The sequence below is a fragment of the Emys orbicularis genome, chromosome 5 (genome assembly GCF_028017835.1).
Source record: "Emys orbicularis isolate rEmyOrb1 chromosome 5, rEmyOrb1.hap1, whole genome shotgun sequence".
Lineage (NCBI taxonomy): Eukaryota > Metazoa > Chordata > Testudines > Emydidae > Emys > Emys orbicularis.
Window position 1 is genome coordinate 77,595,385 of NC_088687.1, and position 119,769 is coordinate 77,715,153.

The following is a 119,769-nucleotide window of genomic DNA, read 5'->3' on the forward strand; positions in this document are numbered from 1 at the left end:
TCAAATATAAAGTAATCTCTGTGTTTTTGTCTTTTCTCATTTTCCTATCTGAGTTCATTCAAGTGCATAGTGATTGGTTTCACCCACATACTTATTATTGGGGCATTTAGTGCACTGGATGAGGTACACCATGTGTTGCGATAGGCATATGTAGGACCCATAGGTCTTGAAAGGTGTGTTGATCATTGTAGCAATCGAGATATGTCTGCAGGTTTTGCATCTGTTCTTCTAGCAGTGTCTGGTGCTGCTTTGAGTTGATTGTCCTGGTATGTAGGAGCATGCTTCTGACGATGAGCTTGGAGAGGTTGGGGGATTGTTTGAAGGCCAGAAGAGGGGGTTCAGGAAAGACTTCTTTATGGATGAGGTCCCCATTAAGTATGGGTTGAAGTTGTTTGATGGTACCCAGTATGGGTTCCAGTGTTGGGTGATAGGTGACAACTAGGAGTGTGTGGTTGGAGGGGTTGTTATTTCTATATTGAAGCAAGTTCACTTGGGGTATTTGGGTGGCCCATTCCATGATGCAATCTACTTCTCTGGTGGAGTGTCCTTGTTTGGTGAAGGTATTTTGAGCATGTATCCTGGACTTTTTCCTCTGAGCAAATCCTGTGATATCTGAGTGCCTGCCTGTAGATGATAAATTTTGTGATGTATTTGGGGAGGTTACTGGATCTATGAAGGTAGGTGTGGTGATCTGCGAGTTTCTTGTATATTGTTGTCTGTTGGGTTCCATTGCTGAAGCTGGTTGTGGTATCCAGGAAGTTGATGCTAGCATGGGAGTGTTCGAGAGAGAATTTAATGGACAGGTGGTGGTTGAAATTGTGGTGAAAATCTGTGAGGGAATTTAAGTCACCTGTCTAGAGGATGAAAATAGCATTGATGTAGCCCAGATATATCCTTGGTTTTGTGGTGTGCTTGTCTAGAAATTCTTCTTCAAGATGGCCCATGAAGAGGTTGGCATACTGGGGAGCCATCCCAGTACTCATGGCAGTTCCCATGGTTTGGACAAAGTGTTTGTTGTTGAATGTAAAATTATTATGGGTAAGGATGCAGTGGATGAGTTTGAAGTGGATATCTGAGGGTTGTCCATTGTCTTGTAAATATTGAGGCAGGCAGCTATGCCACCATTGTGAGGGATGTTGGTGTATAGGAAAATGACATCCAAGGTGACAAGGATGGTGTTCTGAGGAAGATTGTTAATGTTGCAGAGTTTGTGGAGGAGGTCAGTTTTGTCCTGGAGGAAGCTGGCCCTTTGCATGGTTTGAGGATTGTTTCTACGAGTCCAGATATCTTCTGGAAAGACATCCAGTTCTGATATTAAGATTGAATGCAGTGATAGAGAATGAACAATTACTGTTTGCACCACATCCCTTCATGAAATTCTTCTCACTGTTAAAAATCTGCACCTCATTTCTAGTTTGAATTTGTCTCATTTGACTTCCAGCCATTGGCTCTTGTTTATGCCTTTGTCTGGTAGATTGAAGAACCCTCTATTTAAAAGGAATCTTCTCCCAGACTAGGTACATGGATTGTAATCAAGTGATCTCTTAATCTTTTATTTGATAAGCTAAATAAATTGAGTTTGTCTGTCACTGTAAGGCAGACTTTTCAGTCCTCATAACTCAAGTTTAAAATTGCAAAGTCAAGAAATGCAAAAGCAGTCATAACTCAGCTGCTGTTTACTTATGCAGAACAACTGTTCCTATTTGTTTCAGCATGATGTATTATTCTTTATTTTAAATTGTGTACTGCAAAATGTATACTTTGTGCAAATTAGTGAATTTAATTTTTGTATTATTTTATATTTGTATTGCAGTAGTGACCAAAGGCTCCACTCAGGATCACAGTCTGCTTGTGCTACTTGCTGCACACAGGGAGCCATGGTGCCTTGAAGAATTTACAATTTAAACAGACAAGACATAAACCTAGTAATAGAGATGATATAAGCAAAATGTCAAAGGTACATGTCTAGTTGTTGTTTTCTTTTTTTTAAACATTTTCCCCTCAATGCCATCTCCCTCCTCTTTTGCCTTCCATGTTGATCCAATGGGCCAGATCCTAATCCCCAAGTAGGAGTTCAGATGGAATGTGGCTAAAGTGAGCTTCACTCCAGCAACCTATAGCTGATGTAACAACCCCACTGTTATAAGTTGGCATAAGTTAGACAGGCCCTGATTTGTGCCGGTAGCTGAGCTGTGCTCCAGCATTAGGAAGAAGGCAGAGGTGGTGTACAACCACCTTTTTTCCCACTTGGGTTCTGTACTAAAACACTCCTTGGCTGGACCAAAGGATCAGGGCCAATGTATACTCATTCACCTTTCCCTGTCATAGATTCAGGCTAAGTGTGGGAAAAATGGGAAAAATGCCTGTGAGCTGGTGCCTCTGGTTCAGTTACTGAAAGTGTCTACAGACATCAGACCTCCTTCTGCATTTTTTGATGGCTGCTCCAGCAGCCTTCTATACTGTGCAGGGAATAGGGTGGAAAGGCTTTTACCTCCACTCTGCGGGGCTGGCTTTCAACGTCAGAAGCCAGCGCAACTGCTCCTCTTTTGCGGTCCAAACTATATAGTATTACTATTGCATTAACACTTTTTCATTTAGTGATATTTGTGGAGAAAAGGGAATTGATTAACTGTATGTTTCCTTGCTTTTGCACTTGGACAATATTTAATGTGGAATTCCAGAAGGTATTTCTGCTTTTTAGATAAAAGAGAATTTTAAATTGGTACATGTTACATACCCCTTTGACAAGCAAACTGCAGCATGTATGAGAATCAGTAACTCAGGGTTCTACATTTCTATTAATGCATTAAGCAAGTTTTTCTGTTTAAAAAAGGTACATTGTAAGGACTGAGCCACAAAATAAAAACATTCTGTTTATTGCAGAGGGGAGGGGAAACAAAGGAGTTATGAAAACATTTATATAGTAAACAGTTCGAGATACTTATTGTTCCTAATTAGCAAGGCTGAAATTTATCCTTCTCTAGATGAAGACTGAATATGCGATTTTTATGCAAGAGATTAAACAGGGTTTGACTGATAGGAGTTATACTTCTATGCTAGAGGGTTTCGGGTGTGCTGACATTTCTCGACTCAATCAAGAACACAGAATTTAGCAAAACAAAATAGCCAATAAAGTCTTGTTTTTAGTTTTGAAAAAGTAAAAATGTTCAATACACAATTTGAAAGATGAGTGGGAAGTGGCTAGCTTAGCACTGCATACAAATATTTTTGTGCAATAGAGGAGAACACATTGCTTTGCCACCTGAAATGTTCCAGACTTCATAGTATTACATATTTTCTTTGAGAAACCAGGTGGGTGAGAGTCTTTTTTTATTGGACCAACTTTTGTCAGTGAGAGAGAAGCTTTTGAGCTTACACAGAGCTCTTCTTCTGGTCTCTTCATGTGTGTAAGCTCAAAAGCTTGTCTCTCACCAACAGAAGTTGGTCCAATAAAAGATATTACCTCACCCACTTTTTCTCTCTAATATCCTGGGACCACCATGGCTACAACAACACTGCATATTTTCTTTTAGAAATTTTCATATTTAAATATGGGAAGGATAGTACCAGTGTAGAGCCTATTTTTTTATTATTATTACTAAAATGTATAGAGTAGTATCCAGTGGCACTGATCCAGGCACAACTTCCATTCCCATTGTGGAAATTTAAAGGTAACATTCTTCTATATTATTTCTACTATTTGCATGTTATATTTCTGAAAACCATATCCTATTGTTGATTTTTGCACAAAATGTCAACTGACTTTACTGGGAGTTCTGCACATAAATCTGTATCAAGATATGACCTAAAGTGTAATCAAAACCAGTACTTGAAAATATAAAAAAATCTGAGGATACCTCTAATTGTATTATAGTTAAGTCCCTGCTGGAATTGCAGGATGATCGTCAAAAAATTGCAGCTGAGTTGTGGTATTGTTGTGGTATTTGTGGTAATGAAGTACATTATTACTTTTCTGTGATTTTCCACTGTCGGCTTCCTGGGGCTGAAGAGCAGGGGATTCCGCTGTTGTCCCTCTGGTGCTGGTGGGGGATGGGAGGGGTGATCATATTATATGGTCCCTAGTTAAATATCAAGGATAAATTGGACCATTTTTCTTTACTTTGCTAGTAAAGAACACTGCCAGTGCCACATTCTTACTTTCCAAACCTCATCTCCCAGCAAAATCTTTCTTTGTAGAAAAGTGCAATTTATATAATGAAGTAACATCCCTTCTAAAAATGCTTCTATAATACAGGTAGAATCTGAGGAGGCGGTGGGAGCATAGAAACTTAGTCACAAAAGTCTGGTACCCACAACACTAGCTGTATGTGCCCAGTTTTCAAGAGATAATCTCCCCCTTTAAAAAAAAAAAAGTTTATTAGCATGAGCTAAGGATAAGATGTGACTTTATTACTTCCTCAGATGGTGTGTGACTGGAAAGAAAAGATATGTGCCAATGTACAAGGAGTACAAATCCCTGGTCATCTGCTTGCTGAGTGCTGTAGAAAGCAACTAAGAAACAAAGAGAAATAATGAAAAGTCTATTCTCCCTGAAATTTTTTAATAGGAAAAAGCAAAAGCTATGTTATTTGTTTTGTGTGTCCCCATCACTATAGTATTGGACCACTTCCCAAATATTTAAAAGTAGGAATTGCAATAATAATCTTTCTTTCTACCTTCCCAACCTATAGGAGAAATAACTTGACTAGTTTCTATGATTTTTGTTTGTGAGTAAATGGGTGTGTTGCCACATGTGTGAAGACATTATTGAATAAAGGCACCATACAAGAAAATAATTTTGCAATTGGTTCTGGAAGTGATACCTGAGGTTATTTATTTATTTATTTATTTTTTGAAGGAATGTATTCCATATTCTCTAGCACCTGTGAAAATTTGGTATTCTGCACTCATAAGTCTCCCCCTATTGGTTGACAGTGAATTGTTCTGATGGAACATAGCTGTAGTGGGAGATGATGATCGTAGAGGGAGAGAGGATCTCAGGTTGCTGGGGCCAATCCCATGGAGAGATTTTAGTATCAGGGCAGAGAATTTGTAGTAACTCTGGAGGTCATGAATGCACGAATCACTGTGTCCAGTTCAGAGTTTCATGGGATTAGAGCACTGACTTCTTGCGAATAGCAGATGGAAGTGGATGATTTTTGGCACCATGGTTGTTTGAGCATCCAGTAGCATTGAAGAGTTTAAAAGGACCCCTTAAAGATTCTGAAGACTGCATTCATATTCTGAGAAGAGATGCCTTCTGTAGTTTGGGATGTTATATGGGAAGCAGGTTCTTCAAGGATCTTCTGTCTTCCTAACAGGATCACCCGAATCTTGCAGTAAGAAATCTGGGAGATGGTGCACTTTATTTTTGTATAAAGGAGATGTAAAGCTGGATATAATCTATATACTGTTGGCACTTCAGTCCATCTTGTCTCATCAGCTCTCCCAACAATTTGATAAAGATGTTGAATAACATGGGGGAGATAATTGAGCCTTGTGGGATGCTCCATATGAGTGTTTTGTAGCTGAAGATAGTATTTAAAGTTATTTTTTCCTTTTTATCAAAGTTTTTTTATTATTTATTTATTTAATTAACTTTCTTTAGATATTTGCAAGATATGCTGCTCTCTCGGGGCTCATTCCTGTTCCCAGTTAAATAAGTGGGAATAGTATCAGGCCACATATTCTCATCTGAACGTTATCTTCTTAAATCAGTGTCAGATACTGGACATTTTCCCCTTCAAGAAAGACCAAGATATAGTATTATACTGAAGATGTGCTTTTAGTGTTTCTTCTTTATCTTTATATGTCATACATATAATGTGCTTTGAACGTTGTTGATAAGAACACTGGAATGGCTTGACCAGATTGCATATGTCAAATAAATATGTTATACATGCAGAACACAGTAGTTCTTTCTAGGGTTAACCACACAAGATAACATATATAAACATAGCACCTAGTGTAGACAAAGATAATTATGTGGTGCTTAAAAAAGCATTAACTAAAGCATGTTAGTTAATTTTGCACACAGGGATTTGTACCAATTTAACTAAATCTGTTTTTAAAATATACTTTTTGTTAAAATGGTGCAATTTATGATAGGAAAAGGTCACAGACAAACCCTGTAAGGACAGCACAACATAATGTATGCAACATGATGAACTTACTGAGACAAACTTATCTTTGTGGACTAGACTGGATCAGTACTCATTCTACACAAACCAGGACAGTCCAGCATTCAGTTGTATACAGAGGAGGTGGTTATTTAAACAGACCCAAGCTAGGACCAGCATTTCAGGTCTAGTATACACTAAATGAATAATTTTGCTCCATATATAACATGTAGTCTTGTGTATATAATGGCTTTAACTATTTTATAATTATTACACTTTCCTGATTCTTAAATATTCGGTATATCCGTAATGGGGTCAGCACCCACCTCTCATGGTTGATGGTTTCTTCGGTGGGTCTTCAGTGACTCAGCCCTCCATCCGAGTCTCACACACTGTCTGTACATGGAACAGAACAAATCCCTTCTGGGGTAGACAGTCTTTACCTTCTCCCAGCCCTGATACGTGGTGTATCCCCAGAGCTTCCTCCCTGGAGACACTGTTTACCTGCAGCCTTCCCTGGGCTCAGTCCTTACTCAGTCCCAGCAGCCAGCCAGGAGCACCTTCTTAGCTCCCCTGGTCCCTGCCCACACTGAGCTGTCCATGGTCTTGCTGATCTTTCAGTCAGCCAGAAACACAATCCTCTCCCAGCTCCAGACCGCAACTGACTGACTCCGTCTCTGCTGCTCCTTTTTATATGGGCCTCCTGGCCCCGATTAGCTGCTTCCCCTGCAGCCACTCTAAGCCGCTTGGAGGATCTCTCTTCTGCTCCTTTCTGGGATGGGGTGTGGCAGGACCCTGAGACCTTCTGGGCCTAGTCTACCTGTCACAATACCCTTCAAAGAGTTTGAATGGAAATTACTGCTAAGCAGCAGTTGCAATTACATTGTATGTGTATGCATGCATATACACAAGTATTTATATTTTATTTTCTTCCCAGCTATTTAATATGGAAAAAATAACATATAGACTTATATAAAAGCCACAACCAAAAAGATGTACCAGGATGTAGGAATGAATGAAAATATATATTTCATAGTTGAAGTGAAATAATGGGGTTTTAGCAGCCATGGAAAGACATTGAAAATATAGGGGAAAATGTAACAAGGCCTTGAAAATAATAGATTCAAAAGTTAAAAGGAATGTGACAAGACAAGTTTTGGGAAAAATGCTGAGCTGAAAATGTGTCTGATAAGAAAAAGAGAAGCCTCTAATTATCAGGAATTGTTCCTAGTAGTTTAAACAGTTACCTTTAACATATCAGTGTTATCTTAAAGTAGGGGACCCAAGTCATAAATGTCTTGTCTACTCAAGGAAGGGAAAGGGGTCAACCCCAAACTTCCCAAAACTGGATCTTTGCTAAAGTTAGCAGTTGGCAATGGCATAAATTGTTTGTTAAAGAATAAATCTTAAAAGATTCATTATTAGGTTGGAGCCAACGAGTCCAACATGGGTTTGCGCACCCATGGCCTAATCATGCTGTAAGTACCTGATCTTTGCTTATAACTGTATGTTGTTATGGGTGTGATGATTGCTTAGGCACTGAAGGCACATTTGATGCAACTGGTTAAATACAATTTGGCCTTTGAATTTAATAAAGGAATTATGATTACGGCTGCGAGTTTGACATGGAGGTCATGGAAGTCACAAGATTCCGTGACTTTCCAGAACCTCTGTGACTTCTGCACTGGCCGTTGCGGTTGGCCTGGGGGCCGCCTGAGCAGCTCGGGCAGGAGTGGATGAGGGCCCTGGGCAGTGCTTACCTTGGAGGGGCACCCCGGAAGTGGTGACATGTCCCTACCTTCCTCAGCTCCTAGCTCCGTGCACTGCCTCTGCACACAGGCACAACCCCTGCAGCTCCCATTGGCCGTGGTTCCCAGCCAATGGCAGCTGCGGAGCTTGTGCTTGGGGCGGGGGCAGCGCATGGAGCTAGGAACTGAGGGAGGGACATGTCCCTACTTCCAGGGAGTCATGAGGAGCCAGGTAGGGAGCCTGCCAGCCCCGCCCACCCACCCCCCAGCACCAGCAGGGGCCCCAGGCTGCCCTGCTCCCAAGATTTAGTCAGAGGTATATAGTACAAGTCATGGACAGGTCATGGGCTATGAAATGTTGTTTACTGTCCATGACTTTTACTAAAAATACCTGTGACTAAAATGTAGCCTTAATTATGGTTAAATTAATGTCTGGTGCTATCCTGCATAAACAATAATATGAATAAGCTTCCAGCACAGGTAATAAGTTACACTTGTGCATATTCATGGATGGCAATGGTGTTGGATGGATGTTGCTGAGGGCTTAATCAGAAGACAGTGGGGTGCCTCAAATGTAATTAAAGGTCAGTATGGCCTGTGGAACCTTTAAAACTTCTTATGAAGGTGCAAGAAAGAAGGAAACTGGTTGACTTTGAGTCCTGGTTGGGTGGGCACAGTTGGCAGTTAGGAAAAAATGTTGAACTATAAACTGAGTGCATTTGATCTGTAATTATTGAGAAAATTACATGGAACTCTATGATGCCATTATCACAGAGTTGCTTTTCAGAATAGAGCTTCACTTTAAATGATGATTTTAAGGTTATGTATGTATTTAATACAATATTATGTTCAATAATACTAATTAATACATTCTAGGAATTGTACACATCTATCTTCTAGACTTTTGCAATTGTTGGAATTTATCATGGGTGTATACATTCTAATTTCAATGCGTTCAAAACAACTTTTTGTGTTATTTTTTTCAGTATCCTGCTTTTTAAATATTGACATTCTAAATTTACTTAGCACAATATTGTGAGTAAAGAAGGATCACAGATGTTTTTTAAGGTAGAAAAGGCTTTTTTAACCCTCAAAGCAATGTCAGGATTTATGAATGTATTTTGTTACATTCTTCATTAAGAAACAGTTAATCTCTAATTTGCACCTGTTAATTTCAAAATGTCTCAACAGAGATATCAAAAACCTTCTGTAACACGCTATGCTTTGATATGCGGTCATTAATCTGAGGATATTATTTTGTGCTATTGTAACATTTCAGGGCTCAACCCAGATGAGTGAGAGGCTGTGTGATAGCCTGCCCTGTAATGTTGGGTGCCTTAAATGCTCTGCACTTATGTCTCACTGCCTGGGCACCAACAGCCAGCAGATGAGCATGTAGTTCCCTGAGTGTCTGTGTGCTGCAGCCCTAGTTCAATCGCTCAAGGCTGTGAAAAAATTCATGCCCTGTATAACGTAGTAAGGTTGACTTAGTCCCCTGTTGCTTATTTGAATTTAATAATGATTTGAGATTGTCAGTAACAGGCTCAGATGGAATTATTTAATAAAAGATTATTATTATTAATCATAAAGAGCTGGTCTCTGTCTCCTTCTCCTCTGTAACTGGTCGGATGCTGGCAGTCTGCACTCTCCAAACTCACTTCCAAACCTGTGTCCTTTTATAGGGTGAAACAATGAAAATCCTTTTTTGAGGAAAATATACTTTCCCACAATTAATTTTACCCTGTGTTCTGTTTTCCTAATTACTAATGGCATTGCTTTTATGTGCCTCAGTTTACCTGGTTGATGAGTGGAAAGGAATCTCTAATCTGGTCATTATTACAAGCATCTGTGAGAGCCAATAGTTCTTAATGAATTAAAAACATCTTTCAGTGGGTCATTATTTCATCCATCTGCATTTTTTCATTCATCTGTAAAAGCAACTATTGCTTATCAGTCACCCAGTTTTGTTTATAACATACTTGTGTAGACACTTTTCATTAGTTTGAGTGTTCTCTTCCTTGGACACCTGGACTATATTAGTAAAGTCAAGGTAAAAAGTAGGGTTAAAAGTTTATACACAGTCCATTATTATGTTCATTTTCCCTTCATCCATTAGGTTCAATTGAACGACAAAGAACTTTTTAGTTTCAATATATATAGGTCGGGCCCTACCACATTCACGGTCCATTATGGTCAATTTCATGGCCATAGGATTTGAAAATTGGTAAAGTTCACATTTTCAGATGTTTAAATCTGAAATGTCACAGTGTTGTAATCATGGGGCTCCTGACCCAAAAGAGGATGGGGGAGGGGCCGCAAACCTGTTGTAGGGAGGTTATGGGATTGCCACCCTCACTTCTGTGCTGCCTTCAGAGCTGGACAGAGTGGGGAGGAAGGGGTGCGGAGCTATTTGCAGCCGGGAGAGATATCCAAGAGCAGCCCTGCAGGGAAAGAGCAAGTCCTACCCTGCCCTGCCCCAGCCCTGCCTGGACTAGCACCAAGGAGCCCCCTTTGCTGGGGTGCTCCCAGCAGCACAGGGAAGATCGGATCCAACTCCACAAGTCTCCTCCAGCTGCAGGAACCTCTGGGGTTGCTGCACAGTCCCAGAGCGTCCTGCAGCAGGGGGAGGCACCCGGAGGTGGGTCTGGTCTCGTCCATCCCCTGCACAGCTGCTCTGGGCGGGGGAGAGAAGTCCTGTCCCTCCACAGCCCACCTGGAGCTAGGAGCCCCATTTGCTGGGGTGCTCCTAGGAATAAGGGAAGATTAGACCCATGTCCACAAGCCTCCTCCAGCTGCAGGAACCTCTGGGGCTGCTGCCCAGTCCCAGAGAGCATCCTGCAGCAGGGGGAGGCACCTGGAGGTGGGTCTGGTCTTTCCCTCCTCCCCCTACCAGTAGTTGTGCAGGGGATGGACAGGACTTGTCCATCCCCAGTGTAACTGAAGCTAGGAGCCCCCTTTGCTGGGGCGCTCCTAGGAACAAGGGGACATTGGAGTTCACTCATGGTCTGAGTTGCATTTTTCATGGCCGCGAAATTGGTAGGGCCCTATATATAGGGCACTAAATATATCCATACACAACATAAAAAGGATTTTGTGATTAGCACATAAAAGAATTTTGAGAATTTAACTTACAAATAGTAAAGTTAATATTTACTAACACCACTGTAGACGCAGCTAGATTGAAGGCAGAATTGTAGGTTGATGTTAATTCTGTGGTCTCTTGATGGAGTAGATTTACTAGAGCAATGGATAAACCTGGTCTGTCACTGTAGTAAGTGTGTATGCTATAGCTGCAGTGCTTGTAGCACTGATGTGCCCTATTTCTAGATTCCCTACCTCTCCCTCAGTCCAAGATGCTTGGGTTGTGCTTCTTTTCCAGCATATTCTTTTCCAGACATAGCCATAAAGGCTCCAGTGAACTCCTCTCCGGATTTCATGCCTCCTAGCTGATCAGAATGGAGGTATAGCTCTGCTTCCTTTTTCTCTTCTTAGCTCAGGATGAGGGCAGTAGGGAATAGCTCCCCCACTGGCTTTAGAAATAAATCTGAAAAGGTTGGATACCTGCTGTGAGAGAGCTCTTGCCTTGCTGCTAACAAAGTTCACACATTGTGACTATGCCCCAAATTTGCTCCCTTTCTTGGGAGTACCTTTATACCTCAAGAGTACCTGGGGAGACTTAAATAAAATACATAAATCTTAGATTAATCTTTCTGCTGAGCTGGTCCTAAGGTTCCCCCCCCCCCCCCATGCAGGACCTGCCTGCCCCCTCCCAGTTCTTTCTGCCTCAAGAAGACACAGAACTTGTTTACGCTACAGGTTTGAATCTAAGGGTATGTCTACACTGCAATTAAAAACTCACAGCTGGTCTGTGCCAGTCCAAGCCCTGCGAGACTAAGTCAGCTAAGGGCCTATTTAACTGCAGTGTAGACGTTCAGACTCGGGCTGGAACCTAAGCTCAGGAACCCTCCCCCCTTCTGGGGTCCCAGAGCCTGGGCTCCAGCCCAAGCCTGAATGTCTACACAGCAATTAAACTGTGCCTTAGCCCGAGCCCCTGGAGCCCAAGTCAGCTGGCATGGGCCAGCCCTGGGTGTTTAATTGTAGTGTAGACATTTCGAAAAAGAACCAGCCTGCTCTGTGTGATTAAATGAGTCTAGGGAATAGTTCTGCAGCATCCTGGAATCTGATATTAGTTACATACCCCCTCAAGAATTATTGGAATCAGTACAAATGTGTCTTACTCACATCTGGCTCCAAGTAGATTTGTATTAAACTGAAATTAGGTTTGGTTTGCAAAAGTTAGTGTGAATGAACATCTTTGTGTTCATACATCTAGAGTTTTGTTTGGAGTGTCAGGTTTGTATTGCTCCTAAAACATGAAGCAAAATTCACTCCTGATGATTGAGTTTCGTCTTGGTTCACATAGAAACCAAATAAACCAGGAGTTTCAACAGGTTTTGGTTTCTGTGTTTCTTAGTAAGGGAACTTTTTGTGCAATCTGCATTATGTTTCAAGCTTGTAACTAACCTGGAAACCAGTCCTGTTTTAGGGAAAAGGAGCGGGGGGTTGTCAGGTTTTGTTTGCAAACATTTTTTGAGACCTAGTTGAGAGATAATACTGGATCTCCTCTCTGAAGTCAGTCTTACTCCTCTATCTGACAGATAAAGGGAAATAAAATGATAAAAAGATACAGTAACTCCTCACTTAACGTTGTAGTTATGTTCCTGAAAAATGCGACTTTAAGTGGGGGTTAGGTTCCAGGGCAGCTTCCCCTACTCTGCAAGCACTAGGGGCAGGGGGCTCAACCCTCAGCCCGCCCACTCCACCCCTTCCCCCAAGCCCCCACCCTTGACCTGCCTCTTCTCCTCCCCCTTTACTTTGCACGCTGTGTCCTGGCTCCTCCCCCCTCCCTCCCCTCCCTTCTAAACGCTGCATTCGGGAGGCAGGGGAGGGAGGGGGGAGGCTCGCCGAGTCCTTGCTCCTCCCGCCTCCCTCCTGCCCGGGGCAATCAGTTGGCCTGCCGCGTTCGGGAGGGAGGGGGGAGGCGAGGAGCAAGGACTTGGTGCAGGCTCCCCCTTCCTCCCCCCCCACCTCCTGCCCGGGGCAATCAGCTGGCTTGCGGCGTTTGGGAGGCAGGTGAGGGAGGGGGAGGCTGCGCGCCGAGTCCTCGCTCCTCCCCCTTCCCTCCTGCCTCCAAAACGCCTCAAGCCAGCTGTTTGCCACTGGCAGGAGGCGGGGGGAGGAGGGGGAAGGCGCTGATCCGCGGGGTCTGCCGACGGGCGGGAGGCACTGGGTGGGGTGGGGGGGGCCGTAGGGAGGCTGCCAGCTGTGGAGAAAGCAGGCAGGCAAACAACGTAAGAGTGGAGCATTGCACAACTTTAAATGAGTATGTTCCCTAATTGATCAGCAACGTAACAACGAAACAACGTTAAGTGGGATGACTTTAAGTGAGGAGTTACTGTAACAGAATGATATAATAATCAGTTGTGGACTCCACACTTAGTGGTTGACTTATGAATCTTGTATATTCTTAGGGCAGGTCTTCACTACGGGGGGGGTCGATTTAAGATACGCAAATTCAGCTACGCGAATAGCGTAGCTGAATTCGACGTATCGCAGCCGACTTACCCCGCTGTAAGGACGGTGGCAAAATTGACTTCCGCGGCTTCCCGTCGATGGCGCTTACTCCCACCTCCGCTGGTGGAGTAAGAGCGTCGATTCGGGGATCGATTGTCGCGTCCCGACGAGACGCGATAATTCGATCCCCGAGAGGTCGATTTCTACCCGCCGATTCAGGCAGGTAGTGTAGACCTAGCCTTAGAAGCTAAAAAAGGGAGTCTAAAAACTGTCTCTCATTTATGAGAGTAAAATGGCATCTCTCCTTGTCAAATAAATGTTGCTAAACTTAAATGATCGAAAAACCTTAATACAACTACATCAGATACATCTCTAGAACTGTCACTTCAGAACCATCTCCAACTTTGCAGTCCCTTCAGCACGCACGTCCACTAGATAGTCTAAATTTATCATCTTGAAAAATATATGGCATAGTTCAAATTGCATATAGAAAGACTATATTAAAAGAATGTTATTAAGGTTGCAAAATCCAGCACTCAAACGTTAAGAAATGGTAGAATTAAGGTTGCCCATACAATTCTAATTCAGCCCTCTTGTGTGCATTCAATATGACCGGCATTGTTCAATAATAAGGATTATGAAGGGCACAAAATTATTAACATCAGTTGGTATAAGACATGACACTTGAATTAATTCTGATCTGCAGCCCAGTGCACCTTTCTCCTAAGCCATAAGGTATTTTGAATAGTAGTAAAAGGATGGGGATTCATTATCTCTGCATACTGTCCAAAGGTTCAGTTCTGGACCCAGGATCCTGAAGTGACATGCTGGGAAGCATGCTCAGTGACAATAGAACATTCAGGGATGTTAAAGGCAACCCTTCAGCAGGGCAGGGCCGCTTGGGGGGGGGGTCAAGTGGGACAATTTGCCCCAGGCCCCGCAGGGGCCCCCACGAGAATGTCGGAGGCTCCCCCCGCCTCCGCCTTCCCCCATCCCCAGGAGCCTCAGAGCGTCGCATCCAGGAGCGGCCCTGGACAGCACTGCAGCGGCGTGGCTCGGGCGGGGCCTGAGGTCCTCCTGCTAGGAGATGCATGGTAAGGGGGCGGGACTGCAAGCTCCGGCGGGCCGAGCGGCAGGAGCTCCTGGACACGGCTCGCTGAGGCTCTGGGAGGGGGGGAGGCGGGGGTAAGCCCCTCTGAGCCGGACAACCTCTGACCCCATCCCCCCCACAGACCTGACCCCCAGCTCCGAGCCCAGCCCCTCTGAGCCGGACCCCCTGCAGACCCCTCCCAGCCCTGACCCCCAGCTCCGAGCCCAGCCCCTCTGAGCTGGGCATCCCTCGACCCCATCCCCCTACAGCCCTGACCCCCAGCTCCGAGCCCAGCCCCTCTGAGCCGGGCACCCCCCCGACCCCATCCCCCAGCTCCGAGCCCAGCCCCTCTGAGCCGGGCACCCCCCCGACCCCATCCCCCCGCCGCTCTGACCCCCAGCTCCGAGCCCAGCCCCTCTGAGCTGGGCATCCCCCGACCCCATCCCCCTACAGCCCTGACCCCCAGCTCCGAGCCCAGCCCCTCTGAGCCAGGCACCCCCCGACCCAGAGCCCAGCTCCCCACCCAGCTCTGGGCAACAGTAGCGGCACCCCCAGGCAGCGACAGCCCATTGGCACCAACCATCACCCAGTGACAGCCCATTATGTAATTGCAAATATATACATACCATTAAAGCATTTAATGTTTTTAAATAATGTATTTTGTGTATTTTCAAATTATTAAAAATTAATTTTTGAATGTATTTCACTGGTTATTTTTTATATTTCCAAATACATGTTACTATAGTATTGCAACTTTTTTTTTTAATGGAAGGGGTCCCCGAAATTGCTTTGCCCCAGGCCCCCTGAATCCTCTGGGCAGCCCTGCAGCAGGGTTAACTGAGCAAATACAAACTAAAATGTTTAACAATTATAATTTTTATTGACGGCCGACTGTGCATTCAGCAGCAGGATTTTCAGATTGTTGTATTGTTTTCCTCCTCTCTTTAATGATTTTACTGATTGAACAATTGGCTTCAGGTGTCCTGCTTTTGGATTTATCCCAATGTGGTGGTTTGGAGGAAAGTTTCCTTAACCCAGTGTAATTTGGGAGTGTGTAGGATAATTGGGTCCCACATCTTTGAAGATGCGGATATTCCAAGTTTTCCAGATTTTTAGGGTGTGACAGTATTGTTCTGTGCTTTGCTGTAGTCCCCAGAAAAATTTGCATGATAGTCCCTAAATAAGTGCAGCTGACATAGGGTGGTGCTGAAGTAGTGGATTGTGGTGCAGATGGAAGGGGGCATTTCTTCCTTCCTCCTTCTCCCTCTTTGTTAACAGCACTTCATACTCCTGTGATGTTGTGGGGAGTATATGGCACCTCATGGCCCAGTAGGTAAGTCAAAGGAGTGGGTAGCACATAGGTGAAACTATCTCTTTAAATCTGCTTGATATCAAGGGGGAGGAGAGCGAGGGGGAGAAAACAAACACTGCACTTATTTGTAAAGTTATGGTGATGACTGTACTTTGAGCTCCTCATCAGTGCTGATGGCTGTGGCAGAGCCCTAGAGATCTCTGTTGCAAACAAGGGATGCTTTAGAGCTCTTCGAAAACAGATTTCTTTTTTTGCTAGAAATTGTTAGGCAACCTATATGTAGGTGTTGTGACCACTCCTATGTAGTATTATTTGTACCATTCTAAACCACTCAACACAACCAAAGCATAGATATTGAAATTGATATTGCCTAATTTATCTAGCCCCATAAAGCTAAAGGTACTTTACATGTTAACACTTAGGTTTTGTGTTCTGGAAACTACCTCTTACAGACCAATTTTATAGTCTAAAACTGAAAACAGAAAATCTGTTTTGGAAAATAAATAAGAACCACTTAACAGTCTAGCACGGTTGTTTTTCACAGCTCATCAGTGTTTTATAACCCAGTTTGAAACATTAATCAGCTCTGTTGCTTTTTACAGATTCAGACTAACACGGCTACCCCTCTGATATTAATCAGCTTTAATTTTAAAATACTGAAGTATATGATATAGTAATGATTTTGTTTATTTGTTGTTGATTTCAATTTTTTCATTTAGAATTTCTTAAATGGATCGTATTTGTATTCTCATTAAAAGTCTTTCACATGGAATATTCATGAACTTACAGCTTATTATTGTAGAGAATCATTTCACTAAGCCCAGAACTGATCTCTGTGTAGCTTGGTTTAGTTTGGGTAAATTTTAGCACAGAACCCACGTTGTCCTTATCTGTGTTCAGACGCTGAGATATAATCTTATGATTGTTTTAAATTTCAAACATATTATGTATCATGGCTTGGATGACTTATATTTCTCACTGGTTTGATGAAGATGATTGGTATGAAGGACACCAAAGAGTAAGAATTCTATTTTTCTATTTTTCTATTTTACTGCCTTACATTTTTCTTCATTGCACTGCTGTTTCTCTGTGTTACATATACCATTAGCATTATTTGTACTGCAGTACTGAGAATGGATCATTAATATTTATTTATATGGTCTTAACCCTGCGATAAGTATATAATGTCATATTTTGAAGATTTCAGTATAATGTAATATGAATAACCAGCAGAACTGTATTTTTCAGTCTTGGAACTTCAGTTGCCAGATAGCTGCATTTTTATTTTTTTGTTGCATACTTTAATATGTAGTAAATTTTCAAAGATAGACTAAAATGGAACATTTAATTTTATTAGAGGGAATGAATGTAATAGCTATGGGTTCTAATCAACTAACTACAGTAAAGAATAGAATAGAGTGGGGGAAAATCTGAATAAGACAATATTTAAGAAATAGAGCATAGAACTTTACCTAGGGTCATCTCCATGTTGTACTCTGGACGTTTGTATAGGATTTTATGGAACGAGTGACATTAATTCAAAATAAGAAGAGTGGTTGCTATGGCAACCTTTGCAAGATGTCTTGGAAAAAATGTTTAAATGTGTTTTGATTACCATATGCTTCGGACAAGCTTGATCTATTACTGTTTTTCATAGGTTTAAGACAGGAAAATAATGAAAGGCATATATCTTTCGGTATGTTATGCCCTCTTTTAATGTAATTGCTTGGTGTCTTTTTTTCATATTTTTCTTTTAATGGTATATTTCTCAGCCATTAGATCACATTGCAGCAGGAGTTGCTGGCTTCTCTGTTTTTCAGTAGTTCCTTATTAGTTAACTATATGTGTGATTTGTTAAGTGCGAATGTGCTCACTGCTGCAATGTAGCGCTAGAAGATTTTAATCTTTTTTTCTCATTCTCATCTACTGTGCCGCACGAGGAATTATTGGTTAAATTAGAAAAGATGGGGATCGATATGAAATTCCAGAGGTGGATAAAGAACTGGTTAAAGGGGAGACTGCAGCGGGTAGTACTGAAAGGTGAACTGTCGGGTTGGACGGAGGTCACCAGTGGGGTTCCTCAAGGTTCGGTTTTGGGTCCGATTTTATTCAATCTATTCGTTACTGACCTCGGAACCGAATGTAGGAGTGGGCTGATAAAGTTTGCGGATGACACAAAGTTGGGAGGTATTGCCAATTCGGAGAAGGATCGGGATATTCTGCAGGGAGACTTGGATGACCTTGTAAATTGGAGTAACAATAATAGGATGAGATTTAATAGTGAGAAGTGTAAGGTGATGCATTTAGGGATGACTAATAAGAATTTTAGTTATAAGTTAGGGACGCATAGGTTGGAAGTGACGGAGGAGGAGAAGGACCTCGGAGTCCTGGTTGATCGCAGGATGACTATGAGTCGGCAATGTGACGTGGCTGTGAAAAAAGCTAATGCGATTTTGGGATGCGTTAGGCGAGGTATTTCTAGTAGGGACAGGGAGGTGCTGCTTCCGTTATACAAGGCGCTGGTGAGACCTCATTTGGAGTACTGTGTGCAGTTCTGGTCTCCTATGTTTAAAAAGGATGAACTCAAACTGGAACGGGTACAGAGAAGGGCCACTAGGATGATCCGAGGAATGGAAAACCTTTCCTATGAAAGGAGACTCGAGGAGCTCGGTTTGTTTAGCCTAACCAAAAGAAGGCTGAGGGGGGATATGATTGCTCTCTTTAAATATATCAAAGGGATTAATACCAAGGAGGGAGAGGAATTATTTCAGCTCAGTAGTAATGTGGACACGAGAACGAATGGATATAAACTGGCCGTGGGGAAGTTTAGGCTTGAAATTAGAAGAAGGTTTCTAACCGTCAGAGGGGTGAAATTTTGGAACAGCCTTCCGAGGGAAACGGTGGGGGCGAAAGACCTTTCTGGCTTCAAGATTAGGCTTGATAAGTTTATGGAGGGAATGGTTTGAAGGGATAATGTGATTTTAGTCAATTAGGCATTAACGTGCCATCGCGGGTAAAATGAGGGTCCGGCTGTAGAATCTTGCCTGTATGCTCGGGGTTCTGCTGATCGCCATATTTGGGGTCGGGAAGGAATTTTCCTCCAGGGTAGATTGGCAGAGGCCCTGGAGGTTTTTCGCCTTCCTCCGCAGCATAGGGCAGGGGTCGCAGGCTGAAAGATTCTGTTGTGGGTGGGTTAGCTTTTGTGGCCTGCATCATGCGGGAGGTCAGACTAGATGACCATATTGGTCCCTTCTGACCTTAAGGTCTATGAGTCTATGAGTCTACTGTATCTTTTTATTGCATAGTTGCTTTTGATACATCCCCATTCTCTAGCAGCCACTCATAAGGTAAGCAGTTGGGAGATTAGTGGTAGCCATATCTCAGACCAATAATGCTCTAATGCAGGGGTCGGCAACGTTTGGCACGCGACTCGCCAGGATAAGCACCCTGGCGGGCCGGGGCAGTTTATTTACCTGCTGACGCGGCAGGTTCGGCCGATCGCGGCCCCCACTGGCCGCGGTTCGCCGTCCCAGGCCAATGGGGGCAGCGGGAAGCCGCGGCCAGCACATCCCTCGCCCGCGCCGCTTCTCGCCGCCCCCATTGGCCCGGGATGGCGAACTGCGGCCAGTGGGGGCCGCGATTGGCCGAACCTGCCGCGTCAGCAGGTAAATAAACTGCCCCGGCCTGCCAGGGTGCTTACCCTGGCGAGCCACGTGCCAAACGTTGCCGATCCCTGCTCTAATGGCAAGCAGACAGCAGGAAGGAGGCTATGCTATGGTGTGGCTGGTAACCTTCTCCTGGGAGATGAAAACAGATTCCCTACATCAGGGTTCTCAAATACTTTCATAGTATGGGACACACCTCGATAATCTTGTGGACTGCCTACCTCTCTTTCTTATCATCTACTGTGGCTGTGCTGGCTATAGCAATTGTTAGCATGGCAATAGAAACTATTTAATATATTTAGCTGTCTCTTTAATTGCATTTGACATCTGAAAACTATTAATCCTAATATCATGTGACCAGCCAGCTCTCAAAAGATGTTAGTTTGAAACCTGTGCTATGTGTTGATTCAAGTTGACATAACTACTTGTATGATTCAACATGTGTGGCTGTGTGCTGTTAGGAATATTAGCGTATATAGTGACCGCTCAGAAGCACTGGTGTTAACATTTGGCTTTTCATTTTATTGCAGTTCTAGAAGAAAGAATTTGAAGAAGGAAAAGAATAAAGTTTTGTGATCTAGGGATGAGAAGATATAATAATGTATAGCTAGCACTGATAGAGTTGCCTATAGTTAAGGTCATCCAATACTTTTGTTATAAGACCCTTTTTTCAGTAGCTCATAACTTTGCCAAACTTTAACTTCTTTGGGCTGAAATTTTCCATGCAGGTATCTTTTTTTTTTTTTTTTTTTTTTTTAATGTTTCAGACATTTCTGAGGAGGAGGATAGGAAAAAAATATATGGTCTGCCCATGTTATAAAATTCTTATAATCATTTCATTGAGAAGCTCTAAATCTTCTCTGCTTTGCAGCAGGGAGTCAAAATTTTGGCAGGTAAGTCTGGTGGAAAAAAATAGTAAGTGATCATGTAATCAAAGACCATAGCATAAACATATGTGCAAAGGTGCCAAATTAAAGTTGCTTGGGCAACCTTAGTTCTGGCATTTCCTATCTCTTGAGGAGGTATTTTTGACTGACATTAAAAATATCTAAGTGATTTTGTAAAAGACTTCATGTTAGGGGCAGAAAGAGTGGAAGAAGTTCTAAGCTGGAGTGTCTGAATTATAAGGTGGCATAGTGTTCTTGTGGTTTATTTTTACCTCTCTCTTTCATTTCTCCTGTGTTGATGATTCCCAGGAAGTCACAAGGGGCTTTGCACTATTTTCTAAAATGGAACTTCTGAGCTCCTTGGCTCACCCTCTGAAATCAATAGTACCACAGAAGCCAGTGTTATTGGACAGGACATACAATCAGGCTCTCATTCCCATTGGTGAAGTACTGCCAAATCAAGTGTAGCCAGAGGTGCACAACCTTTCCAATAATGCAGTGTCAGCTTGCCAGGCGCTTGAGGATCAGACATAGGTTTTCATATTTTAATCTGTTGTAAATGCACACAATTACATATTTATGTTAAGCATGCTATAATTGTATGCAGCAGTTGACAAAATATGTGTAGAAGTCTGAAAAATATCAGTGGGAAAATGGTACTGGCAAACCTATCTCTTCAAGTCTGTTTTTATCTTTGAGGCAGTCACATGCATTCTGAAAGGCAAGTCTTATTCTGCAGGGTAAATGTGATATTTTTATTGTTCAGATTCAAAAAAAAATGCTTTCAAAAAAGATTATACAAATATTATCCATCCCTTTTACTTCGATGGTTACTTATCATCCAATAGACATTCATAGAAATTTAGTAAGTTCCCATTATTAAAGTTGCATTGAAACACCACAACTCAATCAATTTTAGCTGAACTTTAGCCTGTATGTGTGCGTATGTGCACGCACGCACGCACGTGTAATTTTATTATTTGATTCTGCTTAAAATGGGTCTGCAAACATATATGAACAGCTTTTGTTCCTTTGAAAAAGCTTTGAATTTTGAAGCTTCTTGCTCCAATTGGCATAGGGATGGCAGACACTCACACTTTGATTTTTGAGCTTTTGTTGGCAAGTTGGAAATTAAGAAATGTCATTCCACTGAAGCTGTCTGTATAAAAGCTTGTAGCTGCAAGCAAAGGCTTCTGATCCTCCAGAAGACTGTTGATGAGCAGAATTAGGTTGAAATTCCTATCTAGCACTAACAAGAACTCTCTACTCTTTGCTCGTTCTCAACGGTTCCCTGCTCCTTCAAAGGTATGAGAAAGTTATGGGCAGTTTGGGGACCATGGATTGTACACAGCAGACCTAAGAAGATTTTCCTGTCTGTCTTCAGTGATATTGATCGACACTGGATAAGCACATTAGCTGGATATTTCTACTAAAATGATCAGCAATAAAGTAGTTTAACTATATTTAACATGTTAACTGTCCTCATTAGGTTACAGAACTGAAATCCTATTGAGAAGTATGGGGCATTTAACACTTACTTTAGAGCAGCACAGGAACCAAATTTATGTAATTACCCTTTATTGTGACTGTCATAATAAATGAAAAACTTATTAGTGGTCCAGAAAAGCTTTGCAAGGCTTTGAGCTGTTCAAGGCAGTGGGTTTACAGTTTCAGTCAGACTGCATTGGATCAATTCATATTCAGAAGGCCATTTTCGCTACCACAAGGGCTAGAAATTTGATGGCCCATATCCAGAACTGGAAATTCATTAGATTTGTTTGCCACCATATGCAAAGCAGAACTTTTGCCCCTGTTGATTGGTGTGTGCCTAATGAGATAGTTATCGTTAATATCTACTTTAAAGGGGGCGTCTACCACCTACTCGGAAACACAAAATAATCTTAAGAAGCCATCATTTGATGTAGCTGATTTTTGCCATCTATTGCTGTTTCTAACCTTCCCTTCTTAGCTGAGGTTACCAAGGAGTTGTTAACTAATAAGCCTCACATAACTTCTCTGCCAGTATTCTGACCTTTCATGGTTGGATTCCAAAATAATTTATGATTTAGAGAGGGATTAAAGTAAGGTAGAGCAGCTGGGGAGCGCAGCTCGTTCTACTTTGCTAAAAACACCACCCTTCTCTTCTGTCTGATTTTTTTTTTTTTTTTTAAGTAGTGCTTCCCCACAACTCCCCATTCTCCTTGGTTGGTTAAGTGAGAACTCCTTCTGTTTCCAGCTACTTTAACAGCTGGCAGAGATGGTGGATTTACCTTTTAACCATGGGCGAAGGACATTGATTCATATTAATGTTAGATCTATGAGCAGTCTCAGACCCCCTATCTAATATAGGTTCTGTCAATTTGCATACAGGATTTGGTGGGAATGCTGGTGAAGTCACATTAAGTTGCCTTCCTTTGATCCTATTGGCCAGATCCCAGAAGGATCAGCTAGAATACATCCAGAGGCACACATGCTGGAGCAACATCTCTTTCACCCTGGATAGCAGTCATTGTGTACTCCCTCTCTCATCAGCTCATTTCAGTTTGTTGGTATGCTGTATCCAATACTGTGGGGTTGGCTAGTGTGGAGTGGTACTTATACACAGAGCACAAGGACTGCATTTGTACTCAACCCCCGTATGTGTGCACAAGAGGAAAGAGTGTGTGAGTGTGTGTGAGAGAGATCTCCTTGTGCTGTCTTCCTCTTTCTCAGTAGAGCCAGGCATAATCACTTGAAAGTGAGTGCTATGTGAGGCCTGGTCTACACTATGAGTTTAGTTCGAATTTAGCAGCGTTAAATCGAATTAACCCTGCACCCGTCCACACAACGAAGCCATTTACTTCGAAATAAAGGGATCTTAAAATCGATTTCTGTACTCCTCCCCGACGAGGGGAGTAGTGCCGAAATCGATATTGCCATTTCGAATTAGGTTTAGTGTGGCCGCAATTCGACGGTATTGGCCTCCGGGAGCTATCCCACAGTGCACCATAGTGACCGCTCTGGACAGCAATCTGAACTCGGATGCACTGGCCAGGTAGACAGGAAAAGCCCCGCAAACTTTTGAATTTCATTTCCTGTTTGCCCAGCGTGGAGAGCACTGGTGACCACGCAGAGCTCATCAGCACAGGTAACCATGCAGTCCGAGAATCGAAAAAGAGCACCAGCATGGACCGTACGGGAGGTACTGGATCTGATCGCTATATGGGGAGAGGATTCCGTGCTAGCAGAACTACGTTCCAAAAGACAAAATGCCAAAACATTTGAAAAAATCTCCAAGGGTATGATGGAGAGAGGCCACAATAGGGACTCATTACAGTGCTGCATGAAAGTTAAGGAGCTCAGACAAGCCTACCAGAAAACCAAAGAAGCAAACGGAAGGTCCGGGGCAGAGCCGCAGACATGCCGCTTCTACGCTGAACTGCATGCAATTCTAGGGCGGGCCGCCACCACTACCCCACCCCTGACCGTGGATTCCGAGGAGGGGATAATCTCAGCCATGCCTGAGGATTCTGCGGACGGGGAAGATGATGATGATGATGACGATGAGCTTGCGGAGAGCACACAGCACTCCGTTCTCCCCAACAGCCAGGATCTTTTTCTCAGCCAGACTTAAGTACCCTCCCAACCCTCCCAAGGCATTATCTCAGACCATGAAGCCATGGAAGGGACCTCTGGTGAGTGTACCTTTGTAAATATAAGACATGGTTTAAAAGCAAGCTTTTTTTAATGATTAATTTGCCCTGAGGACTTGGGATGCATTCGTGGCCAGTACAGCTACTGGAAAAGTTTGTTAACGTGTCTGGGGATGGAGCGGAAATCCTCCAGGGACATCTCCATGAAGCTCTCCTGGAGGTACTCCAAAAGCCTTTCCACAAGGTTTCTGGGCAGTGCAGCCTTATTCCGTCCTCCATGGTAGGACACTTGACCACGCCATGCTAGTAGCAAGTAATCTGGTATCATTGCATGACAAAGCCTGGCAGCGTATGGTCCCGGTGTTTGCTGGCATTCAAGCAACATCCGTTCTTTATCTCGCTGTGTTATCCTCAGGAGAGTGATGTCGCTCATGGTAACCTGGTTGAAATACAGGAATTTAATTAAGGGGACAGAGGTGGCCGTTCCTACTGGGCTGTTTGCCTGTGGCTGAAAAGAAATCCTTCCCTGCAGTTAGCCAAGTGGGGGTGGGTGGGAATGGCGCTGAGCTTTTCACGTTTGGCTAGCAGGGATCTTCTCTGATACCAGCCACGCGGTGGGGGGAGGGGTAAAGCGATCAGCCCAGATAATTGGATGGGGGGGTTAGTTTGGTTTCTGCTGCTGCACGTTAACAGGAAAACCGCAGCTCTCAAGGGGCTTTGTTTGGTATGTGGGAAAGGAGGGCGCTGCCTTTCTGAAGGATGTAGAAGCCGAAAGACAATGGCTTACCATGGCCGCATGCAAGCCGAATTCTGTTGCCCGGACCTGCGTCTGTGATCTCTAACACCAAAGCCGCAGGCACTCAATATTAAGATGCAAAATACGACGTTGTACTGAAATCACATGTGCTATGTAATGTGAATAGTGTTGTTCACTGTGAAAGAGTATAAGCATTGTTCTGTAAAATGTATCTTTTAAAATACTTCTCTCCCTTTTTTCCCCTCCCTCCCTCCCGCAGCTGCAAATTTTTCAAGCCTCCCTCCTCCGTCCCGAAGGCTATCTCAGATAAGGCGGTGGAAAAAAAGGACGCGAGACGAAATGTTCTCAGAAATCATGCAATCGACCCGTGATGAAAGAGCTCATCAGAATGAGTGGAAGGATGCGATGTCAAAGTACAGGAAAGATGCCAGTGAACTGAGGACAGGAGGGACCAAAGTCAAACCATTGAACTGGTGGAGGTCACAAGCTAAGCACCTGGAACTGGAGTTTGAAGTGCTCAACCAGCTTTTGATGGCAGTAGTCCCTTCTGCAGGTGCAGAAAGAATATTTTCTTCATTTCAGTTTATTCAGCTAGTTCAGTGACTAGTTCATTCAAAGTTAAGAAACTGATTAGGAATTGAAAATTCAGGAAAACTTGTTTTCCTCTTTCAATCTGTGAATAAAAACTAGGTGTGTGAGGATAAGATCTACTAGTTTTAAAATCTTGATGGATATTGTGACCAGAAACAATCAGTTCAATTCCCTAACTACAGATAATACTTCCTTCATAGGGATGAACATAAGAACGGCCATACTGGGTCAGACCAAAGGTCCATCCAGCCCAGTATCCTGTCTACCAACAGTGAATTTTTTTAGCAAATAGTAAATTTGTAAATAGTAAATTTGCCAGAAAATGCATTTTGCAGGGCACCAAATTTCACAAATTTGGGTCAAATTGAGCTCATAGTTTCAGCTGCAGGAAAAAAAGTAATTTATTTCTTTTTCTTTCTTTTTTTTTTTTTTTTTAGAAAAAAAGTCAGAGCAGTTCCTCTCAGCCATTTTGAAACAAATTAAGTTGACTTTTTGTTTTGAAATGTTTTGATTCAGCCCATTAACCAAAAAGTTACTTATTCACTTAGCTCTATTTCTTTGTTTAATAAATCAGTTAGGTTTAAATATATATCATGTTTTGATAAACTTTTTGATAATCATTTTTCCTATGTATCCAGCATGTTTAATGTAGTTTTATTTAACTAATAAAAAAAACTTTAAATTGTTGTTTTTGAGCATTTTTAACTGAACTCAAACTTCCATCAAAAAAGAGCTTGACAGAAGTCAAAAGTAACAAATTAATTATCATCTGGTAAATGAGAAATGCATCAGTCATCATTTTCTAACATCATAAAAGTGTAAAATGTCAGAATCTGAGTAAATATCAGGGTGTGTGTGTCTGTGCCTATATACTGGCACAGACACACACATACACACCCTGATAAAGGATGCTGTACTGTGCCAGTCTTGCCTCTTCACTGGATTTGAAAAGGCTACTGTTTTGCAGATAACAATGTAGTTAGGCTTTTCTTCTGCATCTTTTAGTAAGTCTGCATTATTCTTTGAACATCAGGGTTTAGTTCCTTCCTCTTTGAGTAAAGTGATTTCTTGCTACATCCAGATCAAGAGATGGTATATTTTGGGAGCTGCGAGGTTTTGGAATTGACATGGAAATTCTTAAGTGGTTCACAAAAAATGATACCTACTCTAAGGTAGGGATAACATAGGCATGTATCTATAAATAATAATATCGCTGTAGCCATTCATCCAATCCATTTTGTCATATGGGTTTGTTATTTAATAATAGTATCTCTAAGGTAAACAGACTTTCAGTTTAATGCTGGTTTCTATATTTAGTAATTAGGAAGGACTTATTCTGCTCATGCCAATTGTAAAGAGAAAAGGCTTGGGCTTTTCTCTGTCTCCTAGGAAACTGTAGACATTCTTTAATAATAGCTTCCTTAGTGCTGTGTACATTTTACAGAATTTTTGAGTAAGCAAAATTTTTCTGCATGATTTACATGCTATATATAAATATAAAATAATCGTTTCTATTTTGAATAGAAATGATGAGTTTAACAGAGGATGACTGAAAAATCAATATTGCTAAAGATGTAATGTAACAGTTTGGATATATATTTATAGTGCTTTTCTTATTTGCTGCCATTTTCTTCACGCTGATGTTCTGATGAATGCTGCTTTCTGTCTCATACTATGAGCACGTTTACTGAAACCTGCAATGTCTGAGGAAATCTGCTGGATACTGGCCTGATGCATGGTGTTGACAAGAGATACAACAATCCTTGTAAAATATTATTTAAATTCTTTAGCTGTAATGGATTTCAGACTAAATACTTCCTTTATCATGAAATAAAACTGAAGTATTTTGCAAACAGACAGTGACATTGAAACTCTTTATAAATAACAAAAGAAAATCAGCAAGTTTACAAGAGATACTAGAGTAAAGTTTGAAGTACTTTATACATTATAGCTCAGGGTAAATACTAAAATATTCTGAAAATGTAGATTTAAATGTAGTTGCAAATCAAAAATAGTAAAAACAACGGTGTAAGGATTTAACACAGAAATGATGCCGTTTAAGCATGTGTGATTATCTCAACAAAATAGTAATAAATCTTAAAATCATATTTTTCCTCTTAAATGTGCTGTTAAGAGCATAATTTCATTTTGAGAACATATTTTAAGAAAACCACTGACTTATCAAAGTCAAAAAATATAATATTTTCAAATGACCTGGCTCATCTTGTTGCTGAGTCACCTGTTGCTGAGTCTCTCTAAAAGGTATATTTCTATCTTTTCATTGTTACTTTTTGCCTTTTTATAAATGTATTCAGAAAGAAGGGAAAGTACAGCCAAATTCATGTTGCAAATAGAAGTACATTAGTTAATGTGATATATATTTTGTGATATGGACACACATCAATTGTGAACTAAATTGAAAATACAAACTCATTTCACAGCCATCAGATGGCAATGACTCTTGGTCACCATTAACCTGGCCTTCATTCAGCAACCTAAAGGCTTTGCATCCCGTTAATGATACATTCAGCTACCCAGACTTCTTTATATCATTTAAAAATACAAAGTACTACGTGCAATACACCATGCAAGCACATTGAAGGAAAGAGTGGGGCTGTCTCTAATGCATAATTGCTGTTTTCTTGTGGTTGATGAGGGTAATCTTAAGCCCAGTGTGAGAACCCCTTCCTCTCCCTGCATGAGCTCTGGAATGGAGCTTTAAGCCTCGGAAGTCTCCCTGTCTTTAGGCTTTTAAAATTATATTTTCCTGCTGACTGAATTTCAGTGAGCCAGGGTATAATCCAGCTAAAGGGAAAGGGAACAAGAAATGTTGTTAAAATGAAAGCTTTACTTAATACTTTATATTTCAAATGCTTTAACTGTTTTTCCATCTTTTCTGGATCTTTAATAAAAGGTTAAAAGGATTTTTAATGGTGTGTTTGCCATGGTACTAAGCAGGCTGAGATCTCTTTATACCAAACCATGGACCTTGTTTAACACTGTTTAACGTTGGACAGTGACTGGGTTTTTTAACACCTTTGGCTCATTTATTCCATCTAACTTAATACAACAAGCCCCTTGCCCAAGGGTTGCACCACCCCAGGGCACTCTATTCCTAACAGCGGCCGCCAATCTTCTTTGCTCTCAACCCCACGCAGCTGTAGCTACCAGGCCTCCCCTTCCTGTAATAATGATGTTGGCTCTGGTACTTTCTGCAGACTTAAGAAGTTGACGTTGCATCAGCTGACGCTTAGTCTGTATTTGAGAGGTTATCTTTATATAAGAGCTAGAGACTTTAACTTGTTTTTTTAAATGAAAGCTTAGATATTGCAGAAGCTGATGGCCCACACTTGAGGAAAAAGTCCTCCTTTCCCTATGTGAGTGGATTTTGCAAGCCACAGGGTGAACCACTTCTTAAGGAATTTTCTCTCCAAGCTTCCCAGTCTGATTTCCCACTTTCCCTATTGTACTTAGTTGCACATTAAAGTAATATTAGGACAGTCTTAATGTGGTACGGATCCTTAGTTATGTGCCCTTTTTTTTGTATCAGTGCTATTTATTTCCTTTGCTTTGACTTTACACTGTCAATGCTTAACTAATAGTAATTAGTACTCAATCTCCCCTTCAATGCCTGAAGCCCCCACTACTGTAATCTCACTTTGGAGTCACTTTGGAGTTTGGATCTGTCATCATGTGTGTTTACTATCCCTCCACTTTTGGTGTCCTCTGCAAATTTAATCATGGTTGAAATTATGCCAGAGAAACACACAAAAAGAAAGGCATGAAGCAGTGATGTTGTGTGTTTGGAATCCCTAAAGTGTCCTACTCTGGATTAGTTCTACACTAGTAGGAATTTTCACTGCTTGGAAACTAGAGAGCTAAGGTGGGTGAAATACTGTCTTTTGTTGGACCAACTTCTGATGGTGAAAGAGACAAGTTTTTGAGCTACAAAGAGCTCTTCTTCAGGCAAGCTTGGAAACTGACAGATGCTTCATACTAAGACCAAAATGGAAGCACTTAGAAGTGTTCTGTGGACTATTGGAGGCTATAAAACACCATTGGGTAACCACTGATCTAGAGTGCAAAGGATTTCTCTCTCTCTCTTTCTCCCTCCCTCCCGCCCCCACTGTCACTTGGACCATTGATTAATTCATATTTTTACAAAACCTACTATTTCTCATTTAAAAATTAAATGAGGGCACATTGTCAACTCATGAAAAATGCCTGTGGATGGGAATTGCACAGCTAATGCACTGTGTGTTGAGTTGAGAATATGCTTCACTGTTCTTAAAGAACTGTAAAAACGTTTTAATCTTCGTATTAAATATAAGTTCTATGTATTAATATAAATGAAAATTGTTTTGGAATTTTTAAGGCACCACTACACTTCATTAGTAATCTGTATCTCCCACTGAGAGTGAGATTGTGATATCATACCCTGCTTTGTTTTACCCTGCAGTAATTAATTTGTGGGGAGGAATAGAGGTTAAGTGGTTTGTTTTTGCAATTGCTCTCAGTATAGTATAGATGATTTATGTGCAGATACATGTGCTGTCTTGGTCATGGGGCACTATACGAAGGGTGTGAATGGGCTGAGTCACTATCTCATCCCCAACAAAACTAGTAACTCAGACACAATAACAAAGCATAAATCTCATATCCAGCTTCCTTCTTGAACTTGGTTTTCCCTATGGGACCTATTCTCTCTATAGAGCCACTCCCATAATGATCCAGCAGTACTTCTGCAGCGTTATTCATGTGTCTAATACCTACTAACAAGGTGGGTCAACAGGAGAGTCCCATTACAAAGCGGTAAGATTGTGTCCACAAAGACGTTTAATGATACATTAACATATGTCAGTTGTCTTCCTATTTATTTTTCCTGATGCATTTTAAATCTTTTATTGTAGATGTAGACTACTGAGAAAATACGAAAAATTAACTTTTCAAAAGGGAAAGAGTAGGAATTAAATAATTAGCCCATAATGGTTTAAAAATTTAAGAAAAAAATTCATGAAAAATACGTTGCTTAATTTGTTTTACATTGAGATGTTTGGCACATGATGTATTTTACCCACACATTTTTGTGGGGAATTAGATTTAAGAATAGAAAATGTTGAATTTTACTACAAGAGATAACAGAAAGGAATACTGGGACAGATCCTCAGCTGTTCTAAATCAGAATAGCTCTATTGTCTTCAATTGTCTCTTCCTGCATGTATGTTTGCCAATGACCTTAAACTCCTTTCCTTGCATAGTATGAATATCTGCATGGTTTTATTCCTGATATATTCATTGTATCTCAGAAAACATATGGCATTGATTTATAAAATCAAAGGATATATTTTTAAACATACTGTTGAACAAAAGTGCATTGTTGGCTCATTAAAAAAGTGTCCTGTCTCTATGTCTCAGTTCCATAAATTTATTTTTTATAGGCAAAGATGTCACAGGTTAAGCAAGTGGGCCTTTTAGCTGCTGGATGTCAGCCTTGGAACAAAGATGTATGTGCTGCTAGTGGGGATAGATTTGCTTATTGTGCCACACTTGCTATTTATATTTATCAGGTAAGATTACTTTTTTCTCAATAGACTACTTACTTTAGAACATTGTTCTTTGCTTTCTACTTCACTTTCATCCCTTTCAAGAAATGTTCTTGTAGTAGTTCTGAAGTATGATTATAGTCAGAAAAGTGACTGTATAGAACTGGCATCTTTTTACTCAACAGATCTACTCCAAAACAATTAAAAAAAAATATTGTTACAATTTGTTACTCAGGTCAGCATTACAGAGCCAGTGTAGATATGAGAAAGGGAGCAAGATTCCATGCTGGCTTGTGCATCGCTTTCAGAATTGTGTAGCTCTGATAAGGAAATGTCAGGATTAGATTAACTGCACGCTCTCCCTTAAATGGAACATAGTGGGGAAACAGGAAGTGGGCCCAGAGGGGTTCCTGGTATACTCTGATGAGACCAAGCTGGTGTAGGGTGTGTGCAAGCTGCATTTGTTTGTTTGTTTGTTTGTTTTTTATATTAACTTTAATAAACCCCCAGTTTTAAATCCATCTCTGGTTTGAGAGTGGAACAATTGTTCATAATAGGGTAAAACATCTCTGCAGCAAATAGAGTAAGTGAGGTGCATATTATGGAGTTCAAGTGAGGGGATAAACTGAAGCCTTGCCCGCTGCCTGTGGGCTGCGAAGTACAAACCATTGCTTATACTGCCAAAAAATGAGTATTAAAAATGGCATACTAAATATAGTCAAAATTATAGTATCCATTAATACAATATGTATTGTATTACATATGTACAACGAAACCTTGTATAGCGGAGCTTCTCCCTGGGTCATTTCCCCTTCTTTGCTGTACTAAACCAAAAAAGCCAGCTAAGGACACTGAATATACATGAAAGTAATATTAATAGTTTGACTTAAGGTGAAAAAATCAGAGTTAAATCTTTACTAAGTCTTTAATCAGTCATGTTGTATTAAAATGAGACAAACATAGGTTGATCCATAAATTCTGGAGTTTCTGGATTTGAAGGGTTGGATACACATTAGTGGCACTAAATAAAGGTTCCTGGAGATTATGTTGATTGCTTGATATTGCAAACTCCCACTGATTTCATTCAAAGCAAGATGAGACCCACTGTATTTTATAAATCACTATATCATGAGTAAATGTTTTAGGTTGATTCAATAGCTTTCCATTAATTCCAGTGTCAAATTGTTATTTGTCTATGATTAGAGCAAGGTTCCAGGAATCATAAATTCTGTTCTCAGCTCTGCCACTGACTGGCTGTGTGACATAGGGCAAATCTCTTTGTGCTCCAGTTTAGCCATCTGTAAAATAGGTATAATACCTGTAAAGTACTTTAAAATTCTGATATGAACAATGCTATAGAAGTGAAATAAAAGAAGTTACTATATGAAACATATGGAAGTAATTTTTTAGGAGGGAGGGGAGGGGCTTAACTGAATATTGACACATTTCCCTGCAATTAAAATTTATATGGACCTAGCTTATTAAAGTTGCAAGTACTTGGACTTGTTAAATGCAGTGGAAATCAAATTGTAGTCTTTTAAGTATAGTAAGCTTCATATTCTTGTCCATTAGTGACTTGAGCTGCTACACTATCCAACTTAGCAATATATGCCATAGATATTAAGCGAGTTTACTGAAATTTTAATATCTAAAATAAATTTGTTTTTTTTTTAGTTGGATCACCGATATAATGAATTCAAACTCCGGGCAATTATGTCTGAGCATAAAAAGACAATCACAGCAATATCTTGGTGTCCCCACAACCCTGACATGTTTGCAAGTGCCAGTGCAGATAATTTAGTGATCATTTGGAATGTGGCTGAACAAAAAGCTGTTGCAAAACTGGACAGTACAAAAGGTATCGGAGACACAGAGGTTTATTTCTTATAGCTCTTCATCTTTGAAATAGCAGAAATACTCACAATGTACTAAATGTTGAATGATTGGTAGAGAACGTTTTAGAAGTTGAACAGTTATAGATGGAGCACAAAATTCTTTAGCCTCACTTCTACTGTAGTTCATTGTAGAATATGATAAAACACAGTGCTTTTGTACATTGTTCTGAACTGTATAGTAATTGCTGAAAACTGAATTTTTCAACTCTTCTTACAGCCTTTCAAAATGCCTTGTACTCAGGGCAAGTTTATTTGTTTGTTTTTTATTGGCAAGTAAAATAGTATCAATTATCATCAGTCATCATAGTGAAATGTAGGCAATTGCGATTTATGATTTGGATATGAATTTTCATGACAGTTTTGCAAGGCTGAACACAAATAAAACCTGGTCTACAACAAAGGCTGCTGTTCAGATGAGGCCATTTACTAATAATGATCACACTTAAATTCTAAAATATAGTTTTTGGTTCATTTTAGATAAACATCCTAATGTGCAGCAAGCTCTTCTCAAAAGTATGAAACTGTTGATCCAACCCTATTGTCTTCCAATGTGTTTTCCAACAGGCTGAGTGTAATAACTTCCTCTGCAACAAGCCCGAGTTCCTTCCCTGCAAGCAGCTAGTGCACCCCAGTGCTTTCCTGCAGTCAGTTTCTTCAACATGTGCCCTCTTCAATCCCGTTCCTTTTCAAGTTCTGTTAGGTTCAGAAGGTCTGGGAGCCTCTCTTGGGCTTCTCAAGCTTTCTGGTGCTCTAAGGCTTCTCATTTTGTTATTTTCTAGAATATATGGCATGCCTTTGAAAACCTTACGTGCTGTGAGATCTAAAGGTCACATGAAAGCACAAATAGTGGGCAAGGAAATCTGAATTGATTCAGCCCTGATAAAAATTTTACTTTTGCTCAGGATATGGGTTAAAATCAGTACTGGTACGTATTTTTTAAGAACCAGTTGATCAATCCTAAATAATTACCGGAGTCTATGATTGAATTTGAAGGAGATGGTTTTCATATCCCATTTATGTACCTCCTATGTTGCTCACCGCTTTTATTTTCAGAATAAACTGTTTGTGTTAAAACCCCTTATTAACTTTACATTCGTAGCATATCCGATATCTTTGATGGTACTATTACAAAAAAGTACCTAAATAAAATGTGCATGGGAGGCTTGGGGAAATACATATTATTGAGATTGTTCTTTGATCACACCTTGCAATCTAATTTTTATGATTATGTGGAGTATTGCAGTGTGGGAAATGCTGAGGTCACACTTACAACTTGGATACTTGAAATTAGGTGCCTGTGTCCATATCTAAGCACCTAAATAAAAGTGATCTGATTTTCAGAAGTGCTACAGCTCCCACTGATTACAAAACTTTAAAGTTCAGGTGCAATTATCTGCTCCTGTACTCTTAGACCAGGTGTACACTACCACTTATTTCAGTGTGAATAAGCCATTCCCCTGAGCGACATAAGTTACACTGGCCTAAGTGCTGGTGTGAACAGTGCTATGTCATCAGGAGAGCTTCTCCCGCCAACATAGTTACTGCTTTTTGTGGAGGTAGATTTATTATGCCGATGGGAGAGCTCTCCCCTGTCAGCATAGAGCATCTTCACCAGATTCACTACAGGGGGCGCAGTTGCATCGGTGTAGCTGTGCCGATGTAGCGCTTCTAGTGTAGATTAGCCCACTGTGGTTAGACTTCCTGTGTTTTTGCCAAAACGTAAATACATTTTGTAAAAGTTTGCAAGTGGTTTTGTTTTTTAACTGATTAATAACAGCTCATTACTCTTACTGTAAGGTAAGTATTTGTGTAAGGATGAACATATAGGAGCAGGCTAATCTTCAGTCATATGACTAACTCCCTTTGGCACTGATAGAAGTTAAGCATGTGTACCACAGTATAGTCCGCTGCCATGTAGTACATAAAATTTTCACTCTTTGAAAATGTGTAAGTAGAGTTTACTTTTATGCCACGCCAAGTACACACAATTGCATACGCTTAGACTGAAGTCTGTAAAATATGTTTAACGTATTACTTTACTAGTAATTTAAGATCTGTAGCTTTTCAAAACCAATGTCAGTAATGGGCTAAGAATATTTGATAGATAATAGCATTCTAAATTTCAAATGCTAGTTCTTACATGTTTTTTTTTAAATGTTTCAGGGGTTCCTGCCTCACTTAGTTGGTGCTGGAATGCAGGTGATGCAGTTGCATTTGTTTCCCATAGAGGCCCATTGTATATTTGGACTATCTCAGGACCAGACAGTGGGGTAGCTGTACATAAAGAAGCACATAGTTTCTTGTCAGACATTTGTCTATTTAGATGGCATCCAAAGAAGAAAGGAAAAGTAGTATTTGGACACACTGATGGAAGTCTTTCTATTTTTCAACCAGGTGAAAATTTATTTGATAAAGTAATTATTGGCTACTGTACGATTTTTGTTGTTATATTCTCTAGTTTAGATTTTATAGAAACTTTTATATAAAATTTGTTCAGAGTATAGTAGTATTCCTACTCACTACATATGACAAAAATACATCTGATTAGCTCGAAAAAATTCAGAATCTTTTGTCTTTGTATTGAATCCTATTTGGTTATCAAATCAACACTGCATCTTTAAAATGTGTATAGTAAGCTGATTCTGAGGGTATGATAACAGCCCTCTACTCTAAACTTTTGATCTGCCACTATACTGATGTTAGCCAGGAACTACTGATCTCCTAATTTTATTTGTTTGGATTGTTATTTATTGAATGTTCTAATTGTTGAATGTTCAATCCTCTACCCTTTTTTTTTTTTTTTTGGGTAAACAAATCAGCAATTGTGAACCCAGATCTAAGATTCTGTCTCCTATTAAAGCATATTAGGGGAAAGAACTGTCTTTTTAATTTATCTGTAATGCACCTAGCACATTTTTGTATGCTTTATAAATAGCACAGTGTTGTATTAAATGCACATTCCTTGAAGGAGTATGTGGAGTTTTCCTTTGGAGCTAAGTAGTTAATTCTCTTTTTCATACGTGCCTCACTGCTTGGTGAGGAAAGATGACCCTCGGTGATGACCATTCTTGTGTCCCAGGGTATGTATTTTTCTCTTGGTTTGACAACTGACTTTGAATATTAGGAGAGGAAGAATCTCCTCTAAACCAGATGTGAGTTTTTGGACAATGCTAAAAACCATGCTAGAATTCTTGTATTTCTCCTGCTGCTGCTCTTTGTACCAAATTAGCACTTCCAAAGGCTATACTTTTTCTGACTATGCATTACTTCCAGTAGTGCTGTCTCAGCCTAATGGAAAGCATCAGTAAAAAGAAAATATATGATTTACTCTTGGGCCATGTACACACATGTGGGTTTGGCCAAAATGATTTGAAGGCGAAAATAGGAGTAATAGGTTTAGGAATTAGATATTTCAAGAGTGTAAGAAACTTGCAAAGGTAAGTAGAACTCTGGCTAACGTGGCGAACAATAATGTGAGTTTTTACCACTTGATGTCAGCATTATTCATTACTCTTGGGGAAATCTCAGCTCCCAGTAGCATAGAATTGACTTCAGATTAAACCAAGGGGAACAGTGGGGGGCAAAAAACCTAACTTGTTTCAAGACTGAGCTTGATAAGTTTATGGAGGGGATGGTATCAGGAGATTGCCTACAATGGCATGTGGCCCATCTGCGACTTCTAGTAGCAAAAATCCCCAATGACTGGAAATGGGGCACTAGATGGGGAGGGCTCTGAGTTACTACAGAGAATTCTTTCCCAGCATAAGGCTGATGGGTCTTGCCGGGATGCTCAGGGTTCAACAAGTTGCCATATTTGGAGTTAGGAAGAAATTTTCAGCCAGGTCAGATTGGCAGAAACCCTGCGGGGGTTTCGCCTTCCTTTGCAGCATGGGTCACTTACTGGTTTAAACTAGAGTAAATGATGGATTCTCTCTAACTTGATGTCTTTAAATCATTATTTGAAGACTACAGTATCTCAGCCACAGGTGATGGGGCTATTACAAGAGGGGATAGCTGAAGTTCTGTGTCCTGCAATGTGCAGGTCAGACTAGATGATCACAATGGTCCCTTCTGGCCTTAAAGTCTATGAGTGTAAACACAGAGGTATAGCCTACAGTTTTCTGATTAGGATTGTTTTGGTTTGAGTGAGATCATTATTATAACTTGGACTCATTCACTGGAACCTTGTTCTATAGAATAAAATCTAGCAATTTTACATCACTCTGCTATGTCTAAAATATAAATTCCACACTTTTTTGCATTCAAGCAGAGAATATAATTAGTTGACGTCTTGGTCCCTGCAAACAGTTTAGCATGTGAGTAACTTTACTTACTTGAATAGTCCCATTATAGCAAATAGAACTACTCACAAGAGGAAAGTTAGGCTGTGCATAAGTGGATCAGACCCTAAATCAGAAGGTAAATACCAAATAGTTGCTAGAAAACCCTTAGTAAGACAGTCTGAGCCAGAAGATAGTTTAGCTCTCACTGAGGATTGCTCTGATTTGAGAAAATTTGCTTACAATAATAAATCTGAATATTTAAATTCACAGGATTTCTTGTATTTGCAACTGTGATGTCTACCATTGTATTACCATTATGACTTTGAAAAGAGAGAAATGGTTTTGTTTATTTGTTCTCTAAAAATGTAGCATAGAGCCAATAGCTGATTTTTACCCTTCTATTGATGCCACAAAGACCGCCTACCCCAGGTCAACACCACACTGACCTACAGACCCAGGCCCTTCCTGTACATGGTGGAATAGCTACAAATAGTTTTCAAAATGGACAAATTTATGATTCGTCCATCTCATAAAGAGATAGACTCGACCAAGCTCACCATCTACTTCAGAAGATAATACAAAACATAATAAGGTTATATACAAGAATGATCCATGAGATCTTGGAACTCTCAAAATAGCTCAATTGAAATTAATTTTCCTAAAATAAATATTGGAGGTGTGCTGAGTTGTTTTAATGAAAAGTGGTGCATGAGCTGGCCATGATTGCAGAGGCGATGCATAACTGTTGATGGGGGGGAGGGGACATAATTTAAAGGTTCTGGGAGGGTACGTGACCACCCCACAGAGGTTTTCAAACTGTGGGGCATGCCCCCTGGGGGGGGGAGCAGAGGGACATTGAGGGGGGGGGCAAGTGGTGACGCCAGGTGGCTCAGGCCAGCCCTGTGCACTGGGGCTTGAGGAAGCCCCCTGAGTCATCTCAGCAGGCCACCCAGTCTGGATTTGAGGGTGAAACCAAAAAATCAGGGAGGGGGCATGTTACCCAGCATGCTTCCCCCACACGTCACCTCTGCGTGTTTGGAATATTCTGTTAAAACTGATAAGTCCATTTTGTTTTCCTTGGTGGGTGTATGCACACCCTAGCAATGCTGGTGGAATGGGAACTGATATGGTTTTTATCAAATCTGGATTCTGCAATTGGAAAAATGCACTTTATCAAGGCAAAGGTTTAATCAAACATGAGAAATGCTTAGTCCACTTGAATACAATGGCTGATGGGACTGCAACAAGGACAAGAGAAGCTACAGGTAATTTTTTGCTATTTCTACATTTCACATTTATATTTTCATGTCATTCTGCTGAGATTCACAAATCAAGTAGTGTCAAATCATGGGTCTAGACCCAAGTCCTGCACAAAATCATACATATAACTCCACATCCTTGATGTATCCTAAAGCCTACTCTTTAGCACCTATAAACTTTAAATCCCTTATCTTGAGGAAAACTCCAAAACTTGATGTGGTAGATCCAGCATACAAAAAAATTATTATTTTTATGATTTCAGTTTATTAATTTGCTCAGTATCATTAATGATTTATGAATTTGATATTTATTTTATCATAACTTCCTTTTTCAGATGCCACAATTGCTGCTTTGGTGTCATCCTCACAAATTGAAAGAAACAGATACTATTTAAAACCTTCACAAAAATTAATCAGTTTGCTGTGATAAATGAGTTGCCTCTGAGGGATCAAGATATAATAAACATCAAGGACATAGATCTTACTCTGAACAACTCATCAGGAATTTTCATCAACCTACTTAAGTTTACTGTAGGACAAGATCCAAAATTCAAAGATGCTCTGAAAACCATTCCAAAAAATGCAAAATACACTTCTGATGAAATTCAGAATGAAATAACTGATATAATGAAGATGGTTTTGAAAGATATTGTTGAAGCTACTCAGAAAAAATAGTGATGTTAAGTTCTTCTGCCTGAACTGTGACCCTACAAAGGCTGCTGTGAATGTAGGAAACGTGTCCACTGTTTTACACTACTATGTTGATTTCAAAGCCAAAAAGAGACTTATTGGAGTGGCCCAATAGCATGGCCTCACTGCTGAAGCTGTTACACAACAGATTTTGAAAGACCTCCATGAGCTGTCTTGACCCTCAAAATACTTTATTCTTGCTTTGATGATGTCAAAGTGCAAAAGAGGTGTTTACAAATCCTTTTACAAGAGAGATTAAACAAGCAAATACACACACTGCTTGAATAACCAACTACATCTGGTGGTCTCTCGTGTCTGACAGGAACTCAGCAGTGGCAGGTTTGTTCTCAAATTGTATTTTTCTATACAGTTTTTTTTGCAGGCATGAAATTAGTGTTCTGTATAAAGGCTAGCACCTGCAAAGACTTATAGAAACAAGATGGACTGGTCACCTGAAAACCCCAGAAATAATTCATAGTAATTTGGAAGAGATTCAGAGTATTCGTCAGACTTTGTGAATGAATATAGTGCAAGAGGGATGTTGGAAGTTACACAATCACTCAAATTCTTGTTCTTAGTTGAGGTTATGAGAATGATTTTGAAAGTTTTTCCTTGTGTGAACAATTAGTTTCAGAAGGAAGTAATGCACCCTGCTAAAGGAGTTTAATTGATTACTATTGCCTGTGAAGAACTTCAACAAAAGAGAGATGTTTGAAGACTTTTTCCCAGACATTCGATCCAAGTACCGTGTTGTGAAAGATGTGTGTGATGAAGCATCAACATTAAGATGTGCCACCAAAAGAGCCATGGTTTTGGCCCCAAAATTTCAAGATTCCATGGTCACTGAGTACTTACCAGAATTGCAAAGTGTAAATGAGCATCAAAGGTCCCAAATTTGTCAAAAATCGATTGATGAAACCAGTGGTGAATTGCAAAGGAGATTTTATGAGAAGAATTCCGAGTTATACAAAAGCTTGCCAGCAATCTATTTCACCAGCTCTCCAGATGTCTTGAAATTGGAATCACCGAGTGTTTTGATTGACTTGCTTGGATTAGATACTGAGAAGGTGACAGTTGAAATGGCTGTATTTAAACCACTGATAGAAGAGAGGAATTGCAAGGGATTTTAAGAAGTTCTAGGTGCTGCCAATGAATTAAAGGAGGCTTTCCCGTCTATTTTTGAAATGTCTATAGTGGTCTTGAGTTTGTGAAAATTCCTTTTCTTGTTTGAAAATAATTTTGTCACACCCAGGGCTGAGCACCACCCATGACAGAAAGAGAAACCTAATTCTCCTGTTGTAGGAAAGTGATTTGACTGAAGAACTGAACCTGAATGCCTTTGTGGAAGAATTTAGATACCATTATCCAAGAAGATTTCAACTTTAGTTTCATGAACAATCTTTGTTACACCCCACTTTCATGTTAAGATCTATACTTTTATATTTCTGAATCTTTGAATGTTGGAATATTTGTTATACTGAACAATCATATAAATATGTATCTTATTTTTCCTTATTTCATAAAAATAAAGTAAAAAAAATAAGCCTCTGACTGAGACTATGGTTTTCGCTAAGTACATGAACTTTTGAAGGCAAGCACAACAGCACCTCTTGTCATGCAGTCCTCTACCCCATGTCAATGTGCTAGCTATGGGCCTGAGACAAACTAACAGAAATGTATATCAATTTATGCTCCTATTCACTGTTATCCAGTCTGATGTGTATTATTTGCCCCAACAGCAGCAGCAACAGGTGGTGTTTAATTCTACCGTACCATAAGTACCATACACCTGTAAGCAAACACACCTACCAAATTATAGTGTGAATTATTTTAATACTCAAAGAAAAATGTTCTCCAGTGAACAGACTTTTTGATTCAGTTTTTTAATGCTAACTGAAGTAGTTTTTGTTTCTGTTCTACGTCAATGATTAAATGAAATCCATCAGAGGGATAACAGATAGCTTTTAATATTTGTCAAAATGTGACAAATTAATGGCATTCCTAGTTGTCAAAATTCAAAAGTAGATAAAAGCTGAATAAATTTAGAGATAATTAATTAATTCATTGTTTCTAGGGAAGTAGCACAGCATGTTCATTTATTTATTTTGAATAGAACACCATCGCTTTAAAAAACAAAGATTTGTGTTATCTGTGAGTGGGATTGTTTTTTGTAATATCAAAAATCAGTGCTAGCTTTCCATAATATTGGGTAATGATGATCATAACACAAGTTACTGGGCTCACTGCTGGGGCAGCTGAGTGATATTTGATGTGCTGATATATACTGGATGTCAGTCTAGATGATGTAAGGGTCCCTTCTGGTATCATACTCAGACTCTATTTGTTATTTATCCACTCCTGAATTTGAACAAATGATGTAACAAAAACAATTGTCCATTTACATTTGAAAAAATAAGTTATTACATTGATTACTCTGACTCATTATCACTGTCTTTCTCCTGGTTTATATCACTCTTCTTTTCTTTGCTCATATTTTATTTTGTTTGTGCAGATGTATTTACCTAAAACCAGCTTGCATCTGGGGCCTGATGCTGCGAACCCATGAATAAGGGTTTGCAGGATCTAAACCTGTAAACATGAACAACCATTTTCACTCTATTTTTTCTATTATTAAGATAAAAAGGAAGCAGTGGAAATGTCTGCTGGAGTCAGACCTTTGTTAGTAAGTGCAGCAGAGGATGAGCTTTGCTGGCTTCACTAGTACAGCCTGTGGAAGAAGCTACAGAGTGTGTTGGGGGGAAATAGGGATTGTTTGCCAGCCTAAGCAGACATAACAAAACTATGCATAAATCACTGTAATTGATACACATTATATCTAATTTAAGGTGGTCTGTTTCCTTTTGCTTTTAAAGGTTCTAAGAGTCAGAAACATGTCCTAAGACCAGAGTCTCTTGAAGGGACAGACGAGGAGGATCCAGTGACAGCCCTGGAATGGGACCCTCTGTCGACTGACTATCTTCTTGTTGCTAATTTACATAATGGCATTCGACTAGTTGATTCTGAGTCTCTCTGCTGTATCACAGCATTTAATTTTCCTAGTGCAGCAGCATCAGTTCAGTGCTTAGCCTGGGTTCCTAGTGCTCCTGGAATGTTTATTACTGGAGGTAATCTTTTCTTATTGTTGATAGTTTATTGAATGGTTATAAATATAGCATTAAATCTCTAAAATAGGTACTGTACTTCATGTTTAATCTTTTCTATACCTTTGACTTTAATATCAATAGAAACAGAAATATTTTAATGTATTCTAGAAAAAATGAATGCATAAAACAGATGCAAACAGTTTTGCCATGAGTTTATCAGCATGGATTACAATTGGCTGGGGGATGGGCATAAGCAAGCAAGCGATTCCCCACTCCCCCGCTTCCATTTCTGTTGTTTTTGGAGCTCACTTGTTCCAATCCTTTCTCTTTTCTGAACCAGAGAGCGAAGGGGAAATTGTGGTTGAATTGTGGGAGAATTGTTGGAGTAGTAGAGAGAGAGGAAGGGTGAATGAGAGAATATTTTATGCTGTTGTTGATAGGTTTACCCACTGTACTCGAAGAATGAACATCTCTAATTTAAAGTAACATTATTGTGAAGATGTAAAAGCCTGCTTGTAACATTATTTTAAGATTATACATTTAATTCAATGTTTCACTTTTTGATTAATTTGGTGCTTAAATTATGTACATTGTTTATGTAGAAAAAACATTAATAAATGGAGCTTTTTTTTTAAATCTCAGATTCTCAGGTTGGAGTGTTACGTATTTGGAATGTTTCACGCACAACACCTATAGATAATTTTAAATTGAAGAAAACAGGGTTCCATGGTTTACATGTGCTCAATTCTCCTCCAAAGAAAAAGTGTAAGTATATATTTAATTATTGTAATTCAGTGCAGTGGTTGCAAGTTTTTGACACCAATGCATTTTTGGGTGGACTAAGTGCTATCAGATCAAACCTTTTGTTAAGTTCTTCCTTATTAGGCAGTCCCTCATGTAGGAATACTACAGTCTTGCTCCCAACCCCAGTGAAGTACCATATACATTCTCTTTTTATAACAGATACCTCATAACAATATGCAAAGCTTGTAGCCCCTTAGAATAGCTTTACACGGTAAACAAGGTAAGGCAAGCTTGGTGAGATAATATCTTTTATTGGACCAATTTCTGTTACTGAGAGCAACAAGCTTTTGAGCTTATACAGAGATCTTTGTCTGGTCACACGTGACGCTGTCTGGAAGCTTCAAATCTTGTCACTCACACCAACAGATGTTGGTCTAATAATAGATATTACCTCACCCACCTTGTCTGTCTAATAACCTGGGACCAACATGGGTACAACAACACTGCATACATGTAAAGATGTGTAATGCACGTTGTGTATTGATTCCGGTTCTCTAGGCCTTAATAGTTTAATAGTATAAAAATCAGAAAAGATATTTTGTTGACCACATAATCTCTTACCATGAAAAAGAGAGACTGAAAGGGAAGGTTACCTATTAGCATATCATCCACTTTCTCACTTTTATTCTATGAATTCTTCAAACTTACTAGAACACATTTTTGCATTCTTTCATCAGCCTAGAGACAGTATTTTGAGAATGTTGCATCAAATTTAAGCTTCTTACCTCCACCTTCAAAGCTGCATATACTTATCCTCCCTTATTCAGCACACATTGTTCCTGTCCCCTCCACACTGCCGACTTTCCCACTCTCATCTGCCTATTTATCAACTTGTCCCATATTCATCTCCCTGTCTTTTTCTATGCAACCTCTATGCATTGTACAGCTTCCAAGTTACCAAGGCATAGATCCATATTTAAGTTCCTTTTAGAGACCCACTTCTGCCCTACTACAGATAATGAATCTAATTATCTTGTTGTTCCTGGTTCCTCTAACCTCTTTCTACCTGTTTGTTTTTCCTTAGACTATGAACTTCATTCAGGAAGGGGACCATCCCTTCTTGAATGTCTGTAGAGCACTTAGCACATCTTGGGCATTTCCAAAAACAAATAATAAAGATGATAATATTGGTCTTATTTAACTTCTGTTCTTGTGTTTTACATCAGCCACCATTTTTCTACTACAAGTATCAATTCCTGTCACTTTTGTTACTGTTAGCTTGATATTTTGAGGGACACTATCAACTTGAATTTTTTGAAGAAGACTAATTTTCAAAAATTGTGGATTCTGACACAGCACCCTTTAAATGGTATAACCTGTTATTTTTTAAAAGTTTCTTGAATATTTTTCTAAGGGATTTCTCTGCTCCCCTGTTGATGTTTAGAAGGGTTTATTGGGAGACACACAATATCAGATACGCTCAGGCCCACCCTCTCACCATGGAAACCTTCCTCCTTGTCAGCATCAAATAGGCAAATGAATTTTACAAGCCCTGACGTGAAGTGATGTAACTGCTGCTTGTTTTTAAATATGAAAAAAACAAAATATGTTAATATGTTTATATCTTTTTATTAAGCACTTTCATCACATTCTCCTACTAAAAATCATCATACATCATCTACCAGTGAGGCCGTTCCACCCCCAACTCTAACCCAAAACCAAGCATTCTCTCTTCCTCCTGGCCATGCTGTCTGCTGTTTTATGGATGGTGGAGTGGGACTTTATGACATGGGAGCCAAGAAATGGGATTTCCTTAGAGATTTGGTATGTCTCCTTTGCCTGTCCAATGTTTTGAATGAAATAATAACATATATACAGCATTTTTATGCACAATAATCAAGGAGTGAGCATAGAGCCTACAGTGTAGTGTGCAGGCAAATCAGATTCATAAATAAAAAGGGGTTGAAGATTTAGAAACTTTATATAACAGCTCTAGAATGTTGAACTTAATTCTTCACTACAAAGGAAGACTGCCAAATAATGTAGGACCCAAATATGAAATACCGTAAAACTAATATTATTTAGTGAGGGAGATACTTACTTCATATTTTAAATATCAGTTTAACTCTTCCCATCTCCCCTCCTCTCCCACCTCACCAAAAAAAAAGTATTACTCTTTCAATAATGGATGAAGAGAAGGAGTATAATAGTTGTGTGACCCTTTTTATGCTGCATGTCAATTATCCAGCCAGCACATGCAGAAAATAGTGCCGATGAGTTCACTGTTGATGCTTTTAATAAACAAGGAGGTAAAAAATTCAGTGTCATGTTGGATTTAAGTAAAAAACTAAAAAGGAGTATTGAGGAAAAAACAATCTACTCAACTGAAAAACCCTAAGCAAAGCAGGCAAATAAATATTGTTTTCGAACATCTCATAGTGTGATCCTGCAGTCCATATGCAAGCAAAGCGTTAAGTGAAACCAGTGAGTTTTGTCTGAGTAAGCACTATGAGCAAGCCTATGAAAATGTCATAGAGAAATAGAAAGTAACACAAAAATGTAAAACTACTAACATTACTTCATAATGTCTTTTTTCAATGATCAGGCAAGAATTAGAATTAGCAAAGCAGTTTCATGCAGCAAAATGTTGGTTACACTGAGGGTGTGTTTGCACTGGGAAAATTCAGAAATGTAATTCTCTACTGATGCAGCTCCTTTGGTAGCAACCTTGGAAGCTGTAGGATAGATAAGGCACAGGCATTTTTACTACCAGGTCATCTAATCCTGGATTATGTTACGCCACTGGTGGAGAATTACACGTCTGGTGTATTAGAAGTAAACTGACATTAACTGTGTATACCTTAGCTCCTCCACCACTGGAGATATTCCAGCAGTTTGGTAGAACTCCACCACTTAGTGTTACTGATTTTGTTAAAAATGTTTTTAATGTTTATAAGTTAAGAAAATGAAATATAGTTTATTAAACAAACACTTGTTTAAATATATGGATGCTTACAGTAAGTATGACGCCAGCATCCATCCAGGTCCATGAAAATGGAAGCAGAAATAGGAAACCAGGAAAGAAACTATTAGAACTCGATTTCATCTGCAAGCAGCCAGTTTGTTTATTTCCACTTTTATGGAAACAGACATTATGTCTGAAAACAAAATCAGGGTTTGAAAAGAATGCTTTTGAACTTTCTCTACTACTTGTGAAAAAATAAGTCCACTTTTGCAAGAGCAAAAGGTGGCCAGCCACTGAGAATTGTACCTTAGAACTTTCATGTCAGTTTCACATACTTGTTTTCCAAAAAGGGTCATTATTTCACCATAAGGCATAAAACAAACACATTTGGAATATAAGGTCTCACAGGAAAAATATAAGAAAATTGAATTTTGAAATAGAAATGACTTTGCATTTAGGTACAGCCCAATTAATAACACTTCAGTCATAATGACTGACGCACAGAGCCAAATTCTGCTCATTTACACCTGTGCAACTCTACAGGGGGTTAATTTCCCCAGAGTGTGCACAGGTGCTGCTTGGAGCAGAATTTGGCCTATGGCATATTCTATTTTGCTGGGGGTTTTTAATCCTTTGGAAGAAGAGAGAGAGGAGAGATCCAGATGCTTATTACACCTTTTACTATTAACTGATTAGCTGAAAAGTATGGCTCTGTTGGAGCCTGTAGTTGGCTTGGTAGGTTTTATTTTAGTGTTGCATTCAAATGAAGGATCATTGCCTTTTTCCATTATATTTTTCACTCACATAGTTTTCAATTACTTAAAACTCAGCAATTCATTTGCTTTGTGGTAAGACTTCTAAAGAAAATATAATGGTGAAAATTGGTTAAGCATTTTTTTAAAATCTAGAAATAAAAAAAGTGGCAATTTAAGGAATTAGCTCTCAACCTTTCAAGACCACTGTACCCCTTTCAGGAGTCTAATTTGTCTTGTGTACCCCAAGTTTCACCTCACTTAAAAACTACTTGCTTACAAAATGACGTAAAAAATACAAAAGTGTCACAGAACACTATTACTGAGAAATTGCTCACTTTCTCATTTTTACCATAGAATTATAAAATAAATCAATTGGAATATAAATATTATACATACATTTCAGTGTATAGTATATGGAACAGTATGAACAAGTCATTGTCTGTATGAAATTTTAGTTCGTACTGATTTCACCAGTGCTTTTTATGTAGCTTGTTGTAAAACCAGGCAAATATCTAGATGAGTTGATGTACCCCCTGGAAGACCTCTGTGTACCCCATGGGGTACATGTACCTCAGGTTGAGAACCACTGGTTTAAGGCACTATGTAAATCTCTAAATTGCATGCTAAAATATTAATATAAAATGTTAATATAGATGTAAAGATGTTAGAGAACTACAGTAAAGAGTTAAAACTACAGAAAATAGGGTTAGCTTAGCAATTAAATCAACTGTGTTCATGTGAGAAAAATCTTTAATGTACTAGTATTCATTTTTTTATTCTGCCATTTTAGGGACATGTTGAAACCATCTTTGACTGTAAATTCAAACCTGATAACCCTGACCTTCTAGCTACAGCATCATTTGATGGGACAATAAAAGTTTGGGATATAAACACTTTAACAGCAGTCTACACCTCTCCTGGGAATGAGGGGGTCATTTATTCTCTTTCTTGGGCTCCAGGTAAGCATATTTGATTTTAGGCATAAATATTATTATATGATTATTGAAATTTTCTGCACAAAATGCAGTTGATCTGATGAATTCAAGTAAACGCTCATGTAATTCTCAAGTTGGCAAGCTGGAATGTACATGCTCTTCTCTGGAGCTGTCCATCCCTAAGGAAAAATCCTTCCCTCTCCTCAGCATCTATTTGTAAAAGGCCCTGACTGCACCAGAACCAAGGCAGTTTTGCTTCACTGGAGTGGAGGCAGGATTTGAGAAACCTGTGCAAGGACTTTCTTAATGTATTCATTGTGGGTCTGAAGGGGATAGGCTACCTACCAGCAACTGTTGATCTTAGTCATACTCTGGAAGATGTGTCCCCAAGCCCAACTAACGGTGCTGTTCAGAGCTTCTAACTTAGGCAAAACTGCCATTGACTACAGTGTCAGTTTTGCCAAAGTGCTGAAAAGGGCCCTTTGGAGGAATCTTCCTCAAAATATCATGTCCACGTAGCTATGCCTGCTGCTGGAGAGTCTTCCAGGGGACAGGAGGATGAATTTTTCCCTATCCAATAGAGCAACAGCAGAGCTCTTCTGTAATTACAACAACAGCCTCAAATCTGCAGCAGTTACTGCTTAGGTCATGCCAACCACTCCTTCACCCTTACACAAATAAGGGTATGTCTACACTACAGGATTAATCCGAATTTATATAATTCGAATTTAGGAAACCGATTTTATAAATTCGAATGTATTCGGCCACACTAGGCACCATTAATTCGGTGGTGTGCGTCCAAGCTACCGTAGTAGCATCGATTTCCAGAGCGTTGCATTGTGGGTAGCCAATAACATTGAATTGCCAATAACTTCGAATTGCGGCCACACTAACCTTAATTCGGATTAACAATACCGATTTTGACGCTACTCCTCTCGTCGAGGAGGAGTACAGAAATCGAATTAAAGGGCTCTTTAATTCGAATTAAATGGCTTCGTTGTGTGGACGGGTCAAGCGTTAATTCGAATTAAAGCAGCTAAATCCGAATTAAAGTCGTAGTGTAGACCAGGCCTAAATGTGTTAGTCTCTAAGGTGCCACAAGGACTCCTCATTGTTTTTGCTGATACAGACTAACACGGCTACCACTCTGAAACCTGTCACAAGGGTGACTGGAATCCCCCATTCTTTTCTTTATGCCCTGCTTTAGTAGTACTAGGAGATATGTCATCATCAAATACAAATAACATGCAACAGAAATATATTTGTAATTTGATTTGTGGGAAATAAATAACTTTATCTGAAAGAGAAAATGTTGATCCCTTTCCACTTTTTGGCTTGCATCATCCACCAAATGCATTAGTTCCCACACGTACAATATTTGCCAACATTTGGATTTGATCTGGAGAAAGAACTTTGAACATACTGATTTCTCTTTCCCCTCCTCCATAACTCCACCTACTTGAATATCTTTTCTGCTCCCCTGGGTCCCTCTCCAGATTTTCTCCTCTGAGCCCCTGAAGTATAATCCAAAATTCATTGTTTCTGCACCATATGGGTGTTTTCTGTCTGAGACGTGCCTGGTTAACAGCACCAGTTTCTGTTCTGGGATTGAGTCACAGTGATGAGAAAGTGGAGTCTTGTGTTTCTGTGTCTTAGTCCCCATTGTAGAATGTATACAATAATGATTCCCTACATCATAGGAGTACTGTGAAGATGAATTCACAAATGTGTTTGAAGTACTCAGGTATTACAGTGATGGGGGCCTATAGGGATAGATAGTAGTGGAATCTGATGGTCCAAGACTGGAAGTAATTTAAAAAGAAAAGTGATTGCTCAAGTGTCCTCACATCTGTCCTATGTGTGCCCAACTATGAGAGAGAGAGCACTTTTTCTGCTGTGTTCTGCTGTTCAGACAGGTTTAAAATGAAACTACATAATTTTCTGCAGATGCTTTGAGCTTTAAGCACTAGACATTGTGGGGCATTTATAGTTTCAAAGAAAGCCTGTGGACAACAAAGTGCTGTCAGGTGGTACATCTTGTCCTCTCTCTGCATTCAGTTCATGGGGTTGGGATGGGACTTCAGCTCATGTTTGCAACCAGTCAGTGTCTACCTTGCACAGCGGTGCCCAGAGTAGGAGGGTAGAACACATAAGGCTTTTGTTGGAACTGCTGCTTGTGAATTAGTGTCAAGTCCCCTGCAAATTTTGGGCTCCGATTGTGAGGCTACATTGCTAATCTGCCATTGCTATCATATGGTTATGTATTTCTTTAATTAAAATTGAAAATTATATATGTAAAAATAACACTGACATTGTACTCATTATAATGTGTCTCTAATGTCTGTTCCTCCAAGGGGATTTGAACTGCATAGCTGGTGCAACCTCCAGGAATGGTGGTTTTATCTGGGATGTCCCTAGAGGCAAAATGGTAACCCGGTTCAGTGAGGTGAGATGAGTTTATTTTGCTTGGTTTCTTAAATGTAAGCTCGTGGCTCCCTCTAGTGCTGTTGTAGATAAAGCTGGATCAGTGTTTGTATGTTTTAAAGAGGTATGTAACTTAACTTAAAAATATAGCCAAATTGATTACACCCAGTCTGAGCTCTGGAACAGGTACGACGCACTTCCTTAAGTTGGTTTTGTGACATGCTTGGATCCATCACTTCAATATCATTGCTTTACTAGTTGACTAACAGAGGATCCAAAAGCAAAGTGGAATATTTCCTCTCAAAAGCACATGCATTCTATTCTATTCTATTCTATTCTATTCTATTAATCTTCAGACTCAAAAATATATCAAAATATAATGTAGCAGTGATTATTGCTACCAGATATAAAACTCGTTTAATTTATAGTCCTGAGGTCTCACTCCAGAATGACAGTGCTGCATTAGCAATGCACTGTTATTTAATTATTGATTTAGACTTATAAAAATCTGTATTAAGTGCCCCTCTTATGGGCTTGCATTACCTGGAATCTTAGTGGTGGTCAGTACAGGTGCTGGAGCACTGATGTAATTTGCTCCTGGCATAAAGCTCTATTTAATAAGCTGGTTGCACCATTCTGCACTAACTTCAGTTTTCAAGTGGTCTCAATGTGTAGCCCCATGTAGACTGCCTTACAGCAATCTAATCTGGAGGTGACAAAGACATGGATAACTGTGGTAAACTCTGCATCAGAGAGAGAAAAGGGGCTTCTTCTCAGCAGTCACAGATGGAAAAATAAAGTTCTTGACCACAGATGCCACTAGGGCATCCAGAAGCAGCCCAAGATCTAAAAACACGCCTAATGTGCACACCTGTGTTACAAGTTACCTTTCCTCAGTGAGTGGTGTTGATATATATTCCACCAACTTTTCTAGCTGCTTCACACAGCCCACTAACTTTCTCAACCTTGTCCAAGTTAAGTACCCAGCAGCCAGCTAACCCTCATCCAAGTTCATATAGACACAAAGTGCTCACTCTGCAGTTGAGACTCTCTGATCCTGTTGATGGTTCTGGACCAGGCCTGCCTGCAGCATAGTTTGGAGTGTCTGGGGGTCACTGGAGTACAATGGCACTCCAGCCACACTCCCTTTTTCCCGGTCACATACCCTACATGGCCCAACAAGGCTAGGGCCTCATTAATGTGTAAAAGTGCAGTGTATGTACTGTACTTAGGGAAATGGGGATGAATCCTACTAGCAAAACCACAGAGAAGTCAGTAATTAAGAGGAAAAAGGGGTGAATTATTTCTTATTGATAGGTATTTTGCATTTTTTGAAGCATGGAAAGAATGGAATCTTCTGCATTGCCTGGAGTCATAAAGATTCCAAAAGAATAGCGACCTGCAGTGGTGATGGATTCTGGTGAGTGTCATGTTGAAAAATAATCTGCTATTTGGGCAGGTGAACTTTGATAGCACCATATTTTTAATGTTTAAGATCTTGGCATAAATAACCATTGGATGTGTTCTGCTTATATATATTAATATAATGTTACATAGCACTACATCAACAGCAGACAACACAGTAGCAACATATGCATATTGTGACAAAGTTCCTCCTCTATCTTGGTGGGTCTCTAGTGCAGCCCCTGCTCTGGTCACTCAGGGAACAGAAAACTACTCATCCAGTGACCAGTATATTTGCCCTCTACCAGACTCCTGTACCCCACTGGTCTGGGTCTGTCACAATATATTATGCCATTTGCTAACAAAAATGCAGTATTGTTTCCTGTTAGTGGTATGTGCGCTACTGCTTGCATTATGATCAGGCAGGCGTAGGTATGGAACTTTAGTTCCTGCTGTGTATACACTCTAGCTGTGGAGAGACAAAAGGAGGGGTGGCCAGGGAGTACATGAGAATGTTCAGGCACACTGGAACCATTTACTTAATGTTTGTGGCACAGTTGGTTCATGTCACACTTGCCTAGGGAAGTCATGGAAGCTCCTTCACTGGAAGTTTTCAAAAAGAGGCTGGATAGCCATCTGTCTTGGATGGTTTGGACACAACAAATCCTGCATGTTGGTAGGGTGTTAGATTAGATGACCCTTGTGCAGGGGTGAAAGTAAGGCGGTACGGGCCGCCGGTACCAGCCCATACTGCTGACTTTAAAGCGCTGCCGTGACAGTGCTTTAAGGACCCTACTTAAAGTGCTGCCATGGCAGCGCTTTAATGTTGTTGCCCCTTTTGCCACCCCCCTGGCTGTCGACAGGGGGGAGGCAAAAGGAGCAGCTGCCCCGTGCCCGGCAATTTAAAAGGGTCCAGGGCTCCGGCCACGGCAACAGCGGTCAGAGCCCCGGGCCCTTTAAATCCCCGCTGGAGCCCCGGGCAGCGCGGGGCCAGGAACGCGGATGGCCTTGCTGGGGGAAGCTGACCCCCAGCCCTACCCCTTCTGCCCGAGGCCCTGCTCCTTCTGGGGGCAGGGGACCCCCGGAGCTGACCCCCACACTGGTAAGAGTTCAATTTTACTTTCACCCCGTCGTTGTGGTCCCTTCTAATCCTATGGTTCTGTGATTCTGTGCCTCTATGGAAAGGTATACTACCTCTAACCAGCCCTTGTATTTGGGGAAGCACAAGGACTATAACTGTGACCTTTGTGGGGGCTGCAAGGATGGAAAGGTTTCTTTTGTTCTTCCTTCACTTGTGCACTTCTGCAATCTGACTCCTTATGTTGATTATAGGTGCACATAAAATCAGTTTTGACCTGGGTTGTCCTACTGAGTATGTTGGGGTTTTTTTCTTATTACCATATTGTAATTGATTTCAGTATTATTCGAACCATTGATGGCAAAGTTCTTCACAAGTACAAACATCCAGCTGCAGTTTTTGGTTGTGATTGGAGCCAAAACAACAAGTGAGTAATAGTTAATTGAACTAATTAACTAACAACATTTATAACTTAAATGAATGACCATAAAGATAATGCAAAGGTATTTTAAAATGTGATATCAGTGTATTGACCTAGTTTTATAAAGGCAGAGAATCCTGGGACCATACTGTAAAAGGCCAGTTTACTCTTCCTTATTTACAGACATTATTATTTAACATGAGCTGCACTGCCATCCTTGATGTGCAGTTCTGTCCTAATAATATGACTGTAAAAATATCATTAAACATCAATCTGGGCACTGAGGATCACTTCAAATTCTTTTCCTTATGCAGCGTCACCAGTAATACAAAATCTGCAGGCCAAATATTCTGCCCTCATTGAAGGCAGTGGGGATGATACAGGTGTAAAGGACAGTGTTTGGCGTGTAGATCTTGTGTTACTGGTGATGATGTATGAGAAGAAAAGAACTCCACTTCACTCTGAGTGTATCTGCAGGGCTAGGTGCATGGAAGTCAGTGAGAGACCCAATGCCATATTTATGAGTCATTTTTCAGAGTAGAACTGCACTGTAAGTCTAATTTTGGGTGCAACGGAAGGCAGAGGGGGACAGGGACCAGTGGCTTGGCTTCCAGAAGAGGAGAGTCTTCAAGGCTGTGAGGTTTTTTTGGGGAAAAGCTCACATTAACCATTTGGTCGTGCTTCATAGGAAAAACAGTATGCTGACATATGCAGGGGCGGCTCTAGGCACCAGTGCAGCAAGCACGTGCCTGGGGCGGGAAGCCACGGGGGGCGGCCTGCCAGTAGCTGTGAGGGCAGCAGGCAGGTGGCTTTCAGCGGCGCGCCTGCGGGAGGTCCGCCAGTCCCTCGGCTTCGGTGGCAATTCGGCGGCGGGGACACCGATGGTGCGGCACCGACGGACCTCCCGCAGGCATGCCGCCGAATCCGCCTGACCAGCGGACCACCCGCAGGCGCGCCGCCGAAAGCCGCCTGCCTGCCGTGCTTGGGGCAGCAAAAAACATAGAGCCGCCCCTGGACATATGGAATCATATGCCACTGAAGCTTAGCAGATTTGGCTTCTTCTCCTGGCTGAAAAAAAAAAAGTATTATGATCAGGCAGGCCTAGTTCCCGCTGCGTATACACTCTGGCTGTGGAGAGACAAAAGGAGGTGTGGCCAGGGAGTACATGAGAATGTTCAGGCACAGTGGAACCATTTACTTACTTACTTACTTACTTATTTAAAATTTACATCATGTATTTTCATATGCTTCATTTTAAAATAAAACCTTAATTGATGTCCCACTTGTGAGCAAATAATTTAGAAATGGGTCATCTTAGTATTTAACATCCATAAATTAGAACAATTGTACTTCTAGACAGGAGAGTTCCAGTTCTTCAAACTAAATTAATAAACGTTCAACAGGTTTCCCATTTGAAGTAATCAGAAAGAATGTGAGGAATAAATGGGAAGCCTTGATGGTATGTCTACACAGCAGCTGGAGGGATGCGTCCCAGCACAGGAAGGTAGACACATCAGCTTGAACTAGTGCAAGCCTGTCTACCCGCACTGGGAAGTACCCTTCCAGTTGCTGCATAGACATACCCTCAGTATAGCTAAACTTAAAAAAAAAATTGATGCACTGTGTCAGTGATGCAACTGACTTGCAGAGACATAAATTATTATATTTAATTTAGCAACACTGATACTAAAAAAAAATAATAAAATATATTCCATGAGAATAATTACAAAAAGTTAGAGGATTTGTAGTGTGTAAATTCAAGAATGGTGTAAATTGGTTACAAAAGGAACAAAGAGCACAAAATCTGCATAGTCTTTCCTGAGTGCATACAACTAAAAAAAATCTGTTTGGAAACCCAAGATTGCATATTTTTTGCAAAAATATAGACTTTGAACAAGTGTTTCCATAAATATTGGTCAAAATTTTAATATTTGGCTTTGGTGGAATAATTTTTCTAATATTTGTGAGAAGCTGCATATATAGGAAGCAGAGTTGCCTCTTCCCCATAGAAACTTCAGTGTGGCTAATTTAGCTGCGGCTTTCCCCCTGTTCCTTATAGCTTGTTGTGATGGTGGTCCAGCTTGTCTTAGCAGGGAAACAGAAGTGTCTAATTCTTTCTGGCCCCTTCATGTGGCAATAGCAGGCCACTTAATTTCCTTTCCTCCCTATGGTCCATTCATGTCAAACTCCTCACTTCTGTTCCTCTCTACCATAGGACAGACCTCACCTTACACAAAGAGGTGATTTTAAGAACCCTGGAAGACTGTGGTTTTAAAAGGTGCCTACAGTCTGTGTTGTGGATAATTTTCTCCCTCCTAGTCTTTGCTATCTGTATTTTAATATGATCAAAAATATTTGCTTAGAAAAGGCAAACACAAATATCATCATGTAGGCTAACTTATTTTAACTCGTAATATAAGAAAAAGGTAATTTAGAATGTGATCTTTAAACTTTCCAAAAAGCGCTTCATTTTTTTCAAAAAAAGAATACTAAACAACAGTGCTTTCTCATACTATGCTGATGATAGCACCTTATTAACAATATACAATAGCAAAAATAATATCGGATCTGCTGTGTTTGTGAGGTTATGAGGTTGACTTACATTGTAATGCTGAATTTTTAATACTAATCTTGCAGCAAGAGCTGAAACGGAGTGCACATTGGGGGAGAGAAAACTGCAGGGGAGTTTGGCAGGTGCAAGTGAGATTGAGTCATAGCTACTGGATGTGGGTGGAAAGGGAAGGTTCAGGGGTTCAGCAATTGGGAGGTCAGATTGGGTGCAGTGAAATAATGGGAGAACTGCACACAGCTGGATAACTTTTCCATAAGATAATGGTTAAAAATAAAATACATAGCAATGGATATGTGACTTATTTTTCTGCCACTATTTGACTTTCCTTTCAAATACCATTTCCATTTATTCTGTTTTTTCAAGTACCGTTACCATTTATTCATTTTTTTTAATTGTATAATTATATACATAGCCTAATCCTGAGCACAACACATACAGACAGTGTTATTATTTAAAACCTTGTTCTGTAAATATGGCAACCAGGCTTTAAGGAATAGCAGAGAAAAGAACAACAGGAAACAGATCTGTCATGTTATTCATTTATTTTGCAAATTTTTGCTTCGGGCAGAGTTAGTGATAGGTGCAAAAAATTATTCTGTTGTTACTGTGTACTCAATAGATTTATTGGAAAATAATGGGCTAGATTCTGGTGTAAATTTTGTAGCGCCATTGAAATTCATGGAGCTTTGCCTATTTACACTAGCTGAGGGTCTAACCCACTGTTTGTAGTTGTGTATCATATATTGAAGCATAATTTCAACTGTTAAAGAGATAACATGAAAAAAAGCAAATACAAGTCAAATTTTCCGAGATATACATTAAAATGTGTGCTACATTTGTATTTTTTAGAATTGAGAACAATATATTTCTACTGACTCCAATGGCTGATGATTGTACTGTTGTCATTTTGCAGAGATATGATAGCCACTGGATGTGAAGATAAAAATGTTCGTGTTTATTACCTAGCAACAAGCTCTGATCAGCCACTGAAGGTTTTTACGGGGCATACTGCAAAGGTGTTTCATGTAAGGTGGTCTCCTCTGAGAGAAGGAATCCTCTGCAGTGGTTCTGATGATGGGTGTGTATTCTTAGATTCTGTGAGAGACTTAAGGTCTCAAGTTGCACTGGTGCTGGCACCATAAAAAACAAACAAACATTACTATCATTGTGTCTATGAATAACATTTAAGGTCCAAACTGTAGCCCTGCCTCCTCCACAATGCAGATCCTGGCTTGGCTCCATGCCTGCCTCCATGTGACAGATACATGACTACAACACTCTATACCCTACCCAGATAATGGAGTCAGTGACTGCCACCTACCACTTAGGGACTATATTGGGATGATACTACATACTCACATTGCATCCAAGACCCTGTGAGTGGAGGGAATAAGGTTCCCTTGTGTGACTGTCTAGAGTATGATAGACTGAATATCATCTGTGGAGATCTTTGAAGGGGCCACACCACCCCTTCAATGGCATTACTGATGACAGCTGTGAATAAGCAAAGGGTCAGAAAGGGGTTAAAGAAACTTCTCCTCAAGGTAGTCAGGCGAGAACCACCACCTCTTTTGTGATTCCCAGTCACTTTCCAACAGGTATCCAAAATATTTTTGGGAGGGGTCATAAGATCAGAGGATCAGAGCCTGTCCCTGTCTCTCCTCAACAGCAGGTCTGTGTGGATTACTATAGCTCTAGGATGGCAGTGGGGAGGCCTTGGCCTCTGGGAGCGGGGAGGACATGTGGGGAGCTCCTGGGTAGAGCCCTGCAGATCTGTGGATATCCGCGGACCATGTTTGTGGATTGGACGCAGATACAAATTTTCTATCCGTGCATTCATTGGTATGCATTAAAAAAAACACTTGATTTTGAGAGCTCGTGTTGCATTTGCAAGGCTGACAGAAAAAAAATCTTTTTACTTGTAAATTGCAAACTTTTTATGAATTCAGTGAGAGACAATAAATATGGAACTCTATGATATTGTGAATACACGAAAGATTGTGAGGCACTCAGACTATGGTAATGGGGGCCATATAAGTACCTAGATAATACATAGTCATTTTCAGAGTACAATCACACTCTAAAGTCAGGAGAGTTGAATAGCTAGGTCCTACACTATTCTGGAAAATTTGTTAGCCTTTTGTTTCTCTCATTTGGTAACACTGTATTTCATGAGTGAAATTCTGGAACTATGCCAAATGCTCCCCTAAACAGGTGGATGTATACATTGCATAAGATTTCTGAGAGGAGGCTGTGTATGGGTGGTCACTAATTGCCTTTGGGCCATTTCTGATTCATGAGCTACATGTATATACAAAGTACACCCTCTCACTGTCAGTTCTGCTTTGTGATGCAGGGTTTGTAGAATCTTTCCTCTGCAGGTTTGGGGAAACAAAAATAGGGCTGCTATACCTGCCCTGCATGTTCACTGGCATGAGTGGGCTTTGCTAGTGTGCAAGTAGATACGTTGCCTGTCAGATTTTAATCTTTTGTAAAAAGAGAAATATGATGTTCATGTCAAGAAACTATTTGATTATTTTTTTTTAAAAAACAACCCTCTATGCTTGGGGTTGCTGATTAGATTTAGCCAATGTTTAGAACTATCGTACATGAAAGGACATTTAGAAAATTAATTTGATTATTCTTAAACAGAAAATATAGCAATGATACAGGCATGAATCGCTTCCTACCACCCCCATAGCTGTTTGAGGGGTTCCACTGTTCCAGAAAACCCTGCAGAAACCATTGCTACCACATGGGAAATAACAAATAACAACACCCCCCCCCCCCCGCAAACTGGGGCCGGGAGCGGAACTGTGGCTCTGGGGGAGCAGGGGGCGGTGGATGGGGTAAGGGGGCCAAGGCTGGGGCCGCAGCTGGGGGTGGGTCTGGGGCCAGGGCGGGAACGGAGCCTAGCTAGCGGCTGAGGCTAGTGGTGGTGGTGGGGCTGGGGCCTGTGGCTGGGAGGAGAGCCGTGGCCAGGCCATGGTGGGAGTCAGCTGCTGTGGCCAGGTGCAGGGCTGGGGCTGGGCACGGGGCCAGGAGCCAGGGCCGTGGGTGGGGCCGGGGCCAGGAACGGATCTGGGGGTGGAGCGGGGCTGGTTGGCGCTCCCTCACCACTCCCTGTGAGGGCTGGCCCGGGCCCCGCCACACACCCTCCCCGGAATGTTCTTCTGCGCTTCCCCTAGAGGGGTGCACCCCTCAATTTGGGGATTTCTGCTCTAGCAGTTATTTTGTGGAAGTTCTATACCTGTGTTACACAGGAGGCCAGACTAGATTATCGGAATCTTTTAATCTATGAATTTCAGTTACATTTTTGCTGTCACAGTGTATTTGAATTGAACTGACAGGTCTCTTTATTTTAGTGTTCTTTTAACAAATTGTATAGGGTGCCCAAAGCATTGGATAAAAGCTCTTGTATTACTGTGTGTGTAAATCTAGATAAGTAAATATTCCAGGTGAAATGTGAACTTCAGAATTTTGCTGAAGGTGTGATCCTGTTTTGGTATATTGATGGATATATGCTTTTTGTGTCTTGTTTTCAGCACTGTTCGAATATGGGATTACACACAAGATGCTTGTATAAATGTTCTTAGTGGACATACAGCACCAGTACGGGGACTAATGTGGAATACTGAAATCCCTTACCTATTAATATCAGGCAGCTGGGACTATACAATTCGGGTGTGGGACACAAGAGATGGAACCTGTCTAGACACAGTTTATGATCATGGTGCAGATGTATATGGTAATATAGTTTTAAATGTTAATGTTTCCATTCTTATTTTGCTAAAATGTATTTATGTGATACCTTAAAAGTCCATAATATATTTTCCTTAAAACTAATTAGCAGATAAATGTAATTGTCTGAATAATGTTTAAAATGGTCTCTCCATTAGGTTTAACATGTCATCCTAGTCGTCCATTCACTATGGCCTCTTGTTCTCGTGACTCCACTGTGAGACTTTGGTCTTTAACACCTCTGATAAACCCTCTCCAAATAAATATCCTGGCAGACAGATCTTGGGATGAGATCATTGGCAATACTGGTAGGTAAATTATACATACTGTTATTTTCATTTGCTTTGTGTTAGATTACCTTTAATAAAATGTTTGTGTACATAAATATTTGTGTTGATTAGATCGTGCTGTGGAACCAGGTGCTCCTCCCTTGCTGTGTGGTAAAGTATCCAGGGATATTAAACAGGAGGTGGACAAGCTGATTGGTAATCCTCGAGGGAAAAAACTAAGGTGGTTTTCAGAATGTTTGTCAGTAAGTATTCCACAATCATCAACATGTTGCGCATGCATGTATTCCTTAAATTAAACTGCAAAAGAAAAGTTTCTTCTTTCTTCTCCCCTCCCTTGTGTACTATTTCCTTCAAAATAGGCTCAGCACATGCACGAAGGACTTCTGCTTAGTGATAGTTTATAGATGGAAAATGTCCCTCCTAGAGCTGGTTGAAAATATGGTATAATCACAATCAGAATTTTCTGCTGCAATAGATAAATTTCAGCAGAATTTTCCATTGAGAAAATCAATAAAATTGCTTTTGTTTGTCCGCCCAAAATTAAACATTTTGTTTCAGTTTGTCAAAGTGAAGTGTTTCATGTTGGGTTGAGTCTGCATTAAGCTCTGCGGTTGTCTGAGCTGCTGCAGGACTTCACGGCAGTTGTAGTTCCGGGTCACTCAAGCCCCCTTTCTCACCTACTGGCCCCATTTGTTTCAGTCAAAAACATAGAAACAAAAAATTCTGAATCAGAATGTTATGGAATATTTGTTCTGCAAAAAGTATAAATATTTTGATGTTTAGTTTTGATTCGGGACGAAAACAAATGTCAAAATATCAGAATTTCTCGTGTGTCAGAAAGTCTCTGGAATTTTTTTAATCAGCTCTAGTCACTACTATTAAAGTCTGATAAACTTGAAGTCCTATTCCTAAACTTTTCAGGACTAGAATTGGGACCCAGTGCTTGCTCCAAGTTCAGAATATATCAGGCATTAAACTTATGACACTTTTATTTCTAAGAAGGCTTTTCGGGTCACTTTAATGGTGTTTTTATATGTTTTAGTTTAATCTCTCTCTGAGCCCTAGACTCATGGTAACCTAGGTACCTGGATTTACAGGTGGAGGGATACAAGAATTAGACCCACTAAAACTTCACTAAAACATTCCCCAAATAGTATTTCTGTAACACATATGGCATATAGTAAATGAATGGTGGTGTGGTGATGAACAAAGGTTTTATCAGCGTTCTTTTAGGATTATGCATATCATTTGTTAGTTTGCCACATATGAGTAATGCAACCACTTCTAACTGATGGCAGTAAAACCTCCATATGACACCATCATGTGTTCTTTATTTATGACATCTCTGCTATTTTTTCACATGCTTCTTCAGTTTTATACAGATATTCTCTCCACACATGTGGTATGTGTGTGCTATGTATGTGTATAAGTATGTTGTGCTTTGTGGCTATATAACTGATACAGGTCTCATCTTGATACACTTAACTGCACTAATAGTTCTTACTCAAAAGACTGTAGTATGTGTCTAACCTGATATACTCTGAAAATATTTACCTTTGAATTGACTAATAAATTCATACCATATACTTTGCAGGTTTCATTTTAATATCTCTTGCACATTATTGTAATCTGTTTCTTTTATTTTTAATTATTTCAGCCTCCAGGAGGCAGTAAAAATTTATGGGACCTCGTTGCTGTAATAAAAGGACAGGACGATAGCTTGCTTCCACAAAATTATTGCAAAGGAATTATGCATATGAAACATCTGGTTAGATTTAGAATGGTAAGTGAAGTATGCAGACTATGTGAAACTTGTTTATCAGTAGTTTTATTTTTTAGTTATAAAAATATGAAAATCCACTGCTTTACAAAGCTGAACACTTACAATGAAAAGGAGTCACATTTTAGAAAAAAGGCAGGCATTTCTTCTTTTTGCAAAAGATCAGGTGTGAGGATAAAGCTCATGGATACAAGTGAAACATGGATTATTGACAGAGGCACTGGATCACATCTCTAGTATGCAGGGCCGGCTCCAGCTTTTTTGCCGCCCCAAGCGGCAAAGAAAAAAAAAAAAAGATAAAGCTGCGATCAGTGGCACTTCGGCGGCAGCTCTACCACGCCGCTTCATTCTTCGGCGGCAATTTGGCAGCGGCTCCTTCCCTCAGAGAGGGACTGAGGGACTTACCGCCGAAGACCTGGACGGGCCGCCCCTTTCCATTGGCCGCCCCAAGCACCTGCTTCCTGCGCTGGTGCCTGGAGCCCGCCCTGCTAGTATGGCTCTTCTTTCCTTGTGGAGTCTCATGGGGCGCTGCCCTCCAGCACACCACTTCAGGGCCCTGCTGATGTTTTGCATGCATCACCCCTTTGTGTTCTTTCAATCAGTTACCCAGACTAGATTAATTCAAAACATATACCCCCTTCATGGGGTCTGATTTACTAAGTCTTTCTAGAAAGTGCAACTCACTTTTGATAGTCATCTCACTTCACTCCATGCTCAGTCTGTATAAGAGTCGTGATCAGCTCCCTGCCCCTGTTCAGGAGACCTCTTAGGCCCCCTTTCTGGAGCTGGGGTAGGACTTCACATCATCGCTCTCTCAAAATAGGAGTCCCCAGCTTTCCTTCTGGAATAGGTCAATGAAACAGTCACCCTGTTTCTCCTTAAGCCAGGAGCCCCACCCCTCCTCCTGGACCTGGGTAATTCAGATAATTATTACTTCTCTCCTTAAGATAGGAGTCTCCAGTTCTCCTCTTTGGAGCTGGGTTGTAATTTAGCCAACCATAGGCATTCTCCTTTAGTTGGCCCCTTTTCCCCAGTTAACTTTCAGGCTCAGAGGGTTCAGCAGCCAGACTTCTTCTGCTAGTGTCTGCTCTGCAGTGACAGAGGAGGCAGTATTTAAGCTGGTCCATTTCCCTCACTTCATCCCCAGTTGATTGGGTGAGAGGGGAGCCTTGTCCTGCCCTCTCTGCAAGGCTCCTGGCTAGTGCCCATAAAGACACAGTGATTGGATTGCCCCGAAAACACCAATTATTCCCAGGACCGCTTCCTCTCTTTCGATATCTCTTAGGTCCTTTTATATACATCTGACTTTCAAAATCTTGAAGGGCCATGTTACATGATGGGAATGGGCTGACCCCTAGGTACCTTATTCTTTAGGGGCAGACTACCCTGTCACAAGGATGTATTGCAGTGCCTTTGGTCCTTATCTTTAAGACCTTTCACAGCGTAGCCCCTGTTAGGTTCTTGTATCTTATCACATTATCTCCCACTCTTGGCTCTACCAATGATGCATGGCCCATTTGTCCACTTCTCCCACAACCAACCACACACTTCCTTTCATGCTATACTTATGCATGGAGCAACCTTCTCCTTCCCCACCCACCCCAAAGGCAGGCTGTAAATCTGCTACTCTGATTTCCTTCAAATCCCTCTTAGGATCCAGTTCTACCATGATGCCTAAGGGAAACTGCCAGCAGAGGTGTCCAATTGTTTGTTAAATCCACTTACTGTGTCTTGATTATAAGTGTAATTTCTTTAGGGCAGGAACCATCTTTTATTCTGTTTGTGCAGCACCTAGCACAATGGGACCCTCGCCATGACTGAGGCATCTAGTTGCTACTGCTACTGTAATACAAATAGTACAAATTTCTTCCATCCTCCTTTTGCCTTTTGTAAAAAGCTATTATTTTTGCTTTGTCTTGGACTCCGCCTGTCTCTCTTCTCACACATTAATAGGGGCAACAGGAGTAAGTGAAAGCAAAGGTTTGAACACACAGCTACTCTGTTGATTTAGTTGCTATGCAAGGGGGAAATCATGATAAACATTTTACTTGCAGTTCTCTGTACTGTTCTGCCCTGTATTAGAGGCACCTGTGACTACTCCATATGTTGAGTGGTAAAATGCTAGATTATGGTCTGTTAAAAACAGAGTGTTTCAAAACAATGGAAAAATGAAAACATTATAGCAGCCTGCGCTGTGGAGTCAGACTACTAACTCTTGTTATTATGCACTTTGATGTTCAATGTGTCAAATCACTTGATTATGTAACCATGACGTGTATCATTCAGCACACATCTTACTCTGATAATATGTTACTGAAAAAGCAAAAGCAAACAGAAAATCTCTTTGTCTTCATAATATCCCTCAGGATCAAACTTCCATAATTACATTTGAATTAGGCACATTCAAATCATAGCTTTAGAAAAAAAGACAAAAAAATTGAGAGTAGGGCTTGAAACCTCCACTGACATGGCATGTAGTAAGTTTTTCTGGGCAAATGCCATCAAATTCTGAAAAACTCTCAACTTTTCCCTAAAAGCTTAAAAAAAATCTAGCCCTTATAGTTGTGTAGATACACTCAGTTCACATTTTCAAGGTTTACTCATCCCCAGTATTGGTCTCCTAAGTCTGCAGACAGTGCGCTCCAACACCTATGCTGTCTGCTCTTAGGTTTCCTTAAACTACTGCAGACTAAAAACTGGGTAGAGTGTTGTCACTTTTTTCACTGCTGCTATTTGAGAATATTGTAGAGAGCAATGAAACTGGCAAGAGTTAGGTCAGTTTTATTCTGTTGCTTCTTGAGAAAACTGTAAGCACCAGTAGATGCAGGCAATGGAACTGTTCTCTGGAAGGGTCTCTTTCAGGTCATTAATCAGTGTTAGATAACATAGGGCCAAGAACTGATCTTTGCATTATCCACTTGTGTAAAGGTCTGATTCAATCTCCATCTTCAGTCGTTGGTGCTGTGAAGTCATGAATGCAAAAATTGTCGCATGTGCAGCTATGACTGAGTGATAGTTGAAATAAAATGAGAGCCCTTGACATGGGAGGAGGGTTAGAAAAGTTCACTTTTGCCTTATTTCTCTTAATTAGTTAAGACGAAATGTGATTTTTGTATTTTAACTCTCTATAAATAATTTCTCTTATATACAATTAGCACATTGGAAAATTCCGCTTCTCCTTTTAATAGTCATAACTGAAATCTTTACCTCCATTATGGTTAAAAATATAAATAGTCATGGAGGGAATGGGACATGGCAGGTTATGAGGATTCAAGGGCAGAAACCAAACCCACCTACCATAATCCGACCCTCACTTAGATTCAACTCCATACTCCCATCAGAACTAAGAGCCTTAGTTACCATCTCCCCCCCCCCCGTGTGTGTGTATGTGTGTGTTTTCACAAAATGTGTGTTTAATGAGTTTTCAAAAAATACAAGGTAATGATTTTTATGAGGTAGCATATGTATATGTATGAGATATCAATAAGTGTCTAAGAATGGAATGAAATGAAAATGTATATAATCCAAAAAATATGAATCAGGATAATGGAATGAAAAAAATAATAAATAAAAATTATAAATAAATTTAAATAAATAAATAATATATGAATACAACTAATTAGCCCTAATGCAATGGGTGTAGCAATGTAATAGTTCAACGTAATCTCTTCAATGTTTAAGATCTTTAGTGAAAAAGCTGTTATCTATCTTCTCAAATGGCACTTTTAATATTACCATTAAAATATTTGATTTTAATACTTACTGGTCTTAGCAATAATTGTATTAATCAGAAAAAAATAAGTATAGTGTTTTTTTTTTTCTTTACCAGTCCAAAGCCCAAGAACTAACAACAGTAAAAATGTCCAAATTTGGAGGAGGTATTGGTGCACCTAGCAAGGAGGAAAGGCTAAAAGAAGCAGCGGAAATACATTTAAGATTAGGACAAATTCAGAGATACTGTGAACTTATGGTGGAGCTTGGAGAGGTAAAGTACTAAACCAACTAATGAAGAACTAAGAACAGTATAAAAGTCTAATAAATACTACCTCTAGATGAGAGAAAACAACAGAGTTATAAATCTAGCAAAGAGTGATTTTCCTGCAATTTTGATGTTTTTAACCTGTACAGTGAAACTTGGCTTAAGGAAACACCCAAAGGGTTAACAAGATGGGTTGCTCCGAACAGATTACTTTTAACTGAAGTACAAACAAAAATGTATTGACAACTAAAATGGCATATTTTATATCTCTTAAGGGAGGGGAATTTTTTTGAGTCATAGCATCAGTGAAGATTAAAACCAAAACCCTGGTTATTTGTTTTCTGTTAAAATGCTGTTGCTCTATGTAAGGTTGGCAATTCATGATAGCATTTCAGGTATGCTTTACCTACTGTGTCATTTTTGCATTTAATGAAACACTCACCTAGTTTCAGTAACTAGTAAGAAATGCTTCTGCTTAAAACAAAGCTAATTGTATGTGTGTGTGTGTCTGTGTGTGTGTATCTATCTATATATCTATATCTATATCTATAGATATTCCAATGCTGATCTTGCTAAGAAAGCTTTGCAAACAATAAAGAGAAAATTGGATAAATAAATAAAATAACAGAACATTTACTGTGGAGAAATAAATAAATTATATAAACAGTAGTACGTTTGCATTTCAGCATTATGGTGATGGGTGCAATAATAGATTTTTTAAAATAACTCCTAAAACAATCTTATTGAGGAATAATGTACACAACACCCCATGAATTGTGACTCTATTTATGGTCCATAAGACTGACACAAAATTTAAAGCGTGTTTATGTTCTGAAAAAGTGACTCTGTAAATCTGGCCCAAGAGATGGCAAACATGAATCCGAACATTCCATTTTTAACAAGGGTATTTAGGTTCTAACAAAGCACATAGGTACCTAACTGGATTTACAAAAGCCCTAACTCACTTAGGTGGGATTTGCAGAAGTGCCTATCTGTTTATTTAGGAACGTACACCTCTACCCCGCTATAACGCGACCCGATATAACACGGGTTTGTGTATAGCGCGGTAGCAGCGGGACTCCAGTGGCGATTTAAAGGGTTCGGGGCTCCAGCTGCTGCGGGGAGCCCAGGGCCCTTTAAATCACAGCTGGAGCCCTGCCACCCCTACCCCGGGGCTGCGGCAGCGGGGCTCCGCCGGCGATTTAAAGGGCCTGGGGCTCCCCGCAGCCGCTGGAGCCCGGAGCTCTTTAAATCACTGCCGGAGCCCTGCCGCCCCTACCCCGATATAATGGGGTTTCAGCTATAACGCGGTAGGGATTTTTGGCTCCCCACGACCGTGTTATAGGGGGGTAGAGGTGTACCTCAATAACTTTTTTTATCTGGGTATTAGTTACTCCAGAACAAATGTATCCAATTTACAAATAAAAAGTAACACCGTATTTTTTGTTCTTTTTTTACATCATGACAATTTTATTTTTAATGGAAAAGACATGTAATTGATTTAAACTATTTCTAAACATAAAATTTTCATGTACAACATGTTGTGTTTCAGTGGGACAAAGCACTCTCAGTTGCACCAGGTGTTTCTATGAAATACTGGAAGAAGCTAATGCAAAGGTAAGGCTAAAAACACATTGCTCAATTGTAACTTATAATATGCATAAAATAAAGGACCAAGACAAATATAATTCATCAGTACTAGTAAAGTAAACTGCATCTGGCATCTTTTTCAACATTCCAGTGATGTTGCTTTTATTGTTCATTAAAACTTGTGATGGAATGAGCGAGGATTTCAATAGGGATTCCATATATATATTTATATATATATATATATATATATATATATATATATATATATATATATATATATATATATATATATATATATAAAGCATGGAACATTTTAAAACTATATTATTCGGTAAATTTAAGGATTGGGGGAGAATCTGTGATGAGGCTTGAAATCTTTTAATGTCGTGTCTTCATGGGAGAATCTTGTATAGCTTGTAAGGATATGTCTACACAGCCTGGGGCAGCGAGCTTCTGAGCCTGGGTTGACAGACTTGGATTTGTGCTACCATACTAAAAATAGCTGTGTAGATATAGCAGTTTGGGTTGGAGCTCCTCTTCTGAAGCCTAGAGCGGGGGAGGGGAGGTGCTTCACAGCCTGAGCTCCAGCCCTAGCCACAACTTCAAAGTGCTGTCTACACAGCTATTTTTAGGAATGATCCCAAAGCTGTCAACCAGGCTGGGAGGCTCGCTGCCTTGGGCTGTGTAAATACACCCAATGTCTCTTGGAGTCTGGCAAGGCAGATGGGTTTTAATGATCTTTCTACTGCTAGATGTACCACTGGGGTGCTAAAAATATATCTAACACCAAATAAAACTAAACAGCCAGGTTGTTTTTAATTTCATTTAGGAGAGCTGACCAGTTAATTCAGGAGGAAAATGATGATGTTATCCCATACTGCATAGCTACTGGTGATGTGGAGAAACTAGTCACTTTTTTTACTTCAAGAGGCCAACTTAAAGAGGCTCTGCTTGTTGCACAGGTATTATTGCTGACATGGATATTAGTCCATATTTATCATGAGCTAATGCAGCATTTCTCAAACTGGGGGTTCCAACCCAAAAAGGGGTCACAAGCTATTTTAGGGGTCATGAGATAAAACAAATATTGTTGGGAGGAGAGCAAGCTGGAGGAGAAGAGGGGTACAGCAGTCACCACTCTCCAGCCACCCAGCTCTGAAGACAGCGCCACTGCCAGCAGCAGCGCAGAAGTAAGGATGGCAATATCACGAGTATGCTCCTATGAGTATGTACAGTAATCTGCTATCACTTTGGCGTGGGGGGGGGGGTTATCCCAGCCTGAATATTTTCAAAGGAGGGTCCAGCAAAAAAAGTTTGAGAACCCCTGAGCTATTGAGTAAATACTTTTGGAAAGGGGGGTAAATTTAGTTATTCATTGCTGACTTTTCAGCATTAAATCTGAGATTAAGCATATATTTAATAGGTCAGACACATGCACTTCTGTTAAATGGCCAAAAATCCCAATCCCACATGTCACTCATGTATTCAGCTGGCCAACTCTGACTTGGAAACCATGAAAGGGGTCTCATATTTGGAGATTTTATACATGGAAGTAATTGACAAAACTGCCATTGATTTTAATGGGTATAGGATTGGGCCCCTGTTAGGATAATTCTGCACTGTTCTAATTGCTGTCCTATCTTTCAGAGGATCTTCACAACAAATAGTTTGATTAATGTAAATACAAAACAAAACAAAAAAAAAAAGGCAGGATAGTAAATGTGATCAATGAAACTATGCAGCAAAGTGCTAAAAATGTGCTCCTAAAGTTCAGAATATTGCAGAAAATATACAGTTTTAAATATCTGACTTTGTTAATGTGTTCAGTGTGACTAATAGGCCAACTTTGAAAATATTTGTTGCCCATTTTTGCCTTCTTTGTGCCACCCCACATTTGTATTTGAGCTCATGGTGCAGAAGGGATGTAGGATCGTGTCTGTAAAATGATGTTTAGAAGACAGAATGTTTTGTCTATTTTTTCCTCTGAATGTCAACTCTCTCTTGCTTTATTCATTGCAAGTGGTTTCCATTGATTTTAAAGAGCTTACATGCATAAATAAGTAAGTAAGATTGCCCTAAGGCTTTATCTTGGGCCTGACTACCCTAGAATGCTTTTGTGGTCTTAGCTTAAATCATTGTGAATTTTTGATGCATGTTTTGTTTTGTTTTTTAAAGTCCCATGTTCACATTGCTTTTGTGCAATAGTTATTATATTCTCAAAAAAATAACAGGAGTACTTGTGGCACCTTAGAGACTAACAAATTTATTAGAGCATAAGCTTTCGTGGGCTACAACCCACTTCTTCGGATGCATATAGAGTGAACCATATATTGAGGAGATATATATACACACACATACAGAGAGCATGAACAGGTGGGAGTTGTCTTACCAACTCTGAGAGGCCAATTAGTTGGTAAGACAACTCCCACCTGTTCATGCTCTCTGTATGTGTGTGTATATATATCTCCTCAATATATGGTTCACTCTATATGCATCCGAAGAAGTGGGTTGTAGCCCACGAAAGCTTATGCTCTAATAAATTTGTTAGTCTCTAAGGTGCCACAAGTACTCCTGTTATTTTTGCGGATACAGACTAACACGGCTGCTACTCTGAAACCTGTTACTATATTCTGTTGAGGAAAAAGCTTAGATGTATACTCATGCACAGCCTAATTATTTTCCTTGTACCTTAAAGCAATACAGCTAGGATTGATCTTTTTAGTTGTTTGGCTCTGGGAAACATCACCATGATGCTTTTGCTGTAGTTCATAGCATTGTTGGCCTTTCTTGTTTCGAGGGCTTAATCAAATAACAATTGTAAGCAATAAAATCACTAAAGGCTATATTGAGCATTTTGACTCAACCCTGACTGTGTAGTGGCATGTAGCTACATTGCCCCAGGTGGAGTCCAGGAAGGAATTGTCACTGAGTCCTGGGCTGCTCCTGTCTTACTCCAGGTGGGAAGTAATTTTCTGCAACCCTGAATTTTCACAGGCATCCACCTCTGCTGGCAGGCATATTGAGGAGCAGAGCCATGGCTCTGCTTATTCTTCATTCTTTCCCTGTCCATTTGCTTCTAGAAAAGGGAGCATCCATCATATTTACTTGGGCCTGAAATCTGGGAAGACCTCCTGCAACTGCAGTAGGGATGCGGGAGTGTCTTGCTTCCTCTTACTCTCCTGCATGGCTAAGAAGGTCCTGGGAACAGAGTTGCTCTAAACTAGTTTATTAGAATGTTTCCTTTACTGCCCTCAGGTTTCAAAAGGGATTCTGTGTCAAATTGTCTGGTTGCAAAAGTATTTTATGGTTGATGGATTAATTTGTTGGTTTCTAGGCAGCTTGTGAGGGAAATATGCAAATCTTACAGCTTTCAGCATCAAATGGATCTTCAAATACTGATGGAAATTTGGAAGATTACAATGAGTGAGTCTACAGAGAAGTCACTTCTTTTTAAGTTTTTCCGTAAATTTTTTAGTTCAGAGTATAAAGCACTCAAGGACAATAACTACACTGGAAGTCTTGGTATTTGGATTTGACATCAGTAGTGTAGAGTCTAGGAAACAGATATTTGTATTCCCCTATAGTTAATGCAGAGTCTGCTAATAATTAAGTAACTGCTACTGCATTAACGGATCCCATCAGTGAATGTCCACTCCTGGCTCCAAATGGATTTTTCCAGATAAATTAGGCTTGAAATGCTTGTTATGACTACGTTTTAGAGTTATTTAATACCAACAGAACTTTCTTAATTTTCATGACATTTAAAACTTTACTAAAACATATTTTAGTAAGTATCATCAGGTTAATTATTTCTATATTTCCCATAACCCCTCCCCTGCTCCCAAAGGCAACACTGCATTTCACCAAAGAGGAATATGCCACATAGTGGACACTAATGGCCAAATTTTCAAATAGTGACAGCTGACATGCTGTCGCAGGGTCCACTCACTGCAGGTGGTGTCTGCTCCTAGCCACTCTGGAGAATCAGCTCTTTCCAGGTTCAAGGCCCCCTTCTGCTGCTCGCCGCATGCCCCGCTGCTACTCTCTCTCATGTGTGAGTGTGCTCGACTAAACTCCCTGCTCCCAAGGAGTTAACTGTGCACTACCCTCAATAGTCCCAAACAACTTCTTTTCACCCAGGGAGTGACTACAGACCACTTCTTCTCTGCTATCAGCTCCCTGGCTTTATAGAAGCCCTACCTGTTCCTGCACAGGTGAGCTTCCCCTAATTAGGGCTTTCCTTTCAGCCTTAATTCTCCCAGTCTGCCACCTAATAGGTTTATTGGTCTATCTGGCCTCCATTAACCCCTACAGGGAGAGTGTGGGGTGGACTCCCCATCGAACATGCCCACAATAAAACCCATGAATGTACCCATGTTTGCAGGGCCGGCTCTGGCTTTTTTGCCGCCCTAGGCAAAAAAGCCACCCGCCGCCCTCTTCCCCCCCAGGGCGGCAGGGGAGGGCGCCGAGCCCGGCCGCGGGCCCGCAATCCCCGACCGGCCGGAGCGCCGGGGGGAGGGCGGCGAGCCCGCCGCGGCTCCGCTCTCCCCGGCGGCCAGAGCGCCGGGAGGAGGGCGGCGAGCCTGGCCGGGGCTCTCCGCTCTCCCCGGTGGCCAGAGTGCCAGGGGGAGGGCGGAGAGCCCCCGGCGGCCAGAGTGCTGGGGGGAGGGCGGCGAGCCCGGCCGGGGCCCTCCACTCTCCCCGACCAGCCGGAGTGCCGCGGGGAGGGCGGCGAGCCCGCTGCGGCTCCGCTCTCCCCGACCGGCCGGAGCGCCGGGGCGAGGGCGGCGAGCCCGGCTGGGGCCCTCCGCTCTCCCCGACCGTCCGGAGCGCCGCGGGGAGGGAGGCGAGCCCAGTCGTGGCCCCGCTCTCGGGCCGGAGCGCCCCGCCGCGCCGCCCCCCTCCAGGCGCCGCCCCAAGCACATACTTGGTGGGCTGGTGCCTGGAGCCGGCCCTGCATGTTTGCACCTACATTGAAAAACATAAATCATGTAATGCGTGCACAGCTGGGCATGTGCAAGTCCAAGCACAAGTATCTGTTTGCTTGTGCAGTTATCTGATTTTCATAGTCAGGTTTTTGAGCAAGCAGATGGATGTTCAGGTAAATTTGGCATGTACACAGTGACCTTTTAAAAATGTAGTGCTGTTGCTCCAATTCTGAGGACAAATGTGCAGCTATGTATTGATGTGCACATAGTAAAATCAGCATCCTGTAAATGCGCAGGTGCTTAGTAGTAGTAGTAGTACTTAGTATTTGTTAGGGTTCTCAAGCGATTAAAAAAATTAATTGTGATTCATCACATTATTAAAAATATTAATCGTGATTCATCACACTGTTAAACAATAACAGAATACCATTTATTTAAATATTTTTGTATGTTTTCTACATTTTCAAATAGATTGATTTCAATTACAACACAGAATACAAAGTGCACAGTGCTCACTTTATATTTATTTTTGGTTACAAGTATTTGCACTGTAAAAATGATAAACAAAAGAAATAGTATTTTTCAATTCACCTCATACAAGTACTATAGTGCAATCTCTTAATGGTGAAAGTGCAACTTACAAATGTAGATATTTTTGTTACATAACTGCACTCAAAACCAAAATAATGTAAAACTTTAGAGCCTACAAGTCCACTCAGTCCTACTTCTACTTTCAATTGATATTCTATTGTTTAATGGTGTGATTAAAGCTGCGATTAATCGCGATTAATTTTTTTGAGTTAATCGCGTGAGTTAACTGCGATTAATTGACAGCCCTAGTATTTGTATAACTTTAGGAGCACTAGTCATGGACCAGAGCCAGGCTAGGTTCTGTACAAGCACAGAACAAAAAGATGGTCTCAGCCCCAAGGGGCTTACAATAACATGGAAATATACATTTGTGTTTCAAGTCCTCCACTTTGATGCAGTCAAAATCCAGGATCCAAAAAATAGCTTGGTCTGATTGTGTTGCTGAAGTCTAGTGCTGTTAATAAGATGAATAATCTTAATAAAGTGGGTCAGTAACTTCTCTGGTTGAGTTGTTAGTGTGCTCAACCGCATTCGGTTCCCTTACTTATAAAGATTGCAGGTGCTTTCGTTATTAACTTTAGAAGTGTTCTTGCAGAATTCCTGTTTTGTTGTTACAGACTCCTCCACAGAGTCAGTAAAGAACTGGCAGAGTGGTATTTCCAGGATGGCCGTGCAGTGCTTGCAGCGTGTTGCCATCTAGCTGTTGAGAATATTGAGGTAATATTTTTTCTTTATTCTGTACAGAGGAAAAGACCAATAGTAGGTTATTTTTTATATTGAAAGATGTAGCATTTTTTCTAAAACAGACTACATTTATGTAATTTTAAAAATATATTATTTGCATTTAGTATGACTTTTTATTCATTCTCATTGATAGAGTGAAATCCTGGCCCCATGAAAGTCAATGACAAAACTCCCATTGACTTCAGTGTGGCCAGGATATCACTTTTAAGCAAAGAAAAATTATTTTATGTAATATTATATGAATAAATATAAGTTCTAAATATAGGGAAATAGAAATATTAGTGTTTACTATTTGTATTGCTGTGTTGCCCCAGTAAGAATAGGGATCTTATTGTGCTACATGGTGTGAAAACATACAGGAAAATACAAGACTTGCACTCTAAATAGGCAAGACAGGCAAACAGTAATAGACAACATATACACAAAATGTTAAAAATACATTTCTTTTTGGTTAGTTTATTTTTTAATTTACCTTACTTCGAACCATCACCATCATCTCTCTCTCTCTCGCTCTGTCCCGGTGCTCCACCATTGCTGTACCATTGTGTCCTTTTTCCACTCTGGCCTCCACACAGAAATATATTCCAAGATAGTGGGCGATGAGGAGAGAAAGCAGACAATTAGGCGGTGCCTATGTTACAGCGTAACTAGAAGTGTTTAAAGGTCTTGTGGCCTCTCCTATCATTGCAGTCCTTGCTGGCACCTCAGCTGCTCTTTACCCCAAGGAGAGGGTGGGATGAGGATGGGGAAGCTCGTACCTCCATTCTAAAGTCTCCTGGGCTCAGGAGCAGGGGGCAGCATGGTTTCTCCCACCCCTGCAGTCTGTGCTGGGAACTGACAATAGTAGATTCTATTGAAACAATGTTAATTTATATTTGTTTTCTAGACGATTTGGCAGGACAAAGGATGATTTTAGAGTTTGGGCCAAAGGAAAGCAGTTCTGTTCATAAAAAGATCAGAGATATGTGGTAGACAATTATTGAGTCCTCTCAGAGGCAGAACTTTTAAGTTTTAGTTTATTTAATTAATGCATGTTTTGTCACTCTGTAGAAAGCGCAATCTCACAAATGAATGTACCATGCTAGTCACAGTGAATCCTAAAAAGTGCTTGTGTCACTTACTGATATGATTTTCTTATTGAGCAAGCTTGCCATGGCAAACCTGATTCGTGGAAATGAACTGGAGTTGGCAGTCAGTGTGGGTACTGTCTTAGGAGAAAGTGCAGCGCAAGCAACACATTATGCTCTAGAGTTACTAGCAAGAAAATGTATGACAGTAACAACATGGTAAGAATTTCTTACTCCAAAGAAGATTTTTTTTCTAACAAAACACAAAGTTGTTATAACTGACAGAAGTCCATAGGATGATATGAATAAAGCTATCATTTGGAATCCTCTGTAGCTCTATAAGACAGATGCAGGCAGAAATGAGATAAAAATTGAGATATCATTTAATATACACCAGCTAGAGACGGTGAGATCTGGAACATTTAATGCAGAGAAATAGTATGCCAAATGAGATATAGGCCCTTATACTGACGTTTTTATTCAGGCAAACCTATTAAAGGCAGATGGAGTTTTGCTTAAACAAGAATAGCAGTATCAGACCGGTAATACATAAAGAACCCAAATGTTCCTTAATTCCTCATTAATCTCAGAAAACACACACACACACATACGTATTGTAAATAAGTAAGCAGATGCAGTGTTTCCACAATGATTACTAAACTCTTAACTTCTATTTGAACAGGTAAAGCTCCTTCACTTGCCCCAAATCAAGAAATTAAAACTAATTTAATAAAAGTGAGTGAAAATAGTCACTCGGCGGAAGAAACTTAACAAAAGTCACTTGGAAGAAGTAAGGCCAAAAGCGATCCATAGGTGAAGAGTGAACAGCAACTTAGATAAAAATTTGTGATGTGGTATTTAAAAGGATTGTAAGGCATAAACACCCAGGAGGGAGAGGGGTAATTTAGCATGGCACTGGAAATATAGCTAGGAGAGATAAGAAGTTATTAAGATACCACGGAATTGCTGTTTGACTTCCCCCAGGAGAAGGAGGCCATGCCTTTGTGTCATCCAGCAGAAATTTCACAAGGTCCTGTATTACATTGTCCTCCATGCATTGGTTTTACTGTGGCAGGGTATAATTTTGGCTTATCGTTCTGTGATAGAGAGCACAACATATAATGGGAGGAAAAGATGATGCCATGTGCAGGAACAGCTTTAGGCATGATTTTAGGATTTGTATTCTGTTTAGAGAAATAGGAATTAACGTGGGACAGTCAATCTGTTTTTAAAAGGATCTAAGTTTTAGTTTTGCTGTCAAAGTTGGTATTTGATCACCCAGTTAGAGATACACCAAGAGTAGCCTAGTTGAGCTCCTTTCCACCGAAGAGTAGGTCTAGTTTAATCAAGGAAACCGTTGCAGGAACATTGATTGCATAAAATGATTGGTTTATGGCTCTTGTCTTTACAATGGTTTGGCATGTCAGCCAGCAAAAATTTTGACAAAACTGTTCTGGCATGTTCACATGCAACACATCTTACAATAGTAGTTGAATCGCTGCATTCTGAGATTCCTGGTGATTCTTATTCTGTAGGACACACCATCATTGTGGGCACAGTTGCTTTTGTGTAAATTGTGAACAAGAAACACTGCAGACAGAATTAGGAAGACAGATGAAATGGTACAATTGTAACACTTGTAACTTTCCCATGCACACTTAGGGGTTGTCTACACAAACAATTAGACTGCCACAAAGCTGAGGCTGTGAATCTATTCTGCACTCACCTGCTGAGGTCTAACTGTATGTACCCTGATGACAGGTTTCTGAGTGGTAGCCGTGTTAGTCTGTATCAGCAAAAAGAACGAGGAGTACTCGTGGCACCTTAGAGACTAACAAATTTATTTGAGCATAAGCTTTCGTGGGCTAAAACCCACTTCATCAGATGCATGCAGTGGAAAATACAGTAGGAAGATATATATACACAGAGAACATGAAAAAATGGGTGTTGCCATATCAACTGTAATGAGAGTAATTAATTAAGGTGAGCTATTAGGTGAGCTATTATCAGCAGGAGAAAAAAAAAACTTTTGTCGTGATAATCAGGATGGTCCATTTCCAACAGTTGACAAGAAGGTGTGAGTAACAGTAGGGGGAAAGAAATTAGCATGGGGAAACAATTTTTACTTTGTATAATGACAGTTGGTATGGCAACACCCATTTTTTCATGTTCTCTGTGTATATATATCTTCCTACTGTATTTTCCACTGCACGCATCCGATGAAGTGGGTTTTAGCCCACGAAAGCTTATGCTCAAATAAATTTGTTAGTCTCTAAGGTGCCACGAGTACTTCTCATTCTTTTTGTATGTACCCTGATGATTCATATTAGCAGTTCATTAGTGCACTTTGATCTAGTCTACTTTGAAATGGGACTAGCTGAAAGCACTCTAACAAACTGTTAATGCATGTCAGCAGGGTGCACAGGAACAGTTAAACCACAGAAGGGTAGCAGGGTAGATTCACACACCATGTTGCCACATCTAATTGTTCATATAGACAGGCCCTTAGAAGAAACCATTGCATTGAGCTAAAGACCTCATCCCAGTTAATACAACCAGTGCTTGTAATATTCCTGGGACAACAGTTGTGTGTACATTGTATAGTCTTCGTAAACTCAGTGTTCAGACTTACAGTTGTTGCACCAATTTTTAGCCAGAGACTGCTGCAACACAGTTCACCACCCCTTTCAGATACTTCAAAATAGCAATAGTAAATACACCTCTACCTCGATATAACGCTGTCCTCGGGAGCCAAAAAATGTTACCGCGTTATAGGTGAAACCGCGTTATATTGAACTTGCTTTGATCCGCCGGAGCACACAGCCCCGCCCCCCCCCAGAGCACTGCTTTACCGTGTTATATCCGAATTCATGTTATATCGGGGTAGAGGTGTACCTATGCTATACCTATATCTCATTATAGAGAGAAGCAGAAATCCTGGCTTTTCTAACATATATGGAACTCCCTTTACCATTAGAAATCTTTACTTTTCCATAACTTAATCTAAATTTAGAAATACCCACTATTCTGAAACACTCTTATTTTGCTATAGTGCATTTCTCAGAATACCGGACCATCCCTGATTAACTGATAATGAAATAGATTATTGATGGAACATTTTACTATACATTCGTCCAGTGGTATTCTCTCAAAAACAAACACAAAATATATTGGGGAAATTATTTTGAATGTTTGATAATGTCAGCTTAGTTTTGGTTTGTGCCTATCACCTCCTACCACTCCTAAAATGGCACTTCTTTCCCTTAGATGAATCGTAATAATATTTATTTATTGAAAGCTTAACTCCTACTTCACTGGCCTCAGCTGCACTATTTTTGCTAGATCCTGAATTTCTTTTCAAGATTGGTTCTTGAAAAACATTTCAGGTAACACAGTTTTGGATGACAGAGACCTTTGTTTTAAACAGTTATTTTCAATGTATGGTCTCAACTAACTTCTACCAACTTTTTTTTAAAACAGTTTTTCCCTAACTACTTAGGCCAGTACATGACAGCAAAGCCATGTTATAGAAACAGTTTTTAGGAACAGATCTTGAAAGCCATTTCAGGATCCCACAAAGGTTGTATTCTGGATATGGCTTCTGTGTATCTTGGAAAATTAGCTATTATATGTTGAATGACACAAGCTGATATTCCAAATAGCTTGTTGATTTAGTTTTGCAAGGGGGGTTAGAATCAAGCTGTTGGTATAATTTGCTGCTGCTGTTTCCCAAGCCAAATTTATATTCTTGTTGGAGTGGTAGTGCTGTTTATTCATTAATTTGTCCCCTATTTAGTAAACAAAAACATTTTTTTTTTTTTGCTCATTACTGTTTCAATATCTTCCTTTTAGCTTTCCATCTCTTGGATACAGGTACTTTGTTGTTTCTAAAGAGAGAGATTCTAAAAAATCCATTGAAGCTCTATGATTTTAGCATAGACTAAAAATAACCTTAAACTATGTTCTTTGTTTTTTTTCTAGGGTTGATAAAATATGTATATAAATGTTTTGAAGAATGGTAGATGGGCAGAAGTTGTTTGCAAAGCAACAATTCACTAACATTTTCAAGTGACCACATAAACTCTGCGAGTGAAGAGTAAACAAACTAGAAGAATAAAAATATGGGGATTTGTATCACTCTGTCTCTCTGTTTTTAACTGAATGCACATTTAGGGTCCTATCTTAAAGGTATTAGAACTATTCTAAATCAAGTAGAGCTGGAAAAAGAAAAAGCACCCCTCACTGGAAGGGAGTGATAAGAAAATGGCAGAATAATGACTAGGACATGCCAGCCTCTCTATTCCTATTAAAGTATATAGTACCAAAATTCAACAAGAAGACATTGCACCCCATTTGAGGAGCATTTGAACCTAAATGGCCCTTTTCTCCAATATGAGTTAGAGTGCAGGGAATGAAGGGCAACCTTGCTTCACCTCCAGGTGCATTATGCTCTTTGGCCGATGGTAACAGTCCAGACATATACTTGATGTTCTGTGGAAATGTGTGTGTGTGTGGAGAATGGCCTCAATCTGTATTTGCTTGAGGCTAAATTGTGCATTTCCCCATATTTCCCATAGGTGTCACTCCTGCTTCAGTTCCTGTGTATTCAGTTCTGGCCTAATTAATGAATAATTACAATTACTGGCAAAACAAATGTGGGGATTGTAGACTCGGGAACATCAGTCAGAGATAGCTGTGCTGATGAAGAGGCTAAATTTTATGGCTAACAGCTACATTCCCTGGGTAACAAGTGAAGTGTTGTTCAAACCTGGAGTAGTGCGTATTTGGTGCTTGTAGTGGTGCAAGGAATAGGCACAGAACACTGGGGAAAGAGCAGGAGCCAAGATAAGGAAGTATTGGGCACTGAATAAAATAACTATTTAAAATCTTGCTGTGTTAATTATTTCTTAAATAAATATTCCCTATAAGCTTTTTTATGTGAGATGAAGTAAAAATAATAAAGGATGTATTTTCAGCAGTGAGATTCTCATAAATGGCAAATCTATCTGCAGTGGGCTGAAAATGTATCCCTGTTCCGTGTTTTGAAATCCCATCTTGTAATTACAAGACACTTTTCTGTGAGTTTTAGTGCTGACTAATGTTGATTTCATGAAGTTCTGGGAGCTTTGTGCCTTACCAACTTCCTGGAGTTGAACTAGGGCAAAAAGAGGCAATACTCTCCTCATAAGCCGTTATTACTGGACTGATCCCCCTTTTCCATTTCCCCAGCAACAACACATATTTGTTCAGTGTAAGAGGAAAGGCAAGTGTAAAGAAAACAGTCCTACCTCTGACACTGCATCTCCACCATTACATGTCGTTGAGAGTACACTTTCTGTTTGCACAGGGACTTGGCAGCAGATCTTCTCATGATGACTCCCAATAATGAACTGCAGTTAGTAAAGCTATGTGCTTTCTATCCTGGATCCACAGCAGAGATAAATGACCTACATGCAAAGGTACATTTAAGGGACTTTTATTAATAAAAACAAACATTTACTTGAATAGTAAAATGAGGTTATTTATTGATTTGTTTCTTAATATGTAGATAAATTCATAACACTTATGAATATTATTTTGTATATTAATAATATTTTGTATTATCTCTCATATCCATTTTTGTTCTGTGTTTCATCTGCATAAGACTTTTACCATCAGTTTATGCACAATAAGAAATGTGTATTTGGTTTCTGGTATGCTATAAAGGCAGTTTGATGTAGTGACCATCAGACTGGACTGGGACTCAGGAGACATAGGTTCTATTCCCAGCTCTGCTACAGGCCTGCTGGGTGACTGTGGGTAAGTCACGTTCACTTCTCTGTGTCTCAGTTTCCACATTTATAAAATGAGAATAATGAGATTTACCTCCTCTATAAAGCACTTGGAAATCTGCTGATGGTAAGAGCTTGGTGGTGGCTGTTCTTATTATGTGTGCAGTAGCAAACTAAGGCCAGATCCTCTGTCCATAAGAATCTGGATTCCCCCCAGGGTAGAATGTTTCTAATTGCTCATGGTCATAAGAGTCGCCTGTAAATAGGGCTTATAGTCCCATTCTCTCTGAAGTCATATTAAAGAATCCCTCCTTCCCCCACTACCCTGATCTCTGTGGTACTGCATCTGGTGCCCATTGGCTCCTTTGCCTGGCAGACTTCCTCTGTAGTCTGGAAGAGTCTTCTTCCTCTGACTGCTTTACTTTTGACTCTAACTGCTCATCTAGTGACTTCTTAAACAATGGGTTTGTCACAGAAAGACCTCACAAAGTTCTTAGATGCCTAGGCTGACATTCACCAGACATTTGGCGTACTGACTCTACCAGTATGCACCCCTATAGAGGGGATTAAAGTGTACTCTCCTAGTGATACACATCCGTGAAAAAATCTTTATTACCTTTAAATAAAGAGAATGATCTTTTCTTCATATCAGAGAAAATCTGTTTTTGTTATGCTTTATGGGAACTTCCGTAGTTTCTTGAACCTTACCAGGTTCAAACAAAACTATTTATTTCTTGTGTAAAACCTTTGTTTTCCAGTGTAATCTACCAGGTGTAGAAGAATGTATGCAGCTAGCAGAGACTGCTCAGGCAAATGGAGACATATTTGAAACCATAAAATACTATTTGTTAAGTACAGAACCAGAAAAAGCCCTTCCTCTTGGCATTCAATATATTAAAGGTAGGCTTGTGAATGGAAGAACCTGATCTCAATATAGTCATTTGTTTGGCTTCTTTCTGCTTTGGTATTTACCATTTTCATTTTTTGTTTGTATTTTTCAACAGAACAAATCAGTAGCTCAGATTGGACTTTGGATTCAGTGTGTCCCTTTCTTGATCTTCTAAGCTATATTCGCACTGAAAGATTAGTGCTGCATAAATGTAGTGAGTGAGTATGTTTCCCATGACTATAAAACTGAGGCTTCCCTCTTTTTTTAAAGATTACTCTTTCTCCTTGTTTTCAGTCATGTGTTCTACTTCTTTCCTACAGCTAGCAATCACTTGGATATCTTTACAACATAGCTCTCAGCTTACCCAGCTGAATAAAAATAACAAATACAACTATATGATCTAATCCATCAGCCCTAACATGGGCAAACTTCCTTTGAGCCAATGGGTGTTTTGCAAATGTTGGGACTGAAGGTTAGGTCCTAAATTCAGATTCAGGCCAGCTTATCTGCATCTGTAGTAGCAGAGCAGGATCTTGAAGGGATAAATGCAAGGTCTTTTCTGGTTGAGTTTCACTGAATTGATGAAGGTGTTGTGAGAACTTCAGGCCACAACCTGTGCATTCCCTATTTTGGGTAGTCAAGAAGGTTGTGGTGAGACCACTATCACAGTATCTAGCTTCCTCAGAACTCCTTGACACTCTAGTCAAAATGGACATAAACCTGGGTTTAGTACACAGGCTGCACTTCTTGCATTTAATTTTCCCTTTGAGGTAACAATGATCAGGTATTCTTGCTGACTTTTAGATCTGTCAGCTGCCTTTGAAATTGCTGATCAGGAAGTGTTGCTGACCCATCTTTCGTCTCAGGCAGGAATAGCTGGGTGGAGGTTGCTTTTTTCTAGCTGAGAAGACCCAAAAAGTTGTAATAGGCAATTATTTGTCAACTGTAAGGGCACTCTCATGTAGGGTCCTGCAGGATTCCATCTTATTGCCCCTCTTGTATCAATGTGTATATCTGGCCTATTAAAGGAGTTAGTGAAGAGACTCAGATGGCATTGTTTTCTGGCTAATGACCTTAAGTTTTATGTCTCCAATTCAAATGACCAAGCTGGAGCTGTTGAGAGACTAATGCAGTGTATAGGTGAAATTGGGGCATGGATGAGAGCAAGCTGGCTGAGGCTCAGTCCAGACAAGACAGGTGATGCTGGTAGGTTGAGAGAAACAACCCGAAGAGTTAGTGGAGATTTTATTTGCACCAAAGAGTGAGGGTGTTCAGCTGCCATTGTTAAATAACTAGAGTCTGGCTAGACCAATAACTGCATTTAGAAGTGACTGTCATGATCAAAAAGGTGTTTTACTATCTACCTCTGGCCAGATGAGTATGACATACTCTTTCAAATTCAGATATAGCTACTATCATTCATGCCTGTGTCACTGCAAGGTTAGACTATCTCAGTGCACTCTGTGGGGGATACATCTTAAATGTAATAGGCAGCTGGAACTGGTGCAGAAGGTAGCTGTCTGGTTGATAACTAGGCCATTCTGTAGAGAGCACGTGGCTCTGCAGATAGATTTTAAGGTATTGGCTTGAACTTATAAAGCCTTAAATAGCCAAAGTGTAGTTGAGCACCTCTATCTTCATGATACACTGGCTTTGTCTACACTACGCAGCTTTTAGTGACACGGCTGTGTGCTAGAAGCCGTGCTGCTAAAAGGCGCGCACGCAGTGTAGCTGCTTTTTGTCAGCAAGAGAGTTCTTTCCTGCCTACAAAAAACTTCCACCCCAACGAGCGGCGGTAGCTTTGTCGGCAGGAGAGCGCTCCTGCCGACAAAGCACTCTTCACACCGGTGCTTTTCCTTGACAAAACTTTTGTCTTTCGGGGGGGGGGACGGGGGAAGGGAGGGGTGATTTCTTAACACCTTTGAACGACAAAAGTTTTGTCATTCACTTGCCAGTGTAGACAAAGCCACTGTTGCAATCATGATCACCAGAGACACTGATGGTAAATCCTCCTCTGCATAACAGAGAGAGCATTCTCCGTAAGAGCACCAGAGCTCTGGTATGCCCTCCTGCTGCTGATCTGAAATGCCTGGAGTTAAGGACTTAAGGAGTATGCTGCAGTGCCTAGGCTTTGTCTACACTGCCAATTGAATGACAAAACTTTTGTCATTCACAGGTGCTTAAAAAGCCCCCCCCCCCCAAAGACAAAAGTTGCAGCAGCAAGTGGCAGTGTAAACAGCTCATTGTTGGCAGAAGTGCTCTCGTGTTGACAACATGAACCCCGCTCCTAGGGGAGGAAGTATTTTGTTGGCAAAAGTGCCGACAAACAGCGTTTACACTGCCCGATTTTTAGCGACACGGCTGTGTCGCTAAAAGCAGTGTAGTGTAGACAAAGCCTAAATGTTTTGCCTGGTTTAGAGAATGTGGGAGTTTTATTACTGGTTATAAATATGATATAATGCATTCAGTTTGCCTAATTGACATTATCCTGCCTGACTGCATAAAATCAGAGGAGGCTTTTGTGGGGGGAAGCAAATAGGAAGCAAAACAAAGATAGAGAAAAGGCTCCTTAAGGGAATAATGGGGGAAGCTATTAATTGGGGATTGCCCCTGTACACCTCCATCCAGGCTAGCCAGGATTACATTTCCCAGATCTAAGCCTACAATCAAAGGGGATACTAAACCTTTAAGAGTTTGTCTATGCTGCAATCAGGCACCCACAGCTGGCCTGTGGCAGCTGACAGGCTTGCAGGGCTTAGGCTGCGGGGCTATAAAATTGCAGTGGTAGATGTTCAGGCTCAGACTGGAGCGTGGGGTCTGGGACCCTGCAAGGGGGGAGGGTCCCACAGCCTGAGCCTCGGGAGTTTTACTGTAGTGTAGGCATACTCTAAAACAGCGTTTCTCAACCTTTTTGATACCAGGGACCATCTTGCTGCCTTTCTAAAGTGTGTCAGGGAGATTTTAGGGACTGGTGTCGGTCCACAGACTAGTCATTGAACAACACTGGTCTAAAAGACCCTGGTGGAACAAAGAAGGGGAGGTGTGAGATATCAAAGGCTGCCTGGTGGAGAGTCTCTGATAGAGAGAGAGAGAAGCTGCAGCAAGCAGGCTGTTTCTCCTAACTAAGAGATTAATGAATTTATCAAAGCTTGTAAGGAAATGTTAAGAGCTAGGTAAAGGGAAATAGACATATAGGCCTTCGTTTTTACCCTTTGCTCTGCATAATCTGTACCTTTTGAGTGAATGAATATGTTATGCTTTCTTTCGAAGAAGCTGTTTTTATCACTTTTTTTGGCTGCTGTTGCAGGCTCCTGGAGGTAAAGAGTTTACAGGTGCCAAACCCAGTTGACTCTGTCATGTTAACACTCTTGAGAAACAGATGCTGCAACCCAGAGATCCAGTTCCAAAGTGATTGGAACACTGGATTCCACCCTGGAGATGGGTGCAGGGGAGCCAGGGATCTAAAGTGCAACTTGCCCTGTAACCAACATGGCCCCCGCTTTTGAAGAGAGGACTGAAGTACTGGCTAATATGTGGGGATGATATTGTTTGTATGTGGAGCTGCAGCCTGCTGAAAGGAGTGAGCTGGCTGAAATTTGTACTTGCATTTATTTTAAATAACTGAAAATACTCAGAGTCCATGTGTGGCACTTTTTATTCTGAAGCATAAGAAAAAATAAAAATCAATAAATGGAATCAGTGTTGAGCAGATGAAGTGTAGTTTACAGTTATCTGGTTTAGAACTTAAATGTAATCAGCCAGGCAGCACACACATTCCCTACAGAAATTCACAGATCAAGCAATATTTTAAATTATTTAGTAGAGTAATAGTCTGTTTAAAGTTTCTACAGATGATTGAAAACTCTGATTACTTTTGATCCTTTTCTATTTTTAGAGTTCGGAATGAGCTGCTGATATTGTCTGGTTACGCTGGTGCTTTACTTGCTATTAGAAGACAGTATGCTAGCATTGTACCTGCACTTTATGAATACACAAGGTAATATTAATTATATACCTATTTGCACTGCAGTAGCACCCAGGAGCCTTCGTCAGGATTATGATACATAGTAAGAGAGAGCCCCTGCCCCCAGAAGCTTATCAATCTAAAGTCCCATTCCTGCAATGAGCACATGTGGATGTACTCCTATGCTCACCCAGAGCTCCATTGGCTTCTTGCATTGCACAGGCACAAGGTCAGCCTGAAAACAGAATTTGGGCCTCAGTCAAACTGTGTGGTCCTGAAAGAAAAGATTGTTTTTTATAAGTAAATAGATATTCTAGATCTTCTCCTTGCTTTATCATAAGTTATCAATTGTACTTTATAATTTTATTTGACTGAAATTGATTTGGGAAATAATAACAGGATGAGATATTCTCTTTTATAAGAGAAACAAGAAGCTAAGGAAAAATAGGTTAGTAATAATCTATTTGTGACACTTAAGACATCAAGCTTTGAGGCGTCCTGGGACTCACAGAATCCATGTAGGTTTCAGGAAAACAAGGACCCTCTAAAGCTGTATTTCTTTAGCCTGACCCTGCAAGACCTATAAAATCCACGACAATCTGACCTCATAGCTTTTTATGCTCCAATCCAACAAAGCACATAAGCACATGAGATGTCCCAGTAAAGTCAGATGGCCTTGTATATATGCTTAAACATAAGTACATGCATGCTTGTAGAATCAGGGACTGAGTAAACTGAAAAGCTGTCCCTCTTTTCTTGCTCTGGTTTATGTAAAATTAGGTCCAGTGTTAGTTTTCTGAAAATTCCTATTTCCACATGTACTCAGACAAGACAAGGTTGTTTCAGATATTGTGCTAAATCACATTACACTGATCCACTTAGCCCTCCAACATCCTCAGATATTGTATTTATCATTTCAGCATACACCAGTCAGTAATACTTATCAAGGCACACAATTCCTATAAGATTCAATAACTGTCATTTAAAAAAAAAAAGCATATATAGCCTTAAAAATAGACTTCAAAGGAAAACTCTGCAGTTAAATCAAGATAATTATATATGAAAATATAAAAACTAATAATTCCTAAATTTAACTCTAGTGGTATAGCAAAAATATCCAATTTTATGGTCAATTCAACATTTACTCAAAGACAGATTCATATTGCTAATTTCTAGCTTCTTTTCCCTTCAATTCTAACAATGTATATTTTCTTGCTTAAATTTTTTTCTGTGGGAAGATATTTTAATTAGTTTTTATTTCTTTTTTTAGTCAGCTTTTAAAACGACGGGAGGTATCTGTACCCCTGAAAATTGAACAGCTTTCTGAGGAACTAGATGCTTGGAGAGCTTGTACTCAGTTAGTCAACAAGTACGTGTGAAACATAAAGTTATCATAATAAAATTACTATGATTTAAATATGCTCATTGTAAATGTTTATCCCATTTTTTCTTTGTAGAATATGACTATATCAATTTATGTAAAAATTAAGATACTTCATTTTGAAATAATATTCTTTGTTTTTGTGCATTTTGAGGTATACTGCAAATGAAATACATAGCTTAAAATGAAATATATTTTACTCTCAGATCTACTGATGAATTGTCATATACCCCTCCATCCGAATCACAGAGAATGGTTTATTCAACATTGGTATCACGAATAAAAGAAGAGCCTCTTAAAGGAATTATTGGACCAGATTACGTCACTGGGTCTAATCTTCCTAGTCACTCAGATGTTCACATCTCTTGTTTGACAGGGTTAAGGATACAGGTACCATTTTATGGAGCCTGAGTGCTCTTTTTGGAATACTTAATAAAATAACAGTTACTTTAAAGACAGTCAAACCAATTGTTTTCAAGTAAAGAGACTGAATAAAAATTGAAAATAGTTGAGGCTTGCAGCATTCTCAAAGAAAACCTCTGAGGAAGAAGGGGCAAGTTGGAATATTGCTATTGAGTACCCTGCAATGGCAGAAGCTGCCATTTTGCCTTGGAGGACACTGTCCTTAACTACAGTAGACTATACAGAAAAGAAAAATTTCAGAAGGAAATCCCCAATTGGAGCAGTCAAAAGTTTTTAGTCTGTATAAGGAATAGAAATTTCTCTTAGCACAGGAGTGGGCAAACTACGGCCTGCGGGCCAGATCCGGCCTATCAGGTCTTTGGATCCAGCCCGCGGGATTGCCACCCCTGTGGCACCATGGGCCCCACACAGCTTCCGGAAGCGATCGGCACCACGTCCCTGTGGCCCCTGGGAGTGAGGAGCAGAGGGCTCTGTGCGTCGCCCTCACCTGCAGGCACCGCCCCCCGCAGCTCCCATTATCTGGGAATGGGGAACCACGGCCAATGGGAGCTTCGGGGCAGGTACCCGCAGGTGAGGGCAGTGCACGGAGCCCTCTGTCCCCCCTTCTCCCCCCCCCCCCGGGCCGCAGGGATGTGGTGCCGGATGCTTCCAGGAGCGGCACGAGACCAGGGCAGGCAGTCTGCCTGAGCCCCGCTGCGTGCTGCTGCCACCCCGGAGCCGCTCCAGGTAAGCGGCACCAGACCAGAGCCCGCACCCCAAATCCCTCCTGCACCCCAACCCCCTGCCCTGAGCCCCCTCCTGCACTCCAACCCCCTGCCCTGAGCCCCTGCGTACACCCCGCACCTCTCCTCCGCTCCAACCCCTTGCCCTGAGCCCCTTCCTGCACACCGCACCACTCCCGCACCCCAACCCCCTGCCCCAGCCCTACATTCATGGCCCTGCATGCAATTTCCCCACCCAGATGTGGCCCTCGGACCAAAAAGTTTGCCCACCCCGTCTTAGCATATGCTGTTTTAATATATGCGAGCTATTGCCAACCTCACCATGGTTTGACTTGAAAACAATTAAAAAGTTTTATTTTAGACTTCACACTGTCCTTAATGTGTTGGAAATATGTGTTATAATATGCATTTCTAGAGTGCCAACCACTACAGTACCCAGGAGCCATTACATGAATTAAAAACATACATCGGTGATCCTTCAGAGGACAGTTCTCATCTTTTCCCCATAATTAAATAATATAAAGGATACACTTTCAAACATGACTATCAGCTTTCAATTACATTTATCACTTATACAGTGCTTTGTGATCAAAGTATTTAACATATATTAATCCTCAGTAAATTCCTGTGAGGTATGTATTATTATTATTATTGCCATTTTTACAGATAGGGAAACAGACCCAGACTCTCAACTCTGCCAGGCACGTTTCTCTAGACCATGCTGCAATTTGAAGACACTGTGGGCTTGTACACTCCAGCACTTACTTCGGTATAACATAAGTCACTTGTGGGTGTGAAAAAGCCACCCCCCTGAGTGACAAGCTCTCCTGCTGACATAGCTACTGCTGCTCAGGGAGGTGGAGTAATTATGCCGACAGCAGAGTATACATACTCAATAGCCACACAGGAAGAATTAATTAACTATAAGATAGTTTGTAAATATTACAGAATTATTATTTTAAGATGTAGCTAACTCAGGAATTTAGGAAATGTGAAATTTGGGCTTGCAGATTTTTAGGACACATCTGTTTACCTGATAAGTATAGCATTATAAATTGAGTATGAAAGTTTTAGTCAGACTTGATTATAACAGGTATAACTTTTTAAGCTTGTAAAGCTATTACATAAATTAGCATTGTATTCTCTATTCATTTTCATCTCAGATGAAGTAAAAATTTGCGTTTGCTAGACTGCATCTCTTCTGGGAGTATGGAGACATGATGTGTATCTTTTTCCTCCCCTCCTCAAACATTCACAGGGTCCAGTGTTTTTCCTTGAAGATGGAAAATCAGCTATTTCACTGAATGATGCTTTGATGTGGGCCAAAGTGAATCCCTTCTCACCATTAGGAACAGGAATACGACTCAACCCATTCTAATAAGACTTTTTCCTCTGTAGTGCTTAAAACAAGTAACATCCAGCAGGTTAACATTAATTTAACCTTGATTGTTGAAGGATAGAAAGATGGCAGTTGATTCTTCCTGAAGGACAATTATTTGAATTTTGCAAAATGTAAATGAGAAAATGAAAAATAGATTTATATATATATAAAGTTATATGATAATCCAAAGAAAAAATGTCCTTACATAATTGACAGCCATGTTTTTTTTAAAAAGAGAATACTGTCAGACAACATAAAAACATTTCAGTAAATTTTTGTGAGCAAATTGTAAAGCAAGAAAAGAAATATCTGAACATTAGCAAAATACTGGGGTAGCTGAAACTGTGAAATTCATAAGACGTTTTTAAATACATCAGTATGCATTTATGCTTTTATGAATTGCCACTGAGATACAGCTGAGTTTCATACATTCTGTATGCCCTTTTGTTTGTATCTAATACTTGGTAAAATGTGTTCTAAAGAGTGATAGTGTAAATTAAATGACAACATAGTCAAAATACTTCAATTTTTCATTAAAAAATCTTTCCATACAATAAATATTTAAGCTTTAACAGGAAAAGAGAAGTCATTTTGATGAATATTTAGATTAGGATAAATTATTCTATTTTCTAATAAATCCATCTTTAGCAGTCCCCCCATTATATTTTATTGAGCGCTAAAATGTGTTCTATTTTTTTAATAAATAGCTTGTAAGTAATAAACAGCTTATTTAATGAAAATTATTGAAATACATGATGTAAATTGAAATTTTTGTTTTTTAATTTTGTATAGATTGTAAAAATTTGTATGGTATTGAGAACCTGATACATAAATATGTGGGCATTGCTTTATTTAGTTGGATGGTTAGTTCACATCTAGTATCATGTGCCCAAATGAAAGAAAAAATGATGGCAGTAGAATATTTTATTCTAAAAATTGTGCATAATATCAAATACCTGCATGAGAAGACCAGTTGTTCACAGATAGAATTGTTCTTCCATCAAATAGTATTAGAAATCCTTTTGCTGGGTTCCCTGATCAGCATGTTAGTGGCATTGTTCTCATCAGCTTCACTTCCTCTCCCCCCCGCCCCCCCAAAAAAACAAACAAACAAACATTATTCTGGTTGGGATATCAAGAGATAATAATAAAAATGACTGAAAATGTTTTAAATAACCTGTACAAAATAGGAATAACACAAGATATAGCCCGTCTCATCGTAAAATGCCTTGCAAACCTAATCCTCACACGATCCCTATGAGGTAGTAAGGAATGTCCTCATTTTACTAAGTGGAAACTGAGATAGAGAGGCTAGCTAATCGGCCCTAGGCTACAGAGGAAGTTAAAACTCAGGAATTCTATGAAGTATGGAAAAAACAAACATTTTTCTTTTTTCTTTTTTTTAAGTTTAAAGTTAATAATTTTATTCCACAAAGGGTTTATTGAATTTATTACAGATTTTTGGCGCCTCAAATAAAAAGTACATCCTAACTACCAGCCCTTGTTTTGCAAGAGAGTTAGGTATCACTTTATTGCTTCTACCATTTGAGATTTGTTTCTCTTTGTTTAATTATATGGAGTTTGGGGAATGAGAGTTGGAATTCAGAAAAAAGAACCATTATACTAATTTGTGGAAGAACTATAACCTATCCAGCTGTGAATAAACGATGGTTATTTTTGTTGAATCAAAGATCAGTAGTTACCTTGTGCTGTGTGACTTGTATGTCCGATGTGTATGTAAAAGAAATATAGGCATTTTCAGATGGGGAAAGATGGAGAGGATTGATCATAAACACCAAAGTTTGTTTAACTGTATGAATTGGAATCTGAAGGATTGACTCAACTGCCACTCTATTCTTTAAATCTTTGGTAATATCCTGAAGATTTGTAATTAAATCTTTTAAATAATTATAAATATGTAGTAGAACTGCATCAATTTGTGGAAGTTGTGCCTTAGTGTGGAATCTCAGACAAATCTATTCCCTCTTTTGACACTGAAGGAGGCAAATTATTTTTTCATTGTTAAGTTTAGAGTATAAAAATTGAGTTAAAGGGCACTTTTTATATTAGAAATATGTCTGCTAATAGTCTTTGTGAACAAAAATTATGTTGTATTTGCTTTAAGGTAGTCCTTACCCTATGTGGGGGGAAAACATAAGAAAAAATATTGTAAAATGTGCATTTACTGTTACAATAAATGTAGTCGTAACTGTCAAAACATAGCTGCATCAATGTTTTCCAAAATAATTTCAGGTTGTTTGCTAAAATGTGATTTCATTGTCAAGCAGAACTGCTCAACTATAGCTATTTCCCCTTCATATTAAAAAAAATTTCTGATGTCTTCACCTTCAAATAATTGCTATACAGTGTCTGAATTTCTCTATTGCTTTCCAGGCAAAAATACTAAGCCGTAAAACTTTTATATCGTGTAACAGGTGCTCTGAAAAAATCTCTTGTGATCTTAGTGTTCTTGTAATAAGTGCTAAACTAATAAAATGTCTCTACCAAAGTCACATGTTTATCAAAATGAAGAAAAACATGTCAAAACTATTACTATTGTTCTAAGCTTCAGAGACTGGAGACAAACACCAGTTGTAAACTTAATTACAAATCTTAGAGAAAAGCTAATTTTATGCTCTGATATTTAATTTAATTTTGGACAGCTCAGATTTTGACTCTTGTAACAAAAATTTAACAATGCCACAAGTAAAAGTGCACTCACTATATGTGGACAAGGACTTACAAAATTCCAGTGATATTGAATAGGCCAAAAGGCAAGACTGCAAAAAAAACAAGTAGTGTCCCTCCTAAAACTGATGACATGGCATTAAAAAAAAAAACATATTTATTTTCCAGGTGTGTAGGTGTCAAATTAAAATTGTGTAAAGTCATAAATGCTGCCTATTCAGAGTGCATAAAGACAAAATGATGATTTAAAACAACAAAAAAATCAAACAAATAAAAAAAATCAGATTTTTAAAAAATAACCCTATTTAAAATTACATTTGAAATTGACAACTTATAATAAAATCATGTAAATTGAATACAAAAAATAAGTAGTACATGTTTGATGTAAAGTTTTAAAGTCAGATCACTGAACTGCTGAGGCTCAGTTTCAGAGGGGTGTAGCCGTGTTAGTCTGTTTCAGCAAAAGACAACGAGGAGTCTTGTGGCACCTTAAAGACTAACAAATTTATTAGAGCATAAGCTTTCGTGGGCTATGACCCGCTTCTTCAGATGTATGGAGAGAAAATTACAGTAGGCAGGCATATTTAGATTTATTTACTTTGAACACTTCAGATCCTACGAAAGCTTATGCTCTAATAAATTTGTTAGTCTTTAAGGTGCCACAAGATTCCTCATTGTTTTTGCTGGGACTCACTAGCTAACCACTTGGAACCAGAGTTTGTTGAACCAGCTTTTGACAGCAGTAGCCTCTTCTGAAGATGCAGAGAGAATATCTTCATTTTGGTTTATTTAACTAGTTTAGTTCAATTAGTCCATTCAAAGTTAAGAAACTGATTGGAAGCTGAAAAGGCAGAAGGCTTGTTTTTGCCTCTTCCAATCTATACATAAAAATTAGATATGAGAGGATGAAATTTACTAGTTTTAAATTTTTGAAGGGTATGTTTACCAGAAATAATCAATTCAATTCACTAAGCGACAATGCTTCCCCTTTGTTTAGTAACCCAGTTAGCTTAAAATGTAAAACATTTTTGATAAAAGTTTATGAATTTAGCACCTTTAAAGTAGTTATATTTAATAAAAAATAAAATGCTGTTTTTCTGCATTTTAATTAATTTTAATTTCCACTGAAATAGAACTTGACACAAATCAAAAGTAGAACATTAATCATCTACTAAGAAATGCATTATTTTCAAACATAAAAAATGTAAAAATTAAGAATGTGAATAAGTGTAAATTTATATGACTTGTGTTACACAAGAGGTCAGATTGGATGATCATAATATTTCCTTCTGGCCTTGGAATCTATGAAAGCTTTGTAACTGCTTAAATGTATATAGATATAATGTATCCTTCTGGTTAGCCAAAAAAAAAAAAAAAAGGCACCAAATTTAGTGTAAAGAATAAATTTAGTTGAACATCACCATTTTTTAAACAAATGATTACCAACCACTGAGCATCAACTTTTTTTCTGAAAGTAACTAAAGTACAAAGGCAAAACATGATTAACATAGATTATTTTAAAGCAAGGTGTCCTACTTGCTAATATAAATCATGATTAAAATTGATAGTTAAATCACTTTGATTTAAATCAGCTCCCCACTCCCTATTCAGATCCTTACCTTGCACAGATTTTAATATATGTAATAACAGAATCATTTCCAAGGGAGTTTTCAGCTGCCACAGATTCTAAGATTCCATTAAAAATGTATGTTCCTAATTTTCCATTCTGAAGATCACCTTCAAAATGTACATGAATTAATGGGACACTGAAAAAACTGTTTCTCCTGAAATAGAGCTACAGCCTACACATTCTTTGAAAGGCATGCATAAGCAGGATAATCACTGATGCAATAAACAATTTTAATTGCTTTAATTTGGATATAACAACTTCTAAAGCTGTGAAGGGAGAGATTTTTCTCCAACAAACTAGATTTATTTACTTTGAACACTTCAGATCCGTACACTTATACATGAAGGAAACGAAAGCCATGACCAGCTTTGATATAGATAAGTTACTAAAAATTAATAATAATCTTATTTCTAAGATTGTAAAAATTAATGTACAGTAGGTCAAGATACAAAAGGACACAAAGTACAACTGTCAAATTTATTCAACTCATCACATCACAATGTGCAAAAAGTTTGACTACACATCATCATTACTCATCTTGCACCACTGCAATCTGTAAATTGGAAAATTTCACTAACAAAGAACTTGAAATATTAAAAACAACTCAATCTAGCAAGTAATCAAGTCTAGGAGGAGGCTGAGCTGTAAAAGCAACTATGGTACCAAGTCACTGAAGGAAGCTGTCTAAAAATAGGGAAACTACAGTGATGTATATTTTAGATACTGCTTTGTTTAGTGATGATTTAGCTTGTCACACTTCCACAAACATCAGATTTCAAATATGTATTTTGTTTTGGCATTTACTAGAAGAAAATAATGCTCTGATTTAACAGACACTGAAACCAATCAGGCAATTCTCTCCCAATGGATATGGTCAAAGAATTATAGAGATAAAGTTGATCTTGTACATTTTCAAAGTTGAGGTCTCTCCAATACTTTTTTTTCCAGTGTTCAGTTAGAATCCTTTTGGCCAGGTGCTTGGAGTTGCCGCACTTATACATCCACAGTAAAAGAGCCTCTGTCAGCTTGTTTCACCTGGATTTCTTTGAAGTGAACACCAGTTTTGCCTCTGATTTCTGGGAGCCCTAGGTCTAATAAAAGAAGCAATTGAATAACACAACCATGTACTTTTGCTGCTGATTTATTATCAAACAATTTAACTATAAAAACATGTCCTTTTGAATACAATGAAATTTATCTCAAACTGCCAACACAGTGTGTACCCTTTTAGCTCTACTGCTATAACCAACAAGATGCAGTTAAACTGGTATAAAGTTGCTTATACCAGTTAGCTTACAGACGCTCCCCGATTTACGCAATCGTTCCGTTCCGGAAAGCCTTGCGTAACCTGAATTTTACGTAAGTCGGAAACATATATTGTGCAAGCATAAAAAACAAACTATTACAACAAAAATATTGCATCTACCTTAATCCTATTGTTATTCTGGCACACTGAAGGCTGCATTTTGGTGGTGGATGACAATGGGCTTAATTTGTAGATGAGGAAGGAGAGGAGGAGACAGGCATGATTTCAATGAAATAGGGTGAAGTAACAGAAATACAGTTTCACTGAAATAACAAGAGACTGAGAGGCTGCGAGAGTGCAAAGCCTTCCCTTGTAGAAGATGCTACTGCTGTATTCCTCCGCACACCGCACTACAGTACTTTGCATTCCCGTACGCTACACAATATTTTCCGCAACTCGAAAATTTTATTTATGCCTTATGGAACTTTTTGCATAAGGTCAAATTTGCATAAGTCAGGTCTTGTGTAACCCGGGGAGCGTCTGTATTTCCATTGATATAAGCACCTTTAGACTGATAGAACTGCAGCCACCCTAGGAGTTGGACAAATTTAACTATCCTGATAGAAAAAAAAGCACACCTCTAACCAAAACAGTTAAATCTCTACAAAAACTGTGCAGACCGGGCCACACTATACCTCAAACTATCATAGTAGATTTGTTATTGGACTCTTCTATAATACCATGATCAAGATTCCACATGAAATCACTCACTAGGAGACTCTGCCAATCCACTTCCATTGGCGATTGCAAAGAACAGCTGAACTGTGATACCGAAGTCATTTAGACTATCTAATACGATTATCATAGTATCCAAGTGCATCACTCTAATATATTTATCCTCATGACATCCCTGTGAGGCAGAAAGTACTAGGTGACAGAAGCAAGGGTGATCTGTAATAATTAATCAATACTGTATACTTTACATGTGTGTCTGATAGAGGTTTACTATATGAATTCAAAGGGTCAATTCAAGAGTAGGCTACCAACACTTAAGGGGCCTGCTGGGGTAAACACGGTTGATACAGGGTACTGTAGCCCAGGATCTGATCTGGGAGTGGGAGAACTGCAAAGTTTCATCTCACAAGGCCCTGAAGGGGTGCATTCAGACAATGGAAGGGAAGAAAGTGGTGCTAGTCCTGTAACCATAACATTACTACCCCCATTTTTTTCTTTTCAAAAACAGTGACCACAGGCATAGAGTGAAGTCTGTGGGAACTGAACCGTTGGGGAATTGAACTGTTGTCTCCTAAGTACTAGAATGGAGTTCTAACTGCTGGACCATCCTTCTGACTAGTATCCACCCTTGCACAGTTCTGACCAGTTTAAACACTGGTTCACCGTGGCCTTCGGCCATACAAGCTGTCTTGGAACCTTTTCCATCTAACTAGTTAAAATTTCTTAGGGATTTTACAAACCCCCTACTTTTTTCTTTGTGAGGAAAAGCTTCGACTAATATTCTCAAAGGTTCACTGTCTGCCTTCAAGATATCAATAAAAAGGCTATCTATGGAATCAGGCAAGATAAATAGAACTCCCAACTAAGTCAATGGGTGAATAAGCACCGCAGGATTTCTCCATTGGGGAGCAAGTAAAGAACATCTGTTACCATTACACTAGAGAAGGAACTGCCTTCAGACTGTGCTACTAAGTATAGTGGAAGTTCTGAATCATAAGCCAAAACACTATGGTGTGGAAGAGAAGCAATTTTGACTCCTGAAATATAAGTAGCTGCCACCGAGGCTCAGAAGAACTTTTTGGAAGCACTGTAGTTATTTTCTAATAAGGTCCAACAGTTTACTTTGAAAGCCAGCTATAGACTTTGTTTTAGTAAAAAGACCACTTATCCAAGTAATCAAAGTAAAACAAAAAAAATCAGTCCAATGGAAGAGATTGAAATGAAAGCTTACTTGATATAAAAGAAAGTTTCTCTCTCTGGATGTTAATCGCACTCCCAGAGGGATCTACAGCAGCCGGATGACGAACTGCACATTCTGCCAAGCTTGGTTTAATGTTAAACCGCTCTTCAAAACACAATTACAATTCATTCATTATAGTCCACATAGTCATAGCCTTCATACAATTAATTGGCCAATTATTCAAAGTGATTTCTTTTCTTATTTAAAAGACACTCCCACCTATAAAAACTAAATAGAGAAACCAAAATCATCACAAACTCTAGCAAAAGAAAAAAGTGCTCTGGCAAAAAATAGCATCATTTTATTCTGCAAAAGCTATCCACAAGGTGACACACAAAATAAGTTTATAAGGTGGCAGTGCACCTTGGTGTGTATGTGGTGGTGGGTTTTGGGTTTTTTTTTAAGAGGCTATGACATGCTTTAGCAATCACATTGTGGGAAGACTAAGGATATGTCTACACTTAAACTGCTACAGTGGCACAACTGCATCTGCTCCACTGTAGACATTACCTACGCTGATGGGAATGGTTCTTCCATTGGCACGGGTAATTCATCTTCCCGAGAGGCAGCTGCTAGGTCAATGGAAAAATTCTTCCTTTGATCCAGTGCTGTCTACACCCAGGTTTTGCTTGGCATAGCTATGTCTCTGAGGGGTGTACATTTTTCACACCCCTAAGTAACATAGCTCTGTTGATGTAAAATCTCAGTGTAGACCAGCCCTTAATCCGAGATAGCTTCTAATGCTTATTTAAGGATAAGACCTGTTTTACAACAGATTACAATGTGCATCTCTGAATAGTCAGGTGTATTAGTGCTGAGTTTGGCCAACTAAATAAAGCACTCTGAAGAACAAAAGCAATAAGTATTATTCTTTTGTTCTCATTTATTACTTGACACACAGAATGTCCACTGTCATCATAGAAATCTGAGCCTTTTGACCCACGAGTTTAAGTTTAGACAAATTTTGACCATGTGTCTTTTCTACTGACAATCCGGACTGATGCTCCCATTTGTGCCTATCAATCTGTGTCCTGTAATACTTTCAAACTTTAGTGGTATACTCCTAGAAAATGTTGCTTAGAGCAGCTAATTTAGAGCTTAAGGCACTGAACCTGTAAACACTTACATGGGGGGGGGGGAAGGAGGACTCAGGCTAGCCCCACATGGTGCCTTTTCCCTTTGGGAAATATGGTCACCCTACCCCAGTGGGATGCTGTGGCAAAAGGAAGTACTGTGTTCCTCAGATGTATAAAGTGGGGAGTAGGAATAAGGAGGTGATGTTACCTCTGTATATGGCTTTGGTTAGACTGATTCTGGCATATTGCAACCAGTTCAGTTGTCCACATTTTAAAAAAGATGTTGAAAAACTGAAAAGGGTGCAGAAAAAAGACACACAAAAAATCACTTGAGGGATGGAAAAACTGCCTTACAGTGTGATATAAAGAGCTCAATCAGTTTATCTTATCAAAAAGAAGATTTGAGAGATGACTTGTTACAGTGTATAAGCACCTTTACGAGATGAAAATACCAGGTACTAAAGGGATATTAATGTAGTGGAAAATGGCATAAGAACCAGGAAGCTGAAACCAAGCAAGTTCAAATGAAAAAATATTTTGCATATTTATAACAGTAAGGATGGTTAACCATTGGAACAAACTACGAACAGAAGTGGTACATTCTCCATCTCTTGATGTCTTCAAATCACGACTGGATACCTTTCTGGAAGATATGCTTTAGTCAAAGAAGTTATGGGCCATGGCGCTTCATACAGAGGTAACTGGGTGAAATTTAACAGCCCATGATATACAGGCGGTCAGACTAAATGTCTTATGGTTTCTTTTGGTCTTAAACTCTATGAATCTATGGTAGTAAAGTTAAGCACATGTGTTAGTGTTTGCAGGATCAGGGCCTCATAAAGACCAGCTGCTTTTTAGCAAATTCACCCAAGATCATAAAATGTGAAAAAGAATTAAACAAAATAGTTAAGCAAGCTCAAACTAAAACTAGTTGATTTAAAAGTACACCTCTACCCCGATATAACGCGACCTGATATAACACGAATTCAGATATAACGCGGTAAAGCAGCGCTCCGGGGGGGCGGGGCTGCGCACTCCGGTGGATCAAAGCAAGTTCGATATAATGCAGTTTCACCTATAATGCGGTAAGATTTTTTGGCTCCCGAGGACAGCGTTATATCGAGGTAGAGGTGTATGTATTTCGCTTTCCACTCTTAAAGGCTTTCTGAGAACATTTGAAATATGGGCCAACTCACCACATTCCCCAGGCTCACTGTCCAATTAAGTTAAACTTACCTGATAAGTGAAAACTTAGGTTCAATACATCCCTGTTTGTATGTTTTTACTAGCAGGAAATCAGTGGTGTACCAAGGAAAATCTCTCTGCTGCAGAAACACTTCAACTATTTAGAGTTAAGCCAGCTAAAGAACTGATCATGGCACCAGCAGCTTTTAATGCAAAGGAATGGCAAAATGTGGATGAATCACTTGTAAGTAATATGGCAATGGTGGAAACTTTATCGGTTACTTCAGCTATATTCCATCATTATAATATCACTAATATTAATATATCATCTAAGTATCACTGTTCACTTTGAATGCAACTGGCTGAAAATGTTTCCTCAAAATGATGCAATCACAAAGTGGTATGATGTTTTCTTTATAATTTCCTAAGCACAAAATCATGATCTAATCCTCTTCATGTTACTTACACCAATAGTTCCACTAACTTCAGTGGGGTTGTGACAGTGTGCCCCATAAGGCTTCATGGGAATATGCTTATGAATGTATATATGATATAACTAGAATATGTTTTATGCTACATATGCCATGTAACATATCTCTGTAAAGGTTATGATCTACTGAATCTATTAATTGTATGCATGTATAATTTTTGTATTAAAAGTTATGAATATTGGCTGGGCACCGGCTTGATTTTTAAGTAGCCTTTGTAAAGCATTTGGTCAGCTTCTTGAGAAAGGAATGTGCAAATTAAGTGCCCAACCAAGAAGCACTTAAGGGACAGCGGATCCTGGGAGGCTCCAATCTGCATAAGAAGTCTCCATGAGGACGTTCAAGGGAGCAGGTAAGCAATGACTGAGTCAGACTGAGTCTTGCATGGACATGTGACTTGCCCATGTGACTCCAAAACTCCATCTTGGAGCTGGACTTTGCATAGGGGAGAGGAGGGGGTCTCCACCCACAAGAGAAAGTCTACTTAAACTCCTGGGAGACCCCTCCATTTGGTCTTCAGCTGGCTAAAGAGATAGCCTCTCCACCCCCAAGGATACCTGAAAGAGACTGGAACAAAGGACAGTAACTACAGGGGGTGTGAGTGATTGCTGGACCCAGACTAGAAGGAGACTAATCTGTAAAAGGAAGCTTACTGGAACTGGTGAGGTATTATCTGTATTCAGTTTTCTTAGACATAGACTTGCGTGTTCTATTTTATTTTACTTGGTAATTCACTTTGTTCTGTCTGCTATTACTTGGAACCACTTAAATCCTACTTTCTGTATTTAATAAAATCACTTTTTACTTATTAATTAACCCAGAGTGTGGGGGGGGGCAAACAACTGTGCATATCTCTCTATCAGTGTTATAGAGGGCGAACAATTTATGAGTTTACCCTGTATAAGCTTTATAAAACGGATTTATTTGGGATTTGGACCCCATTGGGAGTTGGGCATCTGAGTGTTACAGACCGGAACACGTCTGTAAGCTGCTTTCAGTTAAGTCTGCAGCTTTGGGGCATGTGGTTCAGACCCTGGGTCTGTGTTGGAGCAGACTGGCATGTCTAGCTCAACAAGACAGGGTGCTGGAGTCCCAAGCTGGCAGGGAAAGCAGGGGCAAAAGTAGTCTTGGCACATCAGTTGGCAGCCCCAAGGGGGTTTCTGTGATCCAACCCGTCACAGGGGTGACAAGTCGTAGTTAAAGCAAGCATGACTTGGCCTAAAGATAGTTCAAATATTTGCCTGTTTTCCATTTTCAATCATCAGACTAACAAACTAGGACAGTGAACATGGGAAACAATCAGTTGCACCACGTACATCAGTTCTTTATACTTGCTTTGAAAAACCACTCACTTGGGTTCTCTTCCCTCTCTACCAGTCTCTGTTGCATATGCATATTGATGATGGCATTAACCTTTTGTCTATTTTTGTTAATGTTGGGCTCTATCATTATTTCTGTTAGCTTAATGTTATTCTTGATAGCCTTTGAAGCTGTTGACCTGGCGACCATCGGTAACTGCTCCTGATAATAGTGGTCTGTAAAGTCAACCTCATCCTGAATATTTTTAATTCTGGGGGGAGGAAAAAAAAAGCAAATGTTAATGAGTCAGTTACGTTACTACTAATAAATACTGAACACATTATGATGTTTAGCACCTTTCAAGACCCTGGTTACATATTACTAATGAATTCTCACAATTCCATTGTGTGGAAGGTATTATCTCCATTTTATAAATGGGGAAACCTTAACACAGAGATAAGTGATTTGCCCAAACCCACAGAGACAGAGTCAGTGTCCAGGCCTGGAAGAGAATACAGGAACTCCTGGTGCTCAGTCCACTAGACCAAAATTCTCAAACTTTTTTCAAAGTATGGACCATTCTTAAGAGAGAGTCTTCTGTGGGCCATCACATTCCAGTTCATGATTGTGTAACACGTTCAAGTCACAGCTGAAGCCAGAGACACAGAGAGCAGCAAGAGCTTTCTACAGCTGTCTATCCTGGGAGCCGAACATGCAGACACTTGCTGATGCAAGTTACTTCATTCAAGTAATCGTGACTAAAGTTGTTCACATGCATAGGACTCTCCACATATGCCTAAAGACTGCACAGCAGTCAGCGCTTCAGGCTTACCCCCTATGGTGGGGACTACAAAGGAGGCTAATGTAAGGCTACTTATGTCAGCCCTATGCTGCTCCTGTGCTGGGGAAATTCTCTTGCAGCTCACTTATGCCTTCTATATGCCACCAGGGCGATTCATTGGGCGCAAAGTGAAGAGCAGAATTTGTCTCTAATAATCAAGCTTTATAGGTTTATTTAAACTCATTGAGTTGTCTGGTAATTCTCTTGGTGGATGGTAACACTTAAACCATAAATCTCTGAAATCCACTGGAGGGAAGGGGCATCCATAAAAATGTCCCTTAACACCATTTTGCTGCCTGGCCACAGAAACCACACTGACAGTGGCTTCCCTGACCATGACTGTCCCTGTAGCCCTCATCAGCGGAGCTCATTACTGCAGAGGAGTCAGTAGTATAAGTTGCTGCACTCTTTGTCTACAATAACATACACAAGGTTCCACAGTGTGCTGAGGGGTTAAGAATCTAGTAGAACTAGACCATGGTCAACTCCATCCACAGAGCTGGGGTTCTGCTGGGTTGGGGAAAGTTAAGCATGTTCTGAAGAAGCGGCACTCCCTCTTGCACATCCCCCACTTTAGCTCTGTGGGCATAAGCTCCTTTACACTCAGAGAATTGGAGGAGAGCATATGGATCTCTGGTTTTATGCTTATAAACCCCATCTGTTTTAATAATGGGTTTGCTCTTTATACTAGTTTTATTTTATTTAGTGAATTTCAGGGCTGCTAAGAAGCATGCTGATAACCACTTTAAAGAGATCCTAGGTAATACTATGTGCTCTGCAAGCTTTCACACACAACACTAAATACCTCATTGTCAATGAAACAACTTTGCTTTTTCAATTAATGAACCAGAGCAGAAGGACTGTGGTGTTTTTTGTGATGTGGGCAAAGGTTCACTAGGGATTTAAATGTTATTTCACTCGTGAAGCAGGCATCAGATCCAGGCCCTACTGAAGTCAATGGCAAAACTCCGATTGACTTCACACCGGGGCTTCAGAAATCTGAAGGTTTTGAGTAATATTTATATACTACTCATTAATATGCTACTAAAGTGAATCATCTAAACCTGATACATAATACACTTCTGTAAACAGCACTCACCGTCCATTTGTCAGCATTGAGTAGATGTCTTGTACCAACATTTCTGCTGCTCCCGGTTTACAGTGAATTGTCCCATCTATTAGTTCTTGGACAGGCTTCAAGTTTCTTTTGGAAAAAAACTATAGCAAAAAATAAAAACAGAGAGCATTTCAGTTCCTATTAGTTGAGAGGCACAGGTCCATCCTTCCATGCTTTTTACTTGATGTGTGATCGCTCACTTTGTTTTCTCTCAGCCTTTTCCAATCCAGTCCCACTCAAACCCTCACCCCGTAACCAAAATGACAAGCAATTCAAGAAAGTATGCAATATTATGGGTGAGAACTGAAATATAAACTGAGCAAAAATTCAAACTTTTTCTTCCCAAAACAACTGGAACCAGGGGCGGCTCTATTTTTTTTGCCGTCCCAAGCACGGCAGTCAGGTGGCCTTCGGCGGGTGATCTGCCGGTCCCGCAGCTTCGGCATACCCGCCGCTGAAACCGCGGGACCAGCGGACCTCTCGCAGGCATGCCGCCAAAAGTCGCCTGACTGCCGCCCTCACAGCTGGGCTGGTGCCTGGAGCCGCCCCTGACTGGAACCCCCTTCACTGCCCAACTTAAGAGGTGCATTTGTTAACAATACAAAAACCGTAAGGCCAAGATTTAACCTGGGGTGCCTCAATATTCCCACGGCCGGGTGCCTGGAATAAGTCACTGGGGTTGTCCAGTAGAGTGACGGATCGTTAGTTCCTCCATCGCCATCCCGGCGGAGCTTGGGGCGGCCCGCAGGACTGTCCGCGGCCAATCAATACAGCGGGGGGCGCGCCACGGGGCCGCCCCCGCTGCACCAACTTTCCGAGCCCGACGTGTCCCGGGCCATGGCGATGCAGGTTTCACACGGAAGAAAGGCTCGAGCGCTGCGTGCACGTTACAAGCTGCCCCGTCCCCGCCCAGAGCCGCTGCCCGGGCTCGTGCCCCCCGGCGGGGCGGCTCCCTCACCTGGCCGAGCTGGGACCAGTTGCTGAGCTTGGTGGCCAGCGAGGCGCCGTTCTCGTAGCTGTGGCTGTGGATGTCCCCGGGGTAGTACCAGGAGAAGATCTCGGCGATGAGGTAGCCGTTGGAGAAGTCCCTAGAGAACAACGACAATAACGGTAAGGCGCAGCCGGTGGCGCGCGCTCGGAGCCGCCCCGTCCCGTCTCACCGTCGGAAGTTCCTGGGGAAGAAGCTCAGGTCCAGGCTCTGCAGCCACCTCAGCACGGCGCGCGGCAGCCCCGTGCGCCTGGGAGGGTGCGAGTACGACATGGAGGCGCGGAGAGGCTGGGACTGCCCGCGAGCTACGCCCGCCGGAATAGGGTCCCCTTTCTCCGTGTCCTCCAGCCGCTGGGACTAGTTACCAAGCAACCGCCACAAACCATGGAAGTAGGCGGGGACTCATTCGATTTCGCCTCCTGCCCACGGATTCCCCCAGAATGGCTAGAGTGCGCACGCGTGGCAGGCAACCCGTGAGCGGTATTGCCTGAGTGCGCACGCGCAGTGGTAGTAGCTGAGTGCCTGTGGGCAGCCGGCAATAGCGCCTGCGCGAAACTCTGAGCTGCCCCCACGTTACTCTGAGTCTGCGGCCAGCGCTCTACTGGCTGAGCTGGGCAGCGACTCCCCTGCCAGGGGGCGCCATCCTACCACACAGCTCCCCGGTAGGCGCCTGCGCACCGTCATGTGCCCGTGCCCCAGGTGTTAGCTGTGAGCTCCCCGTACACACCAACAGTAGCCCCCCGTACAGACCAGCGTCACACACATCAGTTACTAGCTCCTCTGGGTGTTTTATTCTTGATCAGTTGCTACTGTGTTTGCACGTCTAGAAACAGCAGAATTAATTCATCTGAGATGTGGTACAAAAGCACATGCGGGCTGTCTAGAGATCTGATTCTATATATTCTATCTCTTTGCAGTGTTCTCCCTTATTTTGCTATATATCCAAAAACATTAAAAGCTGATTTTTTTTAATGCTATCTAGGTTAAGAGCTAATGATTTTACACCCATTAGTGAAATTATATCGGCATCCACCTCTTTTCTCTAACCCACTCAATTTATTTGAGTATTAGCCTTTTGGCTCTTCTCAAGATGTGCATCATGTTGACTTTTAAAAGGATACTTAGTCACTTTTAAGCATCCACTCACCATGTGTTTGTCCACCTTAGTCACATACATCCTGCCATCTTACTACACTATATCTTTTCTTATTTCATAGATTTTACTATCTTATTCCAAGATTTTTTTGTAATTAGGCCATACCCTGAATTGTTCTACAAGCAAAAATCCCACTAAAGCCAATGGGCTTAAAAGTGTATTGATTGTACAACTGTGGTGTTATGTTCTGTCCAAAATGTCTTGGATAGTTCAGACACAACAAATCCTGCATTTTGGCATGGGGTTAGACTAGATGACCCTTGCGGTTTCTCCTAACCCCATGATTCTATGATTACATTTATTCCCCCCACACACACACACTTGACCACTGTCCGGTTTTTACTTCTAGAGATTTCACTGGCTATAACAGCAGTATTGATCAGTAATTCCATTATCTGGCTTAATGTTTGCAAATTGCACAGGACTTTGAAAATGGGAAATTCTACATAAGGGTAGGGTAGGGTAGAGTAGGGTAGGGTGACACCCCCCCCTCCCCAGCACCTCCCGTCTGCCAGCGGCCCTGCCAATCAACTCCTCCTTCTCCCTCCCAGTGCCTCTCCTGCTCGCCATGATCAGCTGTTTCTGGCATGCAGGAGGTGCTGGGGGGACGGGGGGGGGAGCGGGGACAGGGCGGAACTGGGCAGGAAGAGGCACGGCGGGGGCAGGAAGAGATGGAGTGGGGGCTTGGGGTGGGGCTGAGGGTGGAGCAGGGGGTTAAGCACCCCCGGGGCCCAGAGGAAACCAGTGCCTGTGAGGGCCTGATTCTGAGAGAACTTGAGCACCTCCTCTGCTTCCATTGAAGTCAGTGGCACTGACACAGGGAGTAGTTTCTGCGTGATAATTATAGACATCCTAAATATGTCTTTACTAATGTCATATTACAATAAATTCCGCTCAATTGGAAAGTGGAAATTTTGAGAAACTGATTAGTCTGGGTCACCCAATCTTTGCTTAAATGGAAGGGCTGCACCTACTTTGCAGAAAATGGAGCAGATTGCAGTTGCTTCTGTCTCAGCTGGCAAATGTAGTAGATGGAAGTAAAATGTGGTCATGCTGGTTGGATCCAGAGAAAGCATTGCATATCCTGAAACCCATGGCCTGTGACTGCCAGGGCAACTGCAATCTGCTCCATGTAATGCAAAATAAGTGAAGTCCTCATGTAAAGATGAGGGAAGCAGTGCTGAACTGTTTAGAACTGGTCAATATGCTGACCATCTTTGCTGCTGGAACAATTAAATTTTCCTAATCCCAAACATACACTTGTACTTGCTTGTATCAGTTATTTTATCTTCTTGCTGTTACTTTTCTCTCATCATGAAATCATGGAACAATCTGAATTCTTCAGAGCAGATGTGTATATAGAGGAGGTTATTTGTTTGTTTGTTTGTTTGTTTTTTTAAAGCATAGTTCCATCCTGTTGGGGTGGGTGTGAATTGCTCATCTGCATATTTTCTTCCTTTTCAGATGTTATTCTTATTTTCCTTTGAGGAGACTGAGTTATTTTCACTATTCTGTTTTTAAGGTCTCTTGGAAAGACTTTTCCTGGTACACGTAGCAGACATTAATCCCTATTGTGGTTCGTGCGTCTTTGGTGGAATATCTGTTCTGTCTGATTTCCTGTAATTTGTGTATCCTATCAAGGCTGTCATTTGCAGGGGGAAATTACTCCACATAGATTTGGATTGATGCTTTCTCATTCTTGAATTTATTTCTCCATGCAAGTGTTAAAGTATCAAAAGAAAATATCTTTTACATATTGTTTAGCTATACTGCATCGAACTATTGAACCCGTTGATTTTCCATTCGCTGTCTTCTCACTTGAATCAGACTAATGTATCCCAGCAGGTTTTTATTTTTTGTCAGTGAGAGAAGCATCCAAAAACCTCAGCTGGTGGATCAGGACAGTTGCAGACATGCAAGAAAAATAAGCAGTGTCAGGATCTCTAGGAATCCAAGTAGGATTTAAGGATTTAGTCCCAGATCCTCAAAGGTTTTTAGGCACCTATCTGTCTCTTAGGCACCTAAGTTCACGATTTAGACTCCACTAACATTTTCATAATTGCTGCTCAACTGCCATTTACCACTTAGGATCCTAATTTCCCTTTGTGCCTAAAATCCTGCCAGTTGACATTCGCAAAGACTCCTAATCCCTGATGCCTCCCCACAGCTAACGAGCAGCTCAGAGCTCTAGCTCAAGATGAAGCACAAGAGACCCTGAAGTGGGATTATCAGTCTAGGCAGGGGAACGCTTATATCATCAGTAAGGCCCAATCCTGTATTGCCGCTCTGAGCTCGCCTAAAACTTGATATCTGTCAGACCCCAGCCACCAATAGGGGGACACAGCACCTACACAGAAGACAGCCAGGGACACAGGGAAAGAAGTATCAGGAGTGATCAGGAGAGAGATAGAGAGGATTTTGGCTGCTAGGGCATGGACTACATGAGCAGATGACCTGGTTTAGTTACCCAACTCCAGGGGAGGGTTCCTTGCTGAGGATTCCTAGTGGAAGAAAGTGCCTATCTGTGGCTTGACAGTGAGGCACACAAGGTCAACCACTTAGGCAACTAAGCCGCTGCCCCTCCATTCCCTGCCCCTCCTCTCCATATTTTACTCCTGGTTAGTATAGGCAACTCCCCATCCAGCTTGCTGGCTTCTGAGGCTCCCTTTCTTAGATGCCTAATTCTCTCCATGCACTGTACGGAGTGCCTGAGTACCTAGCTTGGGGCTGACTATTCCACCAGGTGGCAAGGCGCCTAAGGGGTTAGGTGTTGCAACACTTAGCACAGCGATTCTTAAGTACCTTTGAGCATCTGGGCCTTAGGGCCTGATCCAAAGTTTATTGAACTCAATAGGTGTCTTTCTAGGAACTTCAGTGGGTTTTGGATCAGACCTTTGGAGAACTGGGTGGCAGCTCATTTGAATGGAAGAGAGGGGCTCATTATACAAGTGGAAAGGGGTAGTAGTAGCTGTGATGGGATCTCTGGGGTGCAACCTGGAACTCTGGTACCGCTGTGCCCTCTTAACTCTGCAGCCTGAGCTGTCTCTCACAATGCTTTGCTAGTGACAAGCAGCAAGTCCCTCCAGGCACTGTTATCACTCAGCACAACAGCATGATTGCATGAATGCTTCCAGAGCCACTCACGAATCACAAGAGAAATGTGTCAGCCAGTCTCCCCCAGCTCTTCAGCCTTGCACCTCAGAGCTGTACCATCTTGCCCTGATCAGAAGCCTGACCAGTGTAAGTTTATTACCCAGCCCACCGCTCCCTCAATGTGGAGAGGACCTACACTAGCCCTTGTAACCTGAGCTGAGATTTCCCAAGCACTTCCAGCAATATACACTGTTTTAGGTAAAATATAAAACAGGTTTATTAACTACAGAAAAATAGATTTTAAGTGATTGTAAGTGGTAGGCATAAAAGGTCAGAGATAGTTACCAAAGAAAGTAAAAGATAAGCGCACAGTCTAAATCTTAAACCTTATTAGACTAGGCAATATTTAGATCAAGCAATTTTCTCACCCCACTGGATGTTATAGTTCACAATACACAGGCCTCTCTCTCAAGCCTGGGATCGGTCTCCTCAGTTGAAGTCTTCTGTCTTTCCAGCATTTTTGTTGCTTCCAGCGTAGGTGGGGGAGGAGAAAGGCCAAGGCCTGATGCCACTGTCCCTTATTTTATAATCCCAGTCCATGTGGCTGGGAAATACTAGCCCAGACATGTCCTGTTTGGCTTTACTGAGTCACAAGGTTGAGCAATCCCCCTGGTGTGGTCTTGTGAAACTGGCACTGAATTGTAAATCCCTTGTTTATTATTCCACTACTGGTCAATGGCTGGTGATGGACGTTCAGCGCCCGCCTGGGTGTTGGTCACTTCCTTTGCTGTCACTGGAGAACTCATAAACTTACAACATATTTCAGTAACAACCATACAGCAAAATCTCATAGGTTCATACACACTAACAAATATACATATTTTGACAAAACAATGGGCTTCAGCAGAAGTTACAGCCCCCCTTCTCCCCCGGTCACCGGCCCCTGCCCCAGGCTGGCTAGTGTCCGCAGCCCCCCAAGCCCTGGAAGCGAGAGCGCGCGTTGTCATCGCTGCAGCCTCCCCAGAGCGCCAGGAGGGAGGGCGTGCGGCGCTGCTGCAGCTCCAGGAAGGCTGGCGGCATAGCCCCAGCCCCTGGAGCTCGGCAGCAGCGGCGGAGTGTGGGCAGGGCCGCACCTGGCTGTTTGGGGAGGCACAGCTTCCCCCAGCCTCCCCTAACTGCTGCCCATTCTACCTGCCTTGGCCCCGCACTGTTCCCAGAACTGACTAGCACATCTCTGCAGCCCCTCGAGGTGCGGAGGGGTAGGGGGGCTCCACACGCTGCCTCCGCCCCAAGTGTCGACTCTGCAGCTCCCATTGGCCAGGAACTGTGGCCAATGGGAGTTGCAGGGGCGGTGCCTGTGGGCAGGGGCAGCCTGTGGAGATCCCCTGCCCCCACCGCCTAGGAGCTGCTGCCAGAGGGATGTGCCAGTCACTTTCAGGAGCCGCCCAAGGTAAGCACTGCCCGGCCGGAGCCCGCACCCCTCACCCCCTCCCGCACCCAAAGCCCATACCCCACACTCCCTCCCAGAGCACGCACCCCCTCCCGCACCACAATCCCCTGCCCCAGCCTGGTGAAAGTGAGTGAGGAGAGAAGGGGGATGGAGTGAGCAGGGTGGGGCCTCAGAGAAGGGGGTGGGGCAGGGCAAGGGTGAGCGAGGGGCTTGGCGGGGGGGGTCCCCGAATAATTTTAAATGAAAAGGGGGGTCCTCGGGTTGCTAAAGGTTGAGAACTGCTGCCTTAAGCAATCTGACATTGTAATGCTTGTTTTCCAGCCCCTTGATCACTTTTGTGGCCCTCTTTTGAACACTCTCCAGTATTTCCCTATTTTAATGAAGTTCAGACATCACAACTGACCACAGTATTTTAGTAGCGGTCTTACCAATGCTGTGTACAGGGGCAAGATCACTTCCCTACTTCTACTTGATAGTTCCTTTTTATACATCCAAGGATTGCATTAGCCCTTTTTGCCACAGCATTGCATTGAGAGCTCATGTTATCTACATTGACCCCAACATCCTTCTTTGAGTTACTGCTTTTCAAGACGGTCTCCTATCCTGTAGGTATAACCCTTAGTTCCCTGATATACAACTTGTCCTTTGGTTGTATTAAAACACATTTTGTTGACTTGTGACCATTTAACCAAGTGATTCAGATTACTCTAGAACAGTAACCTGTCCTCCTTATTATTTACATCTCATTATTATTAACTATTTTAATTAAATAAATTACTTTAGCTCAGGCAAAATTAGCTTCTGTGTCCATAATTAATTCAAGTATTGGGGCAAAATTGCTTTTTGATACAGTTTAAAATGTGATACTTTCAAACCTATATATATACACACCTCTACCCCGATATAACGCTGTCCTCGGGAGCCAAAAAATCTTACCGCGTTATAGGTGAAACCGCGTTATATCGAACTTGCTTTGATCCGCCGGAGTGCGCAGCCCCGCAGCCCCCCCCAGCCCCCCGGAGTGCTGCTTTACAGCGTTATATCCAAATTCATGTTATATCAGGACGCGTTATATCGGGGTAGAGGTGTATTACCTGTTTATGCTTGTGATTTGAATATGTTAGGGGAGTGTGTATGTTGAAGGGATATTACATCAAAATGATCTTATCTGTTTGTGTGGAGTATCAATTTGAGACATGTAAAGGAGTCATATGAGATGACTTATGGATTTGATGCCCTAATACAATGCTTAAGAAAGGTACTGTACTGTACAGCCCCAGAAACTGAAATCTTCTCCTTATCCACTTGACAGGTACAGCATGGGCAGCAAAAAGTTACCTCAGCCCATTAACTCATTGGCCTATCCACTGAGATTGCCAACAAGAGTACTAATTGAGCATGGTATATTTATGGGAATATCCAGTAGAAACATTACTGAGACAACGATGCTCAGGTCACGAAGATAATTGGATACATATCCAGTAATAAGAAAATGTTTGCTTCTTTTGTGACCTAGGCTGGATTTAAACCAATTATCCACAGGTCAAAGGCTCTCCATCATATTAGCCATCTGGTCTCCCAAAGCCATGATTATTGAAAATATCTGTTTCAGAATCTGAGGTGAGAGGAAGAAATGAAGTCCTGGTAAAGGGAGAAGAATTCCAAAGGCATACAGGTGGTAAATTTAACAGAAGTTATTCTTTATTATCTAATATTTTAATATTAAAATATTAATATTTAATAGTTTGGATAATAAAAATGTCTTTCAACTAAGTTTATGGGCTTGCTACCTGTGTGCCTTTGTAATTTTTCTCCACTTATTAGATTTTCATGTATTCCTCTAACCACAAACTCTGAAAAAGAGATATTTTCATTAACAATGCATTTCAAAATGAAGTGCAGTTGTTAACTGTACATGCATTCTGCGAAGCAAATGGAAGAGTTGGTGGAATTTATATCAGCACCCCTTATCTTATTGCAGACAGGCGACTGCCATTTTTAACACAGGTGTGCAGTTGGAAGGGTACTCTGAGACTCAAGCCTACTCCTGGATGCACAGGTAGCATCTGTGGCCAACAAAATTTTCTCCAGTTTCTCCAGCTTGTTGAGAGAAGTGCCCACTTTTCTAACTCTTGTGGACCTTGTCATGATTATCTCTGCTTTGGTCACCTCAGCATTGTTATAATGCACTCTACATGGAACTCTGCATTGAGATCACTCAGAAACTGAAGTTAGTGAAGATTCAAGAACACTGCAGTCTCTTAAGTAAATGGGAGCATGTTAGCGACAGAGGCAAAAAAAAAAGCCAAGGAATGATATAAAATTCTTTAAAGATTTCCCTTCTACAAAGGTTGCTCTTTCAGTCAGACATTTTGTGAAATATTTGCACCATGTGTGTCCTTATTCTCCACCCCAAATCAAAGAAAAGTTAAAAGAAATGAGTGATCATCTTTAGAACAAGAAATGTGTCTTTATCCATGGGACAAATCTTAAAGTCCTTCCTTCTTTTCTGATTGGTCCTTTCTCAGGAAAACCAATCAATGGGAGTTTTGCCCGAGTAAAGGCTACTGCAAAACTGAGGGATGATTTCTTCCTGTTCCAGAGACCTGGGTGGCTCAGTGGAGAGGGACAGCTGGTAAGGAACTTGTTGGAGCTCCCTGATCTGCGTCATCTGGCCCCAATGTAAGATAGAACAGTTTCTTCTCCTATGCTAGTGACACTTATGCCAGCTTTAAACCAGCTAAGAGTTTCCCTACACTGAGGGAATTCTTGCCTGTCTGACTCTGCCCAGAATGTAGCCACTTAAGCAGCACAGTGAACAGAGAAAACAGGCCTAACTAAGGAAGTCAGGATTTCATTATAGAGTATATTTGTACCCATGTAAAATTACAGTGCAATATAAATAGGCTTGGAAAGATTAGCTTTTTATCAGTAAATGTCGATTTCACCATATACACAGAGAACCCCCCCCCAAATATTTTGATTAATAATAATCAAAATTTACAAATAGCAAAGTAAGAAAGATGTTCTTTGAAAACTTATTAGAGTTTGGTTTATGGATATTTACTTTGTATATTTTGACATGTGATGTTGAGTTTGTGTTTTAACAGCTATAAATCTTTAACTTTTTGAATCTTAAGTCTACTGTCATTAAATAATTAATGTCTGACACCCCCCAATTTCCCATAACAGTAAAAATTTAAATTGCTAAAAATAAAAAAGCTTGAAAATAAACATCACTATTATCAGTCAAAATAAAAAAAATCAAATTCTGCCAAGCCTAAATATAAAGGTTTTGAAAGAATAATAAGGGCAAAGCAGTCCAGCTGACACCTGCTATAAATAACTGTGGAACAATGGTTCTAACTGACATTTAGGATAGATTCCATAGTTTACTGTGGCTTCCTTCCACAACCTTTGCTATGTAAAGAGAATCTATTTTGCAAGTTCTGAATTTTTTTACTGCGGTGTTTGGATTGTTTCCGAATTATCTCACTAGCTTCATGTAGTTAGTTCTGTTGAAGACACAATTCTTCTGGAGACGTATAATAAGTGATTTTGTAGGCTGCCTAAAACAATGGGAACCCAATCCTTTTCGGGCCCCTGGGCAATACTGAAATATAAACAATAATTAATGAGAATAATCTGTGCATTCTTAAACTCCAAGGTAGTCCCCATAATAATCTGTACATCTGCTGTTTAAATCCTAGGTATGGTACCCCACCCAAAAAGAGATCAAATAGCTTGCTGTAATTTCATATGCTACATTTAATGGGGGACAATGCTATTGTAATTCTACACCTCTACCTCGATATAACGCTGTCCTCGGGAGCCAAAAAATCTTACCGCGTTATAGGTGAAACTGCGTTATATCGAACTTGCTTTGATCCACCGGAGTGCGCAGCCCCGCCCCTCCGGAGCACTGCTTTACCGCGTTATATCCGAATTCATGTTATATCAGGTCACGTTATAATGGGTGTGACAGACCCAGACCAGTGGGGTACAGGAGTCTGGTAGAGGGCAAATATACTGGTCACTGGATGAGTAGTTTTCTGTTCCCTGAGTGACCAGAGCAGGGGCTGTACTAGAGTAATCAGGAACCTGCTAGAACCAGTTAAGGCAGGCAGGCTAATTAGGACACTTGGAGCCAATTAAGAAGAAGCTTCTAGAATCAATTAAGGCAGGCTAATCAGGGCACCTGGGTTTTAAAAAGGAGCTCACTTCAGTTTGTGGTGTGAGTGTGAGGAGCTGGGAGCAAGAGGCGCAAGGAGCTGAGAGGGTGAGGGTGAGGGTGTGCTGCTGGAGGATTGAGGAGCACAAGCGTTATCAGACACCAGGAGGAAGGTCCTGTGGTGAGAATAAGGAAGGTGTTTGGAGGAGGCCATGGGGAAGTAGCCCAGGGAGTTGTATCTGTCATGCAGCTGTTACAGGAGGCACTATAGACAGCTGCAGTCCACAGGGCCCTGGGCTGGAACCCAGAGTAGAGGGCGGGCCCGGGTTCCCCCCAAACCTCCCAATTGACCTGGACTGTGGGTTCTTCCAGAGGGGAAGGTCTCTGGGCTGTTCCCCAACCCACATGGTGAATCTCTGAGGCAAGAAAATCCGCCAATAAGCGTAGGACCCACCAGGATAGAGGAGGAACTTTGTCACATGGGGTAGAAGTGTACCAACAAGAGAATCAGCATATGAAGTTACTAGATCAAATTCTGATCTCATTTACACAAGTATAAATCTTGAATAACTCTACCAAAGTCAGTGATGTTACTCTGGATTTACACTGGTGTAAATGAGATCAGAATCCAGACCACCTTTTTGTCATATAGCCACATCCTTCAGATTTAAATCTTTCTTGCCCTTACAGCCAGGCTATTAAAAAAGAAAAAAAGCCATGAAAGCTAAATAGAAAACTGTAAACATACAAGGTGCAGCTCACTTTTGATGTCTGATCCTGAGTCCCTGGAAAATATTTAGATTTCTTTTCCTTCCTTTGTGAGACTCTAATTTTACTATTGGTTAGTTAGGTTAATTCCAACCTTGGATCATTGTTTTTTTTTTCATTTTAGAGCTTGTCTTTTTTATTTACATACTAAATTAAGCTTAATCGTTCAATTGTTTCACCTGAGATACACCTATGTAATCATTCTTTATATTACAGTTTCTAGAGTTTAACAGTTCCAGTATCTCTGATCATTCGTTTACTTTTCTTAGAGTCAGTTTGTTGATAGTACTTAATAAGGGTCTGATCCTGCAAACACTTATACATATAATTATGCACACTTATAGTCACAGTGAGTTCAACAGAGCTGCTCATAAGCATTAAATCATTCACCTGCATAAATGTTTGGTGGATCTGGATGGTGTGTTCCTCCACAAACTGAAGATGGGCCTTTTGAAGTAGTTTTGAACAACCAGGCAGGTAACGAGGGGCTAATAGGGCTAAGCCTTATCAATTAATAAATCCCCTCCCTTTTTCTTTAAACAAATAAAAGCTTTGTTTCCCTCTTCTTTTTCTTTTCCCCTTCTTCCAGCAAAACAAAGGAGGACAGGTGACTGGATGGATGGAAGGAGAGGCTGGCAGCTTCCAACGCCTTCCATTCAGCAGCACCACAGAGTGCTATTAGCAGAGGGAGAGTTGGTGAGCCTACTGGCTTCTAGACCCTAATAGAGTTCATCTTTCTATTAAACATATATAGAGCAGTACTGAGATCAAATTATGGTCACAGGCTGCCTTTCTAGTCTTATTTGGGATAAATTCAGAGAAGCCCCAGAGTTCATAGAATGACTCATCAGGTACAGCCCTCGTGCATAGCTCCACTCCCAACTCAGGAAGCTTGAGTGGGTCCTAGTGGGAGGAAATTGAGGCAGAATGAATTGCTGGCCAACTTGTTATTTCAAGGAGGTAGCAGGTAGGAGCCTATGACCTGGAAAGGGTGGATGCAAGGGGAAACAGGCAGGCTTTTGACCCAGCTACTGGGAGACAGAAGTTTGGAGTAGGGCAGCTGGCTGTTTTTCAAACAGGAATGGAGGCAAGGAGCTGAGCAGAAATTGGCTACTAGATCATCTTCAGGAGGAATAGAGGAGCTGTGGTGGGAGTTACTGTAGAGGAGCTGTTAGGGAGCAGGGAAGAACACCACAATTATTATTTGGTTTTATTTGGAATAACTGATTTGTGCGGAAGGTATGGAGGTTCAGAAATGTCCCACTCTACAATATATTTTGGGCACTATTTGTCATTGGTTATGAATGTATACTAGCATTTTGTTTATGCTGAGACCTTTATATAATCTTTAATCTGTTTGGTTTGTGTTATTGCAACTCTTGCTTTAAATATTGTAATTCACTCTAGACAGTGCCATATGGCATGTACACTTGAATGTAACATTGCCTAAGTTACTAAATCATTTAAAAACAAAAATAGAAAAATCATGGAACTTCAGATAAACCATCAAAATTTATATAATTTTGTACAGGCCTTATAATACCTCAAGTCAACCAGGGCCTGATTAAATACATCATAAAATACTCAAGGAGTTGACTGAGGAGCTATCAGATCCATTAGCGATTATCTTCGAAAAGTCATGGAAGATGGGAGATTCCAAAGGACTGGAAAAGGGAAAATATAGTGCCAATTTATAAAAAGGGGAATAAGGCCAACAGGAGAATTACAGACCAGTCAGCTTAACGTCAGTACCCGCCAGGGCCGGTTCCACGCACCAGCTTACCAAGCAGGTGCTTGGGGCGGCCACTTCGGAGAGGGGCGGCACGTCCAGCTGTTCGGCGGCAATTCGGAGGACGGTCCCTCACTCCCGCTCGGAGCGAAGGACCTCCCGCCGAATTGCCGCCGCAGATCGCAGTCGCGATCGCGGCTTTTTTTGTTTGTTTGTTTGTTTGGCTGCTTGGGATGGCCAAAACCCTGGAGCCGGCCCTGGTACCCGGGAAGACAATGGAGCAAATAATTAAGCAACCAATTTGCAAACACCTAGACAATAATAAGGTGATAAGTAACAGCATGGATTTGTCAAGAACAAATCATGTCAAACCAATGACAAGTGGTGATTGTGATTGTGATTTTGTGATGTAGACATGTTCTCTAGAAAGTGGGCTGTGACAACCAATTCATTTCCCTGTTCCTATAAGATAAAACCTTTTGGTTATTACTGATCTAGACTGGATTCAAACAAACAGCCTAGAAGACTCCATATCCCATTTCCCTAAGCCATGCACTCTCTTTTTTTTATTACTTTCTGTGTTGAGTTTTACAGAGCCTTAGTGGAGAAGAGCTCGGCTCTGATTGTGTTGGGCTCCCACAGATGCATCCCTTAATACTTTTTTACGTATATTTTGTTCTACAAATATAGTCCTAACTCCAGGAATCCCTTCCTTTGCAATTGCTAATCCCTACTGAGTCTCCCCTGTGGAGAGTTGCCCCGTACAGGAACATTTTCCCAGCATTCCTGGTGTGGGGTGGGGACAGGTATCCCTTTAAATTTGGCAAAGTCCAGCAGCTTTAGCTCTAAAGTGGCTATTTTGTAGCTGGCTGTTATTGCATCTACCACTTTTCAGTGGGTAAGTATTCAAAATTCCTGTTGTGTTTTTTTGCTTCTCTTCTGCTGAGAAAATCATATATTCTCACATATCTAAATGTTTCCATTATTGTTTCTGGAAAGAAATTTTTAAAAATTGATTTGCTTGAAATGTTCCATGAAACTTTTTGCTTTTTCACCAACAAAGTCATTTACTTTTATTGGGGAGGGGGAACCTCTCACTCACTCTTACATTTTTTTACTTACCCACTCTTTTTCCAAAAGAAAAAAGTAAAAAAGTGAATTTTTTTCTCACTGAAATAGAATTAAACTTTTTGAAAACTTTTAAAGATGTTGTTAAGTGAGTTTTTTTGACAAATTTCAGCCAAATGTGTTTGTTTGTTTGTTTTTGTAAAAATGTTCATTGCGATTGAAGAGGCATTTTCCATTGAAAAAGATCTTGCTGGGAAGTTTTTGACCAGCTCTAGTTAGTTTTTTTGTTAGAAATGTAAATGTTATATTTAACTATAAAAATTGATTGCATATGAGTGGCTGTGGTTGTAATCAGGTAATGAATTGTATACAATATGTGATCATGATTATTATTATTTATTTGTATTTTTGTAGTGCCTCTGAGCCCTAGCTACTGACTAGGATTCCACTGGGCTAGAGGCTATACAAACAGAAAACAAAAAAGACAATCCCTGCCCCCAAAGAACTTACAATCTAAGTTTAAGACAAGAGACAACAACTGGCTACAGACCACAGGTGGGGAAGAACAAGGAAACAATGAGGCAATAGTGCTGAGCATGATAGGCTGTTTTTTGAATTGTTTGCTTGCTTTTTTTCTGAGAAAATAGGACACCTCTGGCATTGTGTGAGCCAAGGGAGAATAATCTTGTAAATCCAGAGCTATTGACAGTGATGGATTTTTTTAGGGTGTTCTTCCAACAAATAATATGTACAACATGCTTATTTAACTATTTTCACTTCTTTTCAAGGATGGGATTTTTTTTGTGTAAATGTAATCTGACATGAGTTGCACATAGCAGTCTGCACAGAACAATGCATGTTTACTGTCACTTTTTTAAATTACATGAAAATCTGAATTATATTCCATGTAATCAATGGCAGATTTGAAGCCTAAGAGGCTAGTTTATCTAGTTTTGAAGAGAAAAGCAGTGCCAATATAGGGGATGGATTCCAGTAGCCCATAGCAAAGAATTTCCCTATAAAGGAATACAGATTAAAAATAACACTATGACGATCTGATTGGGAACAACCTCAGAACTGAATGAGCAGAAGCTTTTGAAAAGAGGAAAGCAACATTCCTCTTGTCTATTTAATCCAAACAGAAACTTCAAAGAGACAATAAAAAGAGGGTACAGCACTCATCATGTTTTTCTTTTTGGGGATCCAGACTACAGTGTTGCTTTGAGGAACAGCTGTATTTTCATTCCAAAAGAGATGATGTGATAAAGGAGCATAAATGGCAATTCAAAAAATATACATTCAGAACAGATGTTGGGGATGGTGGGGTTTTTTCCCTTTCATACCATATGTATCAAATATGCTATCATGTCAGGTTACAGGGACAAGGCAAGATAATCAGACAGCTTCATAGGTGAGAAGGAAAAGCCTGAGTGGAGATGAATCCTGCATGGAATGGCTTTTGCATTTTTACCTTATGGCTAGCCTGCCTTTGAATCTTCCTCAGAGATGGAATTTTGTATTAATTGGATTAGGTTAAGTGCTTTGGTTTAAGTTATTAGAAACAGTGAAATTAAAACATTTTAAAGTGTCCTAGGATAAAACTTTCACAAGCAGCAAGGAGCCTATGTCATACTGACAGTCTTTTGGCTGCTTTCAAAAATTTTACCCCTCTCACTGATTTAATTTTAATATAATACATAAAACAAAAATGTTTTTAACATCTTATGAATGAATGTGTTACAATATTTTTCTGTGATTCATTCCGTGTACTGTAGACACATTCTGAATGTCGAAGAGCAAAGAGAATATTTACAAACAGGCATCCAAATTGAAACATGAGTTTTTGTAGAAGGAATCATTTTGTTTCTCCTTTACAAATAGGGCCCATACTCTGTATAATTTATTAAATTTAAAATACTAAAGTATGATTAATCCAAGAGATTTAGAGAAAACTTTGTGAGGTGCTTTTGTTTCATTATTACAATATAATTTCAATATTTTGCATTAAGATTAGGTGTTTTCACTCTCTAAAGATTTATGCCAAAATTTTCAATAGGTTGCATAGGGCAAGTGGCTATTGCCTAATTGGGACTTGGATTTTCAGAACAGCTTGCTAGTCAGGCCCAAATGCCCTGATTAATACAAGAGGGTAGTATCAGGACACGGTTAAGGAGCCATCTGCTCAATCTAGATTTTCAAAAGCCACAGGCTTGACTAAGTCAGCAGGTTCAGTTTTTACCATTCAGTAGTCTAGCCACTCATTTGTTCTGCAAACCTGGGATCATAAGTCCATTCTGATTAAACAACCAAACACACAGGAGAGAATGAGTGAGAGTGAATCTGTCAGAGAGCAAGCCAGCAAGATAGCAACCAAGCAACAGTTGCTATAAGGGCCTTGGGGAGAAGGGTTGGGCCAGAGGAAATAGGAGACTAGCAGGGAGAGTGGGGAGATAAGGGAGATGGTATATCTTGAGAAAATAAGGGAACACAATATCTGACCATGCTAGGATGGTATATCTTGAGGAGGAGGAGGAGGAGGAGGAGAGCCAAGTTTGCCCCAGAGATGCCAATACTGTCCATGTAACCCTCTGAGCCCAGGAAAACTTAGTATTACCTGACTGAAATGCAGGCTCACCCACAAACCATTATACACCTTTGTGATTAGTGAGGATGACATACAGAAGTTTTATCATCAAGATCATCACAACCTTGGGCATACTAGCCACCGGGTCCTCACAGAGGATACCATTGGCATCAAACCAGCTTCTTAGAAGCTCAATGACACGATGAAGCCAGTGACTGAAACACTGACTGAAACAAATGACTGGTGATTATGAAGGAGATGAGTTTGCCTGCTGTCCAGAATAAATGGCTCTTATGGCATACTGGCAATGGTACCTGCAGAAGAGTCAGATTGCTCACCATCTCCTGCAAAAGGCAGGGCACTAGGGTCTAGGGTGCCCTTTACATTAGTAAGGATTCAAGGCATTAGCAGGTGAGCCAATGGTAGGATCAAGGTCAGGCAACAGTGGTGTCGATGTGAAGACATTTTCTGTTTCCTTTTCAGGGTTATGCCAAAAAATATGGCGTCTGGGTCTCCAATTAACTGTGGT

At 40.5% G+C, this 119,769-nt stretch overlaps 2 protein-coding genes across 6 annotated transcripts; one reads left to right on the top strand and one right to left on the bottom strand.

The window, feature by feature from the left end:
- Positions 1-16,795: 16,795 nt before the first annotated feature.
- Positions 16,796-88,685, top strand: WDR17 (WD repeat domain 17). Of its 5 annotated transcripts, XM_065405147.1 has the most exons (31): positions 16,796-16,861; positions 30,814-30,942; positions 32,593-32,776; positions 34,977-35,207; positions 41,919-42,170; positions 42,792-42,914; positions 44,530-44,717; positions 47,404-47,572; positions 49,903-49,994; positions 51,310-51,392; positions 52,795-52,881; positions 56,361-56,525; positions 58,993-59,195; positions 59,347-59,496; positions 59,590-59,720; positions 61,136-61,261; positions 65,088-65,243; positions 66,790-66,854; positions 67,657-67,789; positions 70,162-70,250; positions 72,964-73,063; positions 74,237-74,376; positions 78,010-78,030; position 78,914; positions 79,485-79,616; positions 80,687-80,828; positions 80,933-81,035; positions 84,713-84,814; positions 86,052-86,150; positions 86,369-86,552; positions 88,566-88,685. In XM_065405147.1, exons 1-31 carry the CDS (start codon positions 16,796-16,798, stop codon positions 88,683-88,685), a joined length of 3,966 nt encoding a protein of 1,321 aa, XP_065261219.1. The 5 variants fall into 5 exon arrangements, with proteins under 5 accessions (XP_065261219.1, XP_065261220.1, XP_065261221.1 ...); XM_065405148.1 differs by lacking the exon at position 78,914 and having other exon boundaries at positions 79,505-79,616; XM_065405149.1 differs by lacking the exons at positions 16,796-16,861; positions 78,010-78,030; position 78,914 and having other exon boundaries at positions 30,820-30,942; positions 79,505-79,616.
- A 5,314-nt stretch (positions 88,686-93,999) lies between these two features.
- On the bottom strand, positions 94,000-103,494 carry SPATA4 (spermatogenesis associated 4). Its single transcript, XM_065405827.1, has 6 exons — positions 103,394-103,494; positions 103,192-103,321; positions 102,216-102,334; positions 100,329-100,546; positions 96,219-96,332; positions 94,000-94,097 (listed from the first exon to the last, which is right to left on the bottom strand). The coding sequence occupies exons 1-6, from the start codon at positions 103,492-103,494 to the stop codon at positions 94,000-94,002; spliced, it is 780 nt and encodes a 259-aa protein (XP_065261899.1).
- Between the last annotated feature and the right edge of the window lie 16,275 nt (positions 103,495-119,769).

Bases quoted from the DNA above. Each gene is read 5' to 3' on its own strand.
- WDR17 (XM_065405147.1), top strand. From the start codon at position 16,796: ATGGCTTGGATGACTTATATTTCTCACTGGTTTGATGAAGATGATTGG. The intron at 52,882-56,360 runs GTGAGTAATAGT...GTCATTTTGCAG, and splicing joins GATTGGAGCCAAAACAACAA to AGATATGATAGCCACTGGAT. The intron at 66,855-67,656 runs GTAAGGCTAAAA...AATTTCATTTAG, and splicing joins TGGAAGAAGCTAATGCAAAG to GAGAGCTGACCAGTTAATTC.
- SPATA4 (XM_065405827.1), bottom strand. From the start codon at position 103,494: ATGTCGTACTCGCACCCTCCCAGGCGCACGGGGCTGCCGCGCGCCGTG. The intron at 100,547-102,215 runs GTGAGTGCTGTT...TCCTCCCCCCAG, and splicing joins TCAATGCTGACAAATGGACG to AATTAAAAATATTCAGGATG. The intron at 94,098-96,218 runs GTAAGCTTTCAT...TTCTTTTATTAG, and splicing joins GAAACTTTCTTTTATATCAA to ACCTAGGGCTCCCAGAAATC.